General features: G+C 39.4%; 2 protein-coding genes and 73 non-coding genes across 82 annotated transcripts; 74 read left to right on the top strand and 1 right to left on the bottom strand.

Annotated features, from left to right (window-relative positions):
* The first annotated feature begins 31526 nt into the window (after window positions 1-31526).
* On the top strand, window positions 31527-38037 carry LOC110496346 (uncharacterized). 4 transcript variants are annotated; one of them, XM_036952913.2, is made up of 7 exons: window positions 31527-31830; window positions 33606-33775; window positions 33969-34042; window positions 34437-34576; window positions 36172-36341; window positions 36536-36609; window positions 36781-38037. In XM_036952913.2, exons 1-7 carry the CDS (start codon window positions 31767-31769, stop codon window positions 36944-36946), a joined length of 858 nt encoding a protein of 285 aa, XP_036808808.1. In that variant the 5' UTR covers window positions 31527-31766; the 3' UTR covers window positions 36947-38037. The 4 variants fall into 4 exon arrangements, 2 of the variants coding, with proteins under 2 accessions (XP_036808808.1, XP_036808809.1); XM_036952914.2 differs by having other exon boundaries at window positions 31585-31830; window positions 36980-38037; XR_016488524.1 differs by lacking the exon at window positions 34437-34576 and having other exon boundaries at window positions 31613-31830; window positions 36980-38037.
* A 13760-nt stretch (window positions 38038-51797) lies between these two features.
* On the top strand, window positions 51798-51880 carry trnal-uaa (transfer RNA leucine (anticodon UAA)). The gene has a single exon. It is a non-coding gene; the product is annotated as a tRNA-Leu (tRNA).
* A 686-nt stretch (window positions 51881-52566) lies between these two features.
* On the top strand, window positions 52567-52649 carry trnal-uaa (transfer RNA leucine (anticodon UAA)). The gene has a single exon. It is a non-coding gene; the product is annotated as a tRNA-Leu (tRNA).
* Window positions 52650-53330: 681 nt separating this feature from the next.
* Window positions 53331-53413, top strand: trnal-uaa (transfer RNA leucine (anticodon UAA)). Its single transcript has one exon. It is a non-coding gene; the product is annotated as a tRNA-Leu (tRNA).
* A 727-nt stretch (window positions 53414-54140) lies between these two features.
* On the top strand, window positions 54141-54223 carry trnal-uaa (transfer RNA leucine (anticodon UAA)). Its single transcript has one exon. It is a non-coding gene; the product is annotated as a tRNA-Leu (tRNA).
* Window positions 54224-54960: 737 nt separating this feature from the next.
* trnal-uaa (transfer RNA leucine (anticodon UAA)) lies at window positions 54961-55043 on the top strand. Its single transcript has one exon. It is a non-coding gene; the product is annotated as a tRNA-Leu (tRNA).
* Window positions 55044-55770: 727 nt separating this feature from the next.
* trnal-uaa (transfer RNA leucine (anticodon UAA)) lies at window positions 55771-55853 on the top strand. Its single transcript has one exon. It is a non-coding gene; the product is annotated as a tRNA-Leu (tRNA).
* Window positions 55854-56590: 737 nt separating this feature from the next.
* Window positions 56591-56673, top strand: trnal-uaa (transfer RNA leucine (anticodon UAA)). Its single transcript has one exon. It is a non-coding gene; the product is annotated as a tRNA-Leu (tRNA).
* A 737-nt stretch (window positions 56674-57410) lies between these two features.
* On the top strand, window positions 57411-57493 carry trnal-uaa (transfer RNA leucine (anticodon UAA)). The gene has a single exon. It is a non-coding gene; the product is annotated as a tRNA-Leu (tRNA).
* Window positions 57494-58220: 727 nt separating this feature from the next.
* trnal-uaa (transfer RNA leucine (anticodon UAA)) lies at window positions 58221-58303 on the top strand. Its single transcript has one exon. It is a non-coding gene; the product is annotated as a tRNA-Leu (tRNA).
* A 737-nt stretch (window positions 58304-59040) lies between these two features.
* trnal-uaa (transfer RNA leucine (anticodon UAA)) lies at window positions 59041-59123 on the top strand. The gene has a single exon. It is a non-coding gene; the product is annotated as a tRNA-Leu (tRNA).
* A 727-nt stretch (window positions 59124-59850) lies between these two features.
* On the top strand, window positions 59851-59933 carry trnal-uaa (transfer RNA leucine (anticodon UAA)). Its single transcript has one exon. It is a non-coding gene; the product is annotated as a tRNA-Leu (tRNA).
* Window positions 59934-60670: 737 nt separating this feature from the next.
* trnal-uaa (transfer RNA leucine (anticodon UAA)) lies at window positions 60671-60753 on the top strand. Its single transcript has one exon. It is a non-coding gene; the product is annotated as a tRNA-Leu (tRNA).
* A 738-nt stretch (window positions 60754-61491) lies between these two features.
* Window positions 61492-61574, top strand: trnal-uaa (transfer RNA leucine (anticodon UAA)). The gene has a single exon. It is a non-coding gene; the product is annotated as a tRNA-Leu (tRNA).
* Window positions 61575-62260: 686 nt separating this feature from the next.
* On the top strand, window positions 62261-62343 carry trnal-uaa (transfer RNA leucine (anticodon UAA)). The gene has a single exon. It is a non-coding gene; the product is annotated as a tRNA-Leu (tRNA).
* A 737-nt stretch (window positions 62344-63080) lies between these two features.
* Window positions 63081-63163, top strand: trnal-uaa (transfer RNA leucine (anticodon UAA)). Its single transcript has one exon. It is a non-coding gene; the product is annotated as a tRNA-Leu (tRNA).
* A 737-nt stretch (window positions 63164-63900) lies between these two features.
* On the top strand, window positions 63901-63983 carry trnal-uaa (transfer RNA leucine (anticodon UAA)). The gene has a single exon. It is a non-coding gene; the product is annotated as a tRNA-Leu (tRNA).
* Window positions 63984-64720: 737 nt separating this feature from the next.
* trnal-uaa (transfer RNA leucine (anticodon UAA)) lies at window positions 64721-64803 on the top strand. The gene has a single exon. It is a non-coding gene; the product is annotated as a tRNA-Leu (tRNA).
* A 737-nt stretch (window positions 64804-65540) lies between these two features.
* trnal-uaa (transfer RNA leucine (anticodon UAA)) lies at window positions 65541-65623 on the top strand. The gene has a single exon. It is a non-coding gene; the product is annotated as a tRNA-Leu (tRNA).
* A 728-nt stretch (window positions 65624-66351) lies between these two features.
* trnal-uaa (transfer RNA leucine (anticodon UAA)) lies at window positions 66352-66434 on the top strand. Its single transcript has one exon. It is a non-coding gene; the product is annotated as a tRNA-Leu (tRNA).
* A 728-nt stretch (window positions 66435-67162) lies between these two features.
* trnal-uaa (transfer RNA leucine (anticodon UAA)) lies at window positions 67163-67245 on the top strand. Its single transcript has one exon. It is a non-coding gene; the product is annotated as a tRNA-Leu (tRNA).
* Window positions 67246-67983: 738 nt separating this feature from the next.
* Window positions 67984-68066, top strand: trnal-uaa (transfer RNA leucine (anticodon UAA)). The gene has a single exon. It is a non-coding gene; the product is annotated as a tRNA-Leu (tRNA).
* Window positions 68067-69441: 1375 nt separating this feature from the next.
* Window positions 69442-69524, top strand: trnal-uaa (transfer RNA leucine (anticodon UAA)). The gene has a single exon. It is a non-coding gene; the product is annotated as a tRNA-Leu (tRNA).
* Window positions 69525-70252: 728 nt separating this feature from the next.
* trnal-uaa (transfer RNA leucine (anticodon UAA)) lies at window positions 70253-70327 on the top strand. The gene has a single exon. It is a non-coding gene; the product is annotated as a tRNA-Leu (tRNA).
* Window positions 70328-71055: 728 nt separating this feature from the next.
* trnal-uaa (transfer RNA leucine (anticodon UAA)) lies at window positions 71056-71138 on the top strand. The gene has a single exon. It is a non-coding gene; the product is annotated as a tRNA-Leu (tRNA).
* A 728-nt stretch (window positions 71139-71866) lies between these two features.
* trnal-uaa (transfer RNA leucine (anticodon UAA)) lies at window positions 71867-71949 on the top strand. The gene has a single exon. It is a non-coding gene; the product is annotated as a tRNA-Leu (tRNA).
* Window positions 71950-72686: 737 nt separating this feature from the next.
* On the top strand, window positions 72687-72769 carry trnal-uaa (transfer RNA leucine (anticodon UAA)). Its single transcript has one exon. It is a non-coding gene; the product is annotated as a tRNA-Leu (tRNA).
* A 737-nt stretch (window positions 72770-73506) lies between these two features.
* trnal-uaa (transfer RNA leucine (anticodon UAA)) lies at window positions 73507-73589 on the top strand. Its single transcript has one exon. It is a non-coding gene; the product is annotated as a tRNA-Leu (tRNA).
* An 868-nt stretch (window positions 73590-74457) lies between these two features.
* trnal-uaa (transfer RNA leucine (anticodon UAA)) lies at window positions 74458-74540 on the top strand. Its single transcript has one exon. It is a non-coding gene; the product is annotated as a tRNA-Leu (tRNA).
* Window positions 74541-75258: 718 nt separating this feature from the next.
* On the top strand, window positions 75259-75341 carry trnal-uaa (transfer RNA leucine (anticodon UAA)). Its single transcript has one exon. It is a non-coding gene; the product is annotated as a tRNA-Leu (tRNA).
* Window positions 75342-76070: 729 nt separating this feature from the next.
* On the top strand, window positions 76071-76153 carry trnal-uaa (transfer RNA leucine (anticodon UAA)). The gene has a single exon. It is a non-coding gene; the product is annotated as a tRNA-Leu (tRNA).
* A 750-nt stretch (window positions 76154-76903) lies between these two features.
* Window positions 76904-76986, top strand: trnal-uaa (transfer RNA leucine (anticodon UAA)). Its single transcript has one exon. It is a non-coding gene; the product is annotated as a tRNA-Leu (tRNA).
* A 726-nt stretch (window positions 76987-77712) lies between these two features.
* On the top strand, window positions 77713-77795 carry trnal-uaa (transfer RNA leucine (anticodon UAA)). Its single transcript has one exon. It is a non-coding gene; the product is annotated as a tRNA-Leu (tRNA).
* A 727-nt stretch (window positions 77796-78522) lies between these two features.
* Window positions 78523-78605, top strand: trnal-uaa (transfer RNA leucine (anticodon UAA)). Its single transcript has one exon. It is a non-coding gene; the product is annotated as a tRNA-Leu (tRNA).
* A 2036-nt stretch (window positions 78606-80641) lies between these two features.
* trnal-uaa (transfer RNA leucine (anticodon UAA)) lies at window positions 80642-80724 on the top strand. The gene has a single exon. It is a non-coding gene; the product is annotated as a tRNA-Leu (tRNA).
* A 737-nt stretch (window positions 80725-81461) lies between these two features.
* Window positions 81462-81544, top strand: trnal-uaa (transfer RNA leucine (anticodon UAA)). Its single transcript has one exon. It is a non-coding gene; the product is annotated as a tRNA-Leu (tRNA).
* A 728-nt stretch (window positions 81545-82272) lies between these two features.
* On the top strand, window positions 82273-82355 carry trnal-uaa (transfer RNA leucine (anticodon UAA)). The gene has a single exon. It is a non-coding gene; the product is annotated as a tRNA-Leu (tRNA).
* A 737-nt stretch (window positions 82356-83092) lies between these two features.
* Window positions 83093-83175, top strand: trnal-uaa (transfer RNA leucine (anticodon UAA)). Its single transcript has one exon. It is a non-coding gene; the product is annotated as a tRNA-Leu (tRNA).
* Window positions 83176-83903: 728 nt separating this feature from the next.
* Window positions 83904-83986, top strand: trnal-uaa (transfer RNA leucine (anticodon UAA)). The gene has a single exon. It is a non-coding gene; the product is annotated as a tRNA-Leu (tRNA).
* An 868-nt stretch (window positions 83987-84854) lies between these two features.
* On the top strand, window positions 84855-84937 carry trnal-uaa (transfer RNA leucine (anticodon UAA)). The gene has a single exon. It is a non-coding gene; the product is annotated as a tRNA-Leu (tRNA).
* Window positions 84938-85655: 718 nt separating this feature from the next.
* On the top strand, window positions 85656-85738 carry trnal-uaa (transfer RNA leucine (anticodon UAA)). The gene has a single exon. It is a non-coding gene; the product is annotated as a tRNA-Leu (tRNA).
* Window positions 85739-86461: 723 nt separating this feature from the next.
* trnal-uaa (transfer RNA leucine (anticodon UAA)) lies at window positions 86462-86544 on the top strand. The gene has a single exon. It is a non-coding gene; the product is annotated as a tRNA-Leu (tRNA).
* Window positions 86545-87272: 728 nt separating this feature from the next.
* Window positions 87273-87355, top strand: trnal-uaa (transfer RNA leucine (anticodon UAA)). Its single transcript has one exon. It is a non-coding gene; the product is annotated as a tRNA-Leu (tRNA).
* A 728-nt stretch (window positions 87356-88083) lies between these two features.
* On the top strand, window positions 88084-88166 carry trnal-uaa (transfer RNA leucine (anticodon UAA)). Its single transcript has one exon. It is a non-coding gene; the product is annotated as a tRNA-Leu (tRNA).
* A 727-nt stretch (window positions 88167-88893) lies between these two features.
* On the top strand, window positions 88894-88976 carry trnal-uaa (transfer RNA leucine (anticodon UAA)). The gene has a single exon. It is a non-coding gene; the product is annotated as a tRNA-Leu (tRNA).
* Window positions 88977-89703: 727 nt separating this feature from the next.
* Window positions 89704-89786, top strand: trnal-uaa (transfer RNA leucine (anticodon UAA)). The gene has a single exon. It is a non-coding gene; the product is annotated as a tRNA-Leu (tRNA).
* Window positions 89787-90512: 726 nt separating this feature from the next.
* On the top strand, window positions 90513-90595 carry trnal-uaa (transfer RNA leucine (anticodon UAA)). The gene has a single exon. It is a non-coding gene; the product is annotated as a tRNA-Leu (tRNA).
* A 726-nt stretch (window positions 90596-91321) lies between these two features.
* On the top strand, window positions 91322-91404 carry trnal-uaa (transfer RNA leucine (anticodon UAA)). Its single transcript has one exon. It is a non-coding gene; the product is annotated as a tRNA-Leu (tRNA).
* A 728-nt stretch (window positions 91405-92132) lies between these two features.
* trnal-uaa (transfer RNA leucine (anticodon UAA)) lies at window positions 92133-92215 on the top strand. The gene has a single exon. It is a non-coding gene; the product is annotated as a tRNA-Leu (tRNA).
* A 737-nt stretch (window positions 92216-92952) lies between these two features.
* Window positions 92953-93035, top strand: trnal-uaa (transfer RNA leucine (anticodon UAA)). Its single transcript has one exon. It is a non-coding gene; the product is annotated as a tRNA-Leu (tRNA).
* A 728-nt stretch (window positions 93036-93763) lies between these two features.
* trnal-uaa (transfer RNA leucine (anticodon UAA)) lies at window positions 93764-93846 on the top strand. Its single transcript has one exon. It is a non-coding gene; the product is annotated as a tRNA-Leu (tRNA).
* An 868-nt stretch (window positions 93847-94714) lies between these two features.
* On the top strand, window positions 94715-94797 carry trnal-uaa (transfer RNA leucine (anticodon UAA)). The gene has a single exon. It is a non-coding gene; the product is annotated as a tRNA-Leu (tRNA).
* Window positions 94798-95515: 718 nt separating this feature from the next.
* trnal-uaa (transfer RNA leucine (anticodon UAA)) lies at window positions 95516-95598 on the top strand. Its single transcript has one exon. It is a non-coding gene; the product is annotated as a tRNA-Leu (tRNA).
* A 723-nt stretch (window positions 95599-96321) lies between these two features.
* On the top strand, window positions 96322-96404 carry trnal-uaa (transfer RNA leucine (anticodon UAA)). The gene has a single exon. It is a non-coding gene; the product is annotated as a tRNA-Leu (tRNA).
* Window positions 96405-97132: 728 nt separating this feature from the next.
* On the top strand, window positions 97133-97215 carry trnal-uaa (transfer RNA leucine (anticodon UAA)). Its single transcript has one exon. It is a non-coding gene; the product is annotated as a tRNA-Leu (tRNA).
* Window positions 97216-97943: 728 nt separating this feature from the next.
* On the top strand, window positions 97944-98026 carry trnal-uaa (transfer RNA leucine (anticodon UAA)). Its single transcript has one exon. It is a non-coding gene; the product is annotated as a tRNA-Leu (tRNA).
* Window positions 98027-98753: 727 nt separating this feature from the next.
* trnal-uaa (transfer RNA leucine (anticodon UAA)) lies at window positions 98754-98836 on the top strand. The gene has a single exon. It is a non-coding gene; the product is annotated as a tRNA-Leu (tRNA).
* Window positions 98837-99563: 727 nt separating this feature from the next.
* Window positions 99564-99646, top strand: trnal-uaa (transfer RNA leucine (anticodon UAA)). The gene has a single exon. It is a non-coding gene; the product is annotated as a tRNA-Leu (tRNA).
* A 726-nt stretch (window positions 99647-100372) lies between these two features.
* On the top strand, window positions 100373-100455 carry trnal-uaa (transfer RNA leucine (anticodon UAA)). The gene has a single exon. It is a non-coding gene; the product is annotated as a tRNA-Leu (tRNA).
* Window positions 100456-101171: 716 nt separating this feature from the next.
* trnal-uaa (transfer RNA leucine (anticodon UAA)) lies at window positions 101172-101254 on the top strand. The gene has a single exon. It is a non-coding gene; the product is annotated as a tRNA-Leu (tRNA).
* A 729-nt stretch (window positions 101255-101983) lies between these two features.
* Window positions 101984-102066, top strand: trnal-uaa (transfer RNA leucine (anticodon UAA)). Its single transcript has one exon. It is a non-coding gene; the product is annotated as a tRNA-Leu (tRNA).
* A 729-nt stretch (window positions 102067-102795) lies between these two features.
* trnal-uaa (transfer RNA leucine (anticodon UAA)) lies at window positions 102796-102878 on the top strand. Its single transcript has one exon. It is a non-coding gene; the product is annotated as a tRNA-Leu (tRNA).
* Window positions 102879-103616: 738 nt separating this feature from the next.
* On the top strand, window positions 103617-103699 carry trnal-uaa (transfer RNA leucine (anticodon UAA)). The gene has a single exon. It is a non-coding gene; the product is annotated as a tRNA-Leu (tRNA).
* A 716-nt stretch (window positions 103700-104415) lies between these two features.
* Window positions 104416-104498, top strand: trnal-uaa (transfer RNA leucine (anticodon UAA)). The gene has a single exon. It is a non-coding gene; the product is annotated as a tRNA-Leu (tRNA).
* A 738-nt stretch (window positions 104499-105236) lies between these two features.
* trnal-uaa (transfer RNA leucine (anticodon UAA)) lies at window positions 105237-105319 on the top strand. The gene has a single exon. It is a non-coding gene; the product is annotated as a tRNA-Leu (tRNA).
* A 716-nt stretch (window positions 105320-106035) lies between these two features.
* On the top strand, window positions 106036-106118 carry trnal-uaa (transfer RNA leucine (anticodon UAA)). The gene has a single exon. It is a non-coding gene; the product is annotated as a tRNA-Leu (tRNA).
* A 738-nt stretch (window positions 106119-106856) lies between these two features.
* trnal-uaa (transfer RNA leucine (anticodon UAA)) lies at window positions 106857-106939 on the top strand. Its single transcript has one exon. It is a non-coding gene; the product is annotated as a tRNA-Leu (tRNA).
* Window positions 106940-107655: 716 nt separating this feature from the next.
* trnal-uaa (transfer RNA leucine (anticodon UAA)) lies at window positions 107656-107738 on the top strand. Its single transcript has one exon. It is a non-coding gene; the product is annotated as a tRNA-Leu (tRNA).
* A 738-nt stretch (window positions 107739-108476) lies between these two features.
* trnal-uaa (transfer RNA leucine (anticodon UAA)) lies at window positions 108477-108559 on the top strand. The gene has a single exon. It is a non-coding gene; the product is annotated as a tRNA-Leu (tRNA).
* Window positions 108560-109275: 716 nt separating this feature from the next.
* On the top strand, window positions 109276-109358 carry trnal-uaa (transfer RNA leucine (anticodon UAA)). The gene has a single exon. It is a non-coding gene; the product is annotated as a tRNA-Leu (tRNA).
* Window positions 109359-110096: 738 nt separating this feature from the next.
* trnal-uaa (transfer RNA leucine (anticodon UAA)) lies at window positions 110097-110179 on the top strand. Its single transcript has one exon. It is a non-coding gene; the product is annotated as a tRNA-Leu (tRNA).
* A 715-nt stretch (window positions 110180-110894) lies between these two features.
* On the top strand, window positions 110895-110977 carry trnal-uaa (transfer RNA leucine (anticodon UAA)). Its single transcript has one exon. It is a non-coding gene; the product is annotated as a tRNA-Leu (tRNA).
* Window positions 110978-111715: 738 nt separating this feature from the next.
* Window positions 111716-111798, top strand: trnal-uaa (transfer RNA leucine (anticodon UAA)). The gene has a single exon. It is a non-coding gene; the product is annotated as a tRNA-Leu (tRNA).
* A 716-nt stretch (window positions 111799-112514) lies between these two features.
* Window positions 112515-112597, top strand: trnal-uaa (transfer RNA leucine (anticodon UAA)). Its single transcript has one exon. It is a non-coding gene; the product is annotated as a tRNA-Leu (tRNA).
* Window positions 112598-116868: 4271 nt separating this feature from the next.
* Window positions 116869-136162, bottom strand: LOC110496345 (hepatoma-derived growth factor). 5 transcript variants are annotated; one of them, XM_021572179.3, is made up of 6 exons: window positions 135646-136162; window positions 130632-130708; window positions 130184-130328; window positions 129751-129906; window positions 122472-122660; window positions 116869-122044 (listed from the first exon to the last, which is right to left on the bottom strand). In XM_021572179.3, the coding sequence occupies exons 1-6, from the start codon at window positions 135730-135732 to the stop codon at window positions 122024-122026; spliced, it is 675 nt and encodes a 224-aa protein (XP_021427854.1). In that variant the 5' UTR covers window positions 135733-136162; the 3' UTR covers window positions 116869-122023. The 5 variants fall into 5 exon arrangements, with proteins under 5 accessions (XP_021427854.1, XP_021427856.1, XP_021427857.1 ...); XM_021572181.3 differs by having other exon boundaries at window positions 130211-130328; XM_021572182.3 differs by having other exon boundaries at window positions 136071-136140.
* Window positions 136163-138173: the final 2011 nt, after the last annotated feature.

The following is a 138173-nucleotide window of genomic DNA, read 5'->3' as shown; positions in this document are numbered from 1 at the left end:
ACTGTGGCATTTTTGGCACTGTTCATTGTTCATAACTAGTTAACATTGGCTGGCTGGCTAGCTCATTAGATAACGTTAGGTGACGTGTGTGCAACACCTGTTGAATGTGGCCAGTGTCAGTAAACGTCTGCAAAAAAGCATAATGAAATTGTTGCCAGCAGAGCTGGTTTGGCTGTTTTCATGCTATCCACAGGTAAACAAATCATCAGCCAGAGCATCAAGGGTACGCTTCGAGATCGAAACGAGATGGGTGGTGCTAAAGCTTATAGGCTGACCACACCGCGAGCGTTGCAAAATAAATGTAGAAATCCATGTTATTCAATTATTGCACCCACACTGCTCGCACAAATCAACGAGCGTCTGCGTTGCCAAGAGCTAAAATATCATTCCTATTTCTGACACAGATTGCGCAGCAAGTCCTGCCTCTCCCTTCTCCTCATTGGTTTAAAGAAGCAGGTACCCACGTGCCATCCCATCATTGGTTATACCCACATGAGTGATTGAAAGACAAACTGTTTTGCTGGTCATCGCGGTAATACTATGAAAATGTAGATGTCAATCACTATATAAGTTCAAAGATGAAAAAGCCTGGAAGGAGGAGAGATGACAAGAAACGATTTGGTTGACCGTTTTATGTGTGGATTAATTGTCGGAGTAGAGGACCTTGTGCATTTCAGGTAAAACAACAACTCAATGTTTATATCCCAGGACAAATTAGCTAGCAACAGCAAGTTGGCTAAATAGGACAAATTAGCTAGCAAGTGCAAGCTAACTAGCCATAAATGTTTAATGCTTTTCGACCTGTCCCCAAATTAATGTAATTGGTTCAGAGTTTGTTTTGATATTTTAACTTGCGTGTCGTGATCACGTTTGGTGTAGGGGGACAAAATATATTTATGCACAATGGCGCACAATGGCTCATGCGCGCAGCCGGTTAGGATTCCATGTTAGGGTGAGGGTGTGATCAAAGCTGAAGGGGTATGGATAAAGAAGAGGTCTTCACTACGTAGATAGCAAAACTTTCAACTTTCAAAGCAGAATTACTTTCCCATTGTTCCTCAAATGCAGTGTATGATATACCATTTTGTAGCTCTGTGTCACGCCCTGACCTTAGTTATCTTTGTTTTCTTTATTATTTTGGTTAGGTCAGGGTGTGACGAGGGTGGTTGGTTTAGTTTTTGTATTGTCTAGGAAATGTAGGTCTATGGTGGCCTGAATTGGTTCCCAATCAGAGGCAGGTGTTAATCGTTGTCTCTGATTGGGGATCCTATTTAAGTTGCCATTTCCATTTTGGTTTTTGTGGGTTATTGTCTATGTGTAGTTGCATGTCAGCACTCGGTCTATATAGCAGCACGCTCGTTTTGTTAGTTTGTTTAGTGTTCTTCCTTTAATTAAATAAGAATGTATTCATATCATGCTGCGCCTTGGTCTCCTCTGTACGAAGAACGCGACACTCTGTTTCTACTTTTATCTAATGTAAAAAACACAATTTCAAATTTTTCTACATAAGACCGCATCCAGGTGGTGAGTCACATATGTGTTAATTCATAGTTTTGAGGTCTTCACTACTATTCTACAATGTATTAAATAGTAAAATAAAGAAAACCCTTGAATTAGTAAGTGCTCAAACATTTGACCGGTAGTGTATATACAAAGTATGTGGACACCCCTTCAAATGAGTGGATTCAACTAGCTGAGTGATGAATCACGCTTCACAATCTGGAAGAGAACACTAACTACACCAGTGCATAGTGCCAACTGTAAAGTTTGGTGGATGAGGAATAATGGTCTGGGCTGTTTTTTAGTGGTTCGGGCTAGGCCCCTTAGATCCAGTGATCAAGTGCTTCCAACTTTGTGGCAACAGTTTGGAGAAGGCCCTTTCCTGTTTCAGCATGACAATGCCCCCTTTTCAAAGCTAGGTCCATACAGAGATGGTTTGTTGAGATCGGTGTGGAGGAACTTGACTGGCTGCACAGAGCCCTGACCTCAACCCCATCATACACATTTGGGATGAATTGGAACGCCGACTACGAGCCATGACTAATTGGCCAACGTCGGTGCCCAATCTCACTCATGCTCTTGTGGCTGAATGGAAACAAGTCCCCGCAGCAATTTTCCAACATCTAGTCTAAAGCCTTCCAGAAGAGTGGAGATCCATATTAATGCAAATTATTTTGGAAGGAGATGTTAGATGAGGATGCTTTTGGTCATGTAGTGTACATAAGATAAATCATCAGAGATAGGGGTATTGTCAAGCAGTGAGCTACTGTAAAAACATAGCACAGTGTTTTATGCCATTTCTGCCCCATGCAACATTGTACGAGATCACGAGATCATCATTTTCTACATGACTTATCAACTGATACAGCATCACCTCTCTCTGCTTTTTTTTTCATATATATTTATTTATTGTATATGTGTATTTATTGTCACATACACGGGATAAGTGCAGTGAAATGTGTTGTTTTACAGGGTCAGCCATAGTATTATGGATAATGAGTGGACTATATTGTTATATACAACCCAGGTATTTCCGCAGTGCATTGTACAGTACAATATGATTTGCAATTTGCAATGGTAGCACATCGATGGACCCTTTCCTCTTTGTCCTATTGAAGCACACTGTCTTATGGAGACTCAAGCAAGATTTGTACTTATTTAAATACACTTAAATCATACTTCATTAATATATTTTTTATATATTTAAGTATGTCAGTGATAAACAAGTATATTTAAAATGATCTAAATTGGGACAATTTTCAATATATTTAATGTATTTAGTGTCCATTTTATTAGAATTTAAATACATTTAAAATGATCTAAATTGGGAAACTTTGTTGTACTTAAGTGTATTCTTAGTGTATTGGATAAAGGGCAAAACAAATATACTTTGAAAACACCTTAAATACGTTTTATTTATATTTCTCATAAATTAGACACATACTAAAATGTTATTTGAATTAGAATTCCTGTATTTTTTTTCCAAATAAAGTGTATTAATATTGTCTTCAAGTGTAGTTTTACAAATGCACTTCTACTCATTAACCACATTAGCTATTGTAATTAGCCATGTAAAGGTTACCCTGATTGACCAAGGCATCTTCTCAGTCATTGTTAACACACTATTTACAAAGCAGTTGTGACTTGAACAGCAATTTACAAATGCACCAGTGGCATCTCACACTTTTGTTGTTCACATTACGGTGATAAATTTAAATAAAATGTGTGAAATGTAATGTGTGATTAAATGTACAGCTATCGATAAAATAATTGTCAGAAAAATGTTTTACTGTTTGAAGTTTCAAATTCATCCTGTCATTACTAAATGTGTAATGTGATAGGTATTTTCGTATAAAAAAGAACACTAAAAACATTTAATTAATAAAATATTTAATCAGTCGTCTTCCTCAAATGAAGGGGATGATGACGCAATCTTTGCGAGAGGGAGGGAATCTGATTTCCTTGGTCATTAGCTCACGGCTCAGACACTTCATTCAGGACAAGTTGAAATAGCCCTGAGTTAGACTGCCCCGGAGCAGTTTTGAAGAATACCAAGGAAATTTACCTGGCTTTCGTGTCACTGTTTATTCCAAGTTGAACTCCGAGTTGACCAGTGTTAGCTTCTCTATCTCGCATCGTATTGCACCCATCTGGCCCAGGTTTTTACCCTTTCACCTCAAAATTGGTGAATACTTTTTTTTTCTGTAGCGTCGTAGTCTAACAAAATAGCTCCCACAATCTTTTTGTCATAAATGTCTCTCAGCCAATCATCAATCATTTGTGTAAGTGCCGTGCTTTTTGAATGTCATTCCCTATAGGCGTGCAGAAAGTCTGTTGTAAATTTGTTTACAGTAAAATATCATTGTATCTGGTCGATCACAATTTTTTCAAAAGGTTTACTAAGGGTTGGTAACAGGCTGATTGGTCAGCTATTTGAGCCAGCAAAAGGGGCTTTACTATTCCTGAGTAACTTTCAAAGAAGATTCATAAGATAAACCATAAGATGTTTAGTATAGGTATTTATAAACCTTTTAATAATTTTTTAGCAAAGTATTTTTGCAGGGTCTAATCTAAAGTGAGGGCTGTTTATAGTTTACTTTATAAATGGTTTGAGTGACCAGCGTAACTTCTCACAAAATGATGGACATGCTATAGGTAAACATTCCAACAGTACCTGATACTCCTAAGGTCTGAAACTGGCCTAAAACACATAAATGTTTAAAGAAGGAGGACAAAGTGGATGAGCAATTCAGTGGGTTGGATACGAGGCGTTGGTGGCAGAGGCTTCTAATGATTACGGATTAGGAAAAGAAAGCCAGTCATGTCGCGGATACCTACGCCGGCCTACGGGATGAGCTAAACACCTTCTTCTTATTATTCGAGCAAAACAACTCTGAGCTGCCGAGGAGTGCCCCTGATGACAACGAGGGCTACTTATCATTGTCTCCATGGAGGACGTATGTAAGTCATTCAAACATGTTAACACTCGCAAGGCTGCCGGCCCAGACGGCATCCCTAGGCGTCCCCTAAGACCATGTGCAGACCAGCTAGCTGTTCTGTTTTCTGACATTTTCTATTTCTCTCCAGCTCAGGCCATTTTCTCCACCTGCTTCAAAAGGTCCACTATCATCCCTGTACCCAAGAAAGGGAAAGTAACTGAACTGAATGACTACCAACCTGTAGCACTCACTTCTGTCATAATGAAGTGCTTCGAGAGGCTACATAACCTCCTCCCTCCCGACAAACTCCACGTCTCCAATTCACCTACCACCCCGAAAGATCCACGGAAGACGCAATCACCGTTGCACTGCACACTGCCCTTACCCACCTGGACAAGAGGAATGCATATGTGAGGATGCTGTTCATTAACTAAAACTTGACCTTCAATACCATAGTCCCCTCTAAACTCACAGCAAAGCTCACTGCCCTGGGACTGAAATCCTTTCTATGCAACTGGGTCCTGCACTTCCAGATGGGCTACCCGCAGATGGTGAAGGTACAGTTGAAGTTGGAAGTTTACATACACCTTAGCCAAATACATTTTAAGCTCGGTTTTTCACAATTCCTGACGTTTAATCCTAGTACAAATTCCCTGTCTTAGGTCACTTAGGATCACCACTTTATTTTAAGAATGTGAAATGTTAGAATAATTGTAGAGCAATTTATTTTAGCTTTTATTTCTTTCATCACATTCCCAGTGGGCCAGAAGTTTACATACACTCAATTAGAACTTGGTAGCATTTCCTTGAAATTGTTTAACTTGGGTCAAACGTTTTGGGTAGCCTTCCACAAGCTTCCCACAATAAGTTGGGTGAATTTTGGCCCATTCCTCCTGACAGAACCAGTATAAATGAGTCAGGTTCGTAGGCCTCCTTGCTCCCACACGCTTTTTCAGTTCTGCCCACACATTTTCTATGGGATTGAGGTCAGGGCTTTGTGACGACCACTCCAATACCTTGACTTTGTTGTCCTTAAGCCATTTTGCCACAACTTTGCTTGCAAGGTTGATTGGGGCCATTGTCCATTTGGAAGACCCATTTGCAACCAAGCCTTAACTTCCTGACTGATGTCTTTAGATGTTGCTTCAAAATATCCACATAATTTTCTCACCTCATGATGCCATCTATTTTGTGAAGTGCACCAGTCCCTAAAGTGCACAAGTCCCTATGCAGCAAAGCACCCCCACAACATGATGTTGCTACCCCCATGCTTCACGGTTGGAATGGTGTTCTTCACCTTTTTTTCATCAGACCAGATGACATTTCTCCAAAAAGTGCGATCTTTGTCCCCATGTGCAGTTGCAAACCGTGGCCTGGCTTTTTTTATGGCGGTTTTGGAGCAGTGGCTTCTTCCCTGCTGTGCCGGCTTTCATGTTATGTCAATATAGGACTTGTTTTACTGTGGTTATAGATACTTTTGTACCTGTTTCCTCCAGCATCTTCACAATGTATTTTGCTGTTGTTCCTGGATTTTCGCACCAAAGTACGTTCATCTCTAGGAGACAGAATGCATCTCCTTCCTGAGCGGTATGACGGCTGCATGGTCCCATAGTGTTTATACTTTCATGCTATTTTTTGTATAGATGAACGTGGTACCTTCAGGCATTTGGAAATTGCTCCCAAGGATGAACTAGATTTGTGGAGGTCTAAAAATGTTTTTCTGAGGTCTTGGCTGATTTCTTTTGATTTTCCCATGATGTCAAGCAAAGAGGCACTGAGTTTGAAGGTAGGCCTTGAAATACATTTACACCTCCAATTGACTGAAATTATGTCAATTAGCCTGTCATAAGCTTCTAAAGCCATGACATCATTTTCTGGAATTTTCCAAGCTGTTTAAAGGCACAGTCAACTTAGTGTATGTAAACTTCTGACCCACTGGAATTGTGATAGTCAATTATAAGTGAAGTTATCTGTCTGTAAACAATTGTTGGAAAAATTACTTGTCATGCACAAAGTAGATGTCCTAACCAACTTGCCAAAACTATAGTTTGCTAACAAGAAATTTGTGGAGTGGTTGAAAAACAAGTTTTAATGACTCCAACCTAAGTGTATGTAAACTTCTGACTTCAACTGTGGCAACATTACCTTCTCCACACTGATGCTCAACGTGGGCTCCTCAGTCCCCTCCTGTACTCCCTGTATACCCCCAACCGCGTGGCCTCACTCAGTTCCATCATCAAGTTGGCTGATGACACGACAGTACTAGGCCTAATTACCAACACAACAGGGAGGAGGTAGGCACTCTGACGGTATGGTGCCAGGCAAATAACCTCTCCCTCAACTTCAGCAAAACAAGAGTTGATTGTGGACTTCAGGAGGAACCAGCCTGGGCACGCCCCCATCCTCATCAATGTGGTTGCCATGGAGATGGTCAAAAACGTGAAGTTATTCTGCGTACACGTCTCCGAGGAGCTGAAATTGTGAAACCACACACTATTGTGAAGAAGGCACAACAACAACTCTTTAACCTCAGGACACTGAAGAAATTCGGACTGTTCCTGAGGGCCCTCAAGGTGTTCTAAAGGATCACCATCGGGACATGCTGACGGGGCTGCATCACAGCCTGGTATGGCAACTCCACTGCCGCTGTCCGCAAGGCACTACAGAGGGTGGTACGCTCAGCCGAACGCATAATTGGGTGGACACTGCCTGCCCTCCAGGACATCTACAACACCACGTGCCACAGGAAGGCCAAGAAGATCAACAGGGACCTCAGCCACCCGAGCCACGGCCTGTTCTCCCCTCTTCCATCACTCAGACATTGGCAGTACATGAGCATTGTAGCTTAAACTAACAGACTGGCCAATAGCTTCTACCCCCAGACCATCTGGCTGCTGAATAGCCACCACTATTCAGCTACCTGCTCCCCCTGTTCCCCCCCCCCAGCTGACATCTACCCTGCCCCATCCCAATTGACATTTATCATGCTGAATAGCCGCCACTACTCATACACCTCCCCTCCTCTGCTGCTCTCTATTCACTCTTACAAAACATTGTTCTTAAAGGGTTATAAGGCTGTCCCCATATAAGAACTGTTTGGGTTCCAGGTAGAACACTTTGTGGAAAGGGTTTTATCTGGAACTAAAAGGGGTTCTTCTTCGTTCCTATGCGGACAGCCGGAGAACCCTTTTACCCCCACCCACCCCCAGCCCCACACAGACAATTACCCTGCCCACACCCCAATGGACATTTATATTTATCATAGTCACAGTTGTAAATATGAATATATTATTATTATTTAAAATAAATGGTTTCATTCACACCTGCACTGTTGGAGCTCAGAGCTAAAGTATTTCACCGTACACCGCAATTACATCTGCGTCCCTGGGCATCTTGTGTTTCAGGTGTTTCTATTTCAAACAGTTTGGTTATAATTCAGTCTTCTGTGATGTATATGAAGTATACTATTAGGATGAAAACTCAATGTAATACATTTCCCCTATGTATCTGACATGTTACTGGTGTCTTTTTTTAAGCCCATATCCATGTATGTGAGTTGTATATTTTTGTTTCAAAGTAGATGTGTTTAACACTACTAAAAGTCACTTTGTGAACCCTGATTTAGCCCACTTCAGTAAAATTATGGAAATATATTGAACATTTTACAATAGTTAACACTTTGTTTGAATAGTTCATCTGTAGATGCTCTACAGACTATATTTAACATAGTAACATTTCAAATAACTAACTACTAACTCTAAACCTATTATTATGGTTATAACACAGTTTTAATCCGTATTATAATACAGTTTTAACCCATAAGAGTCTAAGCCATGTCTAAGCCGGGGGGAGGGGGGTTCTACTAAGCTATGTGGAATTGTTTTAAGAAGATAATTCCAAGGAAAATTCTGCTATTTGATTTGGAATTTTAAAGACACCTTGAAGTATAAAGTATATATTAAAATAAAATTTGATTGCAATTTGTTTTGGGCTTTACTGCTGTTAGTCCATACAAATGCATTGAATAACAGATTCACGACATGGAACAACAGATAGTCCCCAAAAAATAATCAAAAGAAAGTTTGTTCTGAGAGATTTAAGAAAGATCAGGAAATATAAATATATTTATGTGTATTTAACCCCTCCTTTTTGGTACTAATCATTCTCCATGTATACAGTACCAGTCAAAAGTTTGGACACACCTACTCATTCAAGGGTTTTTCTTTGTTTTTACTATTTTCTACATTGTAGAATAATAGTGAAGACATCAAAACTATGAAATAACATATATGTAATCATGTAGTAACCAAAAAAAGTGTTAAAGAAATCAAAATATATTTTAGATTCACCCTTGATGACAGATTTGCACACTTGTTTAGTGTTCTACGTATCGTAGACTCGTCAACAGATGTTAGCATGTTCCAAAGATTTCTGTCTTCAGCTGACACTAGAGTTCTTCTTAACTTCATTGGGCATTCTGCACTCTGCTCTTGCAGTCATCTTTGCAGGACAGAGGGAGGGAGAGTAGCAACAATGCTGAACTTTCTCCATTTATTGACAATTTTTCTTACCGTGGACATCAAGGCTTTTATAGATACTTTTGTACCTTTCCAGCTTTATGCTAGTCAACAATTCTTAACCTTAGGTCTTCTGAGATCTCTTTTGTTCAAGGCATGGTTCACATCAGGCAATGCAAACTCAAATGTTATCTGTCTTTTATAGGGCAGAGCAACTCTGACAAACATCTCATTGACTGGACTCCAGGTTAATATATATTTTAATCAAGTTGACTGAGAACACATTATAATTTACAGCAACAACCGGGGGAATAGTTACAGGAGAGAGGGGAAGAATGAGCCAATTGTAAGCTGGGGATGCTTAGTTGACGAAGGCCAGATTGGAAATTTAGCCAGGACACCAGGGTTAACTACCCTACTCTTACAATAAGTGCTATGGGATCTTTAGTGACCACAGAGTGCCAGGACACCTGTTTAAAGTCAGTAGTGAGATTCAGGGTGGTATGCTGCTGACTCCTGACTCCACTTTTGGAGAAGTCATTAGCTTTGGGGTTCACCAACTTTTTCCAATCTTCACTGTGAATGTTTAAATGATTTGTTTCAATATATACAAGAAAAATACAATAATTTGTGTGTTAATTAGTTTAAGCACACTGTGTTTGTCTATTGTTGTGACTTAGATGAAGATCAGATCAAATGTTATGACCAATTGATGTAGAAATCCAGGTAATTCCAAAGGGTCCACATACTTTTTCTTGCAACTGTAATTTGCGTACACATTACTCTTACACAATTTCCACGTAGGCGAGGATATTGGACATTTAATCAAAGCTGCTAGATGGCAACTTGTTTTTAACCAAGACAGAAGAATGTATGATTGACGTTTTCCTACATAACATAGGTACAGCAGATACCCTTATTGCATGGGACACTTTCAAATGTGCCAGTAGAGGCCATGCAATTAAATACTCATCTTTAAAACAGAAACAATTGAGGTCAAATGAGTTCATATTAACAAAGGAAATTGAGGAACTAACAGTACAGATAAATTGCAATAAAAACGGCACCAGAGAGGTACAGAATAAGTTAGAGGAAAAACAAAAAAAAACTAGAGGAACTTATTCAAAAAAGGTCAAGTGTAATATATTACACAATTAAAGCAAAATGGATGGAATATGTGGAAAAATGCACCAAGCTATGTTTGAGTCTTCAGCACAAAAAAATCCATTAATTATAATAATTCACATCTCTTGTTGCTACTGTATTGTTTTCCTGCTGTAGGAAACTAGCTCAAATTAAGATCCTACATCTCTACATGGTAAAGTATACATACTGTAGCCCTCACTTTAGATAAGACCCTGCAAAAATACTTTACTAATGATTAGTCAGTGGTTTATAAGGGCCTATATTAAACATCTTATTAATGATCTTACGCATAATTTAAACATTGTTTATACATTTGTGACTAACTAGCTTACTAACATTTACAAATGTGGGAGTAATGATTTAATACATGATCAGCAACATTTTTGCAAATGCCTTATACGTGGTTTATTACTGAAAGTTATTATAAAATGTTACCAAAGAGTTTGCTTTTTTGATAACACAACTGTGTAAAGACAACTTGTGGTTTATTTTGATATGTTTAACGGTTGGTTTCTAAGGTAAAACATTGGCAAAGGCCACCACCACTTCACCTAGATCTACAGTATCTACAGAAGATTACTTACATCAGAAGGGGAGAGGTGGGCAGAACAAAGGCCTTATTTTTGGATAATGTATCAGCAGCACCTTTCCATTAAATGGCAATCATTATTCATCATATTGGAGAAACGCCCAAAGTGCTTGAACAGAGATATCAGATTGTAACACATGCACACATGCGCGCACACACACACACACACACACACACAAAGTGAGGACCGAGGGACTGAATGTTCTATATTGTACACCTGGACAGGTAATTATGAGTACACTTAAGAATTATTGGCAGCGTATGGAGAAAGCGGGTGTCGATATCATCCTGATATCAATCAAATCAAAGAATCTCTTTGACATTGTAAATGATGATAATCGCTGATGATTACATCAGTATACCTTTTTTTTTCTCTCCCAATTACAGTTTGACTAAAAAACAGTTACAGACTTTAAGACTTTAACAGCTGTTATAGGAGAAAACTGAGGATAGATCAACAACATTGTAGACACCACAATAATCCTAATTTAGAGTGAAAATGAGAGCCTGTATAGAATAAAAGTTTTCCAAAACATGCATCCTGTTTGCAACAACGCACTAAAATAATAGTGCAAAAAATGTGGCAATTAACTTTGTCCTGAATATAAATGTTTTGTTTGGGGGAAAATCCAACACTACGCATCACTGAGTACCACTCTCCATATACTCAAGCATAGTGCTGGCTGCATCATGTTATGGGTATGTTTGTAATTGTTAAGGACTGGGGCGGTTTTCAGGATAAACAAGAAACGTAATGGAGCTAAACACAGGCAAAATCCTAGAGGAAAACCTGGTTAAGTCTGCTTTCTACCAGACACTGGGAAATTAATTCACCTTTCAGCAGGACAATAACCTCTAACACAAGGCCAAATATGCTGGAGCTGCTTACCAAGAAGACAGGGAATGTTCCTAAGTGGCTGAGTTACAGTTTTGAATGAAATCTGATTGAAAATCTATGGCAAGACCTGAAAATGGTTGTCAAGGAAAGATCATCAAACAATTTGTCAGAGCTTGTAGAATTTTTTTAAAAAATTAATGGGTAAATGTTGCACAATCCAGGTGTGGAAAGCTCAGAGACAAACACAGAAAGACTCATAGCGCTAATGGCTACCAAAGGTGCTTCTACAAGTTTATTGACTAAATACTTATGTGAATGAGACACGCCATCCCAGGCCCAGACATTTCATTTTAAATACATTTGCAAACATTTCTTAAAACATGTCATTATGGGGTATTGTGTGTAGATGAGTGAAATTTTGAATTCAGGCTGTAAAAAAAATATGTGCAGTAATTCAAGGGGTATGAAGACTCATGAACAGCACAGTCAAACACATCGTCAACAATCAACTAGACCTTTAGAACATCAACACATTGACCACTGCTGCCCTCTAGTGAGGATAAGGCATCAGTGGACCATGCACAAATATTACAGTAAAAGCAGTTACTTTATTTACAATGAAAACATGTGGAGGGTGGTCGACAAGTGCTAGAATGTCACAAAAGGAAGAACTTTAAAAGTTAGTTCAGTGGTCCACAAGGGCTGGAATGACACAAAAACAAGGACAGCAATGTCCAGAATATTCTTGCTGTTTGAGTATTTTATTATGTCTGGAATATTAGAGCATAAACCAAAGACTCAGTATTAACCTCATAACTTTACTGACAAAACAAGTTCTCTGGTGACACGTAGTTGTCTACTTTGTACAGCATGTTGCTATCAGGCTAATGGTAGCCAAGCCCAGATTAAATGTTTTGTTGCTGCTCAAACATACTGCCTGGGCTCACATACTTTTAGCCTCACCTAAGCCTAAATTAATCTACACTGAACAAAAAAATGTACGCAACACACAACAATTTCAAAGATTTTACTGAGTTACAGTTCATATAAGGAAATCAGTCAATTTAAATAAATGCAATAGGCCCTAATCTATAGATTTCACATGACTGGGCAGGGGCACAGCCATGGGTTAGCCTGGGAGGGCATAGACCCATCCACTTGGGAGCCAAAGCCATCCACTGGGGAGACAGGCCCTGCCAATCAGAATGAGTTTTCCTCCACAAAAGTGCTTGATAACCAACAGAAATGCTCCTCAGCACCCCTAGCACCCTCAGACGATCTCGCAGGTGAAGAAGTCGGATGTGGAGGTCCTGGGCTGGCATGGTTACACATGGTCTGAGGTTGTGAGGCCGGTTGGATGTATTGCCAAATTCTCTAAAATGACATTGGAGGCAGCTTATGGTAGAGAAATGAACAGTCAATTCTCTGGCAACAGCTCTGGTGGACATTCCTGCCGTCAGCATGCCAATTGCACACTCCCTCAAAACGTGAGAAAACTGCACATTTTAGAGTGGCCCTTTATTGTCCCCAGCACAAGGTGCACCTGTGTAATGATCATGACCTTGATATGCCACACCTGTCAGGTGGATTGATTATCTTGGCAAAGGAGAAATGCTTACTAATAGGGATGTAAACAAATTTGTGCACAACATTTTTGAGAAACAAGCTTTTTGTGAGTATGTGTCACGCTCGTTATAAGGAGTGGACCAAGGTGCAGCATGATTAGAGTTCCACATATCTTAATAAAATGATCTCACCAAACAAAACAATAAGGCACAAACGAAACGTGAAGCTACTGGTGTGCACACAGGCAACTACAGTGCCTTGCGAAAGTATTCGGCCCCCTTGAACTTTGCGACCTTTTGCCACATTTCAGGCTTCAAACATAAAGATATAAAACTGTATTTTTTTTGTGAAGAATCAACAACAAGTGGGACACAATCATGAAGTGGAACGACATTTATTGGATATTTCAAACTTTTTTAACAAATCAAAAACTGAAAAATTGGGCGTGCAAAATTATTCAGCCCCCTTAAGTTAATACTTTGTAGCGCCACCTTTTGCTGCGATTACAGCTGTAAGTCGCTTGGGGTATGTCTCTATCAGTTTTGCACATCGAGAGACTGACATTTTTTCCCATTCCTCCTTGCAAAACAGCTCGAGCTCAGTGAGGTTGGATGGAGAGCATTTGTGAACAGCAGTTTTCAGTTCTTTCCACAGATTCTCAATTGGAATCAGGTCTGGACTTTGACTTGGCCATTCTAACACCTGGAGATGTTTATTTTTGAACCATTCCATTGTAGATTTTGCTTTATGTTTTGGATCATTGTCTTGTTGGAAGACAAATCTCCGTCCCAGTCTCAGGTCTTTTGCAGACTCCATCAGGTTTTCTTCCAGAATGGTCCTGTATTTGGCTCCATCCATCTTCCCATCAATTTTAACCATCTTCCCTGTCCCTGCTGAAGAAAAGCAGGCCCAAACCATGATGCTGCCACCACCATGTTTGACAGTGGGGATGGTGTGTTCAGCTGTGTTGCTTTTACGCCAAACATAACGTTTTGCATTGTTGCCAAAAAGTCTTGTTGTTGCCATCTGACCAGAGCACCTTCTTCCACATGTTTGGTGTGTCTCCCAGGTGGCTTGTGGCAAACTTTAAACAACACTTTTTATGGATATCTTTAAGAAATGGCTTTCTTCTTGCCACTCTTCCATAAAGGCCAGATTTGTGCAATATACGACTGATTGTTGTCCTATGGACAGAGTCTCCCACCTCAGCTGTAGATCTCTGCAGTTCATCCAGAGTGATCATGGGCCTCTTTGCTGCATCTCTGATCAGTCTTCTCCTTGTATGAGCTGAAAGTTTAGAGGGACGGCCAGGTCTTGGTAGATTTGCAGTGGTCTGATACTCCTTCCATTTCAATATTATCGCTTGCACAGTGCTCCTTGGGATGTTTAAAGCTTGGGAAATCTTTTTGTAACCAAATCCGGCTTTAAACTTCTTCACAACAGTATCTCGGACCTGCCTGGTGTGTTCCTTGTTCTTCATGATGCTCTCTGCGCTTTTAACGGACCCCTGAGACTATCACAGTGCAGGTGCATTTATACAGAGACTTGATTACACACAGGTGGATTGTATTTATCATCATTAGTCATTTAGGTCAACATTGGATCATTCAGAGATCCTCACTGTACTTCTGGAGAGAGTTTGCTGCACTGAAAGTAAAGGGGCTGAATAATTTTGCACGCCCAATTTTTCAGTTTTTGATTTGTTAAAAAAGTTTGAAATATCCAATAAATGTCGTTCCACTTCATGATTGTGTCCCACTTGTTGTTGATTCTTCACAAAAAAAATACAGTTTTATATCTTTATGTTTGAAGCCTGAAATGTGGCAAAAGGTCGCAAAGTTCAAGGGGGCCGATTACTTTCGCAAGGCACTGTATCTGTAGACGAGATCCCACAAAGCACAATGAGGAAATGTCTACCTAAAAATGATCCCCAATCAGAGACAACGATAAACAGCTGTTTCTGATTGGGAACCATACCATACCAGGCCAACATAAATCATTAATCACCTAGATGACCCACCCTAGTCACTATCACGCCTCAACCAACACAGAGAATAAACAGATCTCTATGGTCAGGGCGTGACAGTATGGAACATTTCTGTGATTTTTCATTTCAGCTCATGAAACATGGGATTGTAAATAAGAATTTGTTCTTAACTGACTTGCCTAGTTAAATAAAGGTAAAACAATTTACATGTTGTGTTTATACGTATTTAGATATGTTGTTGCTGTTGAGCTTTGATTAAAAACATATATGTAAACATACATTGCTCAATAGACAGGTTTAACAGAAATATACAGGTAGTAGTGTCTTAATAGGGTGGTGTGCCACCACCAGGCAGAACAGCTTCAATATACCTTGGCATTGATTCTACAAGTGTCTGGAACTCTATTGGAGGGATGCTAAACCATTATTCCACGAGAAATTCCATAATTTTGTGTTTTTTTTTAATGGTGTTGGAATACGCTCTCAGGCACCGCTCCAGAATGTCCTATAAGTGTTCAATTGTGTTTAGATCTGGTGACTGAGACGACCGTGGCATATGATTCACATTATTTTCATGCTCATCAACAAATTCAGTGACCACTCATGCCCTGTGAATGAGGGCATTCTCATCCTGTGGGGGCAAAGCCATGGTAGAAAAAATAATGGCCTGCCCAGCATTTTCGTACATGACCTTAATCATGATAGGATGTTAATTGCTTAATTAACTCAGGAACCACACCTGTGTGGAATTATCTACTTTCAATATACTTTGTATCCCTCATTTACTCAAGTGTAGCCCTCATTTACCCATATACTCAGTGTTCAACACTATAGGACCCTCAAAGCTCATCATTAAGCTAAGGATCCTGGGACTAAACACCTCCCTCTACAACTGGATCCTGGACTTCCTGACAGGCCGCCCCCAGGTGGTGAGGGTAGGTAGCAACACATCTGCCATGCTGATCCTCAACACTGGAGCTCCCCAGGGGTGCGTGCTCAGTCCCCTCCTGTACTCTCTGTTCACCCACGACTGCATGGACAGGCACGACTCCAACACCATCTTTACGTTTGCAGACGACACGACAGTGGTAGGCCTGATCACCGACAACAATGAGACAGCCTATAGGGAGGAGGTCAGAGACCTGGCCGGGTGGTGCCAGAATAACCCCCCATTCTTATCGACGGGTCTGTAGTGGAGCAGGTTGAGAGCTTCAGATTTCTTGGTGTCCACATCAACAACAAACTGAATAGTCCAAACCCACCAAGACAGTCGTGAACGACAAAGGGGCACGACAAAGCCTTTTCCCCCTCAGGAAACTAAAAAGATTTGGCATGGGTTCTGAGATCCTCAAAAGGTTCTACAGCTGCAACATCGAGAGCATTCTGACCAGTTGCGTCACTGCCTGGGATGGCAATTTGCTCGGCCTCTGACCGCAAGGCACTTCAGAGGGTAGTGCGTACGGCCCAGTACATCACTGGGGCAAAGCTGCCTGCCATCCAGGACCTCTACACCAGGCGGTGTCAGAGAAAGGCCCTAAAAATGGTCAATGACCCCAGCCACCCCAGTCATAGACTGTTCTCTCTACTACCGCATGGCAAGCGGTACCGAAGTGCCAAGCCTAAGACAAAAAGGCTTCTCAACAGTTTTTACCCCCAAGCCATAAGACTCCTGAACAGGTAATCAAATGGCTACCCGGTCTATTTGCATTGTGTGCCCCCACAACCCCTATTTTTACGCTGCTGCAACTCTCTGTTTATTGTATATGCATAGTCACTTCAACAATACATTCATGTACATACTACCTCAATTGGGCCGACTAACCAGTGCTCCCGCATATTGGCTAACTGGGCTATCTGCATTGTGTCCCGCAACCCCTCTTTTAACCCCTTCGGGCTAGCTACGTTCTACCTGAGATGCTGCAACCTGTACAGCAGGGGGACCTGCCAGTGGGCGAGTCTGGGGTAGGCTGGGTGTTGAGTTCCATCGGATGACTAGAGAGAGAGAGGAAGAAAGAGGAAGTTAAAGGGAGAACAAGACATAAAAATGTGATGTTGAGTAAGTGTATGCAAAAGTAGAGGGTTCACCATGCCATTTGATATGCATGAAGGGTGTAATTTTGTTTTCTTAAAAAAGGCACAATATGCTCTGAAAAAACACTCCTGTCACAACTTCCGCCGAAGTCGGCTCCTCTCCTTGATCGGGCGGCGGTCGACGTCACCGGCTTTCTAGCCATCGCCGCTCCATTTATCATGTATCCATTTGTTTTGTCTTGTTCCCTGCACACCTGGTTTTCATTCCCCAATCAGTCCATATGTATTTATTCCTCTGTTCCCCATCATGTCTTTTATTCCTCTGTTCCCTATCATGTCTTTTATTCCTCTGTTACCCATCATGTCTTTGTGTAAGATTGTTTGTGTTATGTGTATTTTGGAATTGTAGATATTGTTACGCACATTACTTTTTGTCTATGTTCCGTGTTTGGGCACATTTTATGTTACTTTGTGTTGTCAATTTGGACCGGAATAAAAAGTGCTCCTGTTCACTACACTCTGCTCTCCTGCACCTGACTTCGCCTCCAATACACACTCCTAACAACTCTTCACAAACCTTGAAGTAAAATGCCTCAAACGTCCCATACAACAATATCCTTCAGAAAGTGCCAATTATTTATGCACACGGGTGTAATTCAGACCAGAGTTATTCGTGCTTAAATTGGTCTTTATTCCCTTTTTATGAACTTTTCTCTCTACACTTATTCTGACCTTGAACTTACACATTGGGGAAGAGCCAGTGCCAGCATGGTACATGTTTGGGGTGGAGATCAAAGAAATGGACGTGTGGTGGTGTGTCTACAGATATGCCGTATTCTGACCTTGACTTAAGTCCCTCATAATTCCACTACCATTACGCAGGAGGAAACAAATGAATGAGGTCGAGCAACCTATCAGTTCCAGGTGAAAACCATCAAATTTTGTATCGATTAGAAATAACACCATTCTCCATGCACAGTAATTTACGAAATGATAAGAGCTAGGTAAATGAGTAATCAATTTGGATAAGGGGATTGTAAATATAAATGACAATTGTTTTACATTGTCTCCAGCGATCATAAGGTAAAATAAAACAAACGTTAAACCAGTCGTATGGCAGCAAACTGAAGCACAGTGACGTATTTATTTTATATTTTTTTAAGCAGGGAGTTACCAATATACTGTAAATCAAATGCTGTGCCGTTATGCAGAATTTAAATTGGATGGCCTTTTAATAACTTGCAGGGATGAATCTTGGCGACGCAAGCAGATGACAAGCCAAATCCGTGCAGAATGACAGTCGGCCCAAATTTAACCTTTGTACGCTCTAGAATGTTGCAATTTCAGCCCTGACTTTTCAAAAAAAAAATTAAGCAATTTGCATCATGTTAAATATTAGCCATCGGTAGCCACCGTCAGAAATACCCACACACATTTTTAACCGTCAGTGTTTGTTCCCTTCAATTTGTAGCCTACATTTGGCATCATTCCATTACATCGTTAGTTTCCCTTTCTTTCCTCTGTCATGTCTGTATGGTAGATCCTGAGGGTCACTGGCAATAGTGGATAATATTTAATGTATTACAAGTTCAATAATTTGGGACATGTAGCCCACTTTATGGAATCAATATGGATTCATCATAGAACACAGACCAAGCCTGGCAGTTTAAACCTGGAGCCTAGCGCATGGTTTACGACGACTGGACCGTTGTCATATCAGTTCCAAGATCATTGAGGATTAGGGTAGATTGATCAATGATTTGATTTGTCACATACACATGTTTAGCAGATTGCGGGTGTAGCGAAATGTTTGTGTTTCTAGCTCCAACAGTGCAGTAATATCTAACAAGTAATATCTATCAATTTCACAACAATACACACATTTAAAGTAAAGGAATGGAATTAAGAACATATAAATATTTGGATGAGCAATGTCAGAGCGGCATAGACTAAAATACAGAATAGAATACAGTATATAAGGTGGATATAGAAAGTCACCACCCCCTTTCAAAATCTTCAGCTTTTGTTGCCTTACAGCCTGAAATGAAAACACATAAAATCAGACTTTTTATGGCTTTATTTACACACAGTAACCCACAATATCCAAGTGAAAAAAATTATTTTAAAAACTCTGAAAACATATTAAAACAGTCAAATACCCTATTTGGATAAGTGAACACCCCCCTGAGTAAATACTTGGTAGAACAATCTTTTGCTTGAATTACAGCCGCGAGTCACTTTGAATTACGTATCTACGAACTTTTCACACCTGACTGTGCAATATTTGCCCATTCATCCTTGCAGAATTGTTCAAGCTCAGTCAAATTGCATGGTGACCGCTCATGGACTGCACTCTTCAAGTCATTCCACAGATTCTCGATGAGATTTAGGTCGGGGCTCTGACTACACTAGGCCACTCAAGGACATTCGCCTTCTTGTCCTTCAGCCACTGTACGGTTGTTTTAGCGGTGTGCTTTGGGTCATTGTCATGTTGAAACGTGAACCATCTTCCCATTTTCAACTTCCTGGCAGAGGGCAGCAGGTTCTCCTCAAGAATCTGTCGGTATTTTGCACTGTTCATTTTCCCTTCTATCCTGACAAGTGCTCCAGTCCCTGCTGAAGAGAAACACCGGCACAACAGGATGCTGCCATCGCCGTACTTTACTGTAGGCATGGTGTTCTTTGGGTGGAAAGATGCATTGTTTTTTTTGCCAGACATATCGTTTTGCGTTCAGGCCAAAAAGTTCAATTTTGTTCTCATCTGACCACAGCACCTCTTGCCACCCTCCATAGAGGCCAAATTTTTGGAACGCTTGTGATATTATGGTCACATCCACACAATGACCTGTCATTGGCCATAAAGGCCTGACGCTCTGGAGCACCTTCAAAGTCACCTTTGGCTTCTTAGTAGCCTCTCTGATCAGTCTCCTCCTTTCCCGGTCATCCAGTTTGGAAGGATGGCCTGATCTATGTAGGGTCTGGGTAGTGCCATAAGCCTTCCACTTCTTGATAATGGTCTTAACTACAGTGGGGCAAAAAAGTATTTAGTCAGCCACCAATTGTGCAAGTTCTCCCACTTAAAAAGATGAGAGAGGCCTGTAATTTTCATCATAGAACACAGAACACTTCAACTATGACAGACAAAATGAAAAGTTTATCTCAATACTTTGTTATATACCCTTTGTTGGCAATGACAGAGGTCAAAGGTTTTCTGTAAGTCTTCACAAGGTTTTCACACACTGTTGCTGGTATTTTGGCCCATTCCTCCATGCAGATCTCCTCTAGAGCATTGATGTTTTGGGGCTGTTGCTGGGCAACGCAGACTTTCAACTCCCTCCAAAGATTTTCTATGGGGTTGAGATCTGGAGACTGGCTAGGCCACTCCAGGACCTTGAAATGCTTCTTACGAAGCCACTACTTCGTTGCCCGGGCGGTGTGTTTGGGATCATTGTCATGCTGAAAGACCCAGCCACGTTTCATCTTCAATGCCCTTGCTGATGGAGGGAGGTTTTCACTCAAAATCTCACGATACATGGCCCCATTCATTCTTTCCTTTACACGGATCAGTCGTCCTGGTCCCTTTGCAGAAAAACAGCCCCAAAGCATGATGTTTCCACCCCCATGCTTCACAGTAGGTATGGTGTTCTTTGGATGCAACTCAGCATTCTTTGTACTCCAAACACGAGTTGAGTTTTTACCAAATAGTTATATTTTGGTTTCATCTGACCATATGACATTCTCCCAATCTTCTTCTGGATCATCCAAATGCTCTCTAGCAAACTTCAGACGGGCCTGGACATGTACTGGCTTAAGAAGAAAAAGAGCTTTTGACTGTTGTATCTCTGATCCAATTGATTAAAAATGAATAATATAAAATAACCACTAATACAAGGGCATATGTCTAAAAACCACAATGTACAGACACCACATTCATTTCTCTCCACAGGATGCACATTTACTTCCGTCTGGCACTGCAGGATTTGAGTCCCTGGCGGGGTAGTGTGTTACTGATGGTATGCTTTGTTACTTTGGTCCCAGCTCTCTGCAGGTCATTCACTAGGTCCCCCCGTGTGGTTCTGGGATTTTTGCTCACCGTTCTTGTGATCATTTTGACCCCACGGGATGAGATCTTGAGTGGAGCCCCAGATCGAGGGAGATTATCAGTGGTCTTGTATGTCTTCCATTTCCTAATAATTGCTCCCACAGTTGATTTATTCAAACCAAGCTGCTTACCTATTGCAGATTCAGTCTTCCCAGCCTGGTGCAGGTCTACAATTGTGTTTCTGGTGTCCTTTGACAGCTCTTTGGTCTTGGCCATAGTGGGGTTTGGAGTGTGACTGTTTGAGGTTGTGGACAGGTGTCTTTTATACTGATAACAAGTTCCAACAGGTGCCATTAATACAGGTAACGCGTGGAGGACAGAGGAGCCTCTTAAAGAAGAAGTTACAGGTCTGTGAGAGCCATAAATCTTGCTTGTTTGTAGGTGACCAAATACTTATTTTCCACCATAATTTGCAAATAAATGTAAGAGTACCTATGATGAAAATTACAGGCCTCTCATCTTTTTAAGTGGGAGAACTTGCACAATTGGTGGCTGACTAAATACTTTTTGCCCCACTGTATGCTCCTAGGTATAGACAAAGCTTTCAAAATCGTTTTATATCCATCCCCTGACTTCTGCCTTTCCACAACTTCATATCATAGATCTTAGTGGATTATTTGCTTTGAATTGCACTATATATATATAGTATATATTTCTTTATTTTTTTTTATTTTTTTTTACTTGTATATTGTGGGTTAATGTGTGTAAATAAAGCCAGAAAAAGTTAGATTTATATGTGTTTTCATTTCAGGCTGTAAGGCAACAAAATGAACATTTTTGAAAGGGGGTGGTGACTTTCTATACCCACTGTACATATTAGATGAGTTGTGCAAAATATGTAAACATTATTAAAGTGACGAGTGTTTCAATTAATAAAGTGGCCAGTGATTTCAAGTCTGTGCATATAGGGCAGCAGCCCTTAAGGTGCTGGTGATGGCTATTTCACAGACTGATGGCCTTGAGATAGAAGCTGTTTTTCACTCTCTCAGTCCATGCACCTGTACTGACCTCGACTTCTGGATGATAGCGGGGTGAACAGGCAGTGGCTCGGGTGGTTGTTGTCCTTGATGATCTTTTTGGCCTTTCTGTGACATCGGGTGCTGTAGGTGTCCTGGAGGGCAGGTAGTTTGCCCCGGTGATGCGTTGGGCAGACTGCACCACCCTCTGGAGAGCCCTTTCCACCTTCTCCACTGCGGTCCCGTCAATGTTTATAAGGGGGTGCTCCCTCTGCTGTTTCCTGAAATCCACAATCAGCTCCTTTGTTTTGTTGATGTTGGGTGAGAAGTTATTTTCCTGGCACCACACTCCCAGGGCCCTCACCTCCTCCCTGTGGGCTGTGTTGTCATTGTTTGTAATCAGACCTACTACTGTTGTGCTGCCTGCAAACTTGATGATTGAGTTGGAGTCGTGCATGGCCACGCAGTCATGGGTGAACAGGGAGTACAGGAGGGGGCTGAGCATGCACCCCTGTGGGGTCCCTGTGTTGAGAATCAGCAAAGTGGAGGTGTTGTTTCCTACCTTCACCACCTGGAGGTGGCCTGCCAGGAAGTCCAGGATCCAGTTGCACAGGGCGGGGTTCAGACCCAAGCTTAATGATGAGCTTGGAGGGTACTATGGTGTTGAATGCTGAGCTGTAGTCAATGAACAGCATTCTTACATAGGTATTCCTTTTGTCCAGATGGGATAGGGCAGTGTGCAGTGTGATGGCGATTGCATCGTCTGTGGATCTATTGGGGGCAGTAAGCAAATTGAAGTGGGTCTAGGGTGTAAGGTAGAGGTGATATGATCATTGACTAGTCTCTCAAAGCACTTCATGATGACAGAAGTGAGTGCTACGGGGGAATAGTCATTTAGTTCAGTTATCTTTGCTTTCTTGGGTAGAGGAACAATGGTGGACGTCTTGAAGCATATGGGGACAGCAGACAGGGAGAGATTGAATATGTCCGTAAACACTCCAGCCAGCTGGTCTGCGCATGTGGCTAGGGATGCCATCTGGCCCTGCAGCCTTGTGAGGGTTAACTTGTTTAAATGTCTTACTCACGTCGACGACGAAGGAGATCCCACAGTCCTTGGTAGCTGGCCACGTCAGTGGCACTGTGCTATCTTCAAAGCGGTCGAAAAAGGTGTTTATCTTATCTAGAAGCAAGACGTCAGTGTCCGAGACGTGGCTGGTTTTCCCTATGTGGTCCATGATTGTCTGTAGACCCTGCCACATACGTCTCGTGTTTAAGCCATGGAATTGCGGCTCCACTTTGTCTCTGTGCTAAAGTACTACCTGTTTGTCACGTTGGTAAAAACGGATCAGGAGACAGGCGCAGGAATGTGTAATAGGGGTTTTTATTTACCCAAGTTACAGCATGCCATGTAAAGGCACGGGGACGAAGACCAAACTCACCTACACAAAACATAGGGTTGAAACACAAACAAAAGATCGAGGAGTACCTCAAATACACCGAGGCGAGACCCATAACATACACGCACACAATGATACCACACTGGACGAGACCCGTAAACATCTGCGCAATACAAGCAGCACAAAAGCCAAAACACAGCACAGGTACTCACACGACCAACGGACAGTGGAACAATAATCGATAGCCCAATGGAAACCAAAGAGCACATCTATACAATTACAATCAGGGAAATGGGGACTAGGTGTGTGTAATGACACAGTTCCGGAGGGATCTGTGACAGTACCTCCTGACACGCTGCACTAGCAGCACAACAATACCGGCCCCGAGGACGATCACAGGAACTCAGCGCGGGTCGATCAGGACCCGATTCAGCTGCCGAAGTTGCTTCGTTGTCGGATTGACCAGTTGCAGTGGCATCGGAATGACCTGTTGTGGTGGCGTCGGACGGCCCAGTTGAAGCTGCTGAAGTTGCGGCGGCGCCGGACGAACTAGTCTCGGCGGAACCGGATGGACCATTCCCGCTGTCTACCTTAATGATCGGTTATTCTGTCACGTAGGTATAAAGGGATAGGGAGACAGGCGCAGGAATGCGCAATAGGTTTTTTTATTTACCCACATTACAGCATGCCATGTAAAGGCGCGGGGATGAAGACCAAACAAATACGTATACAAAACACAGGGTTGAGACCCAAATAAAAGAGCGAGGAGCACCACAAATAAATGCACAAGCACAAAATTATACCACACTGGACAAGACCTGTAATCATCTGCGCAATACACGAGGCACGAAAGCCAAAACAACACAGCACAGGTACTCGCATGACCACCGGACATTGGAACAATAATCAACAGCCCAATGGAAACCAAAGTGCACATTTATACAATTACAATCAGGGAATTGGGGACCAGGTGTGCGTAATGACCAAATCAAATCAAATCAAATTTTATTTGTCACATACACATGGTTAGCAGATGTTAATGCGAGTGTAGCGAAATGCTTGTGCTTCTAGTTCCGACAATGCAGTAATAACCAACAAGTAATCTAACTAACAATTCCAAAACTACTGTCTTGTACACAGTGTAAGGGGATAAAGAATATGTACATAAGGATATATGAATGAGTGATGGTACAGAGCAGCATAGGCAAGATACAGTAGATGGTATCGAGTACAGTATGTACAAATGAGATGAGTATGTAAACAAAGTGGCATAGTTTAAAGTGGCTAGTGATACATGTATTACATAAGGATACAGTCGATGATATAGAGTACAGTATATACGTATGCATATGAGATGAATAATGTAGGGTAAGTAACATTATATAAGGTAGCATTGTTTAAAGTGGCTAGTGATATATTTACATCATTTCCCATCAATTCCCATTATTAAAGTGGCTGGAGTTGAGTCAGTGTCAGTGTGTTGGCAGCAGCCACTCAATGTTAGTGGTGGCTGTTTAACAGTCTGATGGCCTTGAGATAGAAGCTGTTTTTCAGTCTCTCGGTCCCAGCTTTGATGCACCTGTACTGACACATGTTCTAGAGGGATCTGTGACAGTTTGATAGCTTTGCGGAGGGAATAACTATACTGTTTGCATTTGGCCATATTCCCAGTCGCTTTGCCATGTTTAAATGCGGTGTTTTGCGCTTTCAGTTTTGCGCGAATTCTGCCATCTATCCACGGTTTCTGGTTTGGGTAGGTTTTAACAGTCACAGTGGGTACAACATCTCCTATACATTTCCTGATAAGCTCTGTCACCGTGCCGTGTATTCGTCAATATCATTGTCAGAAGGTACTCAGAACTTATCCCAGTCCACGTGATCAAAACAATCTTGAAGCATGGATTCCAATTGGTCAGACCAGCGTTGAATAGTCCGTAGCACAGGTAATCCTGTTTGAGTTTCTGCCTATACGAAGGGAGAAGCAAAATGGAGTCGTGATCAGATTTGCAGAAGGGAGGGCGGGGGAGGGCCTTGTAGCCATTTCGAAAAGCTGAGTAACAATGGTCCAATGTTTTCTCAGAGCGAGTGCTACAGTCAATATGTTGGTAGAACTTCTGTAGCGTTTGCCTCAGATTAGCTCTGTTAAAATCCACCGCTACAATAATTGCGGCCTCAGGATATGTGGTTTCCAGTATGCATGGAGTCCAGTGTAGTTCTTTGAGGGCCGTCGTTGTATCAGCTTGAGGGGGAATATACACGGCTGTGACAATAACCAAAGAGAATTCTCTTGGGAGGTAATACGAACAGCATTTGATTGTGAGGTATTCTAGGTTGGGTGAACAAACAGACTTGAGTTTCTGTATGTTATCACAATCAAACCATGAGTAGTTAATCATGAAATATACCCCCCCGCCCTTCTTCTTCTCTGAGAGATCTTTATTCCTGTCAGCGCGATGAACTGAGAACCCAACTGGCTGTACGGACTCAGACAGTATATCCCGAGAGAGCCATGTTTTCGTGAAACAGAGTATGTTACAATCGCTGATGTCTCTCTGGAAGGAAATCTTTGCCCTGAGCATGTCAACTTTATTATCCAGAGCCTGAGCATTAGCGAGTAATATATTCGGAAGCAGTGGGTGATGTGCACACCTTCTGAGTCGGACTAGGAGTCCACTCCAAATACAGCCTCTGGAATCAGTTCAATTGTCCTGGGGGGTACGAACAAAGGATACTTTTGGGAAAGTCGTATTCCTGGTTGTATTTCTGGTAATGCTGGTGAGTTACCTCCGCTCTGATATCCAAAAGTTATTTCCAGTTGTACGTAATAACACCAAAAAAAATCTGGGCTAATAATGTAAGAAATAACACATAAAAAAACAAAATACTGCAAAGTTGCTTAGGAGTTAGAAGCACAGCTACTTTCGGCACCAAATGGTCAATGGTCAACCCTTATTGTTACAGTTTTCTCTATATTTTGATGGCATTCGTTCATCGATCCCTAACATTCTGAACCCGTTCTCTCTCTACATTATAGTGAGTCTGTAGAGAAAATCCGAATTAAAAGGTACACCGTAATTAAAGGGATGGCTTTAGATAACTATAAACAGCAGTTTAATTAAAACTACTCAGTGCACTTAAGAGAGCCACTCCCAAAGCGCTTGTTGCGCACCTACAAAAAGTAAGTCTTAATACCGAATACTGAGAAGTGTTTAAATGAAAAAGCAAAGGAAAGGCCAACATGGTCTCAGAGCATTTCCTATTGTTCTGTACGTAAATCCGAGACACTCCATTTAGTATGATATGTTATGTTTTGTATGGTATGTATTCATTTGTGGATGTCCATCATCCAATTTGTATGATACGTTACAAATTGCAATTCGGACAATATGTTATGGTGGCTAACATTTCCTCTAGGGGTTAGGCTAAAGAGTTAAGGTTAGCTAACATGCTAAGTAGTTGCAAAGCTAAAAAGTAGTAAGTACTTGCAAAATTTCTAATTAGCTAAAAATGTACCTTCATGTTGCTAGACGTTTGCGTTACACGCTTAACCATCCATCCATACATTCATTCCTGTCCAACCACACTTCTTTCACTGTTGCCTTATGGAACCTATCTTATGGAACCATAGCAAACATAACATATCATACCAATTTGAGTGTCGCGGATTTACATTTACTGTGTTACGTCTAGTCTATGAGACCAGTCTGGAAATTTCTTAAGTCTGAATCAGGCCCATATAAAATGAATAGATCAAAATAAACTTTCACATGAAGCAAACACGAACTGCAGGGTTCTAAATACAGGTATTTATCGCAATACCCGGGCAGCGCTACATGCGTAAAATGGTGTCACGCCCTGACCGTAGATTGCTTTGTATGTTTCTATTTTTTGTTTGGTCAGTGTGTGATGTGGGTGGGCATTCTATGTTTGTATGTCTAGGTTGTGTATTTCTATGTTTTGGCCGGGTAAGGTTCTCAATCAGGGACAGCTGTCTTTCGTTGTCTCTGATTGAGAACCATACTTAGGTAGCCTGTTTTCCCACTGTTAGTTGTGGGTGGTTATTTTCCATTTAGTGTTTTCACCTTGCAGGAATGTTTTCGGTTATTACTTTTGTTATTTTGTATTTAGTGTTCAGTTCAGTACATTAAAGATTAACATGTACCACGCTGCATTTTGGTCTGATGATTCCTCTTCTTCTTCCGATGAATGCCGTGACTTAACCACCCACCACCAAAGGACCAAGCAGAGTGGTAAGGAGGTGCAGCGCTATCTGGAGAAATGGACATGCGAGGAGATATTGGACGGCAAGGGACCCTGGAGACAGGCTGGGGAATATCGCCGCCCCAAAGAAGAACTGGAGGCAGCTAAAGCTGAGCGGCAGCGATATGAGGTAAGGCAGCGCAACAGGCATGAGAGGCAGCCCCCCAATTATTTGGGGGGGGCGGCACACGGGGAGATTGGCGGAGTCAGGCGAGAGACCTGAGCCACCTCCCTGTGCTTACCGGAAGCAGCATGGTACTTGTCAGACACCGTGTTATGCGATGAGGCGCACTGTGTCGCCAGTGCGCGCTCATAGCCTGGAGGTGCATTGCGAGAGTGGGCATCCAGCCAGGGCGGATTGTGACAGCTCAGCGAGTTTGGTCTCCTGTGCGCCTTTTCGGTCCAGAGTACCCTGCACCGGCTCTGCTTACTGTGTCTCCGGGGCGTTGGGAGGTTGCAGTTCGCACCTATGCCTGCGCTCCGCCCATGCCGGGCGAATGTGGGCACCAGGCTGTCTCTCCGTCTCCTCCCTCCAGGTTCTCCCTCCAGTTCGGAGCCGCCAGAGCCGCCCTCCTGTCCGGAGCCGCCAGAGCCCTCCTGTCCGGAGCCGCCAGAGCCGCTCTCCTGTCCGGAGCCGCCAGAGCCCTCCTGTCCGGAGCCGCCAGAGCCGCCCTCCTGTCCGGAGCCGCCAGAGCCGCCCTCCTGTCCGGACTCACCAGAGCCGCCCTCCTGTCCGGAGCCGCCAGAGCCACCCGTCAGTCCAGAGGCGCCAGAGCCGCCCATCAGTCCAGAGGCGCCACTCACTCCAGAATCGACCATCAGTCCAGTGGCGTCCTCTAGTCTGGGGTCGGCGGTGAGGGTTCCCGCTCCAGAGGCATTACTAAAGTGGGCCGAGCCAGAAGTGGGGCGGGGTCCACGTCCCTCACTAGAACTGCCACCGCGGAGTAATACCCACCCAGACCCTCCCCTATAGGTTCAGGTTTGCGGCCGGAGTCCGCACCTTTTGGCCTTTCTGTGACATTGGGTGCTGTATGTGTCCTGCAGGGCAGGTAGTTTGCCCCCGGTGATGCGTTGTGCAGACCGCACTACCCTCTGGAGAGCCTTGCGGACCCTGCCTACTACACCTCGTACAGTGATCCAATCCAGATAAACGTTACTGGTGAGTCTGAAAGAAACAATATTCCCCACCTAAACATGAATGGATAATTAATTTTTGTGAATTGTATTGTCTACACAATCCATTTACAGTTCTTATTCTAACTACAAACTTTTTGTCATGAGTATCAATTAATACATTCAGAATTTTAAAACTGAGTTTATTGTGTGTGTTGTGTTTGTACAGACCATCCCAACGCGGTTCTGACCCTGCAGACTGTCTGGCCAGTGGAGAGATTGGCACTATTAGTTGTAAGAGACACAAACTGGGAGTATGAGTGGTATAAGGACAGGAAGGATTTTAAGCATATTTTTGTTTATTGAGTTGTGGTTGATTCATGGTTTGATTGTGTTGAACTATAGACTGCTTGTTCCTCAGTTTACATTTTTTTGTGGTCTGAGAGGCATTTGAGAGGTAGTCAGTGACAGTTAATATGATGTTTGATGTTGTCAAATGTTGTGTGGTAGGCTGATGACTCCTGGTTAGTTGCCTTTGACATGGGCACTTGCCAATACCCCTTACAGAGGACAGGTGAGGTACTTAGCAGTGCACAATAAGCTTAATTTTATTTTTACCTTTATTTAACTAGGCAAGTTAGTTAAGAATAAATTCTCATTTTCAATGACGGCCTAGGAACAGTGGGTTAACTGCCTGTTCAGGGGCAGAATGACAGACTTGTACCTTGTCAGCTCAGTGATTTGAACTTTCGGTTACTAGTCTAACGCTCTAACCACTAGGATATCCTGCCACCCCAGCAGATGATGATAATAATAATAACAATATCATCCATTCTGAGCAGCATAGGGTAGAGGTCAAATGTTGAAATGGAGGTTTGCATCCTGATATCCATACAAAACCTAGGCATGATGTGTAGTGTTTTGTTTCAGTCTTTTTTACATTCATTTTATTTATTTTTTACCTAAACTCAACTGTTTTCAGGGTTCTTGCATCATTGAAGTCAAAATTGGACATTTATGGCAGGTAACATTTAACATCTGCGGTAAGCAGGATAGATGTCAAATAACATCATGATTGATTAGTTCATGTTGCTCTTCCATAAAAAAAACACTGAAAACACTGCAGATGGCACTTCATGAACCACGGTATAGGTAAATAGCAGACAAGGCATAATTAGGTCAAATATGAATCATTATACCGCTGGGTGGCACTAACCACATACAGACAGCCAACAGATTGCAGGCAGCCAGAATTCAAACATTTTCATTTTTTATAGTTGAAAATCCACAGAAAGTCTGCACCCAATGTCTCACCAGCCTGAAGGTGACATGATGTTAATTTGGTTTTACATTGGTAAAGACAATCCCAGCCTTGAAAAATGTTGTGGCCATGGAATATGTTGTTTATTATTTGTGTTATGTTGGATTGTCAATTGGCCAGCTCAGTCATAGCCTAGGTGCAGTATATATAGCCTACATCATGAGTCTTATGCATGGTGAGGTAAATTACTTTGAATGTAATCTGTTAAAGTTACTAGTTACCTGTCCAAAATTGTAATCAGTAACGTAACTTTTGGATTAACCCAACTCATTAACATAACATGATTACTTACAGTTTCTTTTGGTTTACTTGCGCCTTTAAAATGAATTTGAAGAAGACAAAAAGGATCCATCAAATGCATTTGGTGTTTTATCATTGTGGTCTCTGACTTGTGGCCAGGTGGAACAACCATTTTCAATGCTGAATTGAATGTCATTGCGAAAACAAAAGTGTCAATGTATTTTTTCTGCAAACATCATTTCTGAATTTAAAAATAATCCAAGTATTTCATTTTTTGTAATATTTCTGTAATCTGATTACAATACCTTTGCTGGTAAGGTAACTGAATAGTTTAAAAAATAATCAGATTACATGTAATCAGTTATTGCCCAACCCTGGTCTTATTCACATCCCACAGTGTTTGCCATTCCACAACAGTGAGTCAACTTTTGGTTGGATACTTAATAATAGTAAGCAAAGGTGTTCCCTACTCCAAGGCTGTGAGACATCAAATACAACCTATTTATATATGGATTAGAAAGCCAAGCTACATACATCAAACAATTTTCTTTGTGTCCTCCTTTGACTCACCCTCCTTTTTGAAGGACGATTGTAGGAATAGGTTAGTCAAAAAGCTAAAGTCAATGTGATGTTTTGTTTGTGTATAAACAGGTCCTAATCAATTATGAAATTTGAAATTGAGTTATCAATAAGTTTAAATTCATTATAAAATAGCTTTTTGATCAGCTACAGAAAATGCTGATTTAGTCTGAGAAAACACAGTCAGAGTACAGTGTATTGGAAAAACTTCCATTTGGTTAGCACTCTCAAGTCTCAATTGCATTCCTTCCGCTCTCTTCAGTCTAAAATTGTATTTAATAGTGTTATCCAGGAGCTAATACAACTATTAAGCCATTTCCCATTGTATTAAGTTAATGCAGCCCAGCCAAGGGTTTACACAAGTGTCAGGACATGAACCCTTGCCCAAATAAAGATATTCAGTTTTTTCAGATCCACATGGGTTCAGTTCAGGAATCACCGAAGTAATCAGAGTTGAGGTGTGATACATGTCTCACCATTTTTTTTTAGCACCGCCCAGCCTCAGACCCACACGGCTCCTGTCGAGTCACACCTGACGTAGGTGGTCCCAGATAAAAGACTGGTACCTCACCCTGCAGATGACAAACTACATCTCATCATTGAAAACTCCATGCTTGAGAAGTTAAATAATTTGTATCATATATTTGGTTGAATTCGTTTCAATAGCCAGATTTTACCCATCAAGATGGTACTACCTTTAACTAGCCTGTTCAGGATTACACAATGCATCTTAATATTTGCCATCTCAGGTAAGAAAATGCATCCAGTTAGGTAGGTACAACATTATTGTTGCTTTATGGAAAAAGGAAGGACACATTTTTCTGAGGCTTGAAGTTGGAGGAATTTTAAAGATTACAAAATGAATATATTATAAATGTGTATATATGTGTGAATGTATAATATTATATACCTTACAGTAGTAAGAAGTGATACAATGCAATCTCTATCAAAAACTTGATGCATACTTTATTGGTACTTGAGTAGCACTTAAATGACAGGAAAATCACATTGTGTGAGATGTTTAAGTGTCTTGCAGACTGATTTTGAAGTAATCAATACCTTTAATTATGGTTAATTAAGATGTTTGTCTGATATCAATTTCAATATACTGTACCCTAATATATATTATTTTATATATTAGGGTATTATATATCAAAGTATATCTATCTGTACACATTTTGTATAGTATGAAAAAAACATTATTAATATCATGTTTGATTCAGTAAACCATCTACCTTACCTGTCTATTTTCAAAGACTGTATTCAATGGCACTTACTGGCACTCAAAAAGACCAGCAGATCTAATTATTGTGTCCCTAGCGCCAACTCAAAGCACAAATATATATTGCGATGACTATGAAATGGCTATTGGATATCAAAGTAGACTGGCTATTATTTGGCCCAACTGCGATTGTCTTTGCGTTGATTCAGGTGTACTTGGCTGATTTTGAGTGGGAAAAGATGCCTGAAATATATCCATAATTTAACTCAATCTACTTTGGTTTGTCTCATTTGAGCTAAAAGGACAATGGTCCTTGTATACTAAAGTCCCAACCCTAAATGGCTTGCATAATAATGACAGTTATGGAATCGCTCAAGAGTATTCTCTACAGTCAGAACTCCATGAGTGTCCTGCAACAACTAATTAGCAAAGTCAATCTAAGTGTTAACACATTTGAGAGGGGTATTGTACTTCAATTGATGTCTGATGTGGATAGAGTAATCTAAAGCTAAAGAGTAATCCAAATTAATACCACACCTTTATGAATAGCTGATACTGCATTATGATTGTTATGTTTCCTAATGGGCCACCAGATTTGCTCACTGCATTACTTTTTATATACACTCTCAAACCTAGCCTGAAGACCCGATATTGAATTGCATTGAATTCTACGTCGGGCATAAATGGATAAGGAAAGTTTCCACTGACAACCTCTACAAGCCAGAATGTTAAATGAAATGAGATTTGAACTTACTTTACACGGACAACAGGTAAAGTAATTTCAAATATAATTATATTCAACATTCTGGCTTCTAAAGGTCGTTAGAGGAAACTTTTCTGATCTTAACACTCATTTATACCCGACGTTGGAATATCAAACTATACAGCCAACAGCTCTATGTGTGTGCTACAGATGTAGGATCTTCTTTTGATCACTCTTTTGTTGCGAAGAATTTTCCTGCAAGCAGGAAATGCACACTTGTATGTTTTCCAGGTTTGAAAAGGCTTCTAAAGTTAGTAATTTCCCTTTAACATGCCAGATTTGATTTGCCCTAATGAAAAATGTATCAACCTCCACAAAAATGGTCCATTTATTATAATCCACATAATTCTTATTTCCTGTTGATGCAGATGATTTTCCTGCCATAGCAAACTGTCTCAGATGAAGATCCTACATCTGTTAGTACTTTAGGCTACCTCAAAAATCCTCTGATTCCCAAGATGAAGGCTATAGAAATCCATGTTGCACTCATAGCCTTAAATGATCCACTTGAATAAGGTGTATATTTTTGCTTGCCACAGGTTCCCTGTCAGTGCCCTGCTTAGTCACTCCAGCAGGTATGAGCACCACCCCCACAAAAAAAGCGGTCTTCCAGTTGGGCATGAAGATCACCAACCGAGTCTTCAATGACTCCCTATTGAATCCCAATTCTGAGGACTACAAGAAATTGTATGGCGAGGTCAGCCAATTGGTAAGATTGAGAACCATGCCTTGAATTAAACAACACCACGATGTAAACTATACCACAGCACGGGCCTATGTGCCGTTCTGGCTCGGAAAAGGCTTACTCGCTTACTTACAATATTATCATAGCAGGAATTATCTCTAAAAGTGATGGTCTCATGACAATGATGAAAGTTGTGACATAATTGAGTATTTTTCAGCTTGCTGATGCCTACAATTCTCCTACATCCGGAACAGCATCCACTTATGAGGGCGTTGCAACAATGACTTTCAGGTACAGTAAGCTTGACTAAGTCACCTGGATCCTTTAGATGAGCTTTTGAGAGGATGTGTAACTAAAGTATAAACTCACTGCATTTATATCTGTCCTTGACAGACCGAAACATGAAATTATGAATTGGAATGACTTGCCTCGTCTAAACTATGTAAGCTTGTCAAAATTATAGCTTCAATGTCGAAATAACCTTTAGGTTAAGTTTTGGTGGGTTGTGGTAGTGTTTTAAACAGCCATTTCAAACTTTGAAACAAAATAAAAACATGAAAATGGCTGTGATCTTCTGGTTTACAAGACGTGTTTAATGCCCACCTCCACCCGGTCAAGGTTGGGTGGGAATATTTTATTATACTGTATCTAACATTCTTAATTTTCTGAATCTTATCTTTTACAGAAATGGATCAGTGATCGCAAACGCTGACATAGTTTTCAACACAATGTCTATCAATAGATTTGTGGTCCAGTTTGATTTCCTGGATCAAATCAAAGCCAATCCTTCTGCCTCTCTCCAGATAGATACAAATTATGTTGAATGTAAGACGTACAAATATACCAATATTGTATTTTCCATAATGTAATAATGATTCATGATGAATGTATAATATGATATACCTCATATACCTTATAGTATTGAGAAATTTTATTAATTTTACAATGCAATCTCTATCAAAACCTGGTGCATACTGTATGGGTACTTGGGTAGGACTTAAATGACAGGAAAATTGAATGTTGTGAGATGTTTAAGTGTCTTACAGACTGATTTTGAAGCAATCAGCCCCTTCTATTATGGTTATGTAAGACGTTTGTCTGATATCAATTTCAATATACTGTCCCACTATATATATTATTTTATATATTAGGGTAAGATATATAAAATTATATATATCTGTACACATTTTGTATAGTATACCTGAAATATTATTCATATTTTATATGTTTGATTCAGTAAACCATCTACCTTCACTGTCTATTTTCAAAGACTGTGTATTCAATGGCACTTACCGACATTCAGATAGACCAGCAGATCAAATTATTGTGTCCCTAGCACCAACTCAAAGCACAAATATATATTGTGATGACTATGAAATGTCTATTAGATAACAAAGTAGACTGGCTATAATTTGGCCCAACTGGTGATTGTCTTTGCGTTGATTCAGGTGTACTTGGCTGATTTTGAGTGGGAAAAGATGCCTGAAATATATCCATCATTTAACTCAATCTACTTTGGTTTGTCTCATTTGCGCTAAAAGGACAATGGTCCTTGTATACTAAAGTCCCAACCCTAAATGGCTTGCATAATAATGACAGTTATGGAATCGCTCGAGAGTATTCTCTACAGTCAGAACTCCATGAGTGTCCTGCAACAACTAATTAGCAAAGTCAATCTAAGTGTTAACAAATTTGAGAGGGGTATTTTACTTCAATTGATGTCTGATGTGGATAGAGTAATCTAAAGCTAAAGAGTAATCCAAATTAATACCACACCTTTATGAGTATCTGATACTCCATTATGATTGTTATGTTTCCTAATGGGCCACCAGATTTGCTCACTGCATTACTTTTATATACACTCTCAAACCTAGCCTGAAGACCCGATATTGAATTGCATTGAATTCTACGTCAGGAATAAATGGATAAGGAAAGTTTCCACTGACAACCTCTACAAGCCAGAATGTTAAATGAAATGAGATTTGAATTTTCTTTACACGGACAACAGGTAAAGTAATTTCAAGTATAATTATACTCAACATTCTGGCTTGTAAAGGTTGTGAGAGGAAATTTTCCTGATCTTAACACTCATTTACACCCGACGTTGGAATCTCAAACTATACAGCCAACAGCTCTATGTGTGTGTGTGCTACAGATGTAGGATCTTCTTTTGATCACTGTTTTGTAACTGAGAATTCCTGCACACCAGAAAATTTACACTTGTAGTATATTTTCCAGGTTTAAAAAGGCTTCTAAAAGGCTTCTAGCAAACTGGCTCAAATGAAGATCCTACATCTGTTAGTACTTTAGGCTACCTCAAAAATCCTCAAATTCCCAAGATGAATGCTATAGAAGTCCATGTTGCACTCATAGCCTTAAATGATCCACTTGAATAAGGTGTATATTTTTGCTTGCCACAGGTTCTCCGTCAGTGCCCTACTCAGTCACTCCAGCAGGTATGAGCACCACCCCAACAAACAAAATGGTATTCCAGATGTGCATAAAGATCACCAATCGGGTCTTCAATTACTCCCTATTGAATCCCAAATCCGAGGACTACAAGAAAATGTATGACGAGGTCAGCCAACTGGTAAGATTGAGAACCATGCCTTGAATTAAACAACACCACAATATAAACTATACCAGAGCACGGGCCTATGTGCTGTTCTGGCTCGGAAAAGGCTTACTTACTTACTTACTTACAATATTATCACAGCAGGAATTATCTCTAAAAGTGATGGTCTCATGACAATGATGAAAATTGTGACAATTTTGTATTTTCAGCTTGCTGATGTCTACAAGTCTCCTACATCCGGAACAGCATCCACTTATGAGGGCGTTGCAACAATGACTTTCAGGTACAGTAAGCTTGACTAAGTCACCTGGGTCCTTTAGATAAAAATGTCTGTGATCTTCTGGTTTACAAGACGTGTTTAATGCCCACCTCCACCCGGTCAAGGTTGGGTGAGGATATTTTATTATACTGTATCATCTAACATTCTTAATTTTCTGAATCTTATCTTTTACAGAAATGGATCAGTGATCGCAAACGCTGACATAGTTTTCAACACAATGTCTATGAATAGATTTGTGGTCAAGTTTGATTTCCTGGATCATATCGAAGCCAATCCTTCTGCCTCTCTTCAGATAGATACAAATTATATTGAGTGTAAGACATACAAATATACTAACTGACTGTCCTGGTACTGTACATCTCTATTTTTCCAGGCAAACTCTTGTCTGCAGAACAAGATCTGACAAAGATGAGCTACAAGCAAAACCATGTCACAACCTCTGTAGATACAGTATAGTTTGTCAAGAATTTAGCATGTTATATAGGATGAAAATGATTTGAATGATTTCATATGTTTGTATTTATTCCACAAATCTTGCGCATAAGTTTTGGGCAACCTTGCTAGTATTTTTGTATTGTATCTGATGTCTGTTATATTCAGATTTTTCATTGGCACATATCTCAGATGTTTTGCGTTGCATCATGTTCAACTGCTCAATTGTATAATGCTAAAGATGAATGTTAAATCAAAAATTAAATCAAAGAGTTCCTTAATTGGTCAGTTATTTGAATCGGGAGTTTACAGTAATGATGTATACAAGCCCTGGATTGCTAATGGTATGTATTGGCCATTGACAGGCTTTGAAGACACCAGTCGGCCATTTTGGCACTCTCCAGTAGGAGCAGTCCTTCACAAGAGTACATTGAATTCTACAGTATTTCAATTAAATGTTTCAAGGACAAAATGACATGTATTTAAATATTTGTTTATTGTTGGGACAGTAATCTCAAAACTATACTGTAAGGAAACATTTTTATATTATTTTTATTTGAATGTTTAGCTCACATAATACAATGTAAAAGTGTGCAATAGAATAGAATAAATGTGGCAAAAACAAATGTAGAAATAAAAAAATTCTATAGCTTCCAAAATAAAATAATGGTGAGGGAGTGTCAAGATGGAGGCATGGTGGCTTCAATAGAGCCCCCCAAATAGTAATCATGTGTATATATAAATCATTGGCTAACAAGTGCAGTAATAATGTGACATCTTGCAAAATGGAAATAGATGGAGGTCTGAATCCTAACTTGACTTGAGTTCCCATTGATGTCAATGGAAGATTTTCAAAAACTCCAGTTACACGCACAGATCTCAAGTTAGGATTTGGGACTTGAGAATTACACATGTAAATAGGAGTACATTTCTGAGTTTGTATCACATTTTATGTACAATTTAATGGAAGACTTGTAAATAAATGTTGAGAACCAAGAACCTCTTCTTCATGGAAGTATCCTCATTAAACTGACAGTTCACTCCAACATCAAAGTTGGTATTTTCAGACATTAAAAGTAGTTTAATGAAGAAATATACTATAAATACAAAAGTATATGGACACCTCTTTGAATGAGTGGATTCTGCTATTCCAGCCTCACCCTGTCACGGCTTTCTTCTGTTGAAGGAGAGGCGGACCAAAACGCAGCGTGGTTATTGTGATACATCTTTAATAAAGATTAAAATACAAGAAATGTGAAAAACCGAAAACAGCCCTATCTGGTGTAACAAACACAAAGACAGGAACAATCACCCACAAAACCCAACACAAAACAGGCTACCTAAATATGGCTCCCAATCAGAGACAATGACTAACACCTGCCTCCTATTGAGAACCATATCAGGCCCAAACACAGAAACAGACAAACAAGACAAGAATGCCCACTCAGATCACACCCTGACCAAACAAAACATAGAACATACAAAGTAAACTATGGTCAGGGTGTGACACACCCATTACTGATTGGTGTGTAAAATCAACCTCACATCCACGCAATCTCCATAGTCAAACATTGGCAGTAGAATGTCCTTACTGAAGAGCTCAATGCCTTTCAACATGGCACGTCAGTTTGTCAAATTTCCTCCCTGCTTGAGCTGCCCCAGTCACCTGTAAGTTTTGTTATCGTCTTGTTTGTTCAAGTCAACCAACGTTTTGTGTCTCAGCTCCTGCTTTTTCCAGTCTCTTTTCTCACCCTCCCGGTTTTGACCCTTGCCTGTCCTGACTCCGAGCTAGCCTGCCTGACCACGCTGCCTGAGCCTGCCTGCCGACCTGTACCTTTTCCCCCTCTGGATTTCCGACCTCCGCCTTACCCTGACCCTGAGTCCGCCTATCATTCGGTACCATTGGCCCACCTCTGGTTATCTGACCCCTGCCTGCCTTGACCTGTCTATTCCCTGCCCCTGTTGGAATGAGAAACAATTGTTTACTCGACATGGTCTGCATCTGGGTCTTAACTTCATACCTGATAATTGCTTTTTTAAAATCATGTTTATATATTAAATAATAATTTAAATGCTTATTAAACAATGTGGTATGTTTGGTTTTATCTTGCAATAAAAAAAAGGAAAAAAATATATAAATATATGAAAACCAAATGTGGATTCATTCGTTCAAAACCAGGTTCAAACCAAGTTGCTACCGCAAATGTATATAAATATCCGGAATAAGAAGGATAAATATACAGATGCCTGTGAAAATCTTATTTTACAATCATGACCAGCAAATCCACATTGTGTTTGTACATTATGAGTTCGAAAGTACAGGGGCAATACACAATCGGGAAAGTCAAGTCTGCAAAATAAAATAGTCTTTCAGGCCGTAATCCCACTAAGCTTTACACAAACACTCAGTTATGTTCACTTGAGCTCTTCCTGCCGGATGTGCTACCAGTGTGATTGTAATGAGATGGTTTTGAAAAACCTTATACTTTTGGTGCAAAACACCTTCACCCAGAACCGTGTAATCCATTGACTATACAGTATTTCCATTCCATTTCTAGTTGACGTGCCTCGTTTAAACTATATAAGCGTGTAAAAATCAATCAATCAAATTTGTTGTAAAACAAATGATAGTCCCACTAAGCCCAAACCAGATGGGATGGCGTATCGTAGCAGAATGCTGTGGTAGCCATGCTGGTTTAACCAGCAAATCACCCCCACACCACAACACCTCCCCCTCCATTCTTTACGGTGGGAAATACACATGCGGAAATCCGTTCACCCACACCGCTGCCAACTGTACCTGCCAATATCTTTTGGTCAAGTCGAGGGTGCTGATGTGCCGGGCATTTCCCAATCGGTCGATAAGCTTGTCCACCCTCGGCATGGGGTAGGTGTCTAACAAGCTGATGTCATTCACACCCCGGAAATCATTACAGAAGCGCAGGCTAATGTCTGGTTTGGGCACCAATACAATGGGGCTGTACCATGCACAGTGCCATGTTGCAAGGAACTTACTTTCAGCCATGGGGATTAAGACCAACACCTTGTCTGCCACCGGAAATTCTCAGGGCTGGGTTCCCAGATTGTAGACCTGGGCTTGGGCGCGTTGTGCCTTCTCCACATGTTCCCTTATCAATGGCCATATGGCTGTCATCCGCTCCCTCATCGTCTCCACATGTTCTACCACGCTGTGTAAGGGGGTTGGTTGGGCTTCCCATACCTCCTTGGCGAGGTCCAGTAGGCCGCGTGGACTCCTCCCATAGAGAAATTCTACAGGGGGAAAACCCGGTGGATGACTGGAGTACTTCTCGGATCGAGAACATTAGGTGGGGTAGTAGCTGGTCCCAGTTCTTCCCGTCCTGCTCGATGACCTTCCACAGCATTTGTTTGAGCGTTTTATTGAACCACTCGACGAGCCGATCCATCTACGGGTGAAAGATGGAGGTCTGGATCTCTTTGATCTGCAGGAGAGCACACAAATCTTTCATTAGGCAGGACTTAAACTCAGTACCTTGGTCTGTTAGGATCTCGTTCGGGATGCCCACGCGGCAAAATAGGTAGAACATCTCCCGGGCAATTCTCTTGGATACAGCCGCCCATAGGGGAATGGCCTCGTGATACCGGGTGGCATAATCTACTATTAACTTATTTGGGAAAGGTGGGACGCTAGCTCGCCATCTCGACAACATCCGGTGAAATTGCAGAGCACGAAATTAAAAATACAAAAATCGTAATATTAAACATTCATGAAAATACAACTGTCATACATCATTTAAAAGCTTAACTTCCTGTTAATCCAGCTGCTGTCACGTTCGTTGACGGAAGAATCAGACCAAGGTGCAGCATGGTAAGCGTACATCATTTTATTTTGATGAACACGAAAAAACTAACTACAGCCGAACGTGAAGCTACATGCAGTGCAGAAAGCAACTACACACAAACAAGATCCCACAAACTAAAGGTGGAATAAAGGCTGCCTAAGTATGTTCCCCAATCAGAGACAACGATAGACAGCTGCCTCTGATTGGGAACCATACCCGGCCAACAAAGAAATAGAAAACTAGAATGCCCACCCAAATCACACCCTGACCTAACCAAATAGAGAAGTAAAAAGGCTCTCTAAGGTCAGGGCGTGACAGCCGCTTTGTCAGATTTCAAAAAGGCTTTACCACGAAAGCATACCATGCGAGGATCTGAGGACAGTGCCCAGCATACAAAAGCATTTAAATTATTTTCCAAACCAGCAGAGACGTCACAAAAGTCAGAAATAGCGATAAAATAAATCACTTACCTTTGAAGATCCTCCTCGGTTTGCATTCCCAAGGGTCCCAGCTACACAACAAACGGTCGTTTTGTTCGATAAAGTCCTTTTTATAACCCAAAAAAAGTCAGTTTAGTTGGCGTTCTTGATTCAGTAATCCACCTGTTCCACTCGTTCAAAATGCATACAAAGGAATCCCAAAAGTTACCAATAAACTTCGTCCAAACAAGTCAAACAATGTTTCTAATCAATCCTCAGGTACCCTAATATGTAAATAAACTATATAATTTAAGACGGAGAATAGTGTGTTCAATACCGGAATTGCATTCTGGGAGGATTTCCTTTCAATTTCCCATAGGCAAGCATTTCAATGGGTGGTCACCTCAACAACAACAAAAATTACGGATGGATTCTCCTTGGGTTTTCACCTGCCATATCAGTTCTGTTATACTCATAGACATTATTTTAACAGTTTCAGAAACTTCAGAGAGTGTTTTCTATCCAATACTACATATTATATGCATATCCTAGCTTCTGGGCCTGAGAAACAGGCAGTTTACTTTGGGCACGTCAGTCATCCGAACTTCCGAATACTGCCCCCTATCCCTAAGAAGGTTTAACAGGACGTACCGGTGTCCTCATGCTTTTTTTTTACCAGGTTCAAGTTCAAGTTCAGATCCTTCCACTGCGCTGTCCCGACTTGTCCCCTCAGTGTGCCCCCAGCGAGTGTCTCGGCTGGTCCATTGAAATCGATGAAGGGGAGGATGGGCTCCTCCTCCAGTTGTTCACCAGGGGGTTGAACAGCGGTCAATCTCATCCCAGAAGGAGGGGTACCGGCAACTCCGGTATGGCACCTACCATCATCCGGCAGCTCCCTTGTGACGTCATGATACTGGCCTGTATGGTTGGATACCGATTTGTGTCACTGTGGACACAGGAAACGGACATCTCCCTACCACGTTCGGTCCCTTGCCCCAGCAGGCTCGTTGATACGAGCATAACCACACTCCCGGAGTCTAATAGAGGTTCCGTGTTGTGTCCGTCAACCTTCACCAGGCCAATTAGTGCCGTTGGTTCCATGTGCGCACAACAGGAGGTGACGTAGTGCACTGCGCGGCCCACCTCACCTCAAGGGCTGGCTGATGGCATCGACTCCTCTCTAGACAGGCAATTCCAGGCAAGGTGCCCCTGGGCGCCAAACTCAAAACACCTGCTTTGGTCTCCATTTACCTGGGGTCGTCGGCAGCGGGTCTGCTCTCCCCCAGTCGTCTCTCCATGGGTCTGCGGCCATTTGGCCCTGCCGACTGTCGATTCCGGCAGCAGTGAGGTTGTCCTTCCGTCAGCTCGGACGGGTCCTCGGCTCGGCTCCCCCTCAGCAGGGCCTCAGTGTCCTGATGTGTCTCCACTGCTTCCAGGAGGCCCTCCAAGATCTGGGGAATGCATGCAGGCCCACTTTGGCTAGAGTGGCTATGTCAGTTATGAGTCATGCCCTGGTGATGCGCAGTAGGTCGCTCATCTGGGCTTGGGGAGAGGCATTGTCCACGAACCTCCAGTTGGGGAACAGTTGGGCCCGATGGGCCAGGCTGTACCCATAGCGGCTGAGTATCTCCCATTTGAGACAGTCGTAGTTAGCCACCTCTTTGTTGTTATGGTCCCAATACCCCTGTTGGGCGTTCCCAGAGAGGAACGGGGCCTGCAGACTTGCCCACTTCAGCCTTGGCCATCTTTGCCGTAGCACTGTCCGTTCAAACATGCAGAGGTATGTTTTGATGTCTTCATCTTCATTAGCTTAATTAAAAACTGGTTTGGATGCGATTCAGGAGGCACTCCTCCTTGTAGCTTACTCAACGAGGTGGGCATTTTGTAGCCGCTGTTCCTCCAGAGTTCGTTCCTGAACCATCTGTTTTGCTTGTTGGACCCGGACGAACTGAGCTATCAACTCGTTCATGCTGATGCTATGTGAACGTCAATCCTGATCTGACCAGGTAATCAGAATGCCCTCATTCTACACCACTTGTAGCAGACCAGGGGGTTTGGTCAAAACATTTACATAGATCAGATAAAGATAGAGTTGGATTAGCTCAGTTTCAAGGGTGTTTATTTAAATAACAAACTAAAAGGAAACACTAGCCGGTATACCGTCTTCTGGGCTCCTGGGTCTTTCTGTGTCCTGGGGGGAACAAAACTGAGTTCCCTCCGTTACGGAGCACGACTATACGGGAGTAACCTCTCTTCCCCCAGTCCCCTCCCTCGTGTGCTGCCCATCTGGCAGCTTTATGGGACTCGTGCAGCTGGTGAGCAATCAGACCCTTGATTACTTAACAAGCCCCAATTAGTCCTGACCGGGAAGCCCATTGAGACATGGCACGTCCAGCAGAGGGAGCCATTGCCTCGCGATGTAAACTCCATCTGTAACCAGGCCTCGACAAGTCTCCCCTTGATGTCTGACCTGCTGTACCCCACTGTTAGTTAGACTGCTAACAAAGACAGCAAACTGACAAGACATCTTAATACAATACATTTTAAGAGATTTTATATATTTTTCATTGACTGACATTGAGTATTATTGTATTCCTGCACATTTTTGGTTATTTCATTTAGCTAGGTAAGTCAGTTAAGAACAAATTCATATTTTCAATGATGGCCTAGGAACAGTGCATTAACTGTTTCGTTCAGGGGCAGAATGACAGATTTTTACCTTGTCAGCTCGGGGAATCAATCTTGTAACCTTTTGGTTTCTACTCTAACGCTCTAACCACTAGGCTACCCTGCCACCCCTGTTTCTTTGACATTGTTTTGTTCATATATACAAACGTATTTGGTCACCCCTTCAAATGAGTGGATTCAGCTTTTCAGCCACGCCCGTTGCTGACAGGTGTATAAAATCGAGCACACAGCCATGCAATCTCCATAGACAAACATTGGCAGTAGAATGGCATAACTTATGAGCTCAGTGACTTTCAACTTGCCACCGTCATAGGATAGCACCTTTCCGACAAGTCAGTTTGTCAAATTTCCACACTGCTAGAGCTGCCCTGGTCAACTGTAAGTGCTATTATTGTGAAGTGGAAACGTCTAAGAGCAGCAACAGCTCAGCCGCGAAGTGGAAGGCTACACAAGCTCCCAGAATGGCACAATAGAGTGCTGAAGCGTGTAGCGCGTGAAAATCATCTGTTCTTGGTTGCAACATTTTGTCGGGAGCATCATGAAATGGGTTTCCATGGCCGAGCATCCACACACAAGCCTAAGATCAGGATGAGCAATTCCAAGTGTTGGCTGGAGTGGTGTAAAGCTCTTTTCCATTGGACTCTGGAGCAGTGGAATTGCATTCTCTAGAGTGATGAATCGCGCTTCACCATCTGGTAGTCCGATGGACGAATCTGGGTTTGGCAGATGAAAGGATAATGCTACCTGCACGAATGTATAGTGTGAACTATAAAGTTTGGTGGAGGAGGAATAAGGGTCTGGGGCTGTTTTTCATTGTTCGGGCTAGGCCCCTTAGTTCCAGTAAAGGGAAATCTTCATGCTACAGTATAGAATGACATTCTAGACGATTCTGTGCAACAGTGGCAGCAGTTTGGGGAAGGCCCTTTCCTGTTTCAGCATGACAACTACCCCGTGCACAAATACGGAAATTGTTTGAGATCGTTGTGGATGAACTTGACTGGCCTGCACAGAGCCCTAACCTCAACCCCATCGAACGTGTTTGGGATGAATTGGAACACCGACTGTGAGCCAGGCCTAATAGTCTAACATCAGTCCCCACAACAAAGTTCCAGCATCTAGTGGAAAGCCTTCCCAGAAGGATATAGGCTTTTATAGCGGCAAAGGGGGGACAAAATCCATATTAATGCCCATGATTTTGGAATGAGGTGTTAGACACACAGGTGTCCACATACTTTTAGTCATAGTTAAAACAAAGGATTTCTTCGTAGGCTACAGTATTTGACTAGACTGATTTTATGCTGACGATGTCAGTCATTTATTGCCCATTGTTTCTATGAGCATACAGCATTACAATAGTACTAAGCACTAAGTTCTATTTAAAACTTTACATTCAATTATTTCAATGGACACTGTAGCAATGCTCTATTGGTCTTACATATCTGATTGTCACGTCACTGGTCAAAAGACACTTATCAGCTACGGCAAACTGTTTCACACACAGTTATTCTTACTGATGACAGCCTGACGATAGAGTGTTTGAAGGCAGTACTTCAGGTCCATTTGCATGATGATTCATTGGCACTCCATTGAGAACATAGGGTCGAAAGTTGAATTGGAGATAAAGGGATTGAAAAGGCCACGTACACAATGCAGGGTCGCAACTCGTTCTTTCTAAATATTCCATTGTCATACTGGCTGGCAACTTTCTTATGCCTTGCCTGCTAGCTAGCCAACTACGGCTAACTTACAGTCACGTCAAAAAGTGATGCCAGAATAACTGCAAAGTAGCTGCATTTGCATTTGTTTAACCTGTTTTCTAGTGACATTTATGGATACATTCATAACAATGAGCTAATGAGTTGCGATTTCGCCTGGCACAGAAAATGTACTTACTGTCAGGACACTGTTGTTCAGAGGAGCTAGCCAACAACACAGCTACAGTAAAACAAACACTTCAAACAGAAGCTGGAAAGACTGCAAATCAGCTGCGTTTCATTTGACCTTTTTTAAATAGATTTCTTTGTGTATATATCCATAAAAATAATGCCAGCTGATTCATGATTTGGACTGGCTGAGAAACGCTGCCTGTCTGTCTCATCCCGACTCCCGACACATTCATTACCATGGAACAGCAGGAGATCGAATTTGAATGTTGCAAATGTCGGAGAGACAGACAGCAAGGTTTATGCAAATCTCCGCTGTTGAAAACTAAATGTTCATCCAAAAGAAATACAAGATAATGTCTAGATTATTTTTATAGTGGAGATCAAGTTCATAAATTGCCTGGCTGGGCTGATGAGAAAGTTGATTGCACAGTCAGATGGAACAGAGTAAATAGGCATTTTAATGTCATAGGTGGCAACTTGTGGAACAGACACTGGCTAGAATGCGGTTTTAACGAATCAGTATTCAGGATTAGACCCACACGTTGTATAAAAGCAGAGTTCATTGACAGGAAACCAAAAAAAGCTGAAACATTCAAAAGTTTTTAAAACCAGACTTCCATTCTGTTCAAAAATTCTATTAGCTTTTGGTTCGGGGAAGCTAGTTTCTATCTAATCATGAATTGTTAACATGGTACAGTAAATAATGTAATTATTTCAATTTCCTCATCCTGTAATTAAATCCCTTTGTATTACACAGTTGTAAAACACTCAAAACCCTAGAATGTGATGCAAAGCTGAGCCCATGATGTGTGAATTTGTTTTTGTATATTAAAACAAGGATTTTTACAGACAAGTGCAGGTGTGCATGTGTCTCATTTTCTAAGTGTGGGCACATTCTTATGGCCACATTGTCATTGTACTTGGTTACAGCCTGCATTGTGTATGTGGCCTTTTCAATCCCATTATCTCCAATTCAACTTTCGACCCTATGTTCTCAATGGAGTGCCAATTAATCATCATGCAAATGGACCTGAAGTACTGCCCTCAAACACTCTATCGGCAGGCTGTCATCAGTAAGAATAACTGTGTGTGAAACAGTTTGCCGTAGCTGATGTGTCTTTTGACCAGTGACGTGACAATGAAATATTTAAGACCAATAGAGCATTGCTACAGTGTCCATTGAAATAATTGAATGTAAAGTTTTAAATAGAACTTAGTGCCCACTATTGTAATGCTGTATGCTCATAGAAACAATGGGCAATAAATGACTGACATTGTCAGCATAAAATCAGTCCAGTCAAATACTATAGCTTACGAAGAAATCTTTTGTTTGAACTATGACTAAAAGTATGTGGACACCTACTTGTCTAACATCTCATTCCAAAATCATGGGCATTAAGGCGTTGGACTTAAGATCCAATGGACATATGTCCTCGTGTGTTCGATCCCCACTCCTGATGGAAGTTTCTATGAGGTGGATCTTATCAATTGTCCTTTCACTCATTTGAAATTGGTTTGGATCAAAGCTGAAAGAATTGACTTTGTTCCCCTTATTCCGCCTTGACTCAGCAAGTGTTTATCCTTTAAAAACACAAAAGATGGTTGAGTGGTTAAGGTCTTAGTCATTATCAACTTTTTTATTATTCTTATGCTTCGAAGCTCCGTTCTTGTATTAAGTTTGATTTGGATGTGAACCAGTTTCATTTAGATATTGTCTGGCTCAAAGCCAAAATAACTGACCTTGTGCTCCTTATTCCCTTTTGACTGGGCACTTGATTTTGTGTTCTTAACATCAGGATGGCCTGAGAGGTTAAGGTGTTGGACTTTACATCCAATGGACATATGTCCTCATGGGTTCAAACCTCACTCCTGGTAGATAGTTCTTTGAGTTGGAGCTTATCAATTGTCCTTTCACTCATTTGAATTTTTTGGGGATCAAAGCTGAAAGAATTGACTTTGTTCCCTTTACTCAGCAAGTGTTTATCTTTTAGAAACACAAAAGATGGTTTAGTGGTTAAGGTCTTAGAGTCATTATCAACTTATTCATTTTTTCTATTTGCTTCGAAACCCCGTTCATACCTTAAGGGAACATTTTGACATTTGCCATATGGTTAGTGAGAAAGTCCACATTGCAAATGTATGGTCCCTTAAGATGTCCGACAACTTTTCTAAAATTTGCGGACGGCGTCGGGCCGAGCGGCAGGGCCGGATCTTCCATGAAGTCATCTAACGAAGTATCTCGGACTTTCTGTTTCCGTTTTATAAAATGTTCACATTTTGGTCATTTTTCCACTCTCCCGGTAAATCCCACAAGAGGGCGAATGGAATCATATTGCAAATGTACAAAACATCACCAATCACGACGTGGCCTTATCTCCTAAACGGAAAAGATTTCGAAGACGAAACTTGGTGAGCATATGTTTGGCATAATGGGCAGTTGGCCCCGAACAAGATGGCGTCTAGGCCTCAACGGTTTTTGAGTTATGGCCATTTTCTGGGATTAAAGGTTAAAGATGAAAATAGAGCAATAATTTTTGCACTTCACGTCAAAGTAAAGGAACCTACGGTGTCAATAAAAAAATAACTAAATCAAATCAAATCAATTTTTATTTGTCAAAAACACATGGTTAGCAGATGTTAATGTGAGTGTAGCGAAATGCTTGTGCTTCTAGTTCCGAGAATGCAGTAATAACCAACAAGTAATCTAGCTAACAATTCCAAAACTACTACCTTATAAGACACAAGTGTAAGGGGATAAAGAATATGTACATAAAGATATATGAATGAGTGATGGTACAGAGCGGCATAGGCAAGATACAGTAGATGGTATTGAGTACAGTATCTACATATGAGATGAGTATGTAAACAAAGTGGCATAGTTAAAGTGGCTAGTGATACATGTATTACATAAAGATGCAGTAGATGATATGGAGTACAGTATATACGTATACATATGAGATGAATAATGTAGGGTATGTAAACATTGTATTAGGTAGCATTGTTTAAAGTGGCTAGTGATATATTTTACATCATTTCCCATCAATTCCCATTATTAAAGTGGCTGGAGTTGAGTCAGTGTGTTGGCAGCAGCCACTCAATGTTAGTGGTGGCTGTTTAACAGTCTGATGGCCTTGAGATAGAAGCTGTTTTTCCGTCTCTCGGTCCCAGCTTTGATGGACCTGTACTGACCTCGCCTTCTGGATAATAGCGGGGTGACCAGGCAGTGGCTCGGGTGGTTGTTGTCCTTGATGATCTTTATGGCCTTCCTGTGACATTGGGTGGTGTAGGTGTCCTGGAGGGCAGGTAGTTTGCCCCCGGTGATGCGTTGTGCAGACCTCACTACCCTCTGGAGAGCCTTACGGTTGCCATTTATCTATCGTAATTTAAGAGAAATCGTACAATGTCAAATTGGTGATGTTCAAAAATAGGTGTTGTTTTATTTTAAGTTACAGATCCAGTTGCAGTGTGTCCATTCAAATATTTTTAAAGTGTGCTTCGGAGCTCTGCGAGATTTCTGTGATTTTCTGTGATTTTCTGAAATAACACACACTCACTAAACCTGATTGCTGTAAATAAGTCAGTTCTTAACGTAAAGACCTAAAACTCAAAAGTCTATAAGTGCCTACCCCAAGGAGGATATGTGTTCACTTTCAGCTTCCTGTGTAAACCGGAAGTGCCTTAAAATGGTGTCATAGGTGCTGTTTTGAAGGGTTAAAAAGGTCTGATCTTTTCAAATGTGTTATTAGGCAACCCTCATGAACTGTAAATCAGTCATTTCTCCCAATAGATGTCAAAGAAAAGCTCTCTCAACACACACACACACAGCAAGGATGGAGTGACAAAGTGCTGTGCTTAAAGACACTCAGAGCCTACAATAGCATTACCATAATCTCTAGGCTGTGCCGAGTTCAACGAGATGCCCCGCTTGACCGTAGCTCGCTCAGTCTAAGCACAACGACCATGAGAAAAAGTAGGCCCATAATGAAGCCTGGCCCTAATTTTCATTTGCTTTTGGGTGACAGTGGGAGAACCTTTAGGGTGAGAAGCACAATTTGACCTCAGGAACGTTCCTGAGATGCCCCTAAATTCAACCTGAAGACTATGTAGGTTATGAATGTCTTATGAACCTGTCTTCGATGACAATCCATCAGGCCACTATGAGGTCTGCCTGTGTTGATTCTAAGCTTCCTGGAGCAACCGGAAGGGGTTAAAATCACCCTAAAAGTGTTTTTCCATACCCAACCAGCAGTTTGTGATAAATAGTGCATTCAACCCTGTGTAAATCGGTCAGTTTTTAACGTAAACACTTAAAACTCTGTCTTCTGTAAAGGCATACCCGAATCAGGTTATGTGTTTACTTATAACTTCCTGTGCCAACCGGAAATGCCTTAAATGGTGTCATAGGGGCTGTTTCGAAGGGTTAAAAAGGTCAGATCTTTTCAAAACTTCATATGTGTGATTAGGCAACCCCCATGAACTGTAAATCAGTCATGTCTCCCATAACATTTTCAAGAAAAAATCACACACACACAGCTAGGACAGAGGGACACAGTGTGGTGCGTAGAGACAAACAGTGCCTGCAATAGTTACCTTTGTTCAAACTAAAAAAGAACCGTCAGACCTAGAGTTCTGAAACTTTAGAAACCTGTTCTAAACCTCAGGTCGATAATGCGTGGTGAGTTACTTAGCTCTAGAAGGTTCTCGGACCGAGAAACAGCCTCGTACATTTGCAATGACTTCAATTCATTTTGACCATTACGAAAATGACGACATTTAGAAAAGTCCCAGAGTCGCAAGACTAGGTGCATTGAAACCAGCCGGCCCATAGAGTCGGCCCATAGAGATGGACCCCAACGTTTCTGTCCGATAGCTCATTCAAGGACCCCGTAGCAAGGCATGGAAAAAAAGTGGATTTTCAGCACCAATTAAGGTCTTGCTCGGGCACCGTATGACCTATCGAGCTGAAACTCGGGATTCGGGGTCGCCTCACATAGGCCTACACATAATGTCAGGACTGGACCCGCAGCTAGAACGTAACTATGTGTTTTACGTTTTTATTATGTTTTAAACTGAAGGCGCTGTGAATTATGGGCCTGCTCGGAAATATGTGATAGTTGGCTTCTAAACGAGTTGGAAAATGTGGGTTTGGTGTCAGATGGTATCAGTTTGGTGTCAGAATGACATCTAATTGACTGATGGACACTGACTTGCTAGTTGACTTTTGTACATTTTCAGTATGTTTAAACAGAGAGGGACCATCACCAAAATGGCATTATGAAATCAACACTAAAAATGGCATCACCATAGTCTCCAGACCGTGCCGAGTTCAACGAGACACCCCACTTGACCGTAGCTCGCTCTGAGTGCAGCAACCGTGAAAAAAGCAGGCTCAAAATGAAGCCTGGCCCTAAATGTAATTTGTATTAAGTATGATTTGAATGTCAACAAGTCTCATTTAGATATTGTCTGGTTCAAAGCTAAAATAACTGACTGTGTGCTCCTTATTCCATTTTGACTGGGTACTTGATTTTGTGTTCTTCACATCAGGATGGCCGAGAGTTGAAGGCGTTGGAATTAAGAGCCAATGAACTGTGCTTGCTTGGGTACCAACCCCATTCCTGGAAGAAGTTGCCTTGGATGTAATCAACCCTCCTTCCACTCATCTACATTCAGCGTGGATGAAATCTGAAAGAAATTACTTTGACAAATTCTACCATTTTGGCTCGTTTTAATCTTGTAGAAACACTTGGATGGCAGAGTGTTTAAGGTGTTAGACTCATGATCGAAATTAAAATGTTCTTGTTTGTTCCAAACCTACATCTGGTAGAAAGTTTGATTGGGATGTAATCAAGTTTCATTTACATATTGTCTGGATCAAAGCCAAAAGATCTAACTGTGTGTTCCTTATTCCATTTTGACTGCGCCCTTGATTTTGTGTTTATAACACCAGGATGGCCGAGAGGTTAAGGCGTTGGACTTAAGATCCACTGGACATATGTCCTCGTGGGTTCGAACCCCACTCCTGGTATGAGTTCTTCTATCATTCGGATGTAATCAATTTTCCTTTCATTTCTTTGGATGAAAGTATTTATCCTTTAAAAACACAAATGATACCTAAGTGGTTATGGTGTTAGAGTCATTATCAACTTAATTATTATTCTTCTTGCTTCGAAACCCCATTCTTGTATTAAGTTTGATTTGCATGTCAACAAGTCTCATTTAGATCTTGTCTGGTTCAAAGCCAAAATAACTGACTGTGTGCTCCTCATTCCAATTTCACTGGGTTCTTGATTGCACTTTACACCAGGATGGCTGAGTGGTTTAGACTGTTGGAATAAAAATCCAATGAATGCTATCTTCTTGTGGATACCAACCGCATTCCTGGAAAAAACTTACTTTGGATGTAATCAACCCACCTTTCATTCATTTCCAATTAGCGTGGATCAAATCTGAATGAACTGACTATGACAAGATCATCTACTTTGACTCAGCTCTTGTTAGTCTTTTAGAAACACCTGGATGTCAGTGTGTTTAAGGCGTTAGACTCATGATCGAAATTAAAATGTTCTTGTTTGTTCCAAACCTACATCTGGTAGAAAGTTTGATTGGGATGTAATCAAGTTTCATTTACATATTGTCTGGATCAAAGCCAAAAGATCTAACTGTGTGTTCCTTATTCCATTTTGACTGCGCCCTTGATTTTGTGTTTATAACACCAGGATGGCCGAGAGGTTAAGGCGTTGGACTTAAGATCCAATGGACATATGTCCTCGTGGGTTCGAACCCCACTCCTGGTATGAGTTCTTCTATCATTCGGATGTAATCAATTTTCATTTCTTTGGATGAAAGTATTTATCCTTTAAAAACACAAATGATACCTAAGTGGTTATGGTGTTAGAGTCATTATCAACTTAATTATTATTCTTCTTGCTTCGAAACCCCATTCTTGTATTAAGTTTGATTTGCATGTCAACAAGTCTCATTTAGATCTTGTCTGGTTCAAAGCCAAAATAACTGACTGTGTGCTCCTCATTCCAATTTCACTGGGTTCTTGATTGCACTTTACACCAGGATGGCTGAGTGGTTTAGACTGTTGGAATAAAAATCCAATGAATGCTATCTTCTTGTGGATACCAACCGCATTCCTGGAAAAAACTTTCTTTAGATGTAATCAACCCACCTTTAGGTAATTTCTAATTAGCGTGGATCAAATCTGAATGAACTGACTATGACAAGATCATCTACTTTGACTCAGCTCTTGTTAGTCTTTTAGAAACACCTGGATGTCAGTGTGTTTAAGGCGTTAGACTCATGATCGAAATTAAAATGTTCTTGTTTGTTCCAAACCTACATCTGGTAGAAAGTTTGATTGGGATGTAATCAAGTTTCATTTACATATTGTCTGGATCAAAGCCAAAAGATCTAACTGTGTGTTCCTTATTCCATTTTGACTGCGCCCTTGATTTTGTGTTTATCACACCAGGATGGCCGAGAGGTTAAGGCGTTGGACTTAAGATCAAATGGACATATGTCCTCGTGGGTTCAAACCCCACTCCTGGTATGAGTTCTTCTATCATTTGGATGTAATCAATTGTCCTTTCACTCATTTGAAATTTCTTTGGATGAAAGCTGGATGAATTGTCTTTGTTCCTGTTATTCTGCCTTCAAGTATTTATCCTTTAAAAACACAAATGATACCTAAGTGGTTATGGTGTTAGAGTCATTATCAACTTAATTATTATTCTTCTTGCTTCGAAACCCCATTCTTGTATTAAGTTTGATTTGCATGTCAACAAGTCTCATTTAGATCTTGTCTGGCTCAAAGCCAAAATAACTGACTGTGTGCTCCTCATTCCAATTTCACTGGGTTCTTGATTGCACTTTACACCAGGATGGCTGAGTGGTTTAGACTGTTGGAATAAAAATCCAATGAATGCTATCTTCTTGTGGATACCAACCGCATTCCTGGAAAAAACTTACTTTGGATGTAATCAACCCACCTTTAATTCATTTCCAATTAGCGTGGATCAAATCTGAATGAACTGACTATGACAAGATCATCTACTTTGACTCAGGTCTTGTTAGTCTTTTAGAAACACCTGGATGTCAGTGTGTTTAAGGCGTTAGACTCATGATCGAAATTAAAATGTTCTTGTTTGTTCCAAACCTACATCTGGTAGAAAGTTTGATTGGGATGTAATCAACATATTGTCTGGATCAAAGCCAAAAGATCTAACTGTGTGTTCCTTATTCCATTTTGACTGCGCCCTTGATTTTGTGTTTATAACACCAGGATGGCCGAGAGGTTAAGGCGTTGGACTTAAGATCCAATGGACATATGTCCTCGTGGGTTCGAACCCCACTCCTGGTATGAGTTCTTCTATCATTTTGATGTAATCAATTGTCCTTTCACTCATTTGAAATTTCTTTGGATGAAAGCTGGATGAATTGTCTTTGTTCCTGTTATTCTGCCTTCAAGTATTTATCCTTTAAAAACACAAATGATACCTAAGTGGTTATGGTGTTAGAGTCATTATCAACTTAATTATTATTCTTCTTGCTTCGAAACCCCATTCTTGTATTAAGTTTGATTTGCATGTCAACAAGTCTCATTTAGATCTTGTCTGGCTCAAAGCCAAAATAACTGACTGTGTGCTCCTCATTCCAATTTCACTGGGTTCTTGATTGCACTTTACACCAGGATGGCTGAGTGGTTTAGACTGTTGGAATAAAAATCCAATGAATGCTATCTTCTTGTGGATACCAACCGCATTCCTGGAAAAAACTTACTTTGGATGTAATCAACCCACCTTTAATTCATTTCCAATTAGCGTGGATCAAATCTGAATGAACTGACTATGACAAGATCATCTACTTTGACTCAGGTCTTGTTAGTCTTTTAGAAACACCTGGATGTCAGTGTGTTTAAGGCGTTAGACTCATGATCGAAATTAAAATGTTCTTGTTTGTTCCAAACCTACATCTGGTAGAAAGTTTGATTGGGATGTAATCAAGTTTCATTTACATATTGTCTGGATCAAAGCCAAAAGATCTAACTGTGTGTTCCTTATTCCATTTTGACTGCGCCCTTGATTTTGTGTTTATAACACCAGGATGGCCGAGAGGTTAAGGCGTTGGACTTAAGATCCAATGGACATATGTCCTCGTGGGTTAGAACCCCACTCCTGGTATGAGTTCTTCTATCATTTGGATGTAATCAATTGTCCTTTCACTCATTTGAAATGTCTTTGGATGAAAGCTGAAAGAATTGTCTTTGTTCCCGTTATTCCGCCTTCAAGTATTTATCCTTTAAAAACACAAATGATACCTAAGTGGTTATGGTGTTAGAGTCATTATCAACTTAATTATTATTCTTCTTGCTTCGAAACCCCATTCTTGTATTAAGTTTGATTTGCATGTCAACAAGTCTCATTTAGATCTTGTCTGGCTCAAAGCCAAAATAACTGACTGTGTGCTCCTCATTCCAATTTCACTGGGTTCTTGATTGCACTTTACACCAGGATGGCTGAGTGGTTTAGACTGTTGGAATAAAAATCCAATGAATGCTATCTTCTTGTGGATACCAACCGCATTCCTGGAAAAAACTTACTTTGGATGTAATCAACCCACCTTTAATTCATTTCCAATTAGCGTGGATCAAATCTGAATGAACTGACTATGACAAGATCATCTACTTTGACTCAGCTCTTGTTAGTCTTTTAGAAACACCTGGATGTCAGTGTGTTTAAGGCGTTAGACTCATGATCGAAATTAAAATGTTCTTGTTTGTTCCAAACCTACATCTGGTAGAAAGTTTGATTGGGATGTAATCAACATATTGTCTGGATCAAAGCCAAAAGATCTAACTGTGTGTTCCTTATTCCATTTTGACTGCGCCCTTGATTTTGTGTTTATAACACCAGGATGGGCGAGAGGTTAAGGCGTTGGACTTAAGATCCAATGGACATATGTCCTCGTGGGTTCGAACCCCACTCCTGGTATGAGTTCTTCTATCATTTGGATGTAATCAATTGTCCTTTCACTCATTTGAAATGTCTTTGGATGAAAGCTGAAAGAATTGTCTTTGTTCCCGTTATTCCACCTTCAAGTATTTATCCTTTAAAAACACAAATGATACCCAAGTGGTTATGGTGTTAGAGTCATTATCAACTTAATTATTATTCTTCTTGCTTCGAAACCCCATTCTTGTATTAAGTTTGATTTGCATGTCAACAAGTCTCATTTAGATCTTGTCTGGTTCAAAGCCAAAATAACTGACTGTGTGCTCCTCATTCCAATTTCACTGGGTTCTTGATTGCACTTTACACCAGGATGGCTGAGTGGTTTAGACTGTTGGAATAAAAATCCAATGAATGCTATCTTCTTGTGGATACCAACCGCATTCCTGGAAAAAACTTACTTTGGATGTAATCAACCCACCTTTAATTCATTTCCAATTAGCGTGGATCAAATCTGAATGAACTGACTATGACAAGATCATCTACTTTGACTCAGCTCTTGTTAGTCTTTTAGAAACACCTGGATGTCAGTGTGTTTAAGGCGTTAGACTCATGATCGAAATTAAAATGTTCTTGTTTGTTCCAAACCTACATCTGGTAGAAAGTTTGATTGGGATGTAATCAAGTTTCATTTACATATTGTCTGGATCAAAGCCAAAAGATCTAACTGTGTGTTCCTTATTCCATTTTGACTGCGCCCTTGATTTTGTGTTTATAACACCAGGATGGCCGAGAGGTTAAGGCGTTGGACTTAAGATCCAATGGACATATGTCCTCGTGGGTTCGAACCCCACTCCTGGTATGAGTTCTTCTATCATTTGGATGTAATCAATTGTCCTTTCACTCATTTGAAATTTCTTTGGATGAAAGCTGGATGAATTGTCTTTGTTCCTGTTATTCTGCCTTCAAGTATTTATCCTTTAAAAACACAAATGATACCTAAGTGGTTATGGTGTTAGAGTCATTATCAACTTAATTATTATTCTTCTTGCTTCGAAACCCCATTCTTGTATTAAGTTTGATTTGCATGTCAACAAGTCTCATTTAGATCTTGTCTGGCTCAAAGCCAAAATAACTGACTGTGTGCTCCTCATTCCAATTTCACTGGGTTCTTGATTGCACTTTACACCAGGATGGCTGAGTGGTTTAGACTGTTGGAATAAAAATCCAATGAATGCTATCTTCTTGTGGATACCAACCGCATTCCTGGAAAAAACTTACTTTGGATGTAATCAACCCACCTTTAATTCATTTCCAATTAGCGTGGATCAAATCTGAATGAACTGACTATGACAAGATCATCTACTTTGACTCAGGTCTTGTTAGTCTTTTAGAAACACCTGGATGTCAGTGTGTTTAAGGCGTTAGACTCATGATCGAAATTAAAATGTTCTTGTTTGTTCCAAACCTACATCTGGTAGAAAGTTTGATTGGGATGTAATCAAGTTTCATTTACATATTGTCTGGATCAAAGCCAAAAGATCTAACTGTGTGTTCCTTATTCCATTTTGACTGCGCCCTTGATTTTGTGTTTATAACACCAGGATGGCCGAGAGGTTAAGGCGTTGGACTTAAGATCCAATGGACATATGTCCTCGTGGGTTAGAACCCCACTCCTGGTATGAGTTCTTCTATCATTTGGATGTAATCAATTGTCCTTTCACTCATTTGAAATGTCTTTGGATGAAAGCTGAAAGAATTGTCTTTGTTCCCGTTATTCCGCCTTCAAGTATTTATCCTTTAAAAACACAAATGATACCTAAGTGGTTATGGTGTTAGAGTCATTATCAACTTAATTATTATTCTTCTTGCTTCGAAACCCCATTCTTGTATTAAGTTTGATTTGCATGTCAACAAGTCTCATTTAGATCTTGTCTGGCTCAAAGCCAAAATAACTGACTGTGTGCTCCTCATTCCAATTTCACTGGGTTCTTGATTGCACTTTACACCAGGATGGCTGAGTGGTTTAGACTGTTGGAATAAAAATCCAATGAATGCTATCTTCTTGTGGATACCAACCGCATTCCTGGAAAAAACTTACTTTGGATGTAATCAACCCACCTTTAATTCATTTCCAATTAGCGTGGATCAAATCTGAATGAACTGACTATGACAAGATCATCTACTTTGACTCAGCTCTTGTTAGTCTTTTAGAAACACCTGGATGTCAGTGTGTTTAAGGCGTTAGACTCATGATCGAAATTAAAATGTTCTTGTTTGTTCCAAACCTACATCTGGTAGAAAGTTTGATTGGGATGTAATCAACATATTGTCTGGATCAAAGCCAAAAGATCTAACTGTGTGTTCCTTATTCCATTTTGACTGCGCCCTTGATTTTGTGTTTATAACACCAGGATGGGCGAGAGGTTAAGGCGTTGGACTTAAGATCCAATGGACATATGTCCTCGTGGGTTCGAACCCCACTCCTGGTATGAGTTCTTCTATCATTTGGATGTAATCAATTGTCCTTTCACTCATTTGAAATGTCTTTGGATGAAAGCTGAAAGAATTGTCTTTGTTCCCGTTATTCCACCTTCAAGTATTTATCCTTTAAAAACACAAATGATACCCAAGTGGTTATGGTGTTAGAGTCATTATCAACTTAATTATTATTCTTCTTGCTTCGAAACCCCATTCTTGTATTAAGTTTGATTTGCATGTCAACAAGTCTCATTTAGATCTTGTCTGGTTCAAAGCCAAAATAACTGACTGTGTGCTCCTCATTCCAATTTCACTGGGTTCTTGATTGCACTTTACACCAGGATGGCTGAGTGGTTTAGACTGTTGGAATAAAAATCCAATGAATGCTATCTTCTTGTGGATACCAACCGCATTCCTGGAAAAAACTTACTTTGGATGTAATCAACCCACCTTTCATTCATTTCCAATTAGCGTGGATCAAATCTGAATGAACTGACTATGACAAGATCATCTACTTTGACTCAGCTCTTGTTAGTCTTTTAGAAACACCTGGATGTCAGTGTGTTTAAGGCGTTAGACTCATGATCGAAATTAAAATGTTCTTGTTTGTTCCAAACCTACATCTGGTAGAAAGTTTGATTGGGATGTAATCAAGTTTCATTTACATATTGTCTGGATCAAAGCCAAAAGATCTAACTGTGTGTTCCTTATTCCATTTTGACTGCGCCCTTGATTTTGTGTTTATAACACCAGGATGGCCGAGAGGTTAAGGCGTTGGACTTAAGATCCAATGGACATATGTCCTCGTGGGTTAGAACCCCACTCCTGGTATGAGTTCTTCTATCATTTGGATGTAATCAATTGTCCTTTCACTCATTTGAAATGTCTTTGGATGAAAGCTGAAAGAATTGTCTTTGTTCCCGTTATTCCGCCTTCAAGTATTTATCCTTTAAAAACACAAATGATACCTAAGTGGTTATGGTGTTAGAGTCATTATCAACTTAATTATTATTCTTCTTGCTTCGAAACCCCATTCTTGTATTAAGTTTGATTTGCATGTCAACAAGTCTCATTTAGATCTTGTCTGGCTCAAAGCCAAAATAACTGACTGTGTGCTCCTCATTCCAATTTCACTGGGTTCTTGATTGCACTTTACACCAGGATGGCTGAGTGGTTTAGACTGTTGGAATAAAAATCCAATGAATGCTATCTTCTTGTGGATACCAACCGCATTCCTGGAAAAAACTTACTTTGGATGTAATCAACCCACCTTTAATTCATTTCCAATTAGCGTGGATCAAATCTGAATGAACTGACTATGACAAGATCATCTACTTTGACTCAGCTCTTGTTAGTCTTTTAGAAACACCTGGATGTCAGTGTGTTTAAGGCGTTAGACTCATGATCGAAATTAAAATGTTCTTGTTTGTTCCAAACCTACATCTGGTAGAAAGTTTGATTGGGATGTAATCAACATATTGTCTGGATCAAAGCCAAAAGATCTAACTGTGTGTTCCTTATTCCATTTTGACTGCGCCCTTGATTTTGTGTTTATAACACCAGGATGGGCGAGAGGTTAAGGCGTTGGACTTAAGATCCAATGGACATATGTCCTCGTGGGTTCGAACCCCACTCCTGGTATGAGTTCTTCTATCATTTGGATGTAATCAATTGTCCTTTCACTCATTTGAAATGTCTTTGGATGAAAGCTGAAAGAATTGTCTTTGTTCCCGTTATTCCACCTTCAAGTATTTATCCTTTAAAAACACAAATGATACCCAAGTGGTTATGGTGTTAGAGTCATTATCAACTTAATTATTATTCTTCTTGCTTCGAAACCCCATTCTTGTATTAAGTTTGATTTGCATGTCAACAAGTCTCATTTAGATCTTGTCTGGTTCAAAGCCAAAATAACTGACTGTGTGCTCCTCATTCCAATTTCACTGGGTTCTTGATTGCACTTTACACCAGGATGGCTGAGTGGTTTAGACTGTTGGAATAAAAATCCAATGAATGCTATCTTCTTGTGGATACCAACCGCATTCCTGGAAAAAACTTACTTTGGATGTAATCAACCCACCTTTCATTCATTTCCAATTAGCGTGGATCAAATCTGAATGAACTGACTATGACAAGATCATCTACTTTGACTCAGCTCTTGTTAGTCTTTTAGAAACACCTGGATGTCAGTGTGTTTAAGGCGTTAGACTCATGATCGAAATTAAAATGTTCTTGTTTGTTCCAAACCTACATCTGGTAGAAAGTTTGATTGGGATGTAATCAAGTTTCATTTACATATTGTCTGGATCAAAGCCAAAAGATCTAACTGTGTGTTCCTTATTCCATTTTGACTGCGCCCTTGATTTTGTGTTTATAACACCAGGATGGCCGAGAGGTTAAGGCGTTGGACTTAAGATCCAATGGACATATGTCCTCGTGGGTTCGAACCCCACTCCTGGTATGAGTTCTTCTATCATTTGGATGTAATCAATTGTCCTTTCACTCATTTGAAATGTCTTTGGATGAAAGCTGAAAGAATTGTCTTTGTTCCCGTTATTCCGCCTTCAAGTTTTTATCCTTTAAAAACACAAATGATACCTAAGTGGTTATGGTGTTAGAGTCATTATCAACTTAATTATTCTTCTTCTTGCTTCGAAACCCCATTCTTGTATTAAGTTTGATTTGCATGTCAACAAGTCTCATTTAGATCTTGTCTGGCTCAAAGCCAAAATAACTGACTGTGTGCTCCTCATTCCAATTTCACTGGGTTCTTGATTGCACTTTACACCAGGATGGCTGAGTGGTTTAGACTGTTGGAATAAAAATCCAATGAATGCTATCTTCTTGTGGATACCAACCGCATTCCTGGAAAAAACTTACTTTGGATGTAATCAACCCAACTTTCATTAATTTCCAATTAGCTTGGATCAAATCTGAATGAACTGACTATGACAAGATCATCTACTTTGACTCAGCTCTTGTTAGTCTTTTAGAAACATCTGGATGTCAGTGTGTTTAAGGCGTTAGACTCATGATCGAAAATAAAACATTTCTTGTTTGTTCCAAACCTACATCTGGTAGAAAGTTTGATTGGGATGTAATCAAGTTTCATTTACATATTGTCTGGATCAAAGCCAAAAGATCTAACTGTGTGTTCCTTATTCCATTTTGACTGCGCCCTTGATTTTGTGTTTATAACACCAGGATGGCCGAGAGGTTAAGGCGTTGGACTTAAGATCCAATGGACATATGTCCTCGTGGGTTCGAACCCCACTCCTGGTATGAGTTCTTCTATCATTCGGATGTAATCAATTTTCCTTTCATTTCTTTGGATGAAAGTATTTATCCTTTAAAAACACAAATGATACCTAAGTGGTTATGGTGTTAGAGTCATTATCAACTTAATTATTATTCTTCTTGCTTCGAAACCCCATTCTTGTATTAAGTTTGATTTGCATGTCAACAAGTCTCATTTAGATCTTGTCTGGCTCAAACCCAAAATAACTGACTGTGTGCTCCTCATTCCAATTTCACTGGGTTCTTGATTGCACTTTACACCAGGATGGCTGAGTGGTTTAGACTGTTGGAATAAAAATCCAATGAATGCTATCTTCTTGTGGATACCAACCGCATTCCTGGAAAAAACTTTCTTTGGATGTAATCAACCCACCTTTAGGTAATTTCTAATTAGCGTGGATCAAATCTGAATGAACTGACTATGACAAGATCATCTACTTTGACTCAGCTCTTGTTAGTCTTTTAGAAACACCTGGATGTCAGTGTGTTTAAGGCGTTAGACTCATGATCGAAATTAAAATGTTCTTGTTTGTTCCAAACCTACATCTGGTAGAAAGTTTGATTGGGATGTAATCAAGTTTCATTTACATATTGTCTGGATCAAAGCCAAAAGATCTAACTGTGTGTTCCTTATTCCATTTTGACTGCGCCCTTGATTTTGTGTTTATCACACCAGGATGGCCGAGAGGTTAAGGCGTTGGACTTAAGATCAAATGGACATATGTCCTCGTGGGTTCGAACCCCACTCCTGGTATGAGTTCTTCTATCATTTGGATGTAATCAATTGTCCTTTCACTCATTTGAAATTTCTTTGGATGAAAGCTGGATGAATTGTCTTTGTTCCTGTTATTCTGCCTTCAAGTATTTATCCTTTAAAAACACAAATGATACCTAAGTGGTTATGGTGTTAGAGTCATTATCAACTTAATTATTATTCTTCTTGCTTCGAAACCCCATTCTTGTATTAAGTTTGATTTGCATGTCAACAAGTCTCATTTAGATCTTGTCTGGTTCAAAGCCAAAATAACTGACTGTGTGCTCCTCATTCCAATTTCACTGGGTTCTTGATTGCACTTTACACCAGGATGGCTGAGTGGTTTAGACTGTTGGAATAAAAATCCAATGAATGCTATCTTCTTGTGGATACCAACCGCATTCCTGGAAAAAACTTTCTTTAGATGTAATCAACCCACCTTTAGGTAATTTCTAATTAGCGTGGATCAAATCTGAATGAACTGACTATGACAAGATCATCTACTTTGACTCAGCTCTTGTTAGTCTTTTAGAAACACCTGGATGTCAGTGTGTTTAAGGCGTTAGACTCATGATCGAAATTAAAATGTTCTTGTTTGTTCCAAACCTACATCTGGTAGAAAGTTTGATTGGGATGTAATCAAGTTTCATTTACATATTGTCTGGATCAAAGCCAAAAGATCTAACTGTGTGTTCCTTATTCCATTTTGACTGCGCCCTTGATTTTGTGTTTATCACACCAGGATGGCCGAGAGGTTAAGGCGTTGGACTTAAGATCAAATGGACATATGTCCTCGTGGGTTCGAACCCCACTCCTGGTATGAGTTCTTCTATCATTTGGATGTAATCAATTGTCCTTTCACTCATTTGAAATTTCTTTGGATGAAAGCTGGATGAATTGTCTTTGTTCCTGTTATTCTGCCTTCAAGTATTTATCCTTTAAAAACACAAATGATACCTAAGTGGTTATGGTGTTAGAGTCATTATCAACTTAATTATTATTCTTCTTGCTTCGAAACCCCATTCTTGTATTAAGTTTGATTTGCATGTCAACAAGTCTCATTTAGATCTTGTCTGGCTCAAAGCCAAAATAACTGACTGTGTGCTCCTCATTCCAATTTCACTGGGTTCTTGATTGCACTTTACACCAGGATGGCTGAGTGGTTTAGACTGTTGGAATAAAAATCCAATGAATGCTATCTTCTTGTGGATACCAACCGCATTCCTGGAAAAAACTTACTTTGGATGTAATCAACCCACCTTTAATTCATTTCCAATTAGCGTGGATCAAATCTGAATGAACTGACTATGACAAGATCATCTACTTTGACTCAGGTCTTGTTAGTCTTTTAGAAACACCTGGATGTCAGTGTGTTTAAGGCGTTAGACTCATGATCGAAATTAAAATGTTCTTGTTTGTTCCAAACCTACATCTGGTAGAAAGTTTGATTGGGATGTAATCAAGTTTCATTTACATATTGTCTGGATCAAAGCCAAAAGATCTAACTGTGTGTTCCTTATTCCATTTTGACTGCGCCCTTGATTTTGTGTTTATAACACCAGGATGGCCGAGAGGTTAAGGCGTTGGACTTAAGATCCAATGGACATATGTCCTCGTGGGTTAGAACCCCACTCCTGGTATGAGTTCTTCTATCATTTGGATGTAATCAATTGTCCTTTCACTCATTTGAAATGTCTTTGGATGAAAGCTGAAAGAATTGTCTTTGTTCCCGTTATTCCGCCTTCAAGTATTTATCCTTTAAAAACACAAATTATACCTAAGTGGTTATGGTGTTAGAGTCATTATCAACTTAATTATTATTCTTCTTGCTTCGAAACCCCATTCTTGTATTAAGTTTGATTTGCATGTCAACAAGTCTCATTTAGATCTTGTCTGGCTCAAAGCCAAAATAACTGACTGTGTGCTCCTCATTCCAATTTCACTGGGTTCTTGATTGCACTTTACACCAGGATGGCTGAGTGGTTTAGACTGTTGGAATAAAAATCCAATGAATGCTATCTTCTTGTGGATACCAACCGCATTCCTGGAAAAAACTTTCTTTGGATGTAATCAACCCACCTTTAGGTAATTTCTAATTAGCGTGGATCAAATCTGAATGAACTGACTATGACAAGATCATCTACTTTGACTCAGCTCTTGTTAGTCTTTTAGAAACACCTGGATGTCAGTGTGTTTAAGGCGTTAGACTCATGATCGAAATTAAAATGTTCTTGTTTGTTCCAAACCTACATCTGGTAGAAAGTTTGATTGGGATGTAATCAAGTTTCATTTACATATTGTCTGGATCAAAGCCAAAAGATCTAACTGTGTGTTCCTTATTCCATTTTGACTGCGCCCTTTATTTTGTGTTTATCACACCAGGATGGCAGACAGGTTAAGGCGTTGGACTTAAGATCAAATGGACATATGTCCTCGTGGGTTCGAACCCCACTCCTGGTATGAGTTCTTCTATCATTTGGATGTAATCAATTGTCCTTTCACTCATTTGAAATTTCTTTGGATGAAAGCTGGATGAATTGTCTTTGTTCCTGTTATTCTGCCTTCAAGTATTTATCCTTTAAAAACACAAATGATACCTAAGTGGTTATGGTGTTCGAGTCATTATCAACTTAATTATTATTCTTCTTGCTTCGAAACCCCATTCTTGTATTAAGTTTGATTTGCATGTCAACAAGTCTCATTTAGATCTTGTCTGGCTCAAACCCAAAATAACTGACTGTGTGCTCCTCATTCCAATTTCACTGGGTTCTTGATTGCACTTTACACCAGGATGGCTGAGTGGTTTAGACTGTTGGAATAAAAATCCAATGAATGCTATCTTCTTGTGGATACCAACCGCATTCCTGGAAAAAACTTTCTTTGGATGTAATCAACCCACCTTTAGGTAATTTCTAATTAGCGTGGATCAAATCTGAATGAACTGACTATGACAAGATCATCTACTTTGACTCAGCTCTTGTTAGTCTTTTAGAAACACCTGGATGTCAGTGTGTTTAAGGCGTTAGACTCATGATCGAAATTAAAATGTTCTTGTTTGTTCCAAACCTACATCTGGTAGAAAGTTTGATTGGGATGTAATCAAGTTTCATTTACATATTGTCTGGATCAAAGCCAAAAGATCTAACTGTGTGTTCCTTATTCCATTTTGACTGCGCCCTTGATTTTGTGTTTATCACACCAGGATGGCCGAGAGGTTAAGGCGTTGGACTTAAGATCAAATGGACATATGTCCTCGTGGGTTCGAACCCCACTCCTGGTATGAGTTCTTCTATCATTTGGATGTAATCAATTGTCCTTTCACTCATTTGAAATTTCTTTGGATGAAAGCTGGATGAATTGTCTTTGTTCCTGTTATTCTGCCTTCAAGTATTTATCCTTTAAAAACACAAATGATACCTAAGTGGTTATGGTGTTAGAGTCATTATCAACTTAATTATTATTCTTCTTACTTCGAAACCCCATTCTTGTATTAAGTTTGATTTGCATGTCAACAATTCTCATTTAGATCTTGTCTGGCTCAAACCCAAAATAACTGACTGTGTGCTCCTCATTCCAATTTCACTGGGCTCTTGATTGCACTTTACACCAGGATGGCTGAGTGGTTTAGACTGTTGGAATAAAAATCCAATGAATGCTATCTTCTTGTGGATACCAACCGCATTCCTGGAAAAAACTTACTTTGGATGTAATCAACCCAACTTTCATTAATTTCCAATTAGCTTGGATCAAATCTGAATGAACTGACTATGACAAGATCATCTACTTTGACTCAGCTCTTGTTAGTCTTTTAGAAACATCTGGATGTCAGTGTGTTTAAGGCGTTAGACTCATGATCGAAATTAAAATGTTCTTGTTTGTTCCAAACCTACATCTGGTAGAAAGTTTGATTGGGATGTAATCAAGTTTCATTTACATATTGTCTGGATCAAAGCCAAAAGATCTAACTGTGTGTTCCTTATTCCATTTTGACTGCGCCCTTGATTTAGCACCAGGATGGCCGAGAGGTTAAGGCGTTGGACTTAAGATCCAATGGACATATGTCCTCGTGGGTTCGAACCCCACTCCTGGTATGAGTTCTTCTATCATTTGGATGTAATCAATTGTCCTTTCACTCATTTGAAATGTCTTTGGATGAAAGCTGAAAGAATTGTCTTTGTTCCCGTTATTCCGCCTTCAAGTATTTATCCTTTAAAAACACAAATGATACCTAAGTGGTTATGGTGTTAGAGTCATTATCAACTTAATTATTATTCTTCTTGCTTCGAAACCCCATTCTTGTATTAAGTTTGATTTGCATGTCAACAAGTCTCATTTAGATCTTGTCTGGCTCAAAGCCAAAATAACTGACTGTGTGCTCCTCATTCCAATTTCACTGGGTTCTTGATTGCACTTTACACCAGGATGGCTGAGTGGTTTAGACTGTTGGAATAAAAATCCAATGAATGCTATCTTCTTGTGGATACCAACCGCATTCCTGGAAAAAACTTACTTTGGATGTAATCAACCCACCTTTAATTCATTTCCAATTAGCGTGGATCAAATCTGAATGAACTGACTATGACAAGATCATCTACTTTGACTCAGCTCTTGTTAGTCTTTTAGAAACATCTGGATGTCAGTGTGTTTAAGGCGTTAGACTCATGATCGAAATTAAAATGTTCTTGTTTGTTCCAAACCTACATCTGGTAGAAAGTTTGATTGGGATGTAATCAAGTTTCATTTACATATTGTCTGGATCAAAGCCAAAAGATCTAACTGTGTGTTCCTTATTCCATTTTGACTGCGCCCTTGATTTAGCACCAGGATGGCCGAGAGGTTAAGGCGTTGGACTTAAGATCCAATGGACATATGTCCTCGTGGGTTCGAACCCCACTCCTGGTATGAGTTCTTCTATCATTTGGATGTAATCAATTGTCCTTTCACTCATTTGAAATGTCTTTGGATGAAAGCTGAAAGAATTGTCTTTGTTCCCGTTATTCCGCCTTCAAGTATTTATCCTTTAAAAACACAAATGATACCTAAGTGGTTATGGTGTTAGAGTCATTATCAACTTATTTATTATTCTTCTTACTTCGAAACCCCATTCTTGTATTAAGTTTGATTTGCATGTCAACAAGTCTCATTTAGATCTTGTCTGGCTCAAACCCAAAATAACTGACTGTGTGCTCCTCATTCCAATTTCACTGGGCTCTTGATTGCACTTTACACCAGGATGGCTGAGTGGTTTAGACTGTTGGAATAAAAATCCAATGAATGCTATCTTCTTGTGGATACCAACCGCATTCCTGGAAAAAACTTACTTTGGATGTAATCAACCCAACTTTCATAAATTTCCAATTAGCTTGGATCAAATCTGAATGAACTGACTATGACAAGATCATCTACTTTGACTCAGCTCTTGTTAGTCTTTTAGAAACATCTGGATGTCAGTGTGTTTAAGGCGTTAGACTCATGATCGAAAATAAAACATTTCTTGTTTGTTCCAAACCTACATCTGGTAGAAAGTTTGATTGGGATGTAATCAAGTTTCATTTACATATTGTCTGGATCAAAGCCAAAAGATCTAACTGTGTGTTCCTTATTCCATTTTGACTGCGCCCTTGATTTTGTGTTTATAACACCAGGATGGCCGAGAGGTTAAGGCGTTGGACTTAAGATCCAATGGACATATGTCCTCGTGGGTTCGAACCCCACTCCTGGTATGAGTTCTTCTATCTTTTGGATGTAATCAATTGTCCTTTCACTCATTTGAAATGTCTTTGGATGAAAGCTGAAAGAATTGTCTTTGTTCCCGTTATTCCGCCTTCAAGTATTTATCCTTTAAAAACACAAATGATACCTAAGTGGTTATGGTGTTAGAGTCATTATCAACTTAATTATTATTCTTCTTGCTTCGAAACCCCATTCTTGTATTAAGTTTGATTTGCATGTCAACAAGTCTCATTTAGATCTTGTCTGGCTCAAAGCCAAAATAACTGACTGTGTGCTCCTCATTCCAATTTCACTGGGTTCTTGATTGCACTTTACACCAGGATGGCTGAGTGGTTTAGACTGTTGGAATAAAAATCCAATGAATGCTATCTTCTTGTGGATACCAACCGCATTCCTGGAAAAAACTTACTTTGGATGTAATCAACCCACCTTTAATTCATTTCCAATTAGCGTGGATCAAATCTGAATGAACTGACTATGACAAGATCATCTACTTTGACTCAGCTCTTGTTAGTCTTTTAGAAACACCTGGATGTCAGTGTGTTTAAGGCGTTAGACTCATGATCGAACTTAAAAGGCGTTGGACTTAAGATCCAATGGACATATGTCCTCGTAGGTTCGAACCCCACTCCTGGTATGAGTTCTTCTATCATTTGGATGTAATCAATTGTCCTTTCACTCATTTGAAATGTCTTTGGATGAAAGCTGAAAGAATTGTCTTTGTCCCCGTTATTCCACCTTCAAGTATTTATCCTTTAAAAACACAAATGATACCTAAGTGGTTATGGTGTTAGAGTCATTATCAACTTAATTATTATTCTTCTTGCTTCGAAACCCCATTCTTGTATTAAGTTTGATTTGCATGTCAACAAGTCTCATTTAGATCTTGTCTGGCTCAAAGCCAAAATAACTGACTGTGTGCTCCTCATTCCAATTTCACTGGGCTCTTGATTGCCCTTTACACCAGGATGGCTGAGTGGTTTAGACTGTTGGAATAAAAATCCAATGAATGCTATCTTCTTGTGGATACCAACCGCATTCCTTGAAAAAACTTACTTTGGATGTAATCAACCCACCTTTCATTCATTTCCAATTAGCGTGGATCAAATCTGAATGAACTGACTATGACAAGATCTTCTACTTTGACTCAGCTCTTGTTAGTCTTTTAGAAACACCTGGATGTCAGTGTGTTTAAGGCGTTAGACTCATGATCGAAATTAAAATGTTCTTGTTTGTTCCAAACCTTCATCTGGTAGGAAGTTTGATTGGGATGTCATCAAGTTTCATTTACATATTGTCTGGATCAAAGCCAAAAGATCTAACTGTGTGTTCCTTATTCCATTTTGACTGCGCCCTTGATTTAGCACCAGGATGGCCGAGAGGTTAAGGCGTTGGACTTAAGATCCAATGGACATATGTCCTCGTGGGTTCGAACCCCACTCCTGGTATGAGATCTTCTATCATTTGGATGTAATCAATTGTCCTTTCACTCATTTGAAATTTCTTTGGATGAAAGCTGAAAGAATTGCCGTTATTCCGCCTTCAAGTATTTATCCTTTAAAAACACAAATGATACCTAAGTGGTTATGGTGTTAGAGTCATTATCAACTTAATTATTATTCTTCTTACTTCGAAACCCCATTCTTGTATTAAGTTTGATTTGCATGTCAACAAGTCTCATTTAGATCTTGTCTGGCTCAAACCCAAAATAACTGACTGTGTGCTCCTCATTCCAATTTCACTGGGCTCTTGATTGCACTTTACACCAGGATGGCTGAGTGGTTTAGACTGTTGGAATAAAAATCCAATGAATGCTATCTTCTTGTGGATACCAACCGCATTCCTGGAAAAAACTTACTTTGGATGTAATCAACCCAACTTTCATTAATTTCCAATTAGCTTGGATCAAATCTGAATGAACTGACTATGACAAGATCATCTACTTTGACTCAGCTCTTGTAAGTCTTTTAGAAACATCTGGATGTCAGTGTGTTTAAGGCGTTAGACTCATGATCGAAATTAAAATGTTCTTGTTTGTTCCAAACCTACATCTGGTAGAAAGTTTGATTGGGATGTAATCAAGTTTCATTTACATATTGTCTGGATCAAAGCCAAAAGATCTAACTGTGTGTTCCTTATTCCATTTTGACTGCGCCCTTGATTTTGTGTTTATAACACCAGGATGGCCGAGAGGTTAAGGCGATGGACTTAAGATCCAATGTTCTCGTGGGTTCGAACCCCACTCCTGGTAAGAGTTCTTCTATCATTTGGATGTAATCAATTGTCCTTTCACTCATTTGAAATATCTTTGGATGAAAGCTGAAAGAATTGTCTTTGTTCCCGTTATTCCGCCTTCAAGTATTTATCCTTTAAAAACACAAATGATACCTAAGTGGTTATGGTGTTAGAGTCATTATCAACTTAATTATTATTCTTCTTGCTTCGAAACCCCATTCTTGTATTAAGTTTGATTTGCATGTCAACAAGTCTCATTTAGATCTTGTCTGGCTCAAAGCCAAAATAACTGACTGTGTGCTCCTCATTCCAATTTCACTGGGCTCTTGATTGTACTTTACACCAGGATGGCTGAGTGGTTTAGACTGTTGGAATAAAAATCCAATGAATGCTATCTTCTTGTGGGTACCAACCGCATTCCTGGAAAAAACTTACTTTGGATGTAATCAACCCACCTTTCATTCATTTCCAATTAGCGTGGATCAAATCTGAATGAACTGACTATGACAAGATCTTCTACTTTGACTCAGCTCTTGTTAGTCTTTTAGAAACACCTGGATGTCAGTGTGTTTAAGGCGTTAGACTCATGATCGAAATTAAAATGTTCTTGTTTGTTCCAAACCTTCATCTGGTAGGAAGTTTGATTGGGATGTCATCAAGTTTCATTTACATATTGTCTGGATCAAAGCCAAAAGATCTAACTGTGTGTTCCTTATTCCATTTTGACTGCGCCCTTGATTTAGCACCAGGATGGCCGAGAGGTTAAGGCGTTGGACTTAAGATCCAATGGACATATGTCCTCGTGGGTTCGAACCCCACTCCTGGTATGAGTTCTTCTATCATTTGGATGTAATCAATTGTCCTTTCACTCATTTGAAATTTCTTTGGATGAAAGCTGAAAGAATTGCCGTTATTCCGCCTTCAAGTATTTATCCTTTAAAAACACAAATGATACCTAAGTGGTTATGGTGTTAGAGTCATTATCAACTTAATTATTATTCTTCTTACTTCGAAACCCCATTCTTGTATTAAGTTTGATTTGCATGTCAACAAGTCTCATTTAGATCTTGTCTGGCTCAAACCCAAAATAACTGACTGTGTGCTCCTCATTCCAATTTCACTGGGCTCTTGATTGCACTTTACACCAGGATGGCTGAGTGGTTTAGACTGTTGGAATAAAAATCCAATGAATGCTATCTTCTTGTGGATACCAACCGCATTCCTGGAAAAAACTTACTTTGGATGTAATCAACCCAACTTTCATTAATTTCCAATTAGCTTGGATCAAATCTGAATGAACTGACTATGACAAGATCATCTACTTTGACTCAGCTCTTGTTAGTCTTTTAGAAACATCTGGATGTCAGTGTGTTTAAGGCGTTAGACTCATGATCGAAATTAAAATGTTCTTGTTTGTTCCAAACCTACATCTGGTAGAAAGTTTGATTGGGATGTAATCAAGTTTCATTTACATATTGTCTGGATCAAAGCCAAAAGATCTAACTGTGTGTTCCTTATTCCATTTTGACTGCGCCCTTGATTTTGTGTTTATAACACCAGGATGGCCGAGAGGTTAAGGCGTTGGACTTAAGATCAAATGGACATATGTCCTCGTGGGTTCGAACCCCACTCCTGGTATGAGTTCTTCTATCATTTGGATGTAATCAATTGTCCTTTCACTCATTTGAAATTTCTTTGGATGAAAGCTGGATGAATTGTCTTTGTTCCTGTTATTCTGCCTTCAAGTATTTATCCTTTAAAAACACAAATGATACCTAAGTGGTTATGGTGTTAGAGTCATTATCAACTTAATTATTATTCTTCTTGCTTCGAAACCCCATTCTTGTATTAAGTTTGATTTGCATGTCAACAAGTCTCATTTAGATCTTGTCTGGCTCAAACCCAAAATAACTGACTGTGTGCTCCTCATTCCAATTTCACTGGGTTCTTGATTGCACTTTACACCAGGATGGCTGAGTGGTTTAGACTGTTGGAATAAAAATCCAATGAATGCTATCTTCTTGTGGATACCAACCGCATTCCTGGAAAAAACTTTCTTTGGATGTAATCAACCCACCTTTAGGTAATTTCTAATTAGCGTGGATCAAATCTGAATGAACTGACTATGACAAGATCATCTACTTTGACTCAGCTCTTGTTAGTCTTTTAGAAACACCTGGATGTCAGTGTGTTTAAGGCGTTAGACTCATGATCGAAATTAAAATGTTCTTGTTTGTTCCAAACCTACATCTGGTAGAAAGTTTGATTGGGATGTAATCAAGTTTCATTTACATATTGTCTGGATCAAAGCCAAAAGATCTAACTGTGTGTTCCTTATTCCATTTTGACTGCGCCCTTGATTTTGTGTTTATCACACCAGGATGGCCGAGAGGTTAAGGCGTTGGACTTAAGATCAAATGGACATATGTCCTCGTGGGTTCGAACCCCACTCCTGGTATGAGTTCTTCTATCATTTGGATGTAATCAATTGTCCTTTCACTCATTTGAAATTTCTTTGGATGAAAGCTGGATGAATTGTCTTTGTTCCTGTTATTCTGCCTTCAAGTATTTATCCTTTAAAAACACAAATGATACCTAAGTGGTTATGGTGTTAGAGTCATTATCAACTTAATTATTATTCTTCTTGCTTCGAAACCCCATTCTTGTATTAAGTTTGATTTGCATGTCAACAAGTCTCATTTAGATCTTGTCTGGCTCAAAGCCAAAATAACTGACTGTGTGCTCCTCATTCCAATTTCACTGGGTTCTTGATTGCACTTTACACCAGGATGGCTGAGTGGTTTAGACTGTTGGAATAAAAATCCAATGAATGCTATCTTCTTGTGGATACCAACCGCATTCCTGGAAAAAACTTACTTTGGATGTAATCAACCCACCTTTAATTCATTTCCAATTAGCGTGGATCAAATCTGAATGAACTGACTATGACAAGATCATCTACTTTGACTCAGCTCTTGTTAGTCTTTTAGAAACACCTGGATGTCAGTGTGTTTAAGGCGTTAGACTCATGATCGAAATTAAAATGTTCTTGTTTGTTCCAAACCTACATCTGGTAGAAAGTTTGATTGGGATGTAATCAAGTTTCATTTACATATTGTCTGGATCAAAGCCAAAAGATCTAACTGTGTGTTCCTTATTCCATTTTGACTGCGCCCTTGATTTTGTGTTTATAACACCAGGATGGCCGAGAGGTTAAGGCGTTGGACTTAAGATCCAATGGACATATGTCCTCGTGGGTTAGAACCCCACTCCTGGTATGAGTTCTTCTATCATTTGGATGTAATCAATTGTCCTTTCACTCATTTGAAATGTCTTTGGATGAAAGCTGAAAGAATTGTCTTTGTTCCCGTTATTCCGCCTTCAAGTATTTATCCTTTAAAAACACAAATGATACCTAAGTGGTTATGGTGTTAGAGTCATTATCAACTTAATTATTATTCTTCTTGCTTCGAAACCCCATTCTTGTATTAAGTTTGATTTGCATGTCAACAAGTCTCATTTAGATCTTGTCTGGCTCAAAGCCAAAATAACTGACTGTGTGCTCCTCATTCCAATTTCACTGGGTTCTTGATTGCACTTTACACCAGGATGGCTGAGTGGTTTAGACTGTTGGAATAAAAATCCAATGAATGCTATCTTCTTGTGGATACCAACCGCATTCCTGGAAAAAACTTACTTTGGATGTAATCAACCCACCTTTCATTCATTTCCAATTAGCGTGGATCAAATCTGAATGAACTGACTATGACAAGATCATCTACTTTGACTCAGCTCTTGTTAGTCTTTTAGAAACACCTGGATGTCAGTGTGTTTAAGGCGTTAGACTCATGATCGAAATTAAAATGTTCTTGTTTGTTCCAAACCTACATCTGGTAGAAAGTTTGATTGGGATGTAATCAAGTTTCATTTACATATTGTCTGGATCAAAGCCAAAAGATCTAACTGTGTGTTCCTTATTCCATTTTGACTGCGCCCTTGATTTAGCACCAGGATGGCCGAGAGGTTAAGGTCAAATGGACATATGTCCTCGTGGGTTCGAACCCCACTCCTGGTATGGTAGCCAAAAGATCTAACTGTGTGTTCCTTATTCCATTTTGACTGCGCCCTTGATTTTGTGTTTATAACACCAGGATGGCCGAGAGGTTAAGGCGTTGGACTTAAGATCCAATGGACATATGTCCTCGTGGGTTCGAACCCCACTCCTGGTATGAGTTCTTCTATCATTCGGATGTAATTAATTGTCCTTTCATTTCTTTGGATGAAAGCTGAAAGAATTGTCTTTGTTCCCTTTTATTCCGCCTTCAAGTATTTATCCTTTAAAAACACAAATGATACCTAAGTGGTTATGGTGTTAGAGTCATTATCAACTTAATTATTATTCTTCTTGCTTCGAAACCCCATTCTTGTATTAAGTTTGATTTGCATGTCAACAAGTCTCATTTAGATCTTGTCTGGCTCAAACCCAAAATAACTGACTGTGTGCTCCTCATTCCAATTTCACTGGGTTCTTGATTGCACTTTACACCAGGATGGCTGAGTGGTTTATACTGTTGGAATAAAAATCCAATGAATGCTATCTTCTTGTGGATACCAACCGCATTCCTGGAAAAAACTTTCTTTGGATGTAATCAACCCACCTTTAGGTCATTTCCAATTAGCGTGGATCAAGTCTGAATGAACTGACTATGACAAGATCATCTACTTTGACTCAGCTCTTGTTAGTCTTTTAGAAACACCTGGATGTCAGTGTGTTTAAGGCGTTAGACTCATGATCGAAATTAAAATGTTCTTGTTTGTTCCAAACCTACATCTGGTAGAAAGTTTGATTGGGATGTAATCAAGTTTCATTTACATATTGTCTGGATCAAAGCCAAATGATCTAACTGTGTGTTCCTTATTCCATTTTGACTGCGCCCTTGATTTAGCACCAGGATGGCCGAGAGGTTAAGGCGTTGGACTTAAGATCCAATGGACATATGTCCTCGTGGGTTCGAACCCCACTCCTGGTATGAGTTCTTCTATCATTTGGATGTAATCAATTGTCCTTTCACTCATTTGAAATTTCTTTGGATGAAAGCTGAAAGAATTGCCGTTATTCCGCCTTCAAGTATTTATCCTTTAAAAACACAAATGATACCTTAGTGGTTATGGTGTTAGAGTCATTATCAACTTAATTATTATTCTTCTTACTTCGAAACCCCATTCTTGTATTAAGTTTGATTTGCATGTCAACAAGTCTCATTTAGATCTTGTCTGGCTCAAACCCAAAATAACTGACTGTGTGCTCCTCATTCCAATTTCACTGGGCTCTTGATTGCACTTTACACCAGGATGGCTGAGTGGTTTAGACTGTTGGAATAAAAATCCAATGAATGCTATCTTCTTGTGGATACCAACCGCATTCCTGGAAAAAACTTACTTTGGATGTAATCAACCCAACTTTCATTAATTTCCAATTAGCTTGGATCAAATCTGAATGAACTGACTATGACAAGATCATCTACTTTGACTCAGCTCTTGTTAGTCTTTTAGAAACATCTGGATGTCAGTGTGTTTAAGGCGTTAGACTCATGATCGAAAATAAAACATTTCTTGTTTGTTCCAAACCTACATCTGGTAGAAAGTTTGATTGGGATGTAATCAAGTTTCATTTACATATTGTCTGGATCAAAGCCAAAAGATCTAACTGTGTGTTCCTTATTCCATTTTGACTGCGCCCTTGATTTTGTGTTTATAACACCAGGATGGCCGAGAGGTTAAGGCGTTGGACTTAAGATCCAATGGACATATGTCCTCGTGGGTTCGAACCCCACTCCTGGTATGAGTTCTTCTATCATTTGGATGTAATCAATTGTCATTTGATTACTCAATTGTCATTTGATCACTCATTTGAAATGTCTTTGGATGAAAGCTGAAAGAATTGTCTTTGTTCCCGTTATTCCGCCTTCAAGTATTTATCCTTTAAAAACACAAATGATACCTAAGTGGTTATGGTGTTAGAGTCATTATCAACTTAATTATTATTCTTCTTGCTTCGAAACCCCATTCTTGTATTAAGTTTGATTTGCATGTCAACAAGTCTCATTTAGATCTTGTCTGGCTCAAAGCCAAAATAACTGACTGTGTGCTCCTCATTCCAATTTCACTGGGTTCTTGATTGCACTTTACACCAGGATGGCTGAGTGGTTTAGACTGTTGGAATAAAAATCCAATGAATGCTATCTTCTTGTGGATACCAACCGCATTCCTGGAAAAAACTTACTTTGGATGTAATCAACCCACCTTTAATTCATTTCCAATTAGCGTGGATCAAATCTGAATGAACTGACTATGACAAGATCATCTACTTTGACTCAGCTCTTGTTAGTCTTTTAGAAACACCTGGATGTCAGTGTGTTTAAGGCGTTAGACTCATGATCGAAATTAAAATGTTCTTGTTTGTTCCAAACCTTCATCTGGTAGAAAGTTTGATTGGGATGTCATCAAGTTTCATTTACATATTGTCTGGATCAAAGCCAAAAGATCTAACTGTGTGTTCCTTATTCCATTTTGACTGCGCCCTTGATTTAGCACCAGGATGGCCGAGAGGTTAAGGCGTTGGACTTAAGATCCAATGGACATATGTCCTCGTGGGTTCGAACCCCACTCCTGGTATCAGTTCTTCTATCATTCGGATGTAATCAATTGTCCTTTCATTTCTTTGGATGAAAGCTGAAAGAATTGTCTTTGTTCCCGTTATTCCCCCTTCAATTATTTATCCTTTAAAAACACAAATGATACCTAAGTGGTTATGGTGTTAGGGTCATTATCAACTTAATGATTATTCTTCTTGCTTCGAAACCCCATTCTTGTATTAAGTTTGATTTGCATGTCAACAAGTCTCATTTAGATCTTTTCTGGCTCAAGGCCAAAATAACTGACTGTGTGCTCCTCATTCCAATTTCACTGGGCTCTTGATTGCACTTTACACCAGGATGGCTGAGTGGTTTAGACTGTTGGAATAAAAATCCAATGAATGCTATCTTCTTGTGGATACCAACCGCATTCCTGGAAAAAACTTACTTTGGATGTAATCAACCCACCTTTCATTCATTTCCAATTATCGTGGATCAAATCTGAATGAACTGACTATGACAAGATCTTCTACTTTGACTCAGCTCTTGTTAGTCTTTTAGAAACACCTGGATGTCAGTGTGTTTAAGGCGTTAGACTCATGATCGAAATGAAAATGTTCTTGTTTGTTCCAAACCTACATCTGGTAGAAAGTTTGATTGGGATGTAATCAAGTTTAATTTACATATTGTCTGGATCAAAGCCAAAAGATCTAACTGTGTGTTCCTTATTCCATTTTGACTGCGCCCTTGATATTGTGTTTATAACACCAGGATGGCCGAGAGGTTAAGGCGTTGGACTTAAGATCCAATGGACATATGTCCTCGTGGGTTCGAACCCCACTCCTGGTATGAGTTCTTCTACCATTTGGATGTAATCAATTGTCCTTTCATTTCTTTGGATGAAAGCTGAAAGAATTGTCTTTGTTCCCGTTATTCCGCCTTCAAGTATTTATCCTTTAAAAACACAAATGATACCTAAGTGGTTATGGTGTTAGAGTCATTATCAACTTAATTATTATTCTTCTTGCTTCGAAACCCCATTCTTGTATTAAGTTTGATTTGCATGTCAACAAGTCTCATTTAGATCTTTTCTGGCTCAAGGCCAAAATAACTGACTGTGTGCTCCTCATTCCAATTTCACTGGGCTCTTGTTTGTACTTTACACCAGGATGGCTGAGTGGTTTAGACTGTTGGAATAAAAATCCAATGAATGCTATCTTCTTGTGGGTACCAACCGCATTCCTGGAAAAAACTTACTTTGGATGTAATCAACCCACCTTTCATTCATTTCCAATTAGCGTGGATCAAATCTGAATGAACTGACTATGACAAGATCATCTACTTTGACTAAGCTCTTGTTAGTCTTTTAGAAACACCTGGATGTCAGTGTGTTTAAGGCGTTAGACTCATGATCGAAAATAAAACATTTCTTGTTTGTTCCAAACCTACATCTGGTAGAAAGTTTGATTGGGATGTAATCAAGTTTCATTTACATATTGTCTGGATCAAAGCCAAAAGATCTAACTGTGTGTTCCTTATTCCATTTTGACTGCGCCCTTGATTTTGTGTTTATAACACCAGGATGGCCGAGAGGTTAAGGCGTTGGACTTAAGATCCAATGGACATATGTCCTCGTGGGTTCGAACCCCACTCCTGGTATGAGTTCTTCTATCATTTGGATGTAATCAATTGTCCTTTCATTTCTTTGGATGAAAGCTGAAAGAATTGTCTTTGTTCCCGTTATTCCCCCTTCAAGTATTTATCCTTTAAAAACACAAATGATACCTAAGTGGTTATGGTGTTAGGGTCATTATCAACTTAATGATTATTCTTCTTGCTTCGAAACCCCATTCTTGTATTAAGTTTGATTTGCATGTCAACAAGTCTCATTTAGATCTTTTCTGGCTCAAGGCCAAAATAACTGACTGTGTGCTCCTCATTCCAATTTCACTGGGCTCTTGATTGCACTTTACACCAGGATGGCTGAGTGGTTTAGACTGTTGGAATAAAAATCCAATGAATGCTATCTTCTTGTGGATACCAACCGCATTCCTGGAAAAAACTTACTTTGGATGTAATCAACCCACCTTTCATTCATTTCCAATTATCGTGGATCAAATCTGAATGAACTGACTATGACAAGATCTTCTACTTTGACTCAGCTCTTGTTAGTCTTTTAGTAATCAATTGTCCTTTCATTTCTTTGGATGAAAGCTGAAAGAATTGTCTTTGTTCCCGTTATTCCGCCTTCAAGTATTTATCCTTTAAAAACACAAATGATACCTAAGTGGTTATGGTGTTAGAGTCATTATCAACTTAATTATTATTCTTCTTGCTTCGAAACCCCATTCTTGTATTAAGTTTGATTTGCATGTCAACAAGTCTCATTTAGATCTTTTCTGGCTCAAGGCCAAAATAACTGACTGTGTGCTCCTCATTCCAATTTCACTGGGCTCTTGTTTGTACTTTACACCAGGATGGCTGAGTGGTTTAGACTGTTGGAATAAAAATCCAATGAATGCTATCTTCTTGTGGGTACCAACCGCATTCCTGGAAAAAACTTACTTTGGATGTAATCAACCCACCTTTCATTCATTTCCAATTAGCGTGGATCAAATCTGAATGAACTGACTATGACAAGATCATCTACTTTGACTAAGCTCTTGTTAGTCTTTTAGAAACACCTGGATGTCAGTGTGTTTAAGGCGTTAGACTCATGATCGAAAATAAAAAATTTCTTGTTTGTTCCAAACCTACATCTGGTAGAAAGTTTGATTGGGATGTAATCAAGTTTCATTTACATATTGTCTGGATCAAAGCCAAAAGATCTAGCTGTGTGTTCCTTATTCCATTTTGACTGCGCCCTTGATTTTGTGTTTATAACACCAGGATGGCCGAGAGGTTAAGGCGATGGACTTAAGATTCAATGGACATATGTTCTCGTGGGTTCGAACCCCACTCCTGTTATGAGTTCTTCTATCATTTGGATGTAATCAATTGTCCTTTCACTCATTTGAAATGTCTTTGGATGAAAGCTGAAAGAATTGTCTTTGTTCCTGTTATTCCGCCTTCAAGTATTTATCCTTTAAAAACACAAATGATACCTAAGTGGTTATGGTGTTAGAGTCATTATCAACTTAATTATTATTCTTCTTGCTTCGTAACCCCATTCTTGTATTAAGTTTGATTTGCATGTCAACAAGTCTCATTTAGATCTTGTCTGGCTCAAAGCCAAAATAACTGACTGTGTGCTCCTCATTCCAATTTCACTGGGCTCTTGATTGTACTTTACACCAGGATGGCTGAGTGGTTTAGACTGTTGGAAAAAAAATCCAATGAATGCTATCTTCTTGTGGGTACCAACCGCATTCCTGGAAAAAACTTACTTTGGATGTAATCAACCCACCTTTCATTCATTTCCAATTAGCGTGGATCAAATCTGAATGAACTGACTATGACAAGATCTTCTACTTTGACTCAGCTCTTGTTAGTCTTTTAGAAACACCTGGATGTCAGTGTGTTTAAGGCTTTAGACTCATGATCGAAATTAAAATGTTCTTGTTTGTTCCAAACCTACATCTGGTAGAAAGTTTGATTGGGATGTCATCAAGTTTCATTTACATATTGTCTGGATCAAAGCCAAAAGATCTAACTGTGTGTTCCTTATTCCATTTTGACTGCGCCCTTGATTTAGCACCAGGATGGCCGAGAGGTTAAGGCGTTGGACTTAAGATCCAATGGACATATGTCCTCGTGGGTTCGAACCCCACTCCTGGTATGAGTTCTTCTATCATTTGGATGTAATCAATTGTCCTTTCACTCATTTGAAATGTCTTTGGATGAAAGCTGAAAGAATTGTCTTTGTTCCCGTTATTCCGCCTTCAAGTATTTATCCTTTAAAAACACAAATGATACCTAAGTGGTTATGGTGTTAGAGTCATTATCAACTTAATTATTATTCTTCTTGCTTCGAAACCCCATTCTTGTATTAAGTTTGATTTGCATGTCAACAAGTCTCATTTAGATCTTGTCTGGCTCAAAGCCAAAATAACTGACTGTGTGCTCCTCATTCCAATTTCACTGGGCTCTTGATTGCACTTTACACCAGGATGGCTGAGTGGTTTAGACTGTTGGAATAAAAATCTAATGAATGCTATCTTCTTGTGGATACCAACCGCATTCCTGGAAAAAACTTACTTTGGATGTAATCAACCCACCTTTCATTCATTTCCAATTAGCGTGGATCAAATCTGAATGAACTGACTATGACAAGATTTTCTACTTTGACTCAGCTCTTGTTAGTCTTTTAGAAACACCTGGATGTCAGTGTGTTTAAGGCGTTAGACTCATGATCGAAATTAAAATGTTCTTGTTTGTTCCAAACCTACATCTGGTAGAAAGTTTGATTGGGATGTAATCAAGTTTCATTTACATATTGTCTGGATCAAAGCCAAAAGATCTAACTGTGTGTTCCTTATTCCATTTTGACTGCGCCCTTGATTTTGTGTTTATAACACCAGGATGGCCGAGAGGTTAAGGCGTTGGACTTAAGATCCAATGGACATATGTCCTCGTGGGTTCGAACCCCACTCCTGGTATGAGTTCTTCTATCATTTGGATGTAATCAATTGTCCTTTCACTCATTTGAAATGTCTTTGGATGAAAGCTGAAAGAATTGTCTTTGTTCCCGTTATTCCGCCTTCAAGTATTTATCCTTTAAAAACACAAATGATACCTAAGTGGTTATGGTGTTAGAGTCATTATCAACTTAATTATTATTCTTCTTGCTTCGAAACCCCATTCTTGTATTAAGTTTGATTTGCATGTCAACAAGTCTCATTTAGATCTTGTCTGGCTCAAACCCAAAATAACTGACTGTGTGCTCCTCATTCCAATTTCACTGGGCTCTTGATTGTACTTCACACCAGGATGGCTGAGTGGTTTAGACTGTTGGAAAAAAAATCCAATGAATGCTATCTTCTTGTGGGTACCAACCGCATTCCTGGAAAAAACTTACTTTGGATGTAATCAACCCACCTTTCATTCATTTCCAATTAGCGTGGATCAAATCTGAATGAACTGACTATGACAAGATCTTCTACTTTGACTCAGCTCTTGTTAGTCTTTTAGAAACACCTGGATGTCAGTGTGTTTAAGGCTTTAGACTCATGATCGAAATTAAAATGTTCTTGTTTGTTCCAAACCTACATCTGGTAGAAAGTTTGATTGGGATGTCATCAAGTTTCATTTACATATTGTCTGGATCAAAGCCAAAAGATCTAACTGTGTGTTCCTTATTCCATTTTGACTGCGCCCTTGATTTAGCACCAGGATGGCCGAGAGGTTAAGGCGTTGGACTTAAGATCCAATGGACATATGTCCTCGTGGGTTCGAACCCCACTCCTGGTATGAGTTCTTCTATCATTTGGATGTAATCAATTGTCCTTTCACTCATTTGAAATGTCTTTGGATGAAAGCTGAAAGAATTGTCTTTGTTCCCGTTATTCCGCCTTCAAGTATTTATCCTTTAAAAACACAAATTATACCTAAGTGGTTATGGTGTTAGAGTCATTATCAACTTAATTATTATTCTTCTTGCTTCGAAACCCCATTCTTGTATTAAGTTTGATTTGCATGTCAACAAGTCTCATTTAGATCTTGTCTGGCTCAAAGCCAAAATAACTGACTGTGTGCTCCTCATTCCAATTTCACTGGGCTCTTGATTGCACTTTACACCAGGATGGCTGAGTGGTTTAGACTGTTGGAATAAAAATCTAATGAATGCTATCTTCTTGTGGATACCAACCGCATTCCTGGAAAAAACTTACTTTGGATGTAATCAACCCACCTTTCATTCATTTCCAATTAGCGTGGATCAAATCTGAATGAACTGACTATGACAAGATTTTCTACTTTGACTCAGCTCTTGTTAGTCTTTTAGAAACACCTGGATGTCAGTGTGTTTAAGGCGTTAGACTCATGATCGAAATTAAAATGTTCTTGTTTGTTCCAAACCTACATCTGGTAGAAAGTTTGATTGGGATGTAATCAAGTTTCATTTACATATTGTCTGGATCAAAGCCAAAAGATCTAACTGTGTGTTCCTTATTCCATTTTGACTGCGCCCTTGATTTTGTGTTTATAACACCAGGATGGCCGAGAGGTTAAGGCGTTGGACTTAAGATCCAATGGACATATGTCCTCGTGGGTTCGAACCCCACTCCTGGTATGAGTTCTTCTATCATTTGGATGTAATCAATTGTCCTTTCACTCATTTGAAATGTCTTTGGATGAAAGCTGAAAGAATTGTCTTTGTTCCCGTTATTCCGCCTTCAAGTATTTATCCTTTAAAAACACAAATGATACCTAAGTGGTTATGGTGTTAGAGTCATTATCAACTTAATTATTATTCTTCTTGCTTCGAAACCCCATTCTTGTATTAAGTTTGATTTGCATGTCAACAAGTCTCATTTAGATCTTGTCTGGCTCAAACCCAAAATAACTGACTGTGTGCTCCTCATTCCAATTTCACTGGGCTCTTGATTGTACTTCACACCAGGATGGCTGAGTGGTTTAGACTGTTGGAAAAAAAATCCAATGAATGCTATCTTCTTGTGGGTACCAACCGCATTCCTGGAAAAAACTTACTTTGGATGTAATCAACCCACCTTTCATTCATTTCCAATTAGCGTGGATCAAATCTGAATGAACTGACTATGACAAGATCTTCTACTTTGACTCAGCTCTTGTTAGTCTTTTAGAAACACCTGGATGTCAGTGTGTTTAAGGCTTTAGACTCATGATCGAAATTAAAATGTTCTTGTTTGTTCCAAACCTACATCTGGTAGAAAGTTTGATTGGGATGTCATCAAGTTTCATTTACATATTGTCTGGATCAAAGCCAAAAGATCTAACTGTGTGTTCCTTATTCCATTTTGACTGCGCCCTTGATTTAGCACCAGGATGGCCGAGAGGTTAAGGCGTTGGACTTAAGATCCAATGGACATATGTCCTCGTGGGTTCGAACCCCACTCCTGGTATGAGTTCTTCTATCATTTGGATGTAATCAATTGTCCTTTCACTCATTTGAAATGTCTTTGGATGAAAGCTGAAAGAATTGTCTTTGTTCCCGTTATTCCGCCTTCAAGTATTTATCCTTTAAAAACACAAATGATACCTAAGTGGTTATGGTGTTAGAGTCATTATCAACTTAATTATTATTCTTCTTGCTTCGAAACCCCATTCTTGTATTAAGTTTGATTTGCATGTCAACAAGTCTCATTTAGATCTTGTCTGGCTCAAAGCCAAAATAACTGACTGTGTGCTCCTCATTCCAATTTCACTGGGCTCTTGATTGTACTTTACACCAGGATGGCTGAGTGGTTTAGACTGTTGGAATAAAAATCCAATGAATGCTATCTTCTTGTGGATACCAACCGCATTCCTGGAAAAAACTTACTTTGGATGTAATCAACCCAACTTTCATTAATTTCCAATTAGCTTGGATCAAATCTGAATGAACTGACTATGACAAGATCATCTACTTTGACTCAGCTCTTGTTAGTCTTTTAGAAACACCTGGATGTCAGTGTGTTTAAGGCGTTAGACTCATGATCGAAATTAAAATGTTCTTGTTTGTTCCAAACCTACATCTGGTAGAAAGTTTGATTGGGATGTCATCAAGTTTCAATTACATATTGTCTGGATCAAAGCCAAAAGATCTAACTGTGTGTTCCTTATTCCATTTTGACTGCGCCCTTGATTTAGCACCAGGATGGCCGAGAGGTTAAGGTCAAATGGACATATGTCCTCGTGGGTTCGAACCCCACTCCTGGTATGGTAGCCAAAAGATCTAACTGTGTGTTCCTTATTCCATTTTGACTGCGCCCTTGATTTTGTGTTTATAACACCAGGATGGCCGAGAGGTTAAGGCGTTGGACTTAAGATCCAATGGACATATGTCCTCGTGGGTTCGAACCCCACTCCTGGTATGAGTTCTTCTATCATTCGGATGTAATTAATTGTCCTTTCATTTCTTTGGATGAAAGCTGAAAGAATTGTCTTTGTTCCCTTTTATTCCGCCTTCAAGTATTTATCCTTTAAAAACACAAATGATACCTAAGTGGTTATGGTGTTAGAGTCATTATCAACTTAATTATTATTCTTCTTGCTTCGAAACCCCATTCTTGTATTAAGTTTGATTTGCATGTCAACAAGTCTCATTTAGATCTTGTCTGGCTCAAACCCAAAATAACTGACTGTGTGCTCCTCATTCCAATTTCACTGGGTTCTTGATTGCACTTTACACCAGGATGGCTGAGTGGTTTATACTGTTGGAATAAAAATCCAATGAATGCTATCTTCTTGTGGATACCAACCGCATTCCTGGAAAAAACTTTCTTTGGATGTAATCAACCCACCTTTAGGTCATTTCCAATTAGCGTGGATCAAGTCTGAATGAACTGACTATGACAAGATCATCTACTTTGACTCAGCTCTTGTTAGTCTTTTAGAAACACCTGGATGTCAGTGTGTTTAAGGCGTTAGACTCATGATCGAAATTAAAATGTTCTTGTTTGTTCCAAACCTACATCTGGTAGAAAGTTTGATTGGGATGTAATCAAGTTTCATTTACATATTGTCTGGATCAAAGCCAAATGATCTAACTGTGTGTTCCTTATTCCATTTTGACTGCGCCCTTGATTTAGCACCAGGATGGCCGAGAGGTTAAGGCGTTGGACTTAAGATCCAATGGACATATGTCCTCGTGGGTTCGAACCCCACTCCTGGTATGAGTTCTTCTATCATTTGGATGTAATCAATTGTCCTTTCACTCATTTGAAATTTCTTTGGATGAAAGCTGAAAGAATTGCCGTTATTCCGCCTTCAAGTATTTATCCTTTAAAAACACAAATGATACCTTAGTGGTTATGGTGTTAGAGTCATTATCAACTTAATTATTATTCTTCTTACTTCGAAACCCCATTCTTGTATTAAGTTTGATTTGCATGTCAACAAGTCTCATTTAGATCTTGTCTGGCTCAAACCCAAAATAACTGACTGTGTGCTCCTCATTCCAATTTCACTGGGCTCTTGATTGCACTTTACACCAGGATGGCTGAGTGGTTTAGACTGTTGGAATAAAAATCCAATGAATGCTATCTTCTTGTGGATACCAACCGCATTCCTGGAAAAAACTTACTTTGGATGTAATCAACCCAACTTTCATTAATTTCCAATTAGCTTGGATCAAATCTGAATGAACTGACAAGATCATCTACTTTGACTCAGCTCTTGTTAGTCTTTTAGAAACATCTGGATGTCAGTGTGTTTAAGGCGTTAGACTCATGATCGAAAATAAAACATTTCTTGTTTGTTCCAAACCTACATCTGGTAGAAAGTTTGATTGGGATGTAATCAAGTTTCATTTACATATTGTCTGGATCAAAGCCAAAAGATCTAACTGTGTGTTCCTTATTCCATTTTGACTGCGCCCTTGATTTTGTGTTTATAACACCAGGATGGCCGAGAGGTTAAGGCGTTGGACTTAAGATCCAATGGACATATGTCCTCGTGGGTTCGAACCCCACTCCTGGTATGAGTTCTTCTATCATTTGGATGTAATCAATTGTCCTTTCACTCATTTGAAATGTCTTTGGATGAAAGCTGAAAGAATTGTCTTTGTTCCCGTTATTCCGCCTTCAAGTATTTATCCTTTAAAAACACAAATGATACCTAAGTGGTTATGGTGTTAGAGTCATTATCAACTTAATTATTATTCTTCTTGCTTCGAAACCCCATTCTTGTATTAAGTTTGATTTGCATGTCAACAAGTCTCATTTAGATCTTGTCTGGCTCAAAGCCAAAATAACTGACTGTGTGCTCCTCATTCCAATTTCACTGGGTTCTTGATTGCACTTTACACCAGGATGGCTGAGTGGTTTAGACTGTTGGAATAAAAATCCAATGAATGCTATCTTCTTGTGGATACCAACCGCATTCCTGGAAAAAACTTACTTTGGATGTAATCAACCCACCTTTAATTCATTTCCAATTAGCGTGGATCAAATCTGAATGAACTGACTATGACAAGATCATCTACTTTGACTCAGCTCTTGTTAGTCTTTTAGAAACACCTGGATGTCAGTGTGTTTAAGGCGTTAGACTCATGATCGAAATTAAAATGTTCTTGTTTGTTCCAAACCTTCATCTGGTAGAAAGTTTGATTGGGATGTCATCAAGTTTCATTTACATATTGTCTGGATCAAAGCCAAAAGATCTAACTGTGTGTTCCTTATTCCATTTTGACTGCGCCCTTGATTTAGCACCAGGATGGCCGAGAGGTTAAGGCGTTGGACTTAAGATCCAATGGACATATGTCCTCGTGGGTTCGAACCCCACTCCTGGTATGAGATCTTCTATCATTTGGATGTAATCAATTGTCCTTTCACTCATTTGAAATTTCTTTGGATGAAAGCTGAAAGAATTGCCGTTATTCCGCCTTCAAGTATTTATCCTTTAAAAACACAAATGATACCTAAGTGGTTATGGTGTTAGAGTCATTATCAACTTAATTATTATTCTTCTTACTTCGAAACCCCATTCTTGTATTAAGTTTGATTTGCATGTCAACAAGTCTCATTTAGATCTTGTCTGGCTCAAACCCAAAATAACTGACTGTGTGCTCCTCATTCCAATTTCACTGGGCTCTTGATTGCACTTTACACCAGGATGGCTGAGTGGTTTAGACTGTTGGAATAAAAATCCAATGAATGCTATCTTCTTGTGGATACCAACCGCATTCCTGGAAAAAACTTACTTTGGATGTAATCAACCCACCTTTCATTCATTTCCAATTATCGTGGATCAAATCTGAATGAACTGACTATGACAAGATCTTCTACTTTGACTCAGCTCTTGTTAGTCTTTTAGAAACACCTGGATGTCAGTGTGTTTAAGGCGTTAGACTCATGATCGAAATTAAAATGTTCTTGTTTGTTCCAAACCTACATCTGGTAGAAAGTTTGATTGGGATGTAATCAAGTTTAATTTACATATTGTCTGGATCAAAGCCAAAAGATCTAACTGTGTGTTCCTTATTCCATTTTGACTGCGCCCTTGATATTGTGTTTATAACACCAGGATGGCCGAGAGGTTAAGGCGTTGGACTTAAGATCCAATGGACATATGTCCTCGTGGGTTCGAACCCCACTCCTGGTATGAGTTCTTCTACCATTTGGATGTAATCAATTGTCCTTTCATTTCTTTGGATGAAAGCTGAAAGAATTGTCTTTGTTCCCGTTATTCCGCCTTCAAGTATTTATCCTTTAAAAACACAAATGATACCTAAGTGGTTATGGTGTTAGAGTCATTATCAACTTAATTATTATTCTTCTTGCTTCGAAACCCCATTCTTGTATTAAGTTTGATTTGCATGTCAACAAGTCTCATTTAGATCTTTTCTGGCTCAAGGCCAAAATAACTGACTGTGTGCTCCTCATTCCAATTTCACTGGGCTCTTGTTTGTACTTTACACCAGGATGGCTGAGTGGTTTAGACTGTTGGAATAAAAATCCAATGAATGCTATCTTCTTGTGGGTACCAACCGCATTCCTGGAAAAAACTTACTTTGGATGTAATCAACCCACCTTTCATTCATTTCCAATTAGCGTGGATCAAATCTGAATGAACTGACTATGACAAGATCATCTACTTTGACTAAGCTCTTGTTAGTCTTTTAGAAACACCTGGATGTCAGTGTGTTTAAGGCGTTAGACTCATGATCGAAAATAAAACATTTCTTGTTTGTTCCAAACCTACATCTGGTAGAAAGTTTGATTGGGATGTAATCAAGTTTCATTTACATATTGTCTGGATCAAAGCCAAAAGATCTAACTGTGTGTTCCTTATTCCATTTTGACTGTGCCCTTGATTTTGTGTTTATAACACCAGGATGGCCGAGAGGTTAAGGCGTTGGACTTAAGATCCAATGGACATATGTCCTCGTGGGTTCGAACCCCACTCCTGGTATGAGTTCTTCTATCATTCGGATGTAATCAATTGTCCTTTCATTTCTTTGGATGAAAGCTGAAAGAATTGTCTTTGTTCCCGTTATTCCCCCTTCAAGTATTTATCCTTTAAAAACACAAATGATACCTAAGTGGTTATGGTGTTAGAGTCATTATCAACTTAATTATTATTCTTCTTGCTTCGAAACCCCATTCTTGTATTAAGTTTGATTTGCATGTCAACAAGTCTCATTTAGATCTTTTCTGGCTCAAGGCCAAAATAACTGACTGTGTGCTCCTCATTCCAATTTCACTGGGCTCTTGATTGCACTTTACACCAGGATGGCTGAGTGGTTTAGACTGTTGGAATAAAAATCCAATGAATGCTATCTTCTTGTGGATACCAACCGCATTCCTGGAAAAAACTTACTTTGGATGTAATCAACCCACCTTTCATTCATTTCCAATTATCGTGGATCAAATCTGAATGAACTGACTATGACAAGATCTTCTACTTTGACTCAGCTCTTGTTAGTCTTTTAGAAACACCTGGATGTCAGTGTGTTTAAGGCGTTAGACTCATGATCGAAAATAAAACATTTCTTGTTTGTTCCAAACCTACATCTGGTAGAAAGTTTGATTGGGATGTAATCAAGTTTCATTTACATATTGTCTGGATCAAAGCCAAAAGATCTAACTGTGTGTTCCTTATTCCATTTTGACTGCGCCCTTGATTTTGTGTTTATAACACCAGGATGGCCGAGAGGTTAAGGCGTTGGACTTAAGATCCAATGGACATATGTCCTCGTGGGTTCGAACCCCACTCCTGGTATGAGTTCTTCTATCATTCGGATGTAATCAATTGTCCTTTCATTTCTTTGGATGAAAGCTGAAAGAATTGTCTTTGTTCCCGTTATTCCTCCTTCAAGTATTTATCCTTTAAAAACACAAATGATACCTAAGTGGTTATGGTGTAGAGTCATTATCAACTTAATTATTATTCTTCTTGCTTCGAAACCCCATTCTTGTATTAAGTTTGATTTGCATGTCAACAAGTCTCATTTAGATCTTTTCTGGCTCTAGGCCAAAATAACTGACTGTGTGCTCCTCATTCCAATTTCACTGGGCTCTTGATTGTACTTTACACCAGGATGGCTGAGTGGTTTAGACTGTTGGAATAAAAATCCAATGAATGCTATCTTCTTGTGGATACCAACCGCATTCCTGGAAAAAACTTACTTTGGATGTAATCAACCCACCTTTCATTCATTTCCAATTAGCGTGGATCAAATCTGAATGAACTGACTATGACAAGATCATCTACTTTGACTAAGCTCTTGTTAGTCTTTTAGAAACACCTGGATGTCAGTGTGTTTAAGGCGTTAGACTCATGATTGAAAATAAAACATTTCTTGTTTGTTCCAAACCTACATCTGGTAGAAAGTTTGATTGGGATGTAATCAAGTTTCATTTACATATTGTCTGGATCAAAGCCAAAAGATCTAACTGTGTGTTCCTTATTCCATTTTGACTGCGCCCTTGATTTTGTGTTTATAACACCAGGATGGCCGAGAGGTTAAGGCGTTGGACTTAAGATCCAATGGACATATGTCCTCGTGGGTTCGAACCCCACTCCTGGTATGAGTTCTTCTATCATTCGGATGTAATCAATTGTCCTTTCATTTCTTTGGATGAAAGCTGAAAGAATTGTCTTTGTTCCCGTTATTCCCCCTTCAAGTATTTATCCTTTAAAAACACAAATGATACCTAAGTGGTTATGGTGTAGAGTCATTATCAACTTAATTATTATTCTTCTTGCTTCGAAACCCCATTCTTGTATTAAGTTTGATTTGCATGTCAACAAGTCTCATTTAGATCTTTTCTGGCTCTAGGCCAAAATAACTGACTGTGTGCTCCTCATTCCAATTTCACTGGGCTCTTGATTGTACTTTACACCAGGATGGCTGAGTGGTTTAGACTGTTGGAATAAAAATCCAATGAATGCTATCTTCTTGTGGATACCAACCGCATTCCTGGAAAAAACTTACTTTGGATGTAATCAACCCACCTTTCATTCATTTCCAATTAGCGTGGATCAAATCTGAATGAACTGACTATGACAAGATCATCTACTTTGACTAAGCTCTTGTTAGTCTTTTAGAAACACCTGGATGTCAGTGTGTTTAAGGCGTTAGACTCATGATTGAAAATAAAACATTTCTTGTTTGTTCCAAACCTACATCTGGTAGAAAGTTTGATTGGGATGTAATCAAGTTTCATTTACATATTGTCTGGATCAAAGCCAAAAGATCTAACTGTGTGTTCCTTATTCCATTTTGACTGCGCCCTTGATTTTGTGTTTATAACACCAGGATGGCCGAGAGGTTAAGGCGTTGGACTTAAGATCCAATGGACATATGTCCTCGTGGGTTAGAACCCCACTCCTGGTATGAGTTCTTCTATCATTTGGATGTAATCAATTGTCCTTTCACTCATTTGAAATGTCTTTGGATGAAAGCTGAAAGAATTGTCTTTGTTCCCGTTATTCCGCCTTCAAGTATTTATCCTTTAAAAACACAAATGATACCTAAGTGGTTATGGTGTTAGAGTCATTATCAACTTAATTATTATTCTTCTTGCTTCGAAACCCCATTCTTGTATTAAGTTTGATTTGCATGTCAACAAGTCTCATTTAGATCTTGTCTGGCTCAAACCCAAAATAACTGACTGTGTGCTCCTCATTCCAATTTCACTGGGCTCTTGATTGTACTTCACACCAGGATGGCTGAGTGGTTTAGACTGTTGGAAAAAAAATCCAATGAATGCTATCTTCTTGTGGGTACCAACCGCATTCCTGGAAAAAACTTACTTTGGATGTAATCAACCCACCTTTCATTCATTTCCAATTAGCGTGGATCAAATCTGAATGAACTGACTATGACAAGATCTTCTACTTTGACTCAGCTCTTGTTAGTCTTTTAGAAACACCTGGATGTCAGTGTGTTTAAGGCTTTAGACTCATGATCGAAATTAAAATGTTCTTGTTTGTTCCAAACCTACATCTGGTAGAAAGTTTGATTGGGATGTCATCAAGTTTCATTTACATATTGTCTGGATCAAAGCCAAAAGATCTAACTGTGTGTTCCTTATTCCATTTTGACTGCGCCCTTGATTTAGCACCAGGATGGCCGAGAGGTTAAGGCGTTGGACTTAAGATCCAATGGACATATGTCCTCGTGGGTTCGAACCCCACTCCTGGTATGAGTTCTTCTATCATTTGGATGTAATCAATTGTCCTTTCACTCATTTGAAATGTCTTTGGATGAAAGCTGAAAGAATTGTCTTTGTTCCCGTTATTCCGCCTTCAAGTATTTATCCTTTAAAAACACAAATTATACCTAAGTGGTTATGGTGTTAGAGTCATTATCAACTTAATTATTATTCTTCTTGCTTCGAAACCCCATTCTTGTATTAAGTTTGATTTGCATGTCAACAAGTCTCATTTAGATCTTGTCTGGCTCAAAGCCAAAATAACTGACTGTGTGCTCCTCATTCCAATTTCACTGGGCTCTTGATTGCACTTTACACCAGGATGGCTGAGTGGTTTAGACTGTTGGAATAAAAATCTAATGAATGCTATCTTCTTGTGGATACCAACCGCATTCCTGGAAAAAACTTACTTTGGATGTAATCAACCCACCTTTCATTCATTTCCAATTAGCGTGGATCAAATCTGAATGAACTGACTATGACAAGATTTTCTACTTTGACTCAGCTCTTGTTAGTCTTTTAGAAACACCTGGATGTCAGTGTGTTTAAGGCGTTAGACTCATGATCGAAATTAAAATGTTCTTGTTTGTTCCAAACCTACATCTGGTAGAAAGTTTGATTGGGATGTAATCAAGTTTCATTTACATATTGTCTGGATCAAAGCCAAAAGATCTAACTGTGTGTTCCTTATTCCATTTTGACTGCGCCCTTGATTTTGTGTTTATAACACCAGGATGGCCGAGAGGTTAAGGCGTTGGACTTAAGATCCAATGGACATATGTCCTCGTGGGTTCGAACCCCACTCCTGGTATGAGTTCTTCTATCATTTGGATGTAATCAATTGTCCTTTCACTCATTTGAAATGTCTTTGGATGAAAGCTGAAAGAATTGTCTTTGTTCCCGTTATTCCGCCTTCAAGTATTTATCCTTTAAAAACACAAATGATACCTAAGTGGTTATGGTGTTAGAGTCATTATCAACTTAATTATTATTCTTCTTGCTTCGAAACCCCATTCTTGTATTAAGTTTGATTTGCATGTCAACAAGTCTCATTTAGATCTTGTCTGGCTCAAACCCAAAATAACTGACTGTGTGCTCCTCATTCCAATTTCACTGGGCTCTTGATTGTACTTCACACCAGGATGGCTGAGTGGTTTAGACTGTTGGAAAAAAAATCCAATGAATGCTATCTTCTTGTGGGTACCAACCGCATTCCTGGAAAAAACTTACTTTGGATGTAATCAACCCACCTTTCATTCATTTCCAATTAGCGTGGATCAAATCTGAATGAACTGACTATGACAAGATCTTCTACTTTGACTCAGCTCTTGTTAGTCTTTTAGAAACACCTGGATGTCAGTGTGTTTAAGGCTTTAGACTCATGATCGAAATTAAAATGTTCTTGTTTGTTCCAAACCTACATCTGGTAGAAAGTTTGATTGGGATGTCATCAAGTTTCATTTACATATTGTCTGGATCAAAGCCAAAAGATCTAACTGTGTGTTCCTTATTCCATTTTGACTGCGCCCTTGATTTAGCACCAGGATGGCCGAGAGGTTAAGGCGTTGGACTTAAGATCCAATGGACATATGTCCTCGTGGGTTCGAACCCCACTCCTGGTATGAGTTCTTCTATCATTTGGATGTAATCAATTGTCCTTTCACTCATTTGAAATGTCTTTGGATGAAAGCTGAAAGAATTGTCTTTGTTCCCGTTATTCCGCCTTCAAGTATTTATCCTTTAAAAACACAAATGATACCTAAGTGGTTATGGTGTTAGAGTCATTATCAACTTAATTATTATTCTTCTTGCTTCGAAACCCCATTCTTGTATTAAGTTTGATTTGCATGTCAACAAGTCTCATTTAGATCTTGTCTGGCTCAAAGCCAAAATAACTGACTGTGTGCTCCTCATTCCAATTTCACTGGGCTCTTGATTGTACTTTACACCAGGATGGCTGAGTGGTTTAGACTGTTGGAATAAAAATCCAATGAATGCTATCTTCTTGTGGATACCAACCGCATTCCTGGAAAAAACTTACTTTGGATGTAATCAACCCAACTTTCATTAATTTCCAATTAGCTTGGATCAAATCTGAATGAACTGACTATGACAAGATCATCTACTTTGACTCAGCTCTTGTTAGTCTTTTAGAAACACCTGGATGTCAGTGTGTTTAAGGCGTTAGACTCATGATCGAAATTAAAATGTTCTTGTTTGTTCCAAACCTACATCTGGTAGAAAGTTTGATTGGGATGTCATCAAGTTTCAATTACATATTGTCTGGATCAAAGCCAAAAGATCTAACTGTGTGTTCCTTATTCCATTTTGACTGCGCCCTTGATTTAGCACCAGGATGGCCGAGAGGTTAAGGTCAAATGGACATATGTCCTCGTGGGTTCGAACCCCACTCCTGGTATGGTAGCCAAAAGATCTAACTGTGTGTTCCTTATTCCATTTTGACTGCGCCCTTGATTTTGTGTTTATAACACCAGGATGGCCGAGAGGTTAAGGCGTTGGACTTAAGATCCAATGGACATATGTCCTCGTGGGTTCGAACCCCACTCCTGGTATGAGTTCTTCTATCATTCGGATGTAATTAATTGTCCTTTCATTTCTTTGGATGAAAGCTGAAAGAATTGTCTTTGTTCCCTTTTATTCCGCCTTCAAGTATTTATCCTTTAAAAACACAAATGATACCTAAGTGGTTATGGTGTTAGAGTCATTATCAACTTAATTATTATTCTTCTTGCTTCGAAACCCCATTCTTGTATTAAGTTTGATTTGCATGTCAACAAGTCTCATTTAGATCTTGTCTGGCTCAAACCCAAAATAACTGACTGTGTGCTCCTCATTCCAATTTCACTGGGTTCTTGATTGCACTTTACACCAGGATGGCTGAGTGGTTTATACTGTTGGAATAAAAATCCAATGAATGCTATCTTCTTGTGGATACCAACCGCATTCCTGGAAAAAACTTTCTTTGGATGTAATCAACCCACCTTTAGGTCATTTCCAATTAGCGTGGATCAAGTCTGAATGAACTGACTATGACAAGATCATCTACTTTGACTCAGCTCTTGTTAGTCTTTTAGAAACACCTGGATGTCAGTGTGTTTAAGGCGTTAGACTCATGATCGAAATTAAAATGTTCTTGTTTGTTCCAAACCTACATCTGGTAGAAAGTTTGATTGGGATGTAATCAAGTTTCATTTACATATTGTCTGGATCAAAGCCAAATGATCTAACTGTGTGTTCCTTATTCCATTTTGACTGCGCCCTTGATTTAGCACCAGGATGGCCGAGAGGTTAAGGCGTTGGACTTAAGATCCAATGGACATATGTCCTCGTGGGTTCGAACCCCACTCCTGGTATGAGTTCTTCTATCATTTGGATGTAATCAATTGTCCTTTCACTCATTTGAAATTTCTTTGGATGAAAGCTGAAAGAATTGCCGTTATTCCGCCTTCAAGTATTTATCCTTTAAAAACACAAATGATACCTTAGTGGTTATGGTGTTAGAGTCATTATCAACTTAATTATTATTCTTCTTACTTCGAAACCCCATTCTTGTATTAAGTTTGATTTGCATGTCAACAAGTCTCATTTAGATCTTGTCTGGCTCAAACCCAAAATAACTGACTGTGTGCTCCTCATTCCAATTTCACTGGGCTCTTGATTGCACTTTACACCAGGATGGCTGAGTGGTTTAGACTGTTGGAATAAAAATCCAATGAATGCTATCTTCTTGTGGATACCAACCGCATTCCTGGAAAAAACTTACTTTGGATGTAATCAACCCAACTTTCATTAATTTCCAATTAGCTTGGATCAAATCTGAATGAACTGACAAGATCATCTACTTTGACTCAGCTCTTGTTAGTCTTTTAGAAACATCTGGATGTCAGTGTGTTTAAGGCGTTAGACTCATGATCGAAAATAAAACATTTCTTGTTTGTTCCAAACCTACATCTGGTAGAAAGTTTGATTGGGATGTAATCAAGTTTCATTTACATATTGTCTGGATCAAAGCCAAAAGATCTAACTGTGTGTTCCTTATTCCATTTTGACTGCGCCCTTGATTTTGTGTTTATAACACCAGGATGGCCGAGAGGTTAAGGCGTTGGACTTAAGATCCAATGGACATATGTCCTCGTGGGTTCGAACCCCACTCCTGGTATGAGTTCTTCTATCATTTGGATGTAATCAATTGTCCTTTCACTCATTTGAAATGTCTTTGGATGAAAGCTGAAAGAATTGTCTTTGTTCCCGTTATTCCGCCTTCAAGTATTTATCCTTTAAAAACACAAATGATACCTAAGTGGTTATGGTGTTAGAGTCATTATCAACTTAATTATTATTCTTCTTGCTTCGAAACCCCATTCTTGTATTAAGTTTGATTTGCATGTCAACAAGTCTCATTTAGATCTTGTCTGGCTCAAAGCCAAAATAACTGACTGTGTGCTCCTCATTCCAATTTCACTGGGTTCTTGATTGCACTTTACACCAGGATGGCTGAGTGGTTTAGACTGTTGGAATAAAAATCCAATGAATGCTATCTTCTTGTGGATACCAACCGCATTCCTGGAAAAAACTTACTTTGGATGTAATCAACCCACCTTTAATTCATTTCCAATTAGCGTGGATCAAATCTGAATGAACTGACTATGACAAGATCATCTACTTTGACTCAGCTCTTGTTAGTCTTTTAGAAACACCTGGATGTCAGTGTGTTTAAGGCGTTAGACTCATGATCGAAATTAAAATGTTCTTGTTTGTTCCAAACCTTCATCTGGTAGAAAGTTTGATTGGGATGTCATCAAGTTTCATTTACATATTGTCTGGATCAAAGCCAAAAGATCTAACTGTGTGTTCCTTATTCCATTTTGACTGCGCCCTTGATTTAGCACCAGGATGGCCGAGAGGTTAAGGCGTTGGACTTAAGATCCAATGGACATATGTCCTCGTGGGTTCGAACCCCACTCCTGGTATGAGATCTTCTATCATTTGGATGTAATCAATTGTCCTTTCACTCATTTGAAATTTCTTTGGATGAAAGCTGAAAGAATTGCCGTTATTCCGCCTTCAAGTATTTATCCTTTAAAAACACAAATGATACCTAAGTGGTTATGGTGTTAGAGTCATTATCAACTTAATTATTATTCTTCTTACTTCGAAACCCCATTCTTGTATTAAGTTTGATTTGCATGTCAACAAGTCTCATTTAGATCTTGTCTGGCTCAAACCCAAAATAACTGACTGTGTGCTCCTCATTCCAATTTCACTGGGCTCTTGATTGCACTTTACACCAGGATGGCTGAGTGGTTTAGACTGTTGGAATAAAAATCCAATGAATGCTATCTTCTTGTGGATACCAACCGCATTCCTGGAAAAAACTTACTTTGGATGTAATCAACCCACCTTTCATTCATTTCCAATTATCGTGGATCAAATCTGAATGAACTGACTATGACAAGATCTTCTACTTTGACTCAGCTCTTGTTAGTCTTTTAGAAACACCTGGATGTCAGTGTGTTTAAGGCGTTAGACTCATGATCGAAATTAAAATGTTCTTGTTTGTTCCAAACCTACATCTGGTAGAAAGTTTGATTGGGATGTAATCAAGTTTAATTTACATATTGTCTGGATCAAAGCCAAAAGATCTAACTGTGTGTTCCTTATTCCATTTTGACTGCGCCCTTGATATTGTGTTTATAACACCAGGATGGCCGAGAGGTTAAGGCGTTGGACTTAAGATCCAATGGACATATGTCCTCGTGGGTTCGAACCCCACTCCTGGTATGAGTTCTTCTACCATTTGGATGTAATCAATTGTCCTTTCATTTCTTTGGATGAAAGCTGAAAGAATTGTCTTTGTTCCCGTTATTCCGCCTTCAAGTATTTATCCTTTAAAAACACAAATGATACCTAAGTGGTTATGGTGTTAGAGTCATTATCAACTTAATTATTATTCTTCTTGCTTCGAAACCCCATTCTTGTATTAAGTTTGATTTGCATGTCAACAAGTCTCATTTAGATCTTTTCTGGCTCAAGGCCAAAATAACTGACTGTGTGCTCCTCATTCCAATTTCACTGGGCTCTTGTTTGTACTTTACACCAGGATGGCTGAGTGGTTTAGACTGTTGGAATAAAAATCCAATGAATGCTATCTTCTTGTGGGTACCAACCGCATTCCTGGAAAAAACTTACTTTGGATGTAATCAACCCACCTTTCATTCATTTCCAATTAGCGTGGATCAAATCTGAATGAACTGACTATGACAAGATCATCTACTTTGACTAAGCTCTTGTTAGTCTTTTAGAAACACCTGGATGTCAGTGTGTTTAAGGCGTTAGACTCATGATCGAAAATAAAACATTTCTTGTTTGTTCCAAACCTACATCTGGTAGAAAGTTTGATTGGGATGTAATCAAGTTTCATTTACATATTGTCTGGATCAAAGCCAAAAGATCTAACTGTGTGTTCCTTATTCCATTTTGACTGTGCCCTTGATTTTGTGTTTATAACACCAGGATGGCCGAGAGGTTAAGGCGTTGGACTTAAGATCCAATGGACATATGTCCTCGTGGGTTCGAACCCCACTCCTGGTATGAGTTCTTCTATCATTCGGATGTAATCAATTGTCCTTTCATTTCTTTGGATGAAAGCTGAAAGAATTGTCTTTGTTCCCGTTATTCCCCCTTCAAGTATTTATCCTTTAAAAACACAAATGATACCTAAGTGGTTATGGTGTTAGAGTCATTATCAACTTAATTATTATTCTTCTTGCTTCGAAACCCCATTCTTGTATTAAGTTTGATTTGCATGTCAACAAGTCTCATTTAGATCTTTTCTGGCTCAAGGCCAAAATAACTGACTGTGTGCTCCTCATTCCAATTTCACTGGGCTCTTGATTGCACTTTACACCAGGATGGCTGAGTGGTTTAGACTGTTGGAATAAAAATCCAATGAATGCTATCTTCTTGTGGATACCAACCGCATTCCTGGAAAAAACTTACTTTGGATGTAATCAACCCACCTTTCATTCATTTCCAATTATCGTGGATCAAATCTGAATGAACTGACTATGACAAGATCTTCTACTTTGACTCAGCTCTTGTTAGTCTTTTAGAAACACCTGGATGTCAGTGTGTTTAAGGCGTTAGACTCATGATCGAAAATAAAACATTTCTTGTTTGTTCCAAACCTACATCTGGTAGAAAGTTTGATTGGGATGTAATCAAGTTTCATTTACATATTGTCTGGATCAAAGCCAAAAGATCTAACTGTGTGTTCCTTATTCCATTTTGACTGCGCCCTTGATTTTGTGTTTATAACACCAGGATGGCCGAGAGGTTAAGGCGTTGGACTTAAGATCCAATGGACATATGTCCTCGTGGGTTCGAACCCCACTCCTGGTATGAGTTCTTCTATCATTCGGATGTAATCAATTGTCCTTTCATTTCTTTGGATGAAAGCTGAAAGAATTGTCTTTGTTCCCGTTATTCCTCCTTCAAGTATTTATCCTTTAAAAACACAAATGATACCTAAGTGGTTATGGTGTAGAGTCATTATCAACTTAATTATTATTCTTCTTGCTTCGAAACCCCATTCTTGTATTAAGTTTGATTTGCATGTCAACAAGTCTCATTTAGATCTTTTCTGGCTCTAGGCCAAAATAACTGACTGTGTGCTCCTCATTCCAATTTCACTGGGCTCTTGATTGTACTTTACACCAGGATGGCTGAGTGGTTTAGACTGTTGGAATAAAAATCCAATGAATGCTATCTTCTTGTGGATACCAACCGCATTCCTGGAAAAAACTTACTTTGGATGTAATCAACCCACCTTTCATTCATTTCCAATTAGCGTGGATCAAATCTGAATGAACTGACTATGACAAGATCATCTACTTTGACTAAGCTCTTGTTAGTCTTTTAGAAACACCTGGATGTCAGTGTGTTTAAGGCGTTAGACTCATGATTGAAAATAAAACATTTCTTGTTTGTTCCAAACCTACATCTGGTAGAAAGTTTGATTGGGATGTAATCAAGTTTCATTTACATATTGTCTGGATCAAAGCCAAAAGATCTAACTGTGTGTTCCTTATTCCATTTTGACTGCGCCCTTGATTTTGTGTTTATAACACCAGGATGGCCGAGAGGTTAAGGCGTTGGACTTAAGATCCAATGGACATATGTCCTCGTGGGTTCGAACCCCACTCCTGGTATGAGTTCTTCTATCATTCGGATGTAATCAATTGTCCTTTCATTTCTTTGGATGAAAGCTGAAAGAATTGTCTTTGTTCCCGTTATTCCCCCTTCAAGTATTTATCCTTTAAAAACACAAATGATACCTAAGTGGTTATGGTGTAGAGTCATTATCAACTTAATTATTATTCTTCTTGCTTCGAAACCCCATTCCTGTATTAAGTTTGATTTGCATGTCAACAAGTCTCATTTAGATCTTTTCTGGCTCAAGGCCAAAATAACTGACTGTGTGCTCCTCATTCCAATTTCACTGGGCTCTTGATTGTACTTTACACCAGGATGGCTGAGTGGTTTAGACTGTTGGAATAAAAATCCAATGAATGCTATCTTCTTGTGGATACCAACCGCATTCCTGGAAAAAACTTACTTTGGATGTAATCAACCCACCTTTCACTCATTTCCAATTAGCGTGGATCAAATCTGAATGAACTGACTATGACAAGATCATCTACTTTAACTCAGCTCTTGTTAGTCTTTTAGAAACACCTGGATGTCAGTGTGTTTAAGGCGTTAGACTCATGATCGAAATTAAAATGTTCTTGTTTGTTCCAAACCTACATCTGGTAGAAAGTTTGATTGGGATGTCATCAAGTTTAATTTACATATTGTCTGGATCAAAGCCAAAAGATCTAACTGTGTGTTCCTTATTCCATTTTGACTGCGCCCTTGATTTAGCACCAGGATGGCCGAGAGGTTAAGGCGTTGGACTTAAGATCCAATGGACATATGTCCTCGTGGGTTCGAACCCCACTCCTGGTATGAGTTCTTCTATCATTTGGATGTAATCAATTGTCCTTTCACTCATTTGAAATTTCTTTGGATGAAAGCTGAAAGAATTGGCTTTGTTCCCGTTATTCCGCCTTCAAGTATTTATCCTTTAAAAACACAAATGATACCTAAGTGGTTATAGTGTTAGAGTCATTATCAACTTAATTATTATTCTTCTTGCTTCGAAACCCCATTCTTGTATTAAGTTTGATTTGCATGTCAACAAGTCTCATTTAGATCTTTTCTGGCTCAAGGCCAAAATAACTGACTGTGTGCTCCTCATTCCAATTTCACTGGGCTCTTGATTGTACTTTACACCAGGATGGCTGAGTGGTTTAGACTGTTGGAATAAAAATCCAATGAATGCTATCTTCTTGTGGGTACCAACCGCATTCCTGGAAAAAACTTACTTTGGATGTAATCAACCCACCTTTAGGTCATTTCCAATTAGCGTGGATCAAATCTGAATGAACTGACTATGACAAGATCATCTACTTTGACTAAGCTCTTGTTAGTCTTTTAGAAACACCTGGATGTCAGTGTGTTTAAGGCGTTAGACTCATGATCGAAAATAAAACATTTCTTGTTTGTTCCAAACCTACATCTGGTAGAAAGTTTGATTGGGATGTAATCAAGTTTCATTTACATATTGTCTGGATCAAAGCCAAAAGATCTAACTGTGTGTTCCTTATTCCATTTTGACTGCGCCCTTGATTTAGCACCAGGATGGCCGAGAGGTTAAGGCGTTGGACTTAAGATCCAATGGACATATGTCCTCGTGGGTTCGAACCCCACTCCTGGTATGAGTTCTTCTATCATTTGGATGTAATCAATTGTCCTTTCACTCATTTGAAATTTCTTTGGATGAAAGCTGAAAGAATTGGCTTTGTTCCCGTTATTCCGCCTTCAAGTATTTATCCTTTAAAAACACAAATGATACCTAAGTGGTTATAGTGTTAGAGTCATTATCAAATTAATTATTATTCTTCTTGCTTCGAAACCCCATTCTTGTATTAAGTTTGATTTGCATGTCAACAAGTCTCATTTAGATCTTTTCTGGCTCAAGGCCAAAATAACTGACTGTGTGCTCCTCATTCCAATTTCACTGGGCTCTTGATTGTACTTTACACCAGGATGGCTGAGTGGTTTAGACTGTTGGAATAAAAATCCAATGAATGCTATCTTCTTGTGGATACCAACCGCATTCCTGGAAAAAACTTACTTTGGATGTAATCAACCCACCTTTCATTCATTTCCAATTAGCGTGGATCAAATCTGAATGAACTGACTATGACAAGATCATCTACTTTGACTAAGCTCTTGTTAGTCTTTTAGAAACACCTGGATGTCAGTGTGTTTAAGGCGTTAGACTCATGATCGAAAATAAAACATTTCTTGTTTGTTCCAAACCTACATCTGGTAGAAAGTTTGATTGGGATGTAATCAAGTTTCATTTACATATTGTCTGGATCAAAGCGAAAAGATCTAACTGTGTGTTCCTTATTCCATTTTGACTGCGCCCTTGATTTAGCACCAGGATGGCCGAGAGGTTAAGGCGTTGGACTTAAGATCCAATGGACATATGTCCTCGTGGGTTCGAACCCCACTCCTGGTATGAGTTCTTCTATCATTTGGATGGAATCAATTGTCCTTTCACTCATTTGAAATTTCTTTGGATGAAAGCTGAAAGAATTGGCTTTGTTCCCGTTATTCCGCCTTCAAGTATTTATCCTTTAAAAACACAAATGATACCTAAGTGGTTATAGTGTTAGAGTCATTATCAACTTAATTATTATTCTTCTTGCTTCGAAACCCCATTCTTGTATTAAGTTTGATTTGCATTTCAACAAGTCTCATTTAGATCTTTTCTGGCTCAAGGCCAAAATAACTGACTGTGTGCTCCTCATTCCAATTTCACTGGGCTCTTGTTTGTACTTTACACCAGGATGGCTGAGTGGTTTAGACTGTTGGAATAAAAATCCAATGAATGCTATCTTCTTGTGGGTACCAACCGCATTCCTGGAAAAAACTTACTTTGGATGTAATCAACCCACCTTTAGGTCATTTCCAATTAGCGTGGATCAAATCTGAATGAACTGACTATGACAAGATCATCTACTTTGACTCAGCTCTTGTTAGTCTTTTAGAAACACCTGGATGTCAGTGTGTTTAAGGCGTTAGACTCATGATCGAAAATAAAACATTTCTTGTTTGTTCCAAACCTACATCTGGTAGAAAGTTTGATTGGGATGTAATCAAGTTTCATTTACATATTGTCTGGATCAAAGCCAAAAGATCTAACTGTGTGTTCCTTATTCCATTTTGACTGCGCCCTTGATTTTGTGTTTATAACACCAGGATGGCCGAGAGGTTAAGGCGTTGGACTTAAGATCCAATGGACATATGTCCTCGTGGGTTCGAACCCCACTCCTGGTAAGAGTTCTTCTATCATTCGGATGTAATCAATTGTCCTTTCATTTCTTTGGATGAAAGCTGAAAGAATTGTCTTTGTTCCCGTTATTCCCCCTTCAAGTATTTCTCCTTTAAAAACACAAATGATACCTAAGTGGTTATGGTGTAGAGTCATTATCAACTTAATTATTATTCTTCTTGCTTCGAAACCCCATTCTTGTATTAAGTTTGATTTGCATGTCAACAAGTCTCATTTAGATCTTTTCTGGCTCAAGGCCAAAATAACTGACTGTGTGCTCCTCATTCCAATTTCACTGGGCTCTTGATTGTACTTTACACCAGGATGGCTGAGTGGTTTAGACTGTTGGAATAAAAATCCAATGAATGCTATCTTCTTGTGGATACCAACCGCATTCCTGGAAAAAACTTACTTTGGATGTAATCAACCCACCTTTCATTCATTTCCAATTAGCGTGGATCAAATCTGAATGAACTGACTATGACAAGATCATCTACTTTAACTCAGCTCTTGTTAGTCTTTTAGAAACACCTGGATGTCAGTGTGTTTAAGGCGTTAGACTCATGATCGAAATTAAAATGTTCTTGTTTGTTCCAAACCTACATCTGGTAGAAAGTTTGATTGGGATGTCATCAAGTTTCATTTACATATTGTCTGGATCAAAGCCAAAAGATCTAACTGTGTGTTCCTTATTCCATTTTGACTGCGCCCTTGATTTAGCACCAGGATGGCCGAGAGGTTAAGGCGTTGGACTTAAGATCCAATGTACATATGTCCTCGTGGGTTCGAACCCCACTCCTGGTATGAGTTCTTCTATCATTTGGATGTAATCAATTGTCCTTTCACTCATTTGAAATTTCTTTGGATGAAAGCTGAAAGAATTGGCTTTGTTCCCGTTATTCCGCCTTCAAGTATTTATCCTTTAAAAACACAAATGATACCTAAGTGTTTATAGTGTTAGAGTCATTATCAACTTTATTATTATTCTTCTTGCTTCGAAACCCCATTCTTGTATTAAGTTTGATTTGCATGTCAACAAGTCTCATTTAGATATTTTCTGGCTCAAGGCCAAAATAACTGACTGTGTGCTCCTCATTCCAATTTCACTGGGCTCTTGTTTGTACTTTACACCAGGATGGCTGAGTGGTTTAGACTGTTGGAATAAAAATCCAATGAATGCTATCTTCTTGTGGGTACCAACCGCATTCCTGGAAAAAACTTACTTTGGATGTAATCAACCCACCTTTCATTCATTTCCAATTAGCGTGGATCAAATCTGAATGAACTGACTATGACAAGATCATCTACTTTGACTAAGCTCTTGTTAGTCTTTTAGAAACACCTGGATGTCAGTGTGTTTAAGGCGTTAGACTCATGATCGAAAATAAAACATTTCTTGTTTGTTCCAAACCTACATCTGGTAGAAAGTTTGATTGGGATGTAATCAAGTTTCATTTACATATTGTCTGGATCAAAGCCAAAAGATCTAACTGTGTGTTCCTTATTCCATTTTGACTGCGCCCTTGATTTTGTGTTTATAACACCAGGATGGCCGAGAGGTTAAGGCGTTGGACTTAAGATCCAATGGACATATGTCCTCGTGGGTTCGAACCCCACTCCTGGTATGAGTTCTTCTATCATTCGGATGTAATCAATTGTCCTTTCATTTCTTTGGATGAAAGCTGAAAGAATTGTCTTTGTTCCCGTTATTCCCCCTTCAAGTATTTATCCTTTAAAAACACAAATGATACCTAAGTGGTTATGGTGTAGAGTCATTATCAACTTAATTATTATTCTTCTTGCTTCGAAACCCCATTCTTGTATTAAGTTTGATTTGCATGTCAACAAGTCTCATTTAGATCTTTTCTGGCTCAAGGCCAAAATAACTGACTGTGTGCTCCTCATTCCAATTTCACTGGGCTCTTGATTGTACTTTACACCAGGATGGCTGAGTGGTTTAGACTGTTGGAATAAAAATCCAATGAATGCTATCTTCTTGTGGATACCAACCGCATTCCTGGAAAAAACTTACTTTGGATGTAATCAACCCACCTTTCATTCATTTCCAATTAGCGTGGATCAAATCTGAATGAACTGACTATGACAAGATCATCTACTTTAACTCAGCTCTTGTTAGTCTTTTAGAAACACCTGGATGTCAGTGTGTTTAAGGCGTTAGACTCATGATCGAAATTAAAATGTTCTTGTTTGTTCCAAACCTACATCTGGTAGAAAGTTTGATTGGGATGTCATCAAGTTTCATTTACATATTGTCTGGATCAAAGCCAAAAGATCTAACTGTGTGTTCCTTATTCCATTTTGACTGCGCCCTTGATTTAGCACCAGGATGGCCGAGAGGTTAAGGCGTTGGACTTAAGATCCAATGTACATATGTCCTCGTGGGTTCGAACCCCACTCCTGGTATGAGTTCTTCTATCATTTGGATGTAATCAATTGTCCTTTCACTCATTTGAAATTTCTTTGGATGAAAGCTGAAAGAATTGGCTTTGTTCCCGTTATTCCGCCTTCAAGTATTTATCCTTTAAAAACACAAATGATACCTAAGTGTTTATAGTGTTAGAGTCATTATCAACTTAATTATTATTCTTCTTGCTTCGAAACCCCATTCTTGTATTAAGTTTGATTTGCATGTCAACAAGTCTCATTTAGATATTTTCTGGCTCAAGGCCAAAATAACTGACTGTGTGCTCCTCATTCCAATTTCACTGGGCTCTTGTTTGTACTTTACACCAGGATGGCTGAGTGGTTTAGACTGTTGGAATAAAAATCCAATGAATGCTATCTTCTTGTGGGTACCAACCGCATTCCTGGAAAAAACTTACTTTGGATGTAATCAACCCACCTTTCATTCATTTCCAATTAGCGTGGATCAAATCTGAATGAACTGACTATGACAAGATCATCTACTTTGACTAAGCTCTTGTTAGTCTTTTAGAAACACCTGGATGTCAGTGTGTTTAAGGCGTTAGACTCATGATCGAAAATAAAACATTTCTTGTTTGTTCCAAACCTACATCTGGTAGAAAGTTTGATTGGGATGTAATCAAGTTTCATTTACATATTGTCTGGATCAAAGCCAAAAGATCTAACTGTGTGTTCCTTATTCCATTTTGACTGCGCCCTTGATTTTGTGTTTATAACACCAGGATGGCCGAGAGGTTAAGGCGTTGGACTTAAGATCCAATGGACATATGTCCTCGTGGGTTCGAACCCCACTCCTGGTATGAGTTCTTCTATCATTCGGATGTAATCAATTGTCCTTTCATTTCTTTGGATGAAAGCTGAAAGAATTGTCTTTGTTCCCGTTATTCCCCCTTCAAGTATTTATCCTTTAAAAACACAAATGATACCTAAGTGGTTATGGTGTAGAGTCATTATCAACTTAATTATTATTCTTCTTGCTTCGAAACCCCATTCTTGTATTAAGTTTGATTTGCATGTCAACAAGTCTCATTTAGATCTTTTCTGGCTCAAGGCCAAAATAACTGACTGTGTGCTCCTCATTCCAATTTCACTGGGCTCTTGATTGTACTTTACACCAGGATGGCTGAGTGGTTTAGACTGTTGGAATAAAAATCCAATGAATGCTATCTTCTTGTGGATACCAACCGCATTCCTGGAAAAAACTTACTTTGGATGTAATCAACCCACCTTTCATTCATTTCCAATTAGCGTGGATCAAATCTGAATGAACTGACTATGACAAGATCATCTACTTTAACTCAGCTCTTGTTAGTCTTTTAGAAACACCTGGATGTCAGTGTGTTTAAGGCGTTAGACTCATGATCGAAATTAAAATGTTCTTGTTTGTTCCAAACCTACATCTGGTAGAAAGTTTGATTGGGATGTCATCAAGTTTCATTTACATATTGTCTGGATCAAAGCCAAAAGATCTAACTGTGTGTTCCTTATTCCATTTTGACTGCGCCCTTGATTTAGCACCAGGATGGCCGAGAGGTTAAGGCGTTGGACTTAAGATCCAATGTACATATGTCCTCGTGGGTTCGAACCCCACTCCTGGTATGAGTTCTTCTATCATTTGGATGTAATCAATTGTCCTTTCACTCATTTGAAATTTCTTTGGATGAAAGCTGAAAGAATTGGCTTTGTTCCCGTTATTCCGCCTTCAAGTATTTATCCTTTAAAAACACAAATGATACCTAAGTGTTTATAGTGTTAGAGTCATTATCAACTTAATTATTATTCTTCTTGCTTCGAAACCCCATTCTTGTATTAAGTTTGATTTGCATGTCAACAAGTCTCATTTAGATATTTTCTGGCTCAAGGCCAAAATAACTGACTGTGTGCTCCTCATTCCAATTTCACTGGGCTCTTGTTTGTACTTTACACCAGGATGGCTGAGTGGTTTAGACTGTTGGAATAAAAATCCAATGAATGCTATCTTCTTGTGGGTACCAACCGCATTCCTGGAAAAAACTTACTTTGGATGTAATCAACCCACCTTTCATTCATTTCCAATTAGCGTGGATCAAATCTGAATGAACTGACTATGACAAGATCATCTACTTTGACTAAGCTCTTGTTAGTCTTTTAGAAACACCTGGATGTCAGTGTGTTTAAGGCGTTAGACTCATGATCGAAAATAAAACATTTCTTGTTTGTTCCAAACCTACATCTGGTAGAAAGTTTGATTGGGATGTAATCAAGTTTCATTTACATATTGTCTGGATCAAAGCCAAAAGATCTAACTGTGTGTTCCTTATTCCATTTTGACTGCGCCCTTGATTTTGTGTTTATAACACCAGGATGGCCGAGAGGTTAAGGCGTTGGACTTAAGATCCAATGGACATATGTCCTCGTGGGTTCGAACCCCACTCCTGGTATGAGTTCTTCTATCATTCGGATGTAATCAATTGTCCTTTCATTTCTTTGGATGAAAGCTGAAAGAATTGTCTTTGTTCCCGTTATTCCCCCTTCAAGTATTTATCCTTTAAAAACACAAATGATACCTAAGTGGTTATGGTGTAGAGTCATTATCAACTTAATTATTATTCTTCTTGCTTCGAAACCCCATTCTTGTATTAAGTTTGATTTGCATGTCAACAAGTCTCATTTAGATCTTTTCTGGCTCAAGGCCAAAATAACTGACTGTGTGCTCCTCATTCCAATTTCACTGGGCTCTTGATTGTACTTTACACCAGGATGGCTGAGTGGTTTAGACTGTTGGAATAAAAATCCAATGAATGCTATCTTCTTGTGGATACCAACCGCATTCCTGGAAAAAACTTACTTTGGATGTAATCAACCCACCTTTCATTCATTTCCAATTAGCGTGGATCAAATCTGAATGAACTGACTATGACAAGATCATCTACTTTAACTCAGCTCTTGTTAGTCTTTTAGAAACACCTGGATGTCAGTGTGTTTAAGGCGTTAGACTCATGATCGAAATTAAAATGTTCTTGTTTGTTCCAAACCTACATCTGGTAGAAAGTTTGATTGGGATGTCATCAAGTTTCATTTACATATTGTCTGGATCAAAGCCAAAAGATCTAACTGTGTGTTCCTTATTCCATTTTGACTGCGCCCTTGATTTAGCACCAGGATGGCCGAGAGGTTAAGGCGTTGGACTTAAGATCCAATGGACATATGTCCTCGTGGGTTCGAACCCCACTCCTGGTATGAGTTCTTCTATAATTTGGATGTAATCAATTGTCCTTTCACTCATTTGAAATTTCTTTGGATGAAAGCTGAAAGAATTGGCTTTGTTCCCGTTATTCCGCCTTCAAGTATTTATCCTTTAAAAACACAAATGATACCTAAGTGGTTATAGTGTTAGAGTCATTATCAACTTAATTATTATTCCTCTTGCTTCGAAACCCCATTCTTGTATTAAGTTTGATTTGCATGTCAACAAGTCTCATTTAGATATTTTCTGGCTCAAGGCCAAAATAACTGACTGTGTGCTCCTCATTCCAATTTCACTGGGCTCTTGTTTGTACTTTACACCAGGATGGCTGAGTGGTTTAGACTGTTGGAATAAAAATCCAATGAATGCTATCTTCTTGTGGGTACCAACCGCATTCCTGGAAAAAACTTACTTTGGATGTAATCAACCCACCTTTCATTCATTTCCAATTAGCGTGGATCAAATCTGAATGAACTGACTATGACAAGATCATCTACTTTGACTAAGCTCTTGTTAGTCTTTTAGAAACACCTGGATGTCAGTGTGTTTAAGGCGTTAGACTCATGATCGAAAATAAAACATTTCTTGTTTGTTCCAAACCTACATCTGGTAGAAAGTTTGATTGGGATGTAATCAAGTTTCATTTACATATTGTCTGGATCAAAGCCAAAAGATCTAACTGTGTGTTCCTTATTCCATTTTGACTGTGCCCTTGATTTTGTGTTTATAACACCAGGATGGCCGAGAGGTTAAGGCGTTGGACTTAAGATCCAATGGACATATGTCCTCGTGGGTTCGAACCCCACGCCTGGTATGAGTTCTTCTATCATTCGGATGTAATCAATTGTCCGTTCATTTCTTTGGATGAAAGCTGAAAGAATTGTCTTTGTTCCCGTTATTCCCCCTTCAAGTATTTATCCTTTAAAAACACAAATGATACCTAAGTGGTTATGGTGTAGAGTCATTATCAACTTAATTATTATTCTTCTTGCTTCGAAACCCCATTCTTGTATTAAGTTTGATTTGCATGTCAACAAGTCTCATTTAGATCTTTTCTGGCTCAAGGCCAAAATAACTGACTGTGTGCTCCTCATTCCAATTTCACTGGGCTCTTGATTGTACTTTACACCAGGATGGCTGAGTGGTTTAGACTGTTGGAATAAAAATCCAATGAATGCTATCTTCTTGTGGATACCAACCGCATTCCTGGAAAAAACTTACTTTGGATGTAATCAACCCACCTTTCATTCATTTCCAATTAGCGTGGATCAAATCTGAATGAACTGACTATGACAAGATCATCTACTTTAACTCAGCTCTTGTTAGTCTTTTAGAAACACCTGGATGTCAGTGTGTTTAAGGCGTTAGACTCATGATCGAAATTAAAATGTTCTTGTTTGTTCCAAACCTACATCTGGTAGAAAGTTTGATTGGGATGTCATCAAGTTTCATTTACATATTGTCTGGATCAAAGCCAAAAGATCTAACTGTGTGTTCCTTATTCCATTTTGACTGCGCCCTTATTTAGCACCAGGATGGCCGAGAGGTTAAGGCGTTGGACTTAAGATCCAATGGACATATGTCCTCGTGGGTTCGAACCCCACTCCTGGTATGAGTTCTTCTATCATTTGGATGTAATCAATTGTCCTTTCACTCATTTGAAATTTCTTTGGATGAAAGCTGAAAGAATTGGCTTTGTTCCCGTTATTCCGCCTTCAAGTATTTATCCTTTAAAAACACAAATGATACCTAAGTGGTTATGGTGTTAGAGTCATTATCAACTTAATTATTATTCTTCTTGCTTCGAAACCCCATTCTTGTATTAAGTTTGATTTGCATGTCAACAAGTCTCATTTAGATCTTTTCTGGCTCAAGGCCAAAATAACTGACTGTGTGCTCCTCATTCCAATTTCACTGGGCTCTTGTTTGTACTTTACACCAGGATGGCTGAGTGGTTTAGACTGTTGGAATAAAAATCCAATGAATGCTATCTTCTTGTGGGTACCAACCGCATTCCTGGAAAAAACTTACTTTGGATGTAATCAACCCACCTTTCATTCATTTCCAATTAGCGTGGATCAAATCTGAATGAACTGACTATGACAAGATCATCTACTTTGACTAAGCTCTTGTTAGTCTTTTAGAAACACCTGGATGTCAGTGTGTTTAAGGCGTTAGACTCATGATCGAAAATAAAACATTTCTTGTTTGTTCCAAACCTACATCTGGTAGAAAGTTTGATTGGGATGTAATCAAGTTTCATTTACATATTGTCTGGATCAAAGCCAAAAGATCTAACTGTGTGTTCCTTATTCCATTTTGACTGCGCCCTTGATTTTGTGTTTATAACACCAGGATGGCCGAGAGGTTAAGGCGTTGGACTTAAGATCCAATGGACATATGTCCTCGTGGGTTCGAACCCCACTCCTGGTATGAGTTCTTCTATCATTCGGATGTAATCAATTGTCCTTTCATTTCTTTGGATGAAAGCTGAAAGAATTGTCTTTGTTCCCGTTATTCCCGCTTCAAGTATTTATCCTTTAAAAACACAAATGATACCTAAGTGGTTATGGTGTAGAGTCATTATCAACTTAATTATTATTCTTCTTGCTTCGAAACCCCATTCTTGTATTAAGTTTGATTTGCATGTCAACAAGTCTCATTTAGATCTTTTCTGGCTCAAGGCCAAAATAACTGACTGTGTGCTCCTCATTCCAATTTCACTGGGCTCTTGATTGTACTTTACACCAGGATGGCTGAGTGGTTTAGACTGTTGGAATAAAAATCCAATGAATGCTATCTTCTTGTGGATACCAACCGCATTCCTGGAAAAAACTTACTTTGGATGTAATCAACCCACCTTTCATTCATTTCCAATTAGCGTGGATCAAATCTGAATGAACTGACTATGACAAGATCATCTACTTTAACTCAGCTCTTGTTAGTCTTTTAGAAACACCTGGATGTCAGTGTGTTTAAGGCGTTAGACTCATGATCGAAATTAAAATGTTCTTGTTTGTTCCAAACCTACATCTGGTAGAAAGTTTGATTGGGATGTCATCAAGTTTCATTTACATATTGTCTGGATCAAAGCCAAAAGATCTAACTGTGTGTTCCTTATTCCATTTTGACTGCGCCCTTCATTTAGCACCAGGATGGCCGAGAGGTTAAGGCGTTGGACTTAAGATCCAATGGACATATGTCCTCGTGGGTTCGAACCCCACTCCTGGTATGAGTTCTTCTATCATTTGGATGTAATCAATTGTCCTTTCACTCATTTGAAATTTCTTTGGATGAAAGCTGAAAGAATTGGCTTTGTTCCCGTTATTCCGCCTTCAAGTATTTATCCTTTAAAAACACAAATGATACCTAAGTGGTTATAGTGTTAGAGTCATTATCAACTTAATTATTATTCTTCTTGCTTCGAAACCCCATTCTTGTATTAAGTTTGATTTGCATGTCAACAAGTCTCATTTAGATCTTTTCTGGCTCAAGGCCAAAATAACTGACTGTGTGCTCCTCATTCCAATTTCACTGGGCTCTTGTTTGTACTTTACACCAGGATGGCTGAGTGGTTTAGACTGTTGGAATATTAATCCAATGAATGTTATCTTCTTGTGGATACCAACCGCATTCCTGTAAAAAACTTACTTTGGATGTAATCAACCCACCTTTTACTCATTTACATTCACCGTGGATGAAATCTGAAAGAAATTACTTTGACAAATTCTTCCATTTTGACTCAGCTCGTTTTAATCTTGTAGATACACTTGGAAGGCAGAGTGTTTAAGGCGTTAGACTCATGATCGAAATTAAAATGCTCTTTTGTGGTTCCAAACCTACATCTGGTAGAAAGTTTGATTGGGATGTCATCAAGTTTCATTTACATATTGTCTGGATCAAAGCCAAAAGATCTAACTGTGTGTTCCTTATTCCATTTTGACTGCGCCCTTGATTTTGTGTTTATTACACCAGGATGGCCGAGAGGTTAAAGCGTTGGACTTAAGATCCAGTGGACATACGTCTTTGTGGGTTTGAACCCCACTCCTTGTAGAAGTCTATCTTTGATATGGATATTATCAATTGTCTTTTCACTCATTCAAAATTTGTTTGGATCAAAGCTGAAAGAATTGACTTTGTTCCGCCTTGACTCAGCAAGTGTTTATCCTTTAAAAACACAAAAGATGGCTAAGTGGTTATGGTGTTAGAGTCATTATCAACTTAATTAATATTATTCTTGCTTCGAAACCCCATTCTTGTATTAAGTTTGATTTGGATGTTAACAAGTCTCATTTAGATATTGTCTGGCTCAAAGCAAAAATAACTGACTGTGTGCTCCTCATTCCAATTTCATTGGGCTCTTGATCGTGCTTTATCTACACCAGGATGGCTGAGTGGTTCAGATGTTGGAATAAAACTCCAAGGAACAGGTTGTTCTCGTGGGTCCCAACCCAATTCCTGGCTAAAAGCTTGCTTTGAATGTAATCAAGTCACTTTTAGATATTGTCTGGATCAAAGCCAAAATACCGGCCTCCGTGCTCTTTATTCCACTTTCACTGAGCTTCAGATAGTTACTTATTTGCACCAGGAAGGCCGAGAGGTTAAGCCGTTGGACACATATCCTTGTGGGTTCGAACCCCATTTCTTGTTAAATTTTACCTTTGATTTGGATGTTATCAAATGTAATTTCACTTGTTTGGATTTTGTGTGAATCAAAGCTGAACAAAATGACTGTGTCCCAAGTATTCCACTTTGACTCAGCACTTGTTTATCATTCAGAAACACCTGGCTGATGGCTGAGTGGTGAAGGTGTTAGAATTGATATGAAATGATTGATTCCTCTTGTTGGTTCCAAACCCCCTTCTGGTAGAGTTTTACTTGGATGTAAACAAGTCTCATTTAGATATTGTCTAGCTCAAAGCCAAAATAGCTGACTATGTGCTCCTTATTCCACTTTGAATGGGCTCTTGAAAGTACTTTATTTATACCAGGATGGCTGAGAGGTTTAGAATTGGAATTCAAATCCAACGGACGACATGTGCGTTCAAATCCCACTCTTGGAAGAATTTTAATATGGATGTAATCAACCCTCATTTACAATTAGTATGGGTTAAGGCTGAAATAATTGACAATGGATGGCCGAGAGGTGAAGGTGTTGGAATTAAAATCCAATGGCCTACGTGTATGTTCAATCCCCACTCCGGTAAGACGTTTATAGGGATGTAATCAATCCTAATTTTATTCATTTGCATTTAGTGTGGATTAAAGCTGAAAGAAACGACTATGACAAGTTACTCCATTTTGACTCAGCACTTTAGGTGTTTATCCTTTATAAACACCTGGATGGCAGTGTGGTTAAGGCCTTAGACTCATGATCGAACTGAAGAATGTTCTTGTTTGTTTAAAACCCCATTCTGGTATAAAGTTTAACTTTTAATTGGATGTCATAATTTAGATATCGCCTGGCTCAAAGCCAAAAATCTGTGTACTCTTATTTCCCTTTCACTGGGCTCTTGGTTGTACTATATTAACACCAGAATGGCTGAATGGTTAAGGCGTTGGATTTAAGATCCAATAGACATGTGGGTTTGAACCCCACTCCTGGTAGAAATGTACCTTTGATTTAGATGTAATCTAGTCTCATTTAGATATTGTGTGCTCCTTATTCCATTTTGACTAGGGTCTTGATGGTACTTTATTAAAACTAGGATGGCCGGGAGGTTAAGACGTTGGATTAAGATCCAATGAATAAATGTCCTCGTGCATTCGAACCACACTCCTGGTAGAAGTTTGATTTGGATGTAATCAACCCTCCTTTTGCTCATTTGTATTTTATGTGGATAAAGGCTGAAAGAAATGTCTATGACCCCTTTTTCCACTTTGGCTGGGCTCTTGAGTATATTTTTAGCTACATCAGGATAATGAGAGGTTAAGGCGTTGGACTTAAGCTCCAGTGGACATATGGATTCGAACCCCTCTCCTGGTAACACGTTTAGCTTTGATTTGGATGTAACAAACTCTGATTTGAACTTTGTGTGGATCAAATCCAAAATAAATGACTATGTCCACTTTGACTCAGCACTTTTTAGTCTTTTGGTAACAGCAGGACGACCGAGTGGTTAAGGCATTGGACATAAGCTCCAATGGACATGGGTACACGTGGATACGAAGCCAACTATTGGTATAAATGCTTACATTTGATTTGAATGTAACCCAGTCTCATTTAATTCCTTTGGTATTGTCGGGTCAAAACAAAAGGTGACTGTGAGAACCTTATAATGTACAACAGAATGAGTCATAATAAATGGCAGGGAAACTGTCCAATCGTTTTCCCACCACTCATTCTTCCCATAGGGCGGCGTAGGCTTACCCTGCAGTGAAGTTTTGATAACTGTGTAAACCTCTCTAGGACTAGGTGACTTTTATCAATATATTTGCGTGCATTTACCCAGAAAAATGAAACGCTAATTAGGCTATCATAAAGAACTACAAATGCGATGATGATGATCTGGACGAGACTGCCGAATCGAGGCAAAGGTAAGACTCTCTGGATGAACTATCCAATGTTAGCTAAATGTAGTCATAAATAACTTGGCAAAATGTCTTTAAAATGGACAATTCTGTGCAAGTTTTAAACTGACACAATACCTGTTAGCAAAGTTGTCTGCTAGAGATGACGTGCAAGAGCTTGCAGGGATTTGTAGTTTTGCATGTCTACTTCGACGCTAATAAGCATTTTCGATTCAGAGAAAATAGAGCTGAATATATTGACAAAAAGTTGCCTTGTCCAATAGAGATTGCTGGTTATCAAAACATAACAACCAAGTCAAAATGAACAGCGGATAAACGATTGGAAGCATTTGTTTGACCGCTAGGTTTTATTGGTATTACGACACCTCCACTGTGGGGCTCTACAAAGACTCTCATAAATACACTTTAGTCTTAAGTGATTTCAATGGGTTCATAAATGTAGGTTTACCCATTTCACAGGATAAATAGGAAAATGCTTTGACAGGAAGTTAATGGCACTGTCAGATAGTGGACTTTTCAGAAAAATATATGCCTGCCTTCTTGCATCCACCATCTAATATATTTAGTGGCAGCGGTGGTAAGGAAGTAGCTGGCACGAGCCGTTGCTTTTGTGAGCCGGAACAGCTCATAGGTCAGGAGCCCATCTCCTGTTGCTGTAGCGTGAGGCAGCTTAATGTACAAGTACACCCCTGGACAGGATGCTAGTCTATCACAGGGCCTCACCCAGATCCAGCTCCTTTATGCTGAGTGCCAAGCAGAGATGCAGGGATTGAACTCTCAACCTTCCAATCTCAGGGCGGACACTAACCACAAGGCCACTAAATTGGGTGGGATGAACGTTAATGTCCAGGTTGAATGATTAGAGAGGAATGGGCACATTGTTAAGAAAGGCACTGCTGGTGGTGTCCTGACATAAGTTCACAATCACAGGCACATAGAAAAAGTTACAAACATGACAGGCAGGTGGCCTCATTTTGTCATCAACATGTTTATTGAGTTTAACCAAATGGACTGGTGGCTAGCTACAATGGTAGAACCAAGCAAGAAGCGTGGCGAACTGACAATCAGGCCATTTTTTTTTCTCTCTTTACGTCCACTATGAATTGCAAAGGTGGCAAGGATTTGGCAATGACCCAAAAAACATTTGGAATCGTTCTGACAGCATTAGGTTTTAAAAGTTTAAATGTAGAAGGGAAAAATAATGAAAGCTCCAGAATCATGTAGTAGGTCAGTCAGCATACAACGTTATCTATGAATTAGTGACAGTCTAGCAGTTGAAAAGAAAGGCTCAAGTAAAGGTCTGGGCTATATTCAGTACAGACTTACAACAGTTCTAAGGCCTGGTCCTGCAGCGCCCCTGTGAGTCGTGGTTTTCAAAACGAGTCAATTAATGACTTATGGAGTTCGAAAGACCTGATTGAATGCAGATATGGATTTCACCAAACATGGGCCACAACAAATGAATGACATCCAATCACACAAACCAGAATATACAGGGATCCCCCACAATGACAATTACAAATAACATACAAATAAGGGCGGGACCAATAGAATGTGAGAAAGGGCTCCCCAAAATAAAAACCATATTGTATTTCAAACATCAACAAAAGGGTTATTCTTACAAGCTAAAAGTAAAATAAATCTTTCAAAATTTGGTTTAGCATCCAAAATCATAGGACAACACTCAATCAAAAAGGTATCTTTGCTCCAGTTCAAAAGGTTTGAAGGACAAGTCACTCACACCGAAATATCAAGGTACACACAGTACACACTCAAAGCATGTCCCACAGTGAATAGTATAATAAAGAGCAACTACCAAATCAGAATCGTAACAACCATGTACCCAGACAGGTCGTCTACACAGTGTTGAAGTGTTACGTTTTCACAAGTGGCCCAATATTACAATAACCAGGACACCATCTTATTGGACATTGGCTGATGTCCTTCTCATTACATTGTCACCATTAAAGCACCATAAAAGATGGATGACATTGTACATGTATGGACAAATGAACAGTGCAGTGGATATTAAATATATTTCTTGATAGTTCATGTTAAGACATGAGCGATACCTTACGATAAAACCCTCATATTCAAATCTGAACCTTGAAGCCACTTCCACTGCTTTAAAAAAAAAAAAAATGTTATATTCCTTCCCTCTAATCAGGGACTGATTAAAACCTGGGATACCAGGTAGGTGCAATTTATTATCAGGTGGAAGTGAAAACCAGCAGTACTCCAGACCTCCTGGGTAGGATTGAATGCCCCTGCCATAGAACAATGTCCTTCCTAATCATATTACACACCTGAAAGTATTGTGCTCCTTCAAAACATGTCACTGGTTAATACCAACAGTTTCACAAGACATTCAGGAATGTTTTTCTTGCTTTTAAGAATGCACATTTCATTTTGGGGTACTTTCTGAAATATAGTTTTCCCTGAACTCTTTACATGTGGGAATTTGATAGGGCTCAATTGGAATGTTTCTTACAGAAGAAACATGACAAGCAAATCCATAAGCATGGTAGCAATAGAAAGTGAACAGATAGAAGATGGAAAAAATTTGACCAAAAGTTGAGGACAACAGTTTACCTGACAAGACTGAATCCAAACATTACACTTGATTTTATGTGCATTTTACATTTACTTTACTTTGCCACATTTGTTGATAAAATCTGAAAATACTCTGGATACATCCAGTAACATAAGAATATTCCTGGAAAATGTGGGGTAGGTGCAACATAAGGGTTTGAGTGAGAGGACTATCTGGTGCCTCCATGTGGCCAAACACCTCTCCAAAGTGTGCACAGTTACTAAGTCATTCCAATGCACTTGTATGACTCAAAGAAGAGTCGTCAACTATAGGGTGTTTTTTTTAAGCTCTCCTAGCTGTGCCATTGAGGAACTAGAGCAAGCACACTTGTTGTCGTTTTGTTTGGAACACAACCCTGCATCCACGCCATCACACAATTACTGTTTATGCAATCCAAAAACAGACCATTATAATTTGAAATCTGGGTCAGGTGGGCATAATTTGAAAGCTTGTTCTATTGCCAACATCACTAGCTAAGTTATAAAGTACAATCGTACAATGTTAGGCTTTCACAAGGCAATTCAGAGAAACGGATAGTAATTTTGGTGTGCATAGAAAAGGAGTCAAGTGCATTCAGTTGCGTGAACTGCAGCAAATTTGCTTCACAACAGACAAACACAGGCTCAGTCTGTTCAGAACCACCCAGGGTATGACGCCATGTCATCTTGTAACTGTACATCAAACATAGTGATCATAAACGTTGACCCTGTATATGACATGAGTTTTACGATATGGAAATGTGAGGTGCACATTTGGACTCACGGGTGTTTGGCTTGCTTGATGGACATCAAAACAGTATTTATTATCGTCAACATTTCATCTTTCAAAATACATCAAGTCCTCTTAAAATGTAAAGCATTTCCCTCACTCAAATTTGCCAAAGTTTTCCAATTAGCGGGAGGGATGGGGGCAACTTCTCTCTCGTGTGCAGTACTCAAGTTCAGAACGGCTGTCAGTCAAAACCCATACAGCACTGTGAAGCACAGAACCTGAGCTTTGACGTCATTTATAGCATGTTACTCTATAGCCACTGCATTCCAATTTAGTTGCTTATCAGGCATTTTTCAACCAATATACAGGTATGAGTGTAACAGGTTAAGACAGGGCTTTGCAAAGTGGTTTTGTTCTCTTGTGTTTGTGTTTATGTGAATAAATTTGTGACATTCAATAAAAAGTTAATTCTATGGGATCTAAGTGTCAATAAAGACATTTGGTCACCTCCCATGTACAGGCAGCATGCAACATGTTATGTAGCTTTAAAGCGATAGTTTCGCTAGCGACAACTTGCTAGTGATCTAAGAAAAGTTAAATATCTTAAAAGTGAAACACACCACGAGTAAGAAAATACATCACCTATTTCAAAGTCAGGCCGAGGAAAAACGTAAGTACAATTACTATTATGTACAGTGCATTTGGAGAGTATTAAGACCCCTTGATTTTTTCCACATTTTGTTACGTTACAGCCTTATTCTAAAATGTATTAAATATTATTTTTGTCTCATTATTCTACACACAATACCCCACAATGTCAAAGTGAAAACAGGATTTTAGAAATGTTTACAAATGTATAAAATATTAAAAACAGAATTATCTTATTTACATAAGTATTCAGACCATGTGCTACGAGACTCGAAATTGAGCTTAGGTGCATCCTGTTTCCATTGGTCATCCTTGAGATGTTTCTACAACTTGATTGGAGTCCACCTGTGATAAATTCAATTGATTGGACATGATTTGGAAAGGCACACACACCTGTCTATATAAGGTCCCACAGTTGACAGTGCATGTCTGAGCAAAAGCCAAGCCATTAGGTCGACGGAATTGTCAGTAGAGCTCCGAGATAGGGTTTTGTTGAGGCACAGGTCTGGGGAAGGGTACCAAAACATTTCTTCAGCATTGAAGGTCCCCAAGAACCCAGTGGCCATCATCTTCTTAAAAGTTTGGAACCACCAAGAATCTTCCTAGAGCTGGCTGCCCTGCCAAACTGAGCAATTGGGGGAGAAGGGCCTTGGTCAGGGAGGTGACCAAGAATCCATTGGTCACTCTTATAGAGCTCCAGAGTTCCTCTGTGGAGATGGGAGAACCTTCCAGAAGGACAATTATCTCTGCAGCACTCCACCAAATCAGACATTTATGGTAGTGGCCAGACGGAAGCCACTCCTCAGTAAAAGGCACATGACAGCCTGCTTGGAGGCACCTAAATGACTCTCAGACCATCAGAAACAAGATTCTCTGGTCTGATGAAACAAAGTTTGAACTCTTTGGCTTGAAGGCCAAGCATCACATCTGGAATAAACCTGGCACCATCGCTACGGTGAAGCATGGTGGTGGCAGCATTATGCTGTGAGGATGTTTTTCAGCGGCAGGGACTGGGAGACTAGTCAGGATCGAGAGAAAGATGAACGGAGAAAAGTACAGAGAGATCCTTGATTAAAACATGCTCCCGAGTACACAGGACCTCAGACTGGGGTGAAAGTTCACCTACCAAGATAACGCAGGAATGGCTTCGGGACAATTCTCCAAATGTCCTTGAGCGGCCCAGCCAGAGCCTGGACTTAAAACCGAACATTTCTGGAGAGACTTGAAAATAGCTGTGCAGTGGCGCTCCCCATCCAACCTGACAGAACTTGAGAGGATCTGCAGAGAAGAAGGGGAGAAACTTCCCAAATACAGGTGTGCCAAGTTTGTAGAATCATACCCAAGACGACTCAAGGCTGTAATCGCTGCCAAAGGTGCTTCAACAAAGTACTGAGTAAAGGGTCTGAATACTTATGTAAATGTGATATGTATTTATTTGTTAATACATTTGCAAAAAAATTTAAAACAACCTGTTTTTTTCTTTGTCATTATGAGGTATTGTGTGTAGATTGAAGAGGGGAAAAAAACTATTTAATCCATTTTAGAATAAGGCTGTAATGTAACAAAATTTGGAGGGGTCTGAATACTTTCAGAATGCACCGTACACACCTTAAAGCCAACAACATAAAGATGTGTTCTTTTTATAAAGCACACCGTCATAGATAAAAAGCTATCTAATATTCTCAAACCAACGAACCACAAAACTAAAAACGTATTTAAAACAGGATGAGCAGGATTCTCATGTCAAATGGAAAAGCATTATGAATGTGATGTTCAAAAGATTTTCCCCCAAATTGTGTTTTTGTTTGCTTATGTTCAGATGGTTAAGAAACCGGCGGGCGTGTGTACTCTCTAAACTGTAATGCATTTTGACACCTAGCAGCTAGACTTCATAATTGCACACATCCACATTGTACACATCCGAAACCCATTTCCTCTTGAGCATTGCATTTCTCCTCACTATTGGTTTGACAACAATTTAAATCCTGGGATATTCAATACCCCCAACTGGCAAGTAAGTTTGTTTTGCCTGTACAATTTCTATATAGGTCTTAACACTTTCCAGTTACTTAATAACAGCAGAAACCTAGCATTCAAAGACTAGCTAATTATGTTGATGCCCAAAATTCCATGGAAAAGAACCACGGGTCCTTGGTCATCCTCAGAGGGTTGATGTTAAGCACTGTCAGTCACAGGCTGAAAGAAAAGCATGGAGAAAATGTTACATTGCATCAGTAATTTATGTTTTTAAATAATGTTGGAAATGAACCAAACAACACTAACTATTCAAAGTTAAGTGGTTCAGGGGTGAGTTTCTCAAAAACCTCGTTGCCAGCACAGTACAACACATCTCTTCATGACACAGCTCGCGTAGGACAGCAAAGTGCTTAATTTGAGTTGCGTTAATTCAAGCACAGAAGATTGTCAAGAGAAATAACAGGCCATATTAGCTACAAGGCGTTTGGGAAACTCACCCTGTGTCATCCCTGAAGTATGACCAAATGAATAGATATTCTCCAAACAGGAGGTTGGTGTAAAACATATTGAAGGGTACATTCATTATTATTATTTGTTGTTGTTTTATGTCTCTGTAACTCAACGTGTAAAAGACAGCTTCCCTCACCTTCTCTGATGTTAATTGGGCCTCGGTCGGTGGTTTTGCTTGGCTCTCTGGCTTTGGTTCACCTGCAGAAGACAGCGCTGTGGGCTTAGGCCCTGCCTTGTCATTGAGCTTCAGCTCGGTGTCAGACTTCTTGCTATCCACCTTCGAGTCACCTTTGCTCTCTGTGTCCTTAGGTCGTTTAGGAGAGCTCTTCAGAGAGAAAGACACATGACCCGTATTCAAGTGCCATGTTTCCACAAGTCGGCAAACATACATGATTGCTTACTTTCTTACGTTTTTTTTACTGATTCAAATAAACAACCTCTTAAAAACTTTTAAAATACCATGTAATAACAATTTCTTTACGAATAGCAAAGTGACCCACACCTGCACCTTTACTATTTAATATTTGGCAGCACTTTATAATAACACCTTGTAGTAAAGCATTTATAATGGATTAGTAAATTGTTTATTCATTAAAATCAGTACTCCAACATTTGTTAATGTTAGTAAGCTAGCTATTCACATATTTATAAACTTCTAAAGTATGTAGTAATGATCCATAGGATAATTTATATGTATAATATAGGTCCTTATATGCCATTTAATCATTAGCTATGTATTTTTGCGTGGCTTCATCTAAAGTGAGGGCGAGGCAAGCTTCAATGCCATACAACTCTCCTTCCGTGGCCTCCAATTGCTCTTAAATACAAGTAAAACTAAATGCATGCTCTTCAACCGATCGCTGCCTGCACCTGCCCGCCTGTCCAACATCACTACTCTGGACGGCTCTGACTTAGAATACGTGGACAACTACAAATACCTAGGTGTCTGGTTAGACTGTAAACTCTCCTTCCAGACCCACATCAAACATCTCCAATGCAAAGTTAAATCTAGAATTGGCTTCCTATTTCGCAACAAAGCATCCTTCACTCATGCTGCCAAACATACCCTTGTAAAACTGACCATCCTACCAATCCTCGACTTCGGCGATGTCATTTACAAAATAGCCTCCAATACCCTACTCAACAAATTGGATGCAGTCTATCACAGTGCAATCCGTTTTGTCACCAAAGCCCCATATACTACCCACCATTGCGACCTGTACGCTCTCGTTGACTGGCCCTCGCTTCATACTCGTCGCCAAACCAACTGGCTCCATGTCATCTACAAGACCCTGCTAGGTAAAGTCCCCCCTTATCTCAGCTCGCTGGTCACCATAGCATCACCCACCTGTAGAACGCGCTCCAGCAGGTATATCTCTCTGGTCACCCCCAAAACCAATTCTTTCTTTGGCCGCCTCTCCTTCCAGTTCTCTGCTGCCAATGACTGGAACGAACTACAAAAATCTCTGAAACTGGAAACACTTATCTCCCTCACTAGCTTTAAGCACCAACTGTCAGAGCAGCTCACAGATTACTGCACCTGTACATAGCCCACCTATAATTTAGCCCAAACTACCTCTTTCCCTACTGTATTTATTTTATTTATTTAGCTCCTTTGCACCACATTATTTGTATTTCTACTTTGCACATTCTTCCACTGCAAATCTACCATTCCAGTGTTTTACTTACTATATTGTATTTACTTTGCCACCATGGCCTTTTTTTTTTGCCTTTACCTCCCTTATCTCACCTCATTTGCTCACATAGTATATAGACTTGTTTCTACTGTATTATTGACTGAATGTTTGTTTTACTCCATGTGTAACTCTGTGTCGTTGTGTGTCGAACTGCTTTGCTTTATCTTGGCCAGGTCGCAATTGTAAATGAGAACTTGTTCTCAACTTGCCTACCTGGATAAATAAAGGTAAAATTAAAATAAATACAATTATACATTAGAAATACTTTATATGTTTTGAGTGACCAGCAATTTCTTACAAAAAGATGGACATGAATTGGGAGACATTCCAGCAGTACCTGATGCTCCCTATTAAGGCCTCAAAATAGCCTAGAACATATGGTAAAATAATAAGCACACAATACAGGATGTTAAAAGAAATATAGCGAAGACTTTTGTCACAAAAAACTGATGTAAAACAACTGTTTCAAGGTCATGAGGAAGTATTGTAATGCTAATGTTTTCTAACGTTGTCAACCTCTCAAACCAGAACTAATCATAAAACAGGGAGATGTAGCCGAACCGGCCAGCTTTTCTCCAGTGGAGTTTTATTCATTCATTACATACAGTGCCTTCAGAAAGTATTCAGACCCCTTGTCTTTGTTACGTTACAGCCTTTTTCTAAAATTTAAAAATAATTAAAACAGCAATCTACAAACAATACCCTGTTATGAAAAATAATAATTTGCAAATGTGTTATATATAAATACCTTATTTACATAAGCATTCAGACCCTTTGCTATGAGACTCAAAATTGAGCTCATGTGCATGCTGTTTCGATTGAACATCCTTGAGATGTTTCTACAACTTGGAGTCCACCTGTGGTAAATTCAATTGATTGGACATGATTTAGAAAGGCACACATGTGTCTATATAAGGTCCCACAGTTGGCAGTGCATGTCAGAGCAAAAAACAAGCCATAAGGTCGAGGGGAATTGTTCGTAGAGCTACGAGACAGGATTGTGTTGAGGCACAGATCTGCGGAAGGGTACCAACACCTTTCTGCAGCATTAAAGGTCCCCAAGAAGTGGCCGCCATCATTCTTAAATGGAAGAAGTTTGGAACCACCAAGAGAAGGGCATTGGACAGGGAGATGACCAAGAACCCGATGGTCACTCTGACAGAGCTCTAGAGATTGTCTGTTGTGATGGGAGAACCTTCCAGAAGGACAACCATCTCTGCAGCACTCCACCAATCATTCCTCAGTAAAAAGGCACACGACAGCCCGCTTGGAGTTTGCCTAAAAGGCACCTAAAGACTCTCAGACCATGAGAAACAAGATTCTCTGGTCTGATGAAACAAAGTTTGAACTCTTTGACTTGAATGCCAAGTGTCACGTCTGGAGGAAACCTGGTACCTTCCCTATGGTGAAGCATGGTGGTGGCAGAATCATGCTGTTGGGATGTTTTTCAGCTGCAGGGACTGGGATACTAGTCAGGAACGAGGGAAAGATGAATGGAGTAAAGTACAGAGAGATCTTTGATGAAAACCTGCTCTAGAGTGCTCAGGGCCTCAGACTGGGGGCGAAGGTTCACCTTCCAACAGGACAACAACGCTAAGCACACAGCCAAGACAACCCAGGAGCGCTTTGGGACAAGTCTCTGAATGTCCTCGAGTGGCTTGCCAGAGCCCGGATTTAAACCTGATCTAACATTGCTGGAGAGACCTGAAAAAGCCTTCAGCAAAACTTCACATCCAACCTGACGGCGCTTGAGAGGATCTGCAGAGAAGAATGGGAGAAACTCCCCAAATACAGGTGTGCCAAGATTGTAGTGTCATAACCAAGACTCTAGTTTGTAATCGCTACAAAAGGTGATTCAATAAAGTACTGAGTAAAGGGTCTGAATACTTATGTAAATATAATATTTCAGTTTTTTTTAAATGTATAAATTAGCAACCATTTCTAAAAACCTGTTTTTGCTTTGTCATTATGAGGTATTGTGCGTAGATTAATACATTTTAGAATAAGGCTGTAAGCTAACAAAATGTAGAAAAAGTCAAGGGTTTTGAATACTTTCCAAATGCACTGTATGTGATTCAGGTAAAAATGTTACATGCATAACCTTTAAATTCTTCCAGTGCCTCAGTCTTTTTAAAACGCAGACTTTGCTTTGTTTGGCGGCACTCCGACTAGCCTTTAAAGGCATGAATTCTTTAATTGTAATACAATCCAATTTGAAAGTAATGGGATAGTTCAGTGACATTATGTATTCAGGTATTTGTTTTCTTACCACATAAGAGGTCTATGGACTTCTCTAAGGAGCAACTGCAATCCACACCAAAAATCACTGCCATGAAAAGGGTCATGTTTGCATTTTCGGACGAAGGTATGCACCACACTATTACAACAGTGTGACTGTTTCTATTTGTATTTATTAAGGATCCCCATTAGATGTGGCCAAGGCCTACTCTTCCTGGGGTCCAGTAAAATGAAGGCAGTTATTCAATTTAAAAAATAACTATACAATCAACAGATTTCACAACACATTAAGTGTCTGCCCTCCGGGCCCCTACTGTACTACCACTGTTCTGAAATAAAATGTTTATTATATTTCCTTAAACATCCTCTGTAGAGTGTGATTATTATTTAACTATCAACGTGTCCTAGGACATTTTGAAAACTTCAATCTGGAATGCTTAATGGTGAAACTGCCATGTTCATTTGCAATATTATAACAAAGAAGTTACTGCAAAACAACAACATAAGAAATTCCCCTCGGACATCACTACATGCGCGCTAAAACAGCAGAATGTGTGCTGTGCGACACTCCTCACCTCCGCTTAGTCTCCCCAAAAAACAAAAACATATACAGTATATTAACAGTGGCACTGTTTCCCCTACTGCAGATACCATCTTTAAAAGGAGCATTGAGTACTGCTGGAATGTCTACCAATGGCATGTCCATCTTTTTGAGAAATTACACTGGTCACTCGACATTATATATAGTATTTATAAAGTATAAATAGCACTCGCTTGAGACGAGGCTATGCAAAAAGACTCATGATTGGTATTTAAAATAATTGTATAATATTTATGATTAGATTTATTAAACATCTGAAGAATTATCTTATTATTACATAAGTTGTTTATAAATGTGTGAATAACTAGATTACTAACATTTATAAATATTACAAGAAATTAGTAATATACCATTTATTTATCGTTGACACTACTTGACACCCAGTGTTATGTCACTGTGATAACCATATCAAGTCAACAGCTGACAACTGGTCATAACATGGTCGTAACATTGTCCTGACTCATTTACAACTGCTGTGACATATATTCCATTGTTTTATGGCTGTTAATGACACCTACATAAGAGTGAAAACCCACATTCATTCAAATAGTTTTTTACCCTACCCAGATGTTTCCTTTCGTTTGAAAGTCTGTTTCTTAAATCCTTTGTTCTTCTTGTTGTAATGAATTCTTTCATCATATTTTAAATACCTTGTAGAAAATACACTTTATGACACAGTCAAGAAGCATTATGACCATCATATAAGTCAGATAGGCCTATCACATACTGTGCAGGCCCTTATATCAGTCATCAGAAGAAAAAATGTGTCTTGTCCTCCTGAAATCTGCTCCTGCAGTCACTTTACTTCTACCTACATGTACATATTACCTAAATTACATAGACTATCCTGTGCCCCGGCACATTGGCTCTGTACCGGTACCCTAGGTATATAGCCTCACTACTGTTATTTTACTACTGATCTTAACTCATGTTATTTTTGACTTAATTAACACTTATTTTTCTTAACTGCATTGTTGGTTAAGGGCTTGTAAGTAAGCATTTCACTGTAAGGTCTACCTATACCGGTTGTATTCGGCGCATGAGACAAATACAATTAGATTGGAAAGCGTTCCACAGAGATGCTGGCCCATGTTGACTCCAATGCTTCCCACAGTTGTGTCAAGTTAGCTGGATGTCCATTGTGTGGTGGACCATTCTTGATACACATGGGAAACTATTGAGCATGAAATACCCTGCAGCGTTGCAGTTCTTGGCACAAACCGGTGCGCCTGGCACCTACTACCATATCCCGTTCAAAGGAACTTTCTTTTGTCTTGCCCATTCACCCTCTGAATGGCGCACACACACACACACACACACTCCATGTCAAGGCTTAAAGCGCCTCCTTTAACCTGTCTCCTCCCCTTCCTCTACACTGACTGAAGTGGATTTAACAAGTGACATCAATAAGGAATCACAGCTTTCACCTGGACAGTCTGTCATGGAAAGAGCAGGTGTTCCTAATGTTTTATGCACTCTATATAATGCAGCCTAAAGCAGAAAATGGTATCATTGCCTGTGAGTAAGTTCTTCGCCAATACAGGCCAGTGCCAGTCATTCGCATGAAGAGGAGACGGAGATACAGGGTTCGCAGATGTGGGTTCCTTGTGAGAATTTGTCGGCGAGTGGGTGTTACTTTTATATTTTCTTTACATTAGTTTATTTAATAAATATTTTTTTAACCTCAATTTTCTTAACTGCATTGTAAGGAAGTGTTTCACGGGAAGTTCTACACCTGCTGTATAAAGGGCGCGTGACAACTACAATTTGATATCAAGAGCACTGCAGGCCTAACGCTGGCCAATCAGATGGCTCAGATTACAGTGTCTGCAGTAACGGAGCACATATAAAAGAAAGCCGCAGTAAAGTTGATACTGTGAGATTTCAAAACATTTCAAAGCATGACTCGGAAGAACCTGTCAACGAACACAGCAAAGAAAGAGCTGTTGTTTTTATGAGTGCGTTCATGTTTAAGTTCCTACTCAGCACTGTCAACACTTTGTATTCAACACTTTTAAAAGGCCATAAAATGCACGTTCCTACTATTTCCACTCTGCGCTACAACAAACACTCCAGCAGTAATGAATGAGTAGGAAAGTATCTATAGGCTTGCATTGTTGTTATTATTTGCGGCTTGGGTCTTATTTAATGTCAAGTAATATTTCACTTTCTCTGTTCATAAGAGTAACATGAATTTGTGCATGAGGCAGAAATTATGCGGTGCGAAGGTGTCCCTTTTTGGTCAGTGTCAGTGGAGGAAAGGGAGAGCAGAGGGATGTTGAGAGGCGGACCCTCAGTCTGCTGCTCTCTCCCTCCGCTAAGACCATCAGATGCAGGTGCCATCAGCCCAGTAAAATAAAAATAAAAAGCACATTTAAAATGTATGCTCACTCGGCTGCACCTCACAAGTAATACAACTGATCTATTACCGGTGTGATCATACAGGCTACTTCATTTAATTATTTTTGTATTATTATTATTTTTTTAAATGGCCCCCAGCAACAGTGCACTGGCAGGGCAATTCAAGCAAAACCAATGTGCTGATAAAGTATCGGGCCTATAAGTTACTGAGCAAACCTCATTGTTACAGTACTTTTTTTAAATTGGTCAATGTTGCATACGCTTGTTTTTTAAGTAATGTAAAAATGAATCTGAGCAGTAGATCTCTGCCTGCATTTTCGCCATTGTTTTTGATGGTAGGCCTCTCTGGTAGGTCTACATTATGATAAAATAGACTACTTGGCCACTGTTAAAACGAACTTAAAGTGGGTACAGCCTCAGTGTTCACTATAAACGTTCAAGTTGGTGCTCAGCAGACATGAAATTTGCTCTGTGCCGTAAAAAAAAAATTGGGAACATTGCTTGTGACTGACACTTACCTCGACGGAATCCCCAGCTTTCCTCTTGGCCCCTCCCCTGTCGGTCTTCTCATCGATGATAAGGGTCCCTTCGTCCTCATCACTGCTTCCTTCTGCATTCCCTTTTCGCGGCACACCTGCCTCCACCGCCCCCTCTGCTGGGGTCTCCTTTGCCAGCTGAGGGAGAAAGAACATAATTTTGGCAGGAAAATGTGGTGAATTACTCCCTGTATTTGCTGAGGTTGAGTATAGGTAAATCTGTATTTGGGAGTACTCTTCATCATGGATGATAAAGTAATAGGGATTTTGTGTTACCAGAAAAGGAAAAATAAACATTGTGTGGTGTGCTTCTTAATATTGTCTAAAATCATGTCATGTGTCACACAGGAACAAAGGCTCATGCACGTCAGCAGGTAGACAGACCCTTTCCGTCGTAATCTAAGCACACACACACCTCATAACCTGCGGGTTCGTGTATCACCGTAGGATTGTTCTCAATTTCCCATAGACCCTCACTGAAGCCTTTCCTCTTGGTGGGCTTGCCAAACTTCTCCTTGCCCTCCTCATAGGGGAACAAGTCCTTGGGACCCAGGAATGCACTGAGATGGCAAAATTTTTAGAAGGTTCAAAGGTTGACGCATGCAACAACCTACAGAGCTTCAAAATACTATTCTATGGAGCTAATTCTAATTCCAAACGAACCGCCGAATGCACTTGTGGAGATTTGGAGAGAATTTGATACGCGAAAGAAACAATATGGTGGTAGCTCCAACTTGTTCTCTGATAAGCTAGTCTGTATTTTCACCATATTACTTCTCTCAGATCTCCACAAGTGTATTGAAGGTAGGGGCTCATTTGGAATTGTGATAGGATTCGTCGCATCAAAAACCATATTCACTTACGTCTCATGTGTCCCAAAGAAGAACACTTGGTACTTGTTGGAGGGGGACTTGACTGCTCCTTCGGGTAACTCATTAATCTGTGGAAGGAAACGGGGAGTGCAATCTTTTAGTGAGTGCGTCTGTTACGTCCCCCAGAAAGAAAGCAAAAACTGTAGCTCAAACAGAAGGTGAACTAACAAAAGCGTCACTAACAACCAAAACAGGTTCAGAAAGGGTTTCAGAAAGACACTCATGGGGTGTCCAACTGGGACTTAAAGGCCCCAATCATGTCTAAATTTGCCCAAGAGGAGGCAAACACAATTTAAACCCACACCAAACTTAAAGACATGAAGCAACCCAAAAATAAATGGAGCAAAACAAAAACAAATATAAGATAAAGGATTGTTTTTTAAGAAATCAAATAGGGAGAACCAACTAATGGCGTTAACCCTCCACATCTCTCAAGGCAACTGGAGCACTAGGACAGCCGTTCTTAAATATCACCTGTGCCAGTACCTGATATGGATTTATGAATTGCAGGAGCTACCACAAACAAGTACATACAAAAAAAAATGTTGGCTACTGAAACAAAGAGAAGAGACAGACCAGTGTAAACAAAGACACCAGTGCTCCATTAAGGTAATTTAAAATGTACTTCACACTCGAAAGGGCTGGTTGTCGCCAGGTTCTTTAATGACTGACCAACACTTGTTTTGTTACTCAAATACACACATAGCGTAAATGACTGCCATTTAGTTTTGTGAAAATGGTGTCACTCTCCCAAAGGCAAATATTGGGCAATAAACCTAGTGGCAAATCAATAAGTCTCTTCACTGACTCACTTTGTGCTGAACAATAAAAAACAACAGTGTGTGTAGGTTTGGCATTATGGGCTAGTTTATGGAATAGTAATGATTTTTTGTTTTGCGTGCTGTGAATGTGTTATGCATGTGCATGCACATCTGGGATCATGCACAAATGTATTAATTACCCAATGCTTATGTGAGCGTATACTTTTCTGCGTGCTCATTTGCCACATTCTTTGGTGTAGTTGCACATTTGGAGGTGTCCGACATGAACATACACACACAGAAATAGAAAGACTCATTCTAAAAATGAACATTTCAGCAGTAGGCCTAAATTAGTACTCTAATTACATTTCTTATTCAAAACTATGTAAGATCAAAGGATTAGAATTGTTTCTATTTCCATTTATCCACAAACTCAACATACAATTCTGATGAGCAGATGATACAATGATGTCATGTCAAACATGTAAGAGCAAATATAGCTACTTTGCCAAGACTAGCCATAGAGTAAGAAAATTTGGATTGGCATGTTCGACAAGGTTATTCTGCAAGACTCAAACCCAAAAGTTAAGCACCAATCTCCAACCTACTGAGCCATATGAATTTCACATTATAGCTTGATTCTCGTGAAGTGGTGGAAAAAGTGTCCAATCGTCAAACTTGAGTAGAATTTTAGATACCTTAATAGAAAATAACTCAAGTAAGTCATTCATTAAAATACTACTTGAGTAAGTCTAAAAGTATTTGGTTTTAATTATACTTAAGTAGGGGCACACTCCAACAAAGCATGCGTTTAGTGAGTCCGCCAGATCAGAGTCAGGGATGTTCTCTTATTCAATAATATGAATAGTAAAGTACAGATACCCCCACAAACTACTTAAGTAGTACTTTAAAAGTATTTTTACTTAAAGATGCAATGTGTAACTTTTTGGGCGACCCGACCAAACTTATAGATCTGTCATTCACATGGAAAGCAAGTCTAAGAAGCGGTAGATATAGCGCGCATAGAACATTTCTATGCTTCCCATGCTTATGTTTTGGTTTTTCTGCGCCACCATTTTCTGGTTGCTAAAACTAATAGTGGACTAATTTGTGACAAAATAAGATAGTGTACACTATCTAAACCGCTGTGAAATACATTTTCCATAACCCAAAATATTGTTTCAGCTCTTTGAGGCTGGTGTAAAAAAAAAACGAAAGTAAAAGTAGCAAAAATAAATTAAGAACGGGAAGCATAGAAAAAAGCACACCTAGAACATATTTAAATAATGCAAAAACACAGTGTTGGAGAAGAAAGTAAAAGTGCAATATGTGCCATGTAAAAAAGCTAACGTTTAAGTTCCTTGCTCAGAACATATGAAAGCTGGTGGTTCAATATTCCCAGTTCTCCAATATTTGCAGTTAAAGAACTTTTAGGTTGTAGTTATTATAGGAATTATGACGCGTCAACTATTTCTCTCTATACCATTTGTATTTCAAATACCTTTGACTATTGGATGTTCTAATAGGCACTTTAGTATTGCCAGCCTAATCTCAGAAGTTGATAGGCTTGAAGTCATAAACAGAGCTGTGAAGCAAGCATTGCTAAGAGCTGCTGGCAAACGCAGTAAAGTTTGAATGAATGCTTACGAGCCTGCTGCCGTCTCCCACCGCTCAGTCAGACTGCTCTATCAATTATCAAATCAGACTTAATAATAATAATATAATAAACACAGAAATATGAGCCTTAGGTCAGTAATATGGTCAAATCCGGAAATTATAATTGATTCTTTCAGTGAAATACAGAACCGTTGTGTATTTTATCGAACAGGAGGCAACCCTAAATCTAAATATGTCTGTGACATTGCACAACCTTCCATGTTATGTCATAATTACGTAAAATTCTGGCAAATTAGTTCGCAACGAGCCAGGCGGCCCAAACTGTTGCATATACCCTGACTCTGCATGCAATGAACGCAAGAGAAGTGACACAATTTCCCTAGTTAATATTGCCTGCTAACATGACTCTTTTAAATAAATATGCAGGTTTTAAAAAATATACTTCTGTGTATTGATTTTAAGAAAGGCATTGATATTTATGGTTAGGTACATTCATGCAACGATTGTGCTTTTTTCGCAAATGCGCTTTTGTTAAAACATTACCTGTTTGGCGAAGTAGGCTGTGATTCATGAAAAATTAACAGGCACCGCATTGATTATATGCAATGCAGGACAAGCTAGTTAACCTAGTAATATCATCAACCATGTGTAGTTAACTAGTGATTGTTTTTTATAAGATAAGTTTAATGCTAGCTAGCAACTTACCTTGGCTCCTTGCTGCACTCTCGTAACAGGTGGTCAGCCTGCCTGCCACGCAATTTCCTTGTGGAATGCAATGTAATCGGTGTCCAAAAATGCCGATTACCGGTTGTTATGAAAACTTGAAATCGGCCCTAATTAAATCGGTCGACCTCTACTTCTTAGACTTGCTTTCAAGTAGAATGATAGATCTATAACTCACATTTCTATGAGAATTTGGTCAGGGTGGCCCAAAAAGTTACATATTGCCACTTTAAAATCCGTGAAGGGAAGTGAACAAGTGCACACTTCGGAAGCAAGGAGATTATTGGGACACAACACGGGACACCTAGGCTACCTTGTTTTCAGATTAAGACTACATAAAATTGAGAGGTACCCATTATCTTTCTCTGTGGGACACAGCTATGGTGTGTTGTACAGGAAGCCCTGTGACAACGGTTGGGCACTGAGTCACCGTGCCTGCCTCGCTGTGCCACCTTGCTTCCTGATGGGCGTCATGCCAAAGAGGCCCTATAGGCGTGCCCGTTCTGCGTCTTACCAGAGTGTGTGTTTGGTGGGCTAGGACAGGGGCATTGACTGTGGACAGTCTGTTAAATGGGAAGGAGGGAGGGATAGTGGGAGGAGAGACAGACAGAAAACAGGGGGGGGGGGGGGGGGGGGGTGTATATGCATTGTTCCAGGGTTCTGACCAGCCATGTCCTGTATCTATGGTCATCGTAGGCTGACAGCCATTCTGAGCTTTCTGATATCATGCTCTATATCTTACTTTTGTAACAGTGCCCTCTAGGCATCTGGTTGTGAATTTCTGTAATGTACAGTATACTGCCATGATGAGCAATGCACAATTAATACAAATGAACAAATAACACATTGTCCTGAAGACTACTTTCTTTTATTTATTTTTTGCTTCAGCTGGTCATTTCCCAATGTTATTTTGGGTAGGCTACTGTGCAAAAGTATAAATTACAGAGGTAAATTTAGCATGACTTGACGAAAATAAATTAATGAAACTTTTAGAAGTTTCCAAACGCTGTTGTTGCATAAATTGGTAGAATATTTACTTGAAACTAATCCACGTTGCCGAAACAGTTAATTACACTTCAATGGATTTGGAATGACTCGGGAAGGGAGAGCACCAATTCAAGCAATGTGTGTTGTCCTTTGCCCGAGGATATAACTTGTTTTTTTATATATATAAACAATGGCAATTCTCATTAATGACAATAAATCACCCACTTTCCCCTAATTTGGAATGGAGTCTAGGCTAAAATACAACATTTACATTACCGTTACAATAGGCTCATGCATTCCTTCCAGACAATCAAACGCCGCCGCTGCCGCCAAATATTAACCATACGGGAATTACCACATTGTAGCAAACTCGGTTACAGTGTTTCAAAGAATCCATTTCACGACTCGCCTCAACTTTGTCTCACATTCACATTGTAAAATGCTACTAGTTGGACTTGGAATAGCCTAATATCCGAGTGGTAACTGTTCTTAAACGTAGGCTACTCGAGCCTATTTGTTACCTAAGTTGAAGATGTTATACATGTTTGTTTACATGAAGCCATGATCTATCGAACAGCCTATACTAGGCCTCGTATCAATGGTTAAATTAAACAGTGCCTCTGCGAACTGAACAGTAATAAGGACGGCATTTGCTAGGTTACTGTAAAAGTATGTTTACTGCTACAAATAGATGATTTCGCATTTCTCAAAATCAAACACCGAATGTACAAAAAAATGTCACTAGCCTATTTCACACCACGTAGTCATACGCCAATAAACTTTGCAAAGACCAGGGGGGTAGGCCTCGTTGAACTGATCTAGCAGATAGGCCTACATGCATGTGGACTAGAAACAAGAAGAGGTAAGCCTACTATTAGCGTTTGGTTAAGCAAGAAGAAAAGTATGAAGGAGCTTACCCTCGCGGGCCAATGTGGATAACCCTTCATTTTCGCAAACACGAGATCCCCAGGCTTGTATTCTTTTTGCCTATTCGACCTCGGCATAGCTTCTCAGCGGATGAATAAGATATATTTTAAAAATATATATAAATGTATAATGTCAGTTTACTGTTGCAAGTAAGAACAACGAGATATAGCCTCCCAGAGGATTGCACTTGTGAGGTTAAGAGCTCCAACTTTGGGTGGCTTCAGGTTTTCGCGTCAAAATTAAATCATGCGTAGAAATTTGGAACATGGACGCAATCGAATTGGTAACTTTGCGCGATCCAGAGCTTTGCAGAGTGTGGTTACAAGCTGCAGCTATTAAATGTAATTTTCTTATTTAAAAATATAATCATTCCGTTATTCCTGCCGTCGTAATCCTCTGTAGTCTATCTACAGACCTTGTTTTTGTTTGAAATTTGGAACCGCTTCCCTCTCATGAGCAGATTCATCATCTGGGATTGACTAGTATGGTCTAGGCCAAAACCGAGGTAACAAAGATATTGGAATTCTGCAAGATTACATACCCTCCATGGATTCTAAGGAACAGAAACCTTCCAATACACCAACAAAAATGCCTGTTTTGTATTTGATTTGCTTTAAAAGGTAAATTGTCTATAATATTGTACTGATAAAATATTGTTTATGTATTTGGGTAGCCTATCTAGGGAGAACCAATACCATTTTCTCCACTATTGTGCCGATCCAAAAAAGGGTACTGTACTGGCTCTATTTTCTTTCTCACTTTCCTTTGCAGCACAGTTCCAGAAATCTTATGGTGAATGAATGCATAACCGGGCCAGGCCAAAATTCAGCCCCACTGGACTCAGTAGTGTGAAAAGGGTTGAGTAGTACACTAAGTATCTCAAACTGATAATTCATCCTGAATTGTCCAACTCTAAAATGTCCCCGAGTTGCTCCTGGTATTCTCAGATCAAGACACCGTGTGGGAATATTGAGAAGTCCAAGGCCCCACTGGACTCAGTAGTGTGAAAAGGGTTGAGTAGTACACTAAGTATCTCAAACTGATAATTCATCCTGAATTGTCCAACTCTAAAATGTCCCCGAGTTGCTCCTGGTATTCTCAGATCAAGACACCGTGTGGGAATATTGAGAAGTCCAAGGTACCTGTAAAAACCTGTGTAAAGATGATTGACATTACTGGATATATCAAGTACATTTATTTTTTTAGCATGAATGGGCTGTAAAGGAGTCCAGTCTTCTTTTGACATATTAGTAAAAATCCAAGACCAACCAAAGTATCTCCAATCAAACCTGTTGGGTGTTTTATCATGATCTGTGATGCCAGACTTACTATATTGCCTTAGTCTCACATAGAAACTTTTGACACTTCATTGTATAGCATCTAAAGTACCTAATTTGACAGGTTCTGAGCCACACAGACAAATGTGTGAGCCTTCTGTTTGCAGAAAAACCTTTCAGCAGATTTGGGTCCCTCCACAGTCGTGCCTGAGGATAGCTTCCTTGATATACCAAATAAGGCATCTGCAGCTACAATTTGACTCATATCTGCCTAAAATAAATGAGTCCCATTTGCCTTATGATTTTGTTTAAGAAGCCCCTCACCTCTCCACCTGTCAAATCCATCATATTGTTGTTTCTTGCTGTATACCTGAGGACATAGAGGGGTTCTGATGCCATCTGAGGAGGCTGGTGGAATCCAACAACTAGCATTGAGTTCATGCTGCCAATGTCTGAATTCCTCATATGACTCATTTGTGGAGATTCGTTAAGATCATATTGCTGCTCCAAATAAAGTACAGGAAATGAGAACCATTTTGTTGTTGGCAGTATTAAAGTCAATTTTAGGATGCTGGGAAATCAGTATTTCAGTATTTCAAACCAAAAACAGTGTGCTGAGTAAAGACAGTAAACGTTTTTAAAACACACTCTTTGGATCAACATGATGGCAACATTATATTTGTAAAAAATAAAACCTTTGAGTGATTGGCTCGCTGAAAAGCTGCTGCTACCCCCTTCGAACAGTCCCATGAGGCAGTCTGTGACAGAAACATAGCATTTACACTTCATTCAACAATATTCGTTTTAAACCCAGCAATTGCCATTTTATAAAAATGGGCCCAGACATAAGGAGATGAGCAAGCCAAAAGCAGAAGATGGATTATCAGTACTATGATATTCTATGCAGAATATTACTACTATGGTTAGTCCGATTATGCAGAATACTGCAGAAAAGCTAGAATGATCAGGTGCTAACAAACAGGTGCTCTAAGGTCAATTGACTGTTCATGGGATACACTACATACCTCCCACAATTCCAAATGATGGACACTGTTTCCACCATTGTGAGACCTAATGATGCCACTGCCACTGTCGCTACACCGCCAGATCAAACCGCCTCCCTCTTGTGACACTCCACAACTGCCACAGCATGCTGTGTCTGGTGGAGTTGAAACTCAACAGCTGGGAAGTGAAGCAACAACTCCCACAGTGTCCTCCAGGCATCTATATCCGTCTCTTGG

Source organism: Oncorhynchus mykiss, chromosome 18, assembly GCF_057628025.1.
Source record: "Oncorhynchus mykiss isolate SJ-2025 chromosome 18, ASM5762802v1, whole genome shotgun sequence".
Classification (NCBI taxonomy): Eukaryota; Metazoa; Chordata; class Actinopteri; order Salmoniformes; family Salmonidae; genus Oncorhynchus; species Oncorhynchus mykiss.
This window is presented reverse-complemented; position numbering and strand designations above follow the sequence as displayed.

What these genes read in the sequence shown, in the direction of transcription:
- LOC110496345 (XM_021572179.3), bottom strand. Translation starts at nt 135,732, where the DNA reads ATGCCGAGGTCGAATAGGCAAAAAGAATACAAGCCTGGGGATCTCGTG. An exon ending in ATCCACATTGGCCCGCGAGG is followed by an intron (nt 130,709 to 135,645) that starts GTAAGCTCCTTC and finishes TTCCTTCCACAG; the next exon opens with ATTAATGAGTTACCCGAAGG. An exon ending in CCCAATTAACATCAGAGAAG is followed by an intron (nt 122,045 to 122,471) that starts GTGAGGGAAGCT and finishes CTTTTCTTTCAG; the next exon opens with CCTGTGACTGACAGTGCTTA.
- LOC110496346 (XM_036952913.2), top strand. Translation starts at nt 31,767, where the DNA reads ATGGTACTACCTTTAACTAGCCTGTTCAGGATTACACAATGCATCTTA. An exon ending in CTTAATATTTGCCATCTCAG is followed by an intron (nt 31,831 to 33,605) that starts GTAAGAAAATGC and finishes TGCTTGCCACAG; the next exon opens with GTTCCCTGTCAGTGCCCTGC. An exon ending in AGATACAAATTATGTTGAAT is followed by an intron (nt 34,577 to 36,171) that starts GTAAGACGTACA and finishes TGCTTGCCACAG; the next exon opens with GTTCTCCGTCAGTGCCCTAC.